The sequence below is a fragment of the Seriola dumerili genome, unplaced genomic scaffold (genome assembly GCF_002260705.1).
Source record: "Seriola dumerili isolate Sdu_G_001 unplaced genomic scaffold, Sdu_1.0 BDQW01000003.1, whole genome shotgun sequence".
In the NCBI taxonomy this organism is placed as follows: Eukaryota; Metazoa; Chordata; class Actinopteri; order Carangiformes; family Carangidae; genus Seriola; species Seriola dumerili.
In genome coordinates this window covers 1096251-1238221 of record NW_019174258.1, presented here as the reverse complement: position 1 = coordinate 1238221, position 141971 = coordinate 1096251, and the positions used below count along the sequence as shown (strand labels likewise).

Here is a 141971-nt window from a genome sequence, read left to right as displayed (position 1 = left end):
TCACTGTATACTAAGACATCGGCGTCACCAGTTAACCTAAGCGCATGTCTTTGGATTACCCGGGCAAAACCCATGCAAGCAGAGGGAGAAAATGGAAACTCCACAAAGAATGGATTCAAGCCCACAACTTTAGCTGTTCTAGCAGCTCTAGCAACTGTACCACCGTGCCACCCCATCACAAATCCATAGTATAGAAAGGCATGAAAACAGCATAGTATGGCAAGGTATAAAAGGTCATACTATAGTAAGGGGAAAAAAGTCATAGTATAGTAAGACATAAAAATATCAAAAAACGTCACTATAGTATGGCATAAAAAAGTCATATGTCATGGTTGCCATGACAGACATTTTATATTTGAGATTGTGTTTGGACTTTTGTCATTTCCTGTTTTATTTTGTAATTAGTTTCCTTGTGTGTCCCTTGATGTTTTGACTTCCTGTCTTTGTCCTCTTTCCCTCCTTGTTGATTGTTTGCCCCGCCCTAATGTGTTTCACCTGTGTTTAATCACCCTTGCCTCCCTTGTGTCTATTTAGTCTCTGTGCTCCCCCTTGTCTGTCAATTTGTCTTGTTTTCATGGCTCATGCTCCTGTGTTTACGGTGTTTTTGTATTTTCTGTTTTTGCTTGTGTTTTACGCCTGCTTTTCTCTCCTGATTAGTTTCCCTAGTGTTTCAGTTTTGTTCCTGGGTTTTGCCTCCATTTTTTGATTTTGAGTTCTGTAAGTTAGTCACTTTTTGTTATTAAAAGACCTTTTCCCACCAACCCCCTTTTTGCTGGGCTGCATTTGGGTTCAGTTCAGTCACTCAAATGTGACGTGTGTGTATATATACATATATACATACACATATATGCACTCACCGGCCTCTTTATTAGGTACACCTAGTACTGGGTTGGACCCCCTTTTGCCTTCAGAACTGCCTTAATTCTTTCTGGCATATATTCAACAAGGTGCTGGAAACATTCCTCAGATGTTTTGGTCCATATTGACATGATAGCATCACACAGTTGCTGCAGATTTGTCGGCTGTACATCCGTGATGCAAATCTGCTGTTCCACCACATCCCAAAGGTCCTCTTTTGGATTGAGATCTGGTGACTGTGGAGGCCATCTGTTCAAGAAACCAGTTTGAAATGATTTGAGCTTTGTGACACTGTGGTCATAAGGGGATGGACATGGTCAACAACAATACTCAGGTAGGCTGTGGTGTTTAAATGATGCTCATTTGGGGCCCAAAGTGTGCCAAGAAAATAACCCCCACACCATTACATCACCACCACCCGCCTGAACCATTGGTACAAGGCAGGATGGATCCATGCTTTCATGTAATTTACGCCAAAGTCTGTCCTTACCATCCCATCCGAATGTTGCAGCAGAAATCAAGACTCATCAGACCAAGCAACGTTTTTTAAATCTTCTTTTGTAGCCTCAGTGTCCTGTTCTTGGCTGACAGGAGTGGCACCTGGTGTGGTCTTCTGCTGCTGTAGCCCATGTGCTTCATGGTTCAATGTGTTGTGTGTTCAGAGATGCTCTTCTGGATACCTCGGTTGTAAGGAGTGGTTATTTGAGTTACTGTTCCCTTCCTATCAGCTCCAACCAGTCTGGCCATTCTCCTCTGACCTCCGACCTCTGGCATCAACAAGGCATTTTCGCCCAGAGCACTGCTGCTCACTGGATATTTTCTCTTTTTCGGACCATCGTCTTTAAACCCTAGAGATGGTTGTGCGTGAAATTCCCAGTAGATCAGCAGTTTCTGAAATACTCAGACTGGCCGTCTGGCACCAACAACCATGCCACCTTCAAAGTCACTTAAATCACCTTTCTTCCCCATTCTGATGCTTAGGGTTAGGGTTAGCAGCAGATTGTCTTTACCATGTCTAAATGCCTAAATGCATTGAGTTCCTGCCATGTGATTGGCCTATTAGATATTTGCATTAACGAGCAGTTGGTGGGGGGACTGAAGGGGGTAATTGCCCAGGGCACCATACAAGCTAGAACCGACACTATAGAATAATAGTGGCTGTAAATAGAACTGGACAACATCTGCACTTATGCACAAGCCCTTAGCCACATTTTCAGAACGCATATATATAAAAATGAGACATTGCTTCAAGGAATACATAAATAAAAATGTTTATTTTTGGTCATAATTTACATGAGTTTATTTTGTATTTTGTGGCACAATTGAAATATGAAATATTTCAGTTTAGTCTTAACTAATATGATCAAATTCAATTTCAGTGATAGATTTTCAAAAATTTTAATTTGTGCATTGAAACAGTGAGAGGAAAAATATATTTGTGTCTTAACTAAAACATCACATTCACCCTTTTAACAGAAAAAACAGAGTAATACAAACAATGTGTATTTGTGCATGAAACTACAGTAAATACAGTCTGGATAAATATTCTCACAAGGCCACTTCAGTGTTTTATTAAGTGTAAATACACCATCTTGTAAAATATAAAATATCAGTGGCGTTATACACTGATCTAAAGGGATGAACGCTGGGATTTTAAATGCATCCCATACAGTAAAGTGAAGTGAAGGCCCAACCTTATTGCCTTACTTATAAAACTTGCTAATACAAAATCTATCGAAATCCAAATCAATAGATTGGACAGGCAACTGTACTGTGTATTGCCTAGTTAACATGGTCACATTAATACCTGAAACAAACACTTTCCATCTAATAATGTTCTGAGGGTTAGGGAATTAAATAATGTAGCAATACTCTTGTATCTAAAACCTCTTTTCACTGCATCTTGCAACTGAATAAAGGTTTCTATATACATTTATTTAGTCCAGTGTATCTTGACTTATGATACATTTAGTGAGTAGGTCACAACCTAAACAGTAGCCAGACTCATTAAATATATAGCATTTGCTGTGTGAAATAGCACCTCAGCTAAATTTCCCTGAAGGTTAATGTTTTATTTTATAAAAGTTTCTTTATAATTTTTTATAATGTTAGCAAAGATCGTCCACTACAGAGCACTATAGAACCTGCAGCTCTGAGCTAAAATACAAGTGAGTGAACGGTCCACAAAACTCATAGTTTAGTTTAAATGGTCAATCTAAGTCTAGAAATACATTTTGCTCAAAACAGTAAAAAATATGCACAAAAGCTACAATAAGATTTTGACTTTACATTTCTTTGTTTAAAATATATTAAGAGAATTTTAAATTCTATTTATGTTTTTATTTGTTGAATGGATTTTTTATTCGGCAGGATGAATTAACTGAATTACCTGGGTTCCTGGTTTACTGTTCAGTTTTCACTATTGCTTTTCAGAACATATTTATTCCCCTTATCAAACTACGGAGCATTCATTTTTGTAATTAGTGGCAAATCTGTCGCTGTACATAATGAAGTGTAGATGACTTAGTCTAACTGTGTTACAAAATTCATGTTATGCAGGCAAAAAAGCCCAAGTACTGATGTGGAAAATGAAATACAGTAGGCATAGAGTGTCCATCTAGCTTATGCAGGATAGACACTGTGGCTGTGGCACAGCTGAGATAGCAGTATTCAGCTGCACATTCAACGGAGCATCAGTAGTACATAACTGGTTACATAAAGTTTCCTAAAACTACAATCATAGGCAATTCCTCTCCACCAACAAACAGTGACTGCAGGTATAACAGTCAACGACTATCTGGCTGTAGGAATACAAATAAAGGTGGCTTCTTTCTTGAGTTTAGATGAGTGAATCTACGCTAACCTCACAGAAAGTATTAACAGCATATTTATAGCACACCTGGCAGGGCAGCCCGCTTTGCTGCAACATGGAGCGTAAAGTTTATACCTGCAAATATGATCAGCATGTTCAACTGATGAGCAGAGTTGGATATTTCAGCTAGGCATCATAAGAAATAAATATCCCATACTCACAATCAAAATGAATTAATTATTCAAAACACCCATGGTATTAATCCTAATGAAAATGTCCATATTCAAAAGGTACTTAAATCTGTACTGACAAATAATAAAGCATGTCAATAAAAGTATACAAGGTCTGTGAGGCAATGGACACAAATTAATGTTAAGTTTTGCCTAACACAGAAACAATATATAAACTCCCACTTTGTGAAACATTGAACTTGGTTGTCTTCCTATTTTTTTCACCAGTATTATAGACACACATATGTAAATAAAACAGCTCCTCATCATTCTAACATGCACATTTGCTCCTGTCTGAGCTCTCCGAGATGTCGGGGTTGGTGGGTCCATTGACTCGGACGGTCCCATCAGGGATCCAGGACTTGTCAACGCATCGTTCCATCCTCTTCATGATAAGATCCAGCAGGACGTCCACAGCTTGGTTCACGTTCTGCCCATTTGCAGCACTTGTCTCAAAGTATGGGACTCTGCATGGAGGAAAATAGCTGTTTTAAAACCAGGATCACAGACCACTGATACCAATTGCAACATAACACAAATCTTTGGGTTAAGAGACAAAAAGGACCTTAAAGGGCGTGGCTGGAGAAATGTTATGTTTTTCTAACTTTCAGCTGGGCCCATTAAAAGTCCAAAAACCAACAAACTTTAGTCCGTCTAAAAACATTAATTCCTACAGAGGAAGAAAATGGTTCTCAAACATATATTTTTAAAAGGGCTCAGGAAATTCCAGGAGACTAGTTTTTAAACCTCAAACCTTTAGTATGTATCAGAGCATTTTTGGGGGACTATCTTCAGCTGCAGATTAATACACATTTGGTATGTTGGGAGGGGGGGTTTGGGGGTGGATCAACTCAAAATGAACCACCAAGCATGTCACCCAATGTGTTATGTGCAGAGACGGCTTTGGATGACATGGTATGTTATGTCATATTATGTTTTATATATATATATATGGGCAAACATCCACTATAATATCTGTGTTTTTAGTAAAGGTGTGTCTAATAGGTCCAGAGCAAGATATTTTAAACGTGCGCAAATATTTGCTTTTCAAGGAGGACTAATTTAGTTCTCAGTTCTCCTGACACAGACTTTGGCAAACAATGCAGCCACTGCCTTCTTGACAAATGTTTGAGGGAGAGGTTCATGTACAGATGATTCAAAACTGGGACATACCCGTACTTCTCTGCCAGCTCACGGGCCTCTTCTTCACTGACTGCTCTCTGATCTGCCAGGTCACATTTGTTGCCACACAGAACGATGTCTGGATTTTCGCAGTATGCGTGAATCTGTAACTGACCTGAAAGACATTCATTCAGCGATTTGTTGTTTATATATTTATCTTTACTTGTGAGAAGGATATCCCGCTGTCACTAATAAGTTATAGGGGCCTGAAATAAGAAATGTGAGCACAGACGTTGCAGCAGCCCGGGACAGAATAAAATTAGCAGAGAAAGAATTATTAATAACTGGAAGATTACACACTTAATCACACAATATTTCGGATCTAACAACAATTTAGTGTCAATTCTACATGAGCCACGTACAAAAAGCTTTTGTGCACATATAAGTAACAAGAAATGTAATATCATTAAAAGTCCTGTGCACTTGTACTTGTCTTAATCAAATGATTCCTGTGTTGATTATCGATAGAATCATCGGTTTTAATGACTGAGAATGTCCACTTTGCATGATACAACAGACGACATACTCATCCAGTTTCTGACGTTGAGGAAACTTTGCTCATTTGTGAGGTCAAACAGCAGGAGGAAACCCATTGCATCTCTGAAGAACGCAGTCGTCAAACTCCGAAACCTGAAATTATCCAGGAAAAAAAACACTTCATGAGAAATAGAACTAATTATGGTAGAGACATATTTAAAAACAACTGAGGAGAAGTCCAGGTTTCAGAAAGGTGACAAAGTTTTAGTTGAAGTACTTCATGTACCTCTCTTGTCCTGCAGTGTCCCACAGCTGCATGTGGATTTTCTGTCCTTTACCTGAAGATCCATCAGGACCTGTTGATTTGTAGACCTGAGTGAAACAGAGACAAGTGATGTCAAACTTACTGGATGTTCTCTGCGCTACATTTAAGTACAAACTATAAAACAAAGCCCAAAACATCCCATCTCAGTCCAGATCGGACATATTCAGGAACATGGGTTGTTGTTACTGACGGCCTGACAGAAGATATTTGTAAATTAGAGCGTAGTGTGACAAGAATGAACAGGCATACTTTGCATCATCCATCCTGCTACTCTAGTTAAATAAATGATCTAAATAGGTGTGCTGAAAGTTGTTGAGCAGTCTATGAGGAGAGCAACCAACAGCCAGGCCTCAAACTACTCAGTGGCTCTGGATACTTAGGTAGTATTATTGATGGTTCTCACTGGAGAGACTGTGCTCAGCCCACTGTCGAGGTGCGGTGGCCAGAAACTCTGAAAATCTTTATGCCACAAAATGAAAATAGATTTAAGGCAACTCTGACTTTATAAACCTCAACCATTTAAAGCCAATGTTAATTTGTATTTTCTATATCTATGTGTGAGCCATGTACTGTGTGTGTGTGTGTGTGAGAGAGAGCATGCTGTAAATGGAAAAATAATGTATATTTCTATGCCAGCAATCACCATTAAAATCAATACCTACATACACATTGTATTCTGCATTATATCTTTATTCCCCCAGCAGTACGTCAAATACAAATCTTGCACTTCAGTGGTGTGAAAAGATTTAACATGCCCGACTGTTATTCAAAACAGTTTGAATCCGTCCATCCATGTATTAATCTGGTGTTTCCTGGTAAGCCAGGTGCCAGCTGCTTGCAGAAACATGCCTGTGATATTCAGGTTTCAGCCAACAGTTTAGGAAGTAACTGCAATAAAGGGCCCAGAATTAAGTAAAATGTATTTCACATTTCATTGAAAAATTATCACCATTTTTTCTTTGAACTCTGTCAACACTGCATCACTTTGGGGAATTGCAACACACACTTACCTGCCACCAGACATGCAGCACAGCTCTGGGTTGTCTGAAGACACATTATGTTACTTATTGTGCTTTAACCCTGGTGACTATTTGTGACATTTACAAAAGCTACTCTGTAAGTGAAAGTTTTACAGTTGATGCAATTTTTCAAATCATCTTTATATTTCAATCAGAAGTTATGAAAACACATCTTATAAAGAGATAGTAGCAATGATGGACATTCAATAACTTAACATAACTGACCGAATGCCCAGTATAACCATGATAAAACAATTACTCAAGCATATTCTTGGAGCCAGAGGTCAGCAGCGCTAAAGAGGAAATATTGAGTAAACATGAACACTGTTCAGCTGTTTGCCAACTGTATGAAGTGTTTATTCTTAAGGAGGGTGCTGTCGCTGTGCACCAACATTAGTCATTACTCAGATTTCTGTTGCAATATTCATCAGTAGTCTTTTGTTACACAAGTGTTACTTAATGGTGTGGGAATGTATTTAAGCTCCTAATAAGGCAGCCATAAGTGTTTGTAGCACACTCAAGGAAAAGTCAAATCAGAAGAGTCGAGCCTAAAAATCCATGTTGTGCTTTTACTGAAGAACTGAATGAAGGAAATCCCAACAATTTCATTGCCGTCTTGAGAAAAGTGTACCACTTTATTCAAAACCGACTAAACTTACCACTCGTTTTTCTCTGAAGTCTATCCCGACTGTAGTGATGAACTTGGAGTTAAACTTTCCATCTGTGTATTGGTAGAGGAAGCTTGTTTTTCCCACACCAGAATCACCGAGGGCCAGGAATTTGATGAGGTAATCATACTCCCCATCAGACATAGTGAGACCTTAATTTCTGAAACACACAAACAAAACAATTCAGTCAACCATCAATCACACTATTTGGCAGAGAAATTAATCTCAAAATAATGTGCCATTTCTTTGTTTTTTTAATCTCCCAGATGACACGATTGAGCTCTGACAAGAAGCTAGCCATGATATATTAAATTACAAAATGCAACAAGTGATGCAACAGGTTTTTTTTTGTGTGAAATCAGTTTATCTATAATCTAATGGACCAGTGAAAAGGCATCAGTGACACCATATAGGCTTATCTTACCAAGTATTAACTGTGCATACTTGCTAAGTACCTCTATAGATATTGGACCATGGCCTGACTTTCATTTCCTACATTTTTCCCTACACACTTTCAAAGTAACAGGAGAAACAGACAACACATGCGTTTCTGTTCTCTTATTACAGTTATAAGTTATAACATCTGTACACAAATTAATAGAGGTAGTATTTGTTCTATACATTTTGGAAGTATAGGTTCAAATCATTTTGAAAGTGTATTAGTACAGATTTCCTTACACAGATTACACTTACACAGTGAGAATGAGAAGCGCCCTACAAAACCTCCTGGATGTAACATTCTCGTTTGTAATGGTCGACTAATTCCAGTCAAAATAATCAAGAGAAAGTGTGGATGCATCATATGACCACTGCGTAGAAGGTATTCAGACAAGTCTTACATTCTTTCAGTGTAACCCCCCTGAACCTTTCATCTGGAAACATAAGCAGCTTATGGTCTTGTGCAAAATCAAGATCCACGATAAATGCCCTGGGATGGAAACATTTTTTTTCAAGCACTGAGCTAAGACCACTGAACCCTACAACTATGAAGTCCACCTGTTTTGACAGAGGAATACTTTATTTAAAAGACTTTATTTATCACTTTTAAAAGCCATAGGTCTTTCCATTAAAAGCTACTAGATTTTGGAAGATTCGGGCCGATGAGCTTGTTCATTAAGAGATATTATACCAAATCTGGAAACTCCTGATTGATGAAATGATCATTTGTGTATGACATTTCTTTAATTCTAAACAAAATCCCTTTAGGTTCATCATGTTGATGTCCTCATGTTTGCTATAAAAAGCCTCCATAAGCACTGACATAATATATATATATATATACTGTATATATACACAATAAACTGTTAAGCAGCTTTATGTTGGTCGATGAAAACCACGTTCCTCAGACCACATCATGCACGTCTTTAAATTAACACGTGAGCAAGAACACTAACTATCTGAAAACTCAAAACTTCTGTCACTTTTCATCTTTCCTTACCCCACTTTCCTCTGATCTTCCGTTCGAAGGCCCTGTTGGCGCAATATACAGTGCATTGAGCCAATTTATTAGGTACCCCAAGCTAAAACTATAGCAGTCTTACACAACAGCCCTGCAGTATTTGTGGAGGTTTTAATGTTCAGTGTTGTTGTTACTGTTTTAGAAAGGTGCTGATTCATGTTCATGAGCACTCTGCAGAATGTAGTTTGTGGTGCTGTTGAACTGTATAGAGTTATATTTGACCGTGTTTGTAAGATTTTGCCCACCCCATTTATATCAACAATGACAGACCTCCTAACTGGCCATAAAGTTGAATCAATACTCGTAAGAGAATTCTTTAGAGCTTAGGTCCGATGCGATCTGACAGCTAAGGGCCAAATTAATCAGCACGTATGAATTATTTTTATACCCAGGTTTCTGGCATCATCATTAAAAACCCTGACAAAAAAACTTGACTCACTAGATGATGTGTGGTTCAGTAAAAACAGGTCACAGAAGTGACAGTCAAGCAAAACCACACAGCTGGAGATATAGATTGTGTCTGCACATTTCTGTAGACTATTATCAGGCTAATCAGAGACCTCCTTACTGAGCCCTGTGTGAAAACGTGAATGTTAGCGAGTACTATAATGAAAAGACACTAAATGCTCATACATAATATAGTATGCCTAATACAAATAGCTGTGCAAATATCTAAAATTACAAGGCCATTTCCTATTCATACTGCACTTCCCAGTCCTATAACAGCTGTAAAAAGGAAGTGAGCTCTGATGGCAGAGTATGATCTTGCGTTGTGTAAGGCAAGAAAACACTTACAGCAGAAAGCAATGAGAAAGAACACGTATTATCCTAATTACCACTTTACACAAAAGGTGCATTTACAAGTATTTACAAGCAGCATTTACACTGATCAGAGATTAACACCAGTGACTGGTTTTAATATTGTGGCTGATATGTGTAAATAGCAATCCAAACCTGACTGTGACGCATATCTTAACAAAATTAACTGGTGTCATCAACAACAACAAAAACAATATTTTATCTTTTACTGGGCTATATATACAGTAAGATATACTACATCCCGTCATATGTTGTGAGAGACAATATCAGCTTTAAAAAAGCTAAATCAATATTTCTTTTTTTTCATCTACCAAACCAGTACTTTTTTTCTTTTTAATGGGAGTATGCCATTTAATACAGTCATTTTAACAACTATGACATCATCTAATGCCAGTAGTAGCAGTAGGTCAGTATCAGTGCAGATGACCCAATTATATGCCAATGTCAATTATATTACCAACTGGTTAAAGCAGCCACCTGCAGCGACCATGAGAAGCCCAAAAGCTCCATGCTCACCGATGGGCTTTCTGGTCATTTAATCTGTTTGGTACAACTGAATGCACCTCTAAAGGACGTAACATATTGGAATGACAGGGACCTCAAACATCTGCATTTTGACCAAATCTCGAGGCCCCATCTTGTAGAGAGGCCCTGAGTTCAAATCTAGTGTTAAAGCCTTTTTAGTTTCAGCACACATTGTGGTTATATGGTGTCTAGAAAATTACCACAAACTAATTACTTACTAATATACAATGTGCAGAAAGTGGGAGAAACAGGGATCAGTAGGTTTCCACAATGCATTTTGGCCCCCTAGTGTGTTAATCTGGCCCTGAGTGCATCCCTATTAATTTTAAGTTTAAAAACCTATTTAATTGCCCGTGTTGCACCTGCATTTGCACAATGACTTCATGACTTAAAATCCATATCTGTAACAGCCAGTGAAGCTGAAAGAAAATACTGCATAGTCTTCAAAGAAAGAAACATATCAGTTCTACAAATGATGCTTGTAGGTAGTGTAGTTATGGGTATACGGGGCTACACCATGTTGGACTGTCTGAATCAGTGGCAGCAGGACTGGTCTTATGTATTTCAGTGGTTTTAGATGACACTTTGGTTGGAAGTACCATTCAGGTTGTCTCTAGGATGGTTGTAGTGCATTTCATGCTGTATCTGTCTTATGTTGTCCATCTGTAACTTATATTGCCTCTCTTGGCAAACACATTCAGGCAAGACAGACTTTTAATCTCAGTGACTCTTTCATGTTTAAATAAAGTTTTAGTGGAAACAGAGAAACTCTGAGCTGCACCTTGATATCTGCTGACATTTTCTCATGCAGTGGGAGTGGACATAGTAGCTGTGTTTGCCAGGCTACTACCACCTATGTAGACCAGCAAACAAAAGACAGCTTTAATCATGTGTCAGGGAGAAGTGGAAGACCCACCCTGGGCAGCTGTCCAACAGAGAGGCAGGCAGCTCCTTGGGAAAATCCGGATGTGAACATAAACTTCAGCTTAACTACTCAAGATGAAAAGGGTGCAGAGCTATGGTGATGTACGAGAATAAAACATGATGAACACCAAGCATCTTTAAAAAACCTTTGGCTGCCAGAGCTGTCAGCTATCTAGTCATTAAAATACCTTGCAAGCATTTACCTACAGTCAAGCAGAGCAGCAGCAGCAGCAGCAGCAGAAAGAGGCAGTAAGAGGCTCGTTATAAAACTCATTCCCATGCTGAGAAACACAAACAAAACTCAAATCGATTAACTGAAACAAACTGAAAATCTAATGACCCTCAGCTGGTCCTCATGTGGCTGTCACTGCTGGTCTGGTGACCTCTTAGGCAAGAAATAATCACCTTTCTTTTTTCTTTCTTTCTTTCATTTATTTATTAACTTATTATGGATCCTGCCTTGAAGACTAAATTGGATGCAACTTCCCAGCGTCCCTTTGTCAGACATACTGTAGCCTACTCGTGTGTCAAACATGCCTCAACACAGTGGCACATGTTAATAACTCGTAGTCCTGCCTGAAGAGAGAGACGTGGGTGCTCAGCGTGTAACAGTTACTGAGCTAGAAGTGGAAAAAGCCAACAGCTCTGAGGAGACGATAAGGCAGGTGGAAAAATGTTTTCCTAAGCGCTTTGATATAAGTGAGGGTCAGTCGGACAGGCGGGTCTGTGCACAGATTGAAGCCGACGATCGGCTGGATTGAAGTTAAAAGCAAAGTTTTCAGCCTGTCGCTAACTCCTGACAGATGCTACAGCCTGGTTTTCTTCGACTGACATTTCCTGAAACACAAGTGAACATCTCGTACTCACCGGCCCCCGGGGCGTAGCTGCTGCGCGCTGTGTCGTGTTAGGAAAAGCAGTAATAAGTGACCGCTGAAGACTTTAGGAAAGGCGAGTAAATGAGGACTTCACTTTCTCCGTCTCCTTTGGGCCATTAGTCGACATGAGAGCGGCTTCATCAACACTGAACACCACCTTTACTTTCCGCGGTTGACGTGTGTTGAGAACAGCTCCTCCCCACGGAGTGATCACTCACAGCCGGATAACTGAAGGGGAAACGGGCGTTACAACACTCTGACTACCAGAGCTGCAGTTACTGGAGTATTTCTCCTTCGTGCTACTCCACTACATTTCATTGGGATATATTGTGCTCTCTACAGTGGTGGGAAGTAACTAACTATATTTACTCAAATGAATACATTGAATTTAATTCAAATTTGAAAAAAAAGATTAGACAATTACTTCAGAGGGGCTCTTGCCCAAATAATATATAATTGAACAGCAGATTTCCCCCTCTCCTTTCTTCCTAGCATTGTGCCCATTTCCTGTGGGCCAATTAACATTAAATATGAACTACCACTGCAGCTTCCTAAATGCAAATGCTTAAGGCTATATGTACATATATTGAATTTTCATGTATGAAATATATTTACATATAGAATAAAAACACATATGTAAAATTTACATATCAAACCTATTAGAAGTTAGAACAATTTCATATATTGACATATGTCTTGCCCATAGGCTACAAATGTATGTAAGTTTATGTATGTTTGCTTGTATTGTAAACATATGTTACATGAATATATATCCATCCAAAACAATCCATTTAAAGTACAGTATATACAATGTTTTGGTATATTTTCCGAGGATTGATTAAAAAGAGCAACGCATTTTATATGTCAGCATGTTCATCATAAGGTTTGCTGGGTAACGCTGTTTTAAAAGTGATAGCATGACCAAAACTGTGACAGTTCACAAACCAAGACCTCTGTTTATTGTCTGGTGGATATTCAGCAATAACACTAGAACTGACTGACTCTCAGTCACACAGTAAACTATACTAATTGACTAACTTAAGTGTCACACTCAACCTAAACCCACCTTACTTAATTACAAATTGGAGGTAGGCTACTTGTACTTTACTTGTGTATTTATACTTCATGGCACTTTATACTTTTTCTTGACCACAGTTCAAAGAGAAATATTGTACTTTTTACTAAATAAAGGATAGGTTCACAGTTTTTCCAAGTCTGTTATAAGATAAGTCAGGTGCCCTAATGGACACTGAAACAAGTTTATCTTGCTTTAATTATGCCTCTTGTTCATACAGTCCATTCAGAGATCACTTCTTACTGTGATTCCAGCGGAAGTGATGGGGGACAAACTTCACAGGCCTTGTCAACAGAGATGGAGGTAGACAGTGAAGAGAGAAAAGAAGAGAGGCGGAGGGAAGCATAACCTACAGTATAACAGCGAGATTACAAGACTGGATATTGTGAATCCAACAATAGCTCTAAAAAGGTTTCATTTTAATAGGAAATGTATGTTTAATGGCCAGATTTGGCAGCTAATGTTATTAAAATATAATATTTGATCTATATTATAATCAATGGCCAATTTAGCAGCTAAGGTTACTGACATTTTTTCACATTACTTTCACTGTGCTGTAATTTTTTACCTTAATATTATTTTTTTAGTGGGCAACACTGCAAGGTTGAGTAACTGTCACTATTTCATATCATAAAAATATGAAATTTGTGTTGGCCATTCATGTCAAATAACAGGACAAATGTGAGTTTTGTGTAAATTGCTTGTGCCTCCCTTTTTAAGCTTTGGAAATCCATGAAAACAGGGATGTATAATGATAAACAAATGACAAGTCAAACTACCAAATATTTTATTCTGTACATTTACAATCACACAGACCACTCCAAAGAAGCATGAATTTATCCATATTGGTCTTGTCTCTTGTTCAGCCTGCAGCTCTGACAGTCCAGCAGCATCTCATTTAGTTATTCTGGCTTCTGTCTGTGAAGTATTTCCTGAGAGTGATGAATTATTGTCTGTTTCATTCTGTTTCTTTGTCATGCCCTCATTTTGCTGTCCTGAGTTCTTCGGCACCGGGTCAAAATAAGGCCTGTAGATATAAATACCACCAGCAACTCCGAGCAGTGTGGCAAAGGCCATCTGTGTGAAAGGTACTCTTCGTCGAAACATCACTTCTTTTAATAAGGAATCCCAATCTTGAGTCACAAGATAATCCTAAAAGAACAATACAGTGGTGTTATCCAAGACACTTTCAGTTATGATCCAAGTCTTTTTTGAACCATTTTGCAGGTTTGTTGAAAAGATAATCTCAATTCTTGAGCTGTAAGAGTTTTTTTTCTTTCTTTATACTCATGTTCTTACAAAAATTTAATTCAAAAGATACCTTTAATCCACAAAGTCTGGTGCCTTTTTACAGATCCTGCAAGAGTGAATTAACTACACAGTCACAGTGCTGAGCACACTGAAACATTACTGTTTCATTACAGCTGAAATTCACTCAGACACTCTCCATACCCATCAACAAGACTTTTCCATGTTCTAACACCCTCAAAGAAAGTGGTGCTTCTTTTCATCATGATTAGCCCAGATTTCTCAATGAACACCGTCTTAGACTCACTAAAATCCAAGGAGGCCATTAATTGTAAGTCGTTTTTCATGCAAAAATTCAAAAACTGCTCTTTTCAGCCTCTCAAATATGAAGATTTTCTGCTTTTCCCTGTTTTACATAATTGTAAACTGAATATCTTTGGATTTTGGACTGTTGGTCAGAAAATCAGGATAGATGTTAGGGACTCAGAGAAACTGGGGTTGGAAACTTTTCACCATTTTTCTGACATTTTACTGACTAAACAATAATAAGATTAATCAAGAAAAATCAATCAATAAGAACTCAATAGAATTATTAGTCTGGCAAAAGGGTGTGTTTTTATGCTCATATAAACTATGGTCCAATACAAAGGTGATCCATTCCCAAACGATTTCCACTGAGAATTAAATACAGTTAAATGAGTCTTATTTTGAAAAACCAGACCGGACATAAGAACAAAGCATCGATCACTAGCTTGACTGTTTCCTGACGGACCTGAATAAATCTTAAACATGACGAGGTTTAGAGACGATTCTCTGTAACATTCATAACTCACCGAGGAGGCGGTTTGTCCGACGTGTCCGTAATCACCACACACAGATAACCAAACCAGAGACAACCACACACAGGCAAACAGCATGACAAGCACATGACACTGAGGACACTTATGTACAGCAGCCCAATATTCTTCTTCTACTACCGTGAATTGGGAGGAACAGCAATCTGTAAGTCGCCACCTGCTGGAGTTAGCAGTAACATACCTTCTGCTTTTCTTTGATCCGGTGCCACATTAAAAACATTTATCTGAGCAACAGTAGTATAAACTGAGCTTAGATGTCTTTAAATTGAATTTAAATATTAAAATTTAATTTAGGGATTTTCACTGTTTTGATTAAAAAGTCACTGGTCAAGTCAAGTCTTGGAGAAAGTATTCAGATCATATCCTTAAGTAAAAGTAGTAATACCACAGAATAAAAGCACTCAATTACAAGTAACACCTCTGCATTGAATATTTTACTCAAGTTATTATTAAGTAATTAAGTAATCATCATTATTACTAATTATTAATAACTGTAAGTATTATTAACAGCAAAATGTACCAAACCACTTTGCCATCAGATTGCCCAAAATTTGTTAAATTTATGCATCAATCAGGGTTTACTCAATCACATTAACTAATTGAATTAGCTAAAGTTAAATTCACTCATTAAATTGAATTTATTGAACTTAAATCAAATTAAATATACTCAATTAAATTGTTGTTACATTATGTTATAGTATATTAATTCTTGAGCTATGACCAAAAACATGTTTCGTGATGTTGCAGTTGCCTTGACCTTTGACTGTTGATCAGTTCATCCTTGAGACCAAGTGGACGTTTGTGTCAAATTTGAAGACATTACCTCAGGGCATTGCTGAGATATATCGCGCTCAGAGAATGGGACGCAGGGACAGACGAACAACCCGAAAACATAATAACTGCGGCCACAGATGGCGCCGGCTGTGCGGCATGTTTGCAGAGTCGAGCTTTTACTTTGAAGTTAGGAAACAGCGTTCCCCCGGAAGTAAGTTTGACTGCGGAAGCGCAACAAAAACCGGAGCCCAGTCCGGCGTGTTTATATGAATTCATTGTTGTGTAGTTGAAGATAAGTTTAATACTGTTGGTTAGATACACAGAAAAACCACAGGTACTTCACCGGCAGCAGCTGACCAGCAGCAGATACCTTATATTAATTCCGCCTGTTTAAAATGGACTTTGTGACTTCCTGGAGTTCACTTAGTCTCTGAACTCACCTGTCTTGACTCCCGACAGGTGAGCTATGTAGGTAGTGGATTATTCACACAGGCCTATAGACAAAATGTCCTGATGGAGAACTTCCGACAACGTCTGAGGTTTGGGAACAAAGTCGAGAATGTGAAACTGAGGAAAAGAAAATCCCAGCTTTACTCAGAGGAAGATGAATGTCCCCTGAACAACGGTGAGACTTTTATTGTGACATGTTACACACACTGAGTACTTTTACTCAGTACGATTTGGAGCTACTCCGCACCACCTGTTGTGAAGTTTTTACTACACTACACTTATTGACCACTATAGTCGCATTTACCTTAAATCAGGATTTTATACACAAAACATACCGTACTGTGTGATGGGCTAAAAATATGATACGCTGTCTTAAAACAAACTCCCAAGCGGTATGTGAATCTGAATCTTCATATAATTTGACGATACTAATAGTGGTTATTATATTTATCATATCATGATGCTGTGGTCCTTAGGTTTCTCTTCTCTTAATTCCTGAGATTTGGTAAGGTGTGCTTTTTTGTTTTTGTTTATTTTGCTTTAAGAAACAAAGAATACTATGGTTAAAAAAAAACAAAAAAACAGGTAATTTACCAAAATCATACACAATGTTGTGTCTTAACTATGTACATTAATATATCTCACTCACAGAGGTAATTTTTCTGCATAATAAATACTTTCATACTTACTAATAATACTTCTGTACCATAACTTAAATAGGATTTTGAATCCAAGAGTTGTAAGACTGCAAGAAAAGTAAGATCTGAGTACTTCTTCTACCAGCGGTTCATTAAACTAAAATGAAGTGATTTTTCTTGAACCCTACAGGCGAGCTGAGAGCCAGAGTTGTTGTGTTTTCTGTGGTGTTCAGACTGATCAACTGCTTCCTGGTTCAGACCAGCTTTGTCCCTGATGAGTACTGGCAGTCTCTGGAGGTTTCCCATCGTATGGTCTTCAAATATCCTTTTGGGGAAAAGCACAAAAAATGCATTAAAAAAGCCCTTGTTGCAACCAAGTTCCCTTCAAACACAGTCCACAAAGCAACTGTAGATGGCAACTTTATTGTTTGTTGCTCAGACACAGAAACCTACTCCTAAATCCCTGACCCTCTCTTTATGTCCATTATTTTGATTACTTAGTTGGCTCATGTGGAAAACAAGATTGTTTTTGCTGCATTCAGTGAGGAGTTTTCTGTTGCAGTATTTTCTTTCTAGGCACAGTTACATGATTTGTTGTTTTGGTCACCTACTCTGCGTAATGGGCTTTTATTTCTAACTAAGCATCCGACAATGGAGAAATGCTGTAAATCATTTAGCAACTTATATTGTCTTTTTGAAGCTGAAACCATCAGCTTAGCATTGTTATTATTATTTTGTGCTGTTATAACCTTAACAGTCTGACTTATGGTTATCTGACCTGGGAATGGAAGGAAGGACTAAGAGGATTCTCCTATCCACTCTTCTTTGCATTCATTTACAAGATATTATACTTTATAAAACTTGACTCAGTCCACCTCCTGGTAAGTTAACATATCTCACTATTCAGACAACTTTTTTTTTTCTTCATGTCTCTTACAAAATGAATTTCATGCTGTCAAAATGTTTCACTGAACTTGCTCCTGCTGGTTCTGCAGAAATGGCTTCCACGAATAACTCAAGCTCTCCTGGCTGCATTTGCCGATGTAAAATTCTTCTTCCTCATCCGAACGCTGGAAAGTCGTGATGTTGCAAAATGGACGGTGATTTGTTTTAAAGATTTATTTTAACACTGTTTCAGTCCTCTGCTCGCCCACAATAGACTTCTCATTTTAACATTTAACTTCTTGTTTTGACATGTAGTTTTTCTGCCATCTGTGCTCATGGTTTACGTGGTTCTGCTGCACCAGGACTCTGACCAACAGCATGGAGACCACCATCACCTGTCTGGCTCTTTTTTACTTTCCCCTGTCTGGGTCCAAAACACACAGCAGGTCTCTGCTCGTTAAGACCTTTAATTTCTCATTTTTATTTACCCTAATATTCAAAATATATTTTATATTATATTATACTTACAGACACAACGTTGGTGTTTTTTTTTTTTTCTTTTCCCCCCAGCAAAAAATATTTGATCCTAGTTGCCTTGGCTGTCATTGTTCGTCCAACAGCTCTGATTGTCTGGTTTCCTCTGCTGATGTACCATTTCTGGCAGGAAGATGACAAACTGAGGCTCATCACTCGTAACTGCATTCCTATAGGGTTTGTACTTTTAATCTCATATCCACTTAAACTGTACTTTTGCTTTTTTTTTTCTGCACTGCATAATCCTTTTTTCCTATTTCCAGGGCTTTGGCTGTTGTGATTTCAACAGTGATTGACTGTCTATTCTATGAAAAGGTAAAACATGTAAAACACACCCAGTAACTGCTGCTTACATGCAGTCATACTGTATGTAACAGTTGCTCTCTCTGTTTTCTAGTGGACCATGGTGCAGTTCAATTTTCTGAAGTTTAACATTTTTCACGGCGTGGCTGATTTCTACGGCTCTCACCCCTGGCACTGGTACTTCACCCAGGGTTTTGCTGTCGTCATCGGTCCTCATCTTCCCTTCTTTCTTCATGGATGCAGCCTCGCCTTCAAAAGATACAAAATCCTGTTGGCAGCAGTTGTTTGGACCATCCTGGTTTACAGGTAAAACATTTGTGTTCACATCCACGGGCCTGAATTTATCAAATTACACTTAAGAATGCTCTTAGGTATAGAGCGCGTTCGCCACCGATCCCTGGGTTGGCGGTTCCATCCCCGGCCCTGGTTGCGTCAGGAAAAGCATCTGGCGTAAAACCTATGCCAAATCTAATATGTGGATGATGATCTGCTGTAGCTACTCCTCACATGAGCATGTCCTCATGCAAATGTATTCTTTTGTAGTTTTGTTTATTTGTGTGAAATATTTAATTACTGCAGCGGCAACAAACGCCTGAAATAACAATCTAACTGGGACATTCATGGCGTAAAATCCTATCAAATGCATGTTTCCAGATAACAGCTGCAAATACTATCCTATTCTGAATTATTCACACTGCTTCAGAAAAGAAATATTTTAATATTTCTCAGAAGTAGCTTTTATTTTCTTAGGTTTTGAGTAGGAGTAAAAGTGAAGGATTTCTAACTTCATGACACAGTGTATTTAAAAGTGCCCTCCTCAGTTTTTTGCCTTTGTTGGGTCATTGCTGTCTTTCTTTACCGTCACCTCCCAGTCAGAGGGGTGGTGTGAAACCATTGGCAGGAGTGTGCGATGTGTGTGATGTGTGCACAAGAACAAACAAAACTAGGACCTACTCATGAAAATATTTCTCAATAACACTGTTAGTGGTCAAAAACTACATAGGGTGCCTTCAAGGCTAAAATTTAGTTTTGAGCAGTTTGATGAACATGGGTCTTGATTATTCATGATGTTTTATACTGAGCAGACAAACTTGATATATTCTATTTCTTTGTTTCAGTTTACTCCCTCACAAGGAGTTCAGATTCATCTATCCTGTGCTGCCCTTCTGTATGGTCTTCTGTGGTAAGTTCCTGATTTCACATTCAAATGTATTAAAAAAAAAACACAAAACAGATATGTCTTTTAATCACATTTCAATTATTTGTTGTCTAATATCCACCACAGGAATATCTTTGGCTAATCTAAAAACGTGGCGTCGAGCTGCAGCGTTCTTCTTGTTCATGACCAACCTGGTTCTAGCTCTATACACCGGCCTGATCCACCAGCGAGGCACTCTGGACGTCATGGGCCACCTCCAGACACTTTGTGATGCCAGCAGCAGCAGCCAGACGCCTCCACAGCCAGACGTCCTCTTCCTCATGCCCTGCCACTCTACACCCTACTACAGGTACACACCCCTCCACAGCTGTGGGACAGTCTGCAGGTGACGAGCTGCATGATGGGATCTGATTGATAATCTGCTGCATACAGCAGCTGATGATGTGCTCTTCTTGTAGCCACATCCACTGCCCGATGAAGATGAAGTTTCTTGAGTGTCCTCCAGATCTCGGAGAGGAAGGTTACGTTGATGAGGCTGAGAGATTCTATGACGACCCTCTTCACTGGCTCCAGACTTCATTTCCATACAAGTCCTCTCTGCCCACACACCTGGTTTTGTTTGATGTTTTGGAAAAGGTAAGATATTCACAAATGATACTCCTGCATGTATTTGTACAAATGGTTAATTTCACAGTTGCCTAAACAAACTGTGTTGTTTTTTGTTGTAGGAAATCTCTGTGTTTTTGCAAGGGAATAACTTTGTGAAGACAGCAAAGATGTTTCACACTCACTTTCCTGAGGGAAGAGTTGGAGGAAGCATCTTTATTTATGAAAGGCACTGACAAACACTGGAACAATGGCAATTTTCTTTCCATTTATGAATGTCATGATGTGATACTGAAATAAATATTTTAAAACTCAGATGTCATTTTGAAGTATCACTTCTCAAACGTGCTTTTTTTTTTTTTTTCAATTATTCACAACAAAATCTGGTGTGAAATTGTTTTTCCAGCCTTTTTCTCATCTCATGTTAAAGTAAAACAAAACTTCCAGGTCCAGTTGAAACAAGCTTGAGGTGGAATGTTAGAAAACAGCATTTTAAAAGCAAGATACAGCCACATCACATAGACCTGTCTTTGTAGCAGCAAATTAAAACAACTATATGGCTGTACATGGAAACATCCTTAATGTGGCGTCTTTTTTTTGTTTTTGTTTTTTTTTCTCCATTTTTTTGTTTAGCTTTGGGTTCACAAGTAACATTTTCCGCTAAATATTTCTAAACAAAAGTGCTGTGGTTGCAGATGAGAATCAGTGGTGCTTCAGCAGGAAGTCCTAAAAATTAAGTGGTTAACATTTGTCAAATGTTAAATGAACACGAATCTCTCATGTTACAAAATAGATAAGCCACATGTTTCACTCAAACCTAATGATGATTACTTCACTAAACACAAAACAGCTTGAGGACGTTCAGTAGCATTAAAAAGTTAATATTGTGCAAACTTACAAAAAAGAGCTTTTGCATCTAAATACAACCAAAAATAGAATGTGCAACTATAATATTAAACCTGGTGCGATATTTTCAGTATTTGGGATCAAACGGCATCGGACCCAGTTCTATTTTGACATCAGCCATGTGTCTGTCTGTGTTTCTTCCTGATCTGCTCCACTTGCGTTCACTGTGTGGTCGAGATCTGGCTCTCTGCTGCTTGCGTTGATGCTTTGAGCGTGAGTCCTCCTTTGAGTTGGTGTCGGGTCTCTCAAACGGCCCGCTGTGTGATTCAAACACAAAACATGAACGAAATTTACAGAATTGGTGCGAAACGGGGGGGGGGGGCATGTGTCAGCATGTGTCAGCATGTTTTTGGTTTAATAGTGATTCATGAAGAACCATTTTCAAAATCTGAGAGAAGTTAGAGGTTGTTCAGAGGTCTGCTCATAGTAAGTAACTTTTAAAAGCATCTTTTGACAGCAAAGAAGTTCAGAAGGATCAAAATAAAACCAATTAAACTGAAGACAATGATTTACACAACACTTTGCAAATACAGTTTACAGCACTGATGAAGTTGGAATATCTCAACTTCAGCTACCAGCCAATAAATAAATAAATAAATATGTAAATTGGATTTCATAGCAGTTGCTGTACAACCTGGTAAAACTGGCACTGTATGTAAAATTAGGATGAAGGTTTTTTTTTTGGTCTGCTGATAAACAGTGTTTGTCAGATTCAATGTACTCACAAGCCAAAATGTTTGCAAATGTCACATTTAGCTGACCTGCTGAGCACTGACTAAAAGACTCTAGTTATGCTGTAATAAATGAAATGAATAAACTGGAAGTGTGTCAGTGTAACAGTCAGTTTTCCCCACTCTTTTAGGGGAAATTATGGGCCTTGGGAAAAAAAAGGGTTCCTGTTCTCTCAGTTCCTCAGTTAATGTGGAAAGGTCTTAAGAATAAAGCTTAGCTGGAAACTTTCAACTTAGACTAGTTGCAAGATAAGCTACTCTGCGAAAACGGCCACTTACCTTGGGCCATAGCTTTTTGTGTAAGTCTCTCCAAAGAAGTGCCTGTAGACGTAGTCATCAAGATCTCCAAACACATCATCGTCGAGCCCGTGATACTCGTGCATATCTGCCAGATAGTCCTCCACCCCGCTGACAAAGTCTGTGAACAGCATCTGGTCGTGGATGAACACCCCATTGTGGAAGAAGCTGTTGATGAAAATCTCCAGCTCTTTCCAGTGGTGGAAGTGATCGACCTCCTGGTGCAGGTAGCTCTGCAGCAGCTGGTAAAATTCATCTGCTCTGATCGGCTCCATGGCTTTGTTGAAGAGACTCATAGACTCCTGGTAGGCGCAGTCAAAAACGCCAGAGCACCCTTTGAAGTTGGCTTTGTGGCTGTTTTGACCTCTATCTTCATGGACTTTATACCCTGATTTTCGAGTGTTGTGGAAGGACTCTTTTGGATTCTTCTCATCACATCTCTTCTTATAAAAGCCTCTGGCCTTATTGATGAAAGTTGAAGCCGAGTCCTTGAAGTGTCGAAAGGTTGATTTGACAGAATCTGAAAACTTCCTCAGGTTCTCCTTCACAGCCTCTTTTGCTTTCTTAATCTGCTCTTTGTGGTGGTGGACGAACTCCTTGGTGGAGTTTTTCACGGCATCAAATGTCTCCTTCACTTTCCCTGCCATGCCCGCTTTCGGTTTTTTCACTTTGGACTCTGTGTCTCCTTTGGCTCTTTCTTCTTTGGTTTCCACATACAGCCTCTCCCACAGGTCAGAGCGCTGCTGTTCGAAGCTCAGTCGCTTCTCCAGCTCCATCAGACGTGACTGTAGCTCTTCTGCCTCTGAACCGGCCTCCTTTCCAGCTCCAGGGATGCGACTTCTCAGACGAGTCAGCTCTCTCCTCATCTCATCTGTGGACCTCCTCTCCTTGTCAAGCTTCTTCCTCAGTGTCTGTGCTTCAGCCATTAAGTCTTCCCTCTGGGTGTGGAAGTTTCTGATCAGCTGCTTCTCCTCCTCCAGCTGCTCTTTCAGCCTGTGGTTTTCTGACAGTAGTGAGTCAGCTCCAGCTCCCTTCGCCTCCAGTTCTCTAATCTTAGAGCGCAGGTTTCTCAGCTCCTCCTGTAAAGTGGACAGAGACTTTTCTTCGCGTTCCAGCGATCTTTTCAGCTGCTGGTTTTCAGCCGTCAGCCTCTGTTGCTGAGCCGCGATGTTAGTCCTCTCCTCAGCTTTCTGTTTCAGCAACATTTCTAGGTCATCCCTCTGGGCCTTAATGGGAAAAGGACAGAGCAAAAGAGAAAGTTATGGCTTTTAAAGTGGTGTTTACAAGTGTCATGATGATCACAAAGTTCACTTCAATCATTCAGTTTTGACTTGTTCTTCCTAACATTTCCTTCCTGTAACATACGCATTTATTTCACATTTGTGTTTAAGCAGTGCACGGACTACCAAGTTACCTGAATGTGCGCCTGGTTGACGTTGATCTCCTGGTTCTCTTTCTTTATCTTTTCAATCACCTCTGTGAGCAGTGAAATAACTTTTTGCTCATCCAAGTCTTTCAGGGCAAAGTCTCCCCTCTGAGCCTGAGAGAGAAAACAGGAAAAAAAAAAGTTCTAGTTCTTTGTGTTGACTCAACTCGAGGTAGATTTTAAGGCTTTGCTGTGCCAATGGATTTAACTGTATTTAAAGATTTTTCTAAATACTTTGTCCCGCACATAGTGAACAAGCTCTAATAATTATCTTGCTAATTAATGTAATCTAATACAACAAAACAAATTACAGCCTCAAGAATGAACAGAGTTGAAACAACCTCTCTGACACAGTATTAACAATTAAATATTACACATAAACACTACGACTTATTAATTTATTATTAGGACTGTTGTACTGGGTTGCATTGGAATATGAACTGTTTCTTCGTCACTCAGTGTTTTTCTGATATAAATAACATTTAAGAATAAAATAAACATGAATTAAATAAATAAAATATAAGTATTTATGCATGAAAGAAGCGACAGAAGTCAAAAGCATTGTACAGAATTAGTTAATGATTATTGTTATGTACGTTCTGTTTAGATGAGTTTATTATTACTTGAGTCCTGATCTGTGCCGTCACTGACCTGTTTTGTAAAATGTTCATCTCGAAGCAGATCCCTCACACTATCAAGCTCATTCACTCTGATTTTCTCCACATTCTTCTGTCTTTCTTGAATCTGGACTGTGCCTGTAAGTGAGATTTGTAACACATATTATTAACATATTGAATATTTATTTACACACAACATTAGAAAGCATTGATGGGGCAAATCCACATGTGAGGAGGGAGCAGTCTGCAGTGGTCTATAAAGTCAGAAACACAGTAAGGAGGAACAAACCTACATATAAAACCTACAAACTGTTAAAAGCTCTTGTAAACACTGTAGTTCCCACCACAGATAAGGACCACTGAGATATCTCTTATACCTGGTCTTACAACCAAACTAAAAAGAAATTTCTAATGTTGCAATGGGAGACTGATTGATGGACAATCAGTGCAACACTTCTACAAATCTGGGTCAATTATCTCTCGTAGGAAGCCAAGCACATCACATCTGAAAGACAGAAGTTGGACCGAGCCAAAGACAGATAGAAATTTTGTGATCTTTCACAGATGGTGAAGGTGCCACACTGGAAAGTTAAAAGTAAGAATATTTTCTACATGAACAGTAACGTCGGTAACATCCTCCTTCTTCTTACCATAGAAGTGACCAAAGCCCATGCTGATGGCTATGATGAGGGCGAGCAGGATACACTTGTTGAGTATACTGCTGCCCTGGCCTTGCATTCGCACATGCAGAGCCGCAGCAGGTCTAACTTCAGCCTGCTCCTCCTGCTGCGTCTCCTCTTCCACCTCCTCTTCCTCTTCACTTGGACCAGATTCCAGTGCCTCTTCTTCCTCAGGGTCTGTCACAATGCTCGTGGTGTTCTTCCTCACCCGCCGTCTTCGTATGACGGTGCTGGCGCCTTGTCCCGCCTCGTCCTCACTGCTGCTCGAGTTTGTCACTGCTGGCTGCTGCACTGGGAAAACTAAAGCAAAATACACAAAGTTATGGTTGCAGTGATTATATGATGGAATTAAATTTGAAATTAATTTTTAAAAAGTGGTGCATACAAAAATATCAGGCTCAGAAAGCAGTGATGTTAATCATGCAGATGAAAAATATTACTAAGATGAATTGATTCAGTAAATGCTGAACAATATCATTGCAAATTCTTGATCTATTTTTGTGTTCATGAAATCTTTCTGAATGCATGAAATGAATAGTTCAACATTTTGGGAAAATGGCCTATTTGCTTTGTTGCTGAGAGTTAGAGGAGAAGATGAATACCACTCAGCCAAGTAATAACCTGGCACATGACCCCTGTAGCACTGCAATGATATTTTCACACTTTGTTTTTCTTGTGCGAAAGCTTCGACACCGGTGCTTCATTCAGTTAGAAAGTTTTGCAGCTAAACTATCTCATAGGCAGATTAGTGGGATAAGAAGAGAAGAGAATGACTGACAAATCTGTCGATGTACACTAGAAAGACAATTATGTAATATTTAGTAATATAAATAAGTAAATAAAAGTAACCGGCAAACTTTATGAATATGTATCTACAATCACATCACACTGAGACTGTTGTTACAGAATGTTACATAAATATCAACCATGAAGTTAAAACACACGGACACTCTGCTTAAACTATGTCAGTAAGGTACATTAATATTTTGTGTCAGTGAATTGGACAATGTATTCATTATCTAACTGTAACATACTGCACAACAGCATCTACACTTATTGCAGCACTTTAAGAAGTATTGCACATTTAATAAAAACATGCACAAATGAGATTGGAATAATTAAAAGCAGTGAGGTGTTGTAGTGGTTTGGTCTTGAAGGGCTGCTATAACTTTTGCAAACCACCAGATATCACTGTGTTTGCTGTATTTGAAGCCCCAAAACTTCAAGTCTTTTATTGGCACAAATAGGCAGAAAGCTGCAAAGCTTCATCAGGCTTTATCCCCCCATCACTACCACACTGACACGTGAGTGGTATTAGTCTTGTAATTTAAACTTCATCAACAAGAAAACAAGTAAGCCTATTTCCCAAAGTGTCAAATTATTCCTTTAAGCACAATACAGCTAAAACAAAATTTAGAAATATTATTTAAAAAAAATGATTTAAAATGAAGACACATGAGCACTCCTGAATCCTCTCGATTTACTGGACAATTTAATCGCTGCTGGTAATCTTAGTTCTCCAAAAAGAGAAAACGTAAACTTAAAAAAAGAAATTAGCGCCTTAAACCTGCTCGTCTGACTTTGAGTCTAAGACAACAAGGCTACTGGGAGTTCACAATTAAGTAATGTTGTATATAATTTTGTAAATTAATTACACTTAATTTCTTTGTCTGCCAGACCTACAAAGACACACACATGCACACCGGTGGAGAAACTACACACATTTTTCTTTTTTGTGGTTGAACATGCCTTTAAAGAAGCACAGCTGGCTCACATCGTTAAACAGCATGTGTTCTCGTGAGCATCAGGATTAGTTCTGTGCACTGCTGAGCAAGCTGAGCACCATATTAGATTCACTCCAGTTTCAAATCAGGCCACCTGCAAAAGAGCGGCCTCCAGTGAGCTGGCTCCTCAGATGGTAGCCTAAGTTCACCAAACTCTGAGGAAGCTTCCAGTGACTCATCATCAAACCTGCTTTGGTGACGTAGAAAACAGGGCAGAGACACATTTTGTGTTGATGTGTCAAATTTATCTGTGTTGACTGTTTGGCTGTGAGTGGAAATAAAATCAGATTGCTAAAGAAAACATGAGGATAGGTGAGTGTGTCGTACCAGTCTCTGCAGCAGTGAAGGCGTACTGGCTGCTGCAGGACGTGCCGAGGTAAAACTCCTCATTGGCTGCTGCCTCCTCTTCCACGTCTGCGTGATCGTCCTCCTTCAAGTCTCCCAGAGTCACGATGTCAGAGTGATCGCTGAAGGACAACAGAGAGACATGCCCTTTCCCCTCAGCACTGTCTCCTGCCTGCAGGGGATATGTTCGAGATGTTTGGCACAGAGAGCGGCAACAAAGTGGCTTTGGATTATTTAAAAAAACACCCTGTGGGTTATTTTTAGGTCTTCTCACCTCAGAGACATACAGTGTCTCATCTACGGTTTGTTCTCCCAGTGTGTCGTCAAGGGAATCAGCACCTCTCTCTTCAACACATCCAGCTGAAATACAATCAGTATGAATTATGATAAATGTGTAAGTTATGGCTACTGTGATCGCAAGGTCACAAATATTAAATCACGCAGGGAAAATCAATAGTGAGAAGTATTTTCACTATTAATTTTTCAGTTGTTACTTTCTTGATTAATTTTCAGAAAATATTGCAAAAAAAAAAAAATCATAACTTCTCTGACAAATTTCATGTGTGAGCAAATAATCAGATTTGACAAACTATTCTTAACAAACTGTCTTAAATTAATCACTATCAAGGCATTTACAGATTATTATTTTAAATATTTAAATCTTATTACAGATTTTATTCCAATTTATAACTGACTAACTGTTTCAGCTTTAATCAGAATTTACTATTTGTTTTCAGAATAAATGTTAAGGTGAACAGCACAACAAAAACAACAGAAGGAAAAATGTAAATGCAGAGCAAGTCATGAGAAACAGGTCAAAATAAAAAAAATAAATAAACATCCTTAAAAAAGGCAAGTTGATAAAATATTTCAGCTGAATTACATTTCAATTTAGTCATTCTCACTCGTCAATTCCCTATTTTCTCGTCTATGCAGAAATGCATGCACCAAAAAACTTGTTTTATTCTTATAATATCACACTAAAACATAATTAACAATTAATATAACGAATAAATCCATGACCCAGGTAAAAAAATGAGTATGATGATTTTTACCACCAGATGCAGAGGCCTGTGTGTCATGCAGCTCTGCCTCTTCCACTGGAGGGCGCTCTAACAGCTCGGCTCCATATTCCACTGCAGCCTCCAATCCCAGCGTTTCGATATCTGAACCCTGTAAACACAGAAAGCAAACACTGAAACTGGGTATGTTGGGGGAATTACGTCTTTCTCTGGTCAAATTAGCAACTACTGCCTCATTTGATAAATGTCGATGATTAAGAATATACAGTATTCAGCAAAATATATGAGCAGAATACTATGAGAGATGATTAGTAACTGAATAACTGAGGGAATATACATTAAGTAGCTAAAAGTTTTTTTTGTCCCGCTAACAAGGTAAAACAGCAAAAAAAATATAAGCAAAACTAGTGTTTAATTTCACAACCCCAGCTATCAGTTTTGTCTCTTTTCAGCATCACAAAGGTCTGTTAATGCACTTATAAGAAAACAGACTCCCTTCCTAATTTTCCTTTTCTGTTCTTTTTGTTTTTTACATTTTGCATTGTTTTAAACCCTCCCCCTCTTGCTGTTACCTTAAATATGTCAAGAACTATACAACAACAGTAATAATCAAATGGAAAAAGCCATGATGAAGAATAAAGAAAAAGGATTCATACCTCATTACTAATAATGGTCCAGCCACAGGATGACTCTGCATCACTTGACGTCTCTGACATTTCTGGCAGCTGTCAGCAATAAACGCTAAAACAGGGATCTAGAGGAAATGAAAAAGTTAAATACTATAAACACTACAATATGAGGTGGTGAAAAATATATGTCAATATGTCTCATGCTTAAAAGTTTACACGTTATCGGTGTGACAAATCATCAGTTTAAGCTGCTCAACATTAGTTTATTATTGTAAATAAGCAAGTTATTAAATTTAGTAATCAAGTTAAATTTCCAAGTGTTTCCACAGCTAAAAAAAACGCATGATCTAATAAAAACCAAGCTGTGTCCATATAAACAGATACGGTTTCAGCACTTGTTTGGACTTCCTCAAATACACATAGATGTAATTATATAGTCCATAGTTCGTCCTTGTAATATCTTGTAAGCAATGTAGCAAAACAATGACCAGGGGCTTTTTAGAAATGTTGGATTTTATAAGGCTCTTGGATTAATATGATGAAGTACCTGGTGCTGCCAGGTATTTCATTTAGTGGAGTAGCCAAAAATACAGATTTTGCAGAAGCTTTACTAGCTATATCACTTTCTATACACGTCAAACACCCCTACTGGAAACAAATAATCCCACTGACATCTGCATCAGGTGAATACCAATAGACTTGACCCCAAGCAGCCTGTATGTGTTCACACACCTGTTTTGTTTCTTTTACCTGGAAGGTCCTGCAAACAACGTATGGTTTGTTTTTGATGCGAAAGTACATAAATACAGCAGACCCAGTCACATCTGCTTTCTTTATGGACAAATACACCGATTTAATTCATTGTAACACTTTAGCACCGCTGTTATGGAGGGACATGCTGTTTCATTCACCACCTATGCATGGTGCTCTGTCCAGTTTTGTAATTCTTTCAACCTTCATTAAACAAACAAACAAACAAACAAAAAAAACAAACAAGAGGTGTGACAGCGTCCTCTAGCGGCGACAGAGCACAGTAACAGCTCACAGAAGATGCCAGCTGCTGCGGCCTGGCTGAAAACAGCCAACATTTGCTTCAACAACAGAGATTTCAGCAGCTGAGGACTGTGGCTGACACCAGTCGTCTCTCAACATTAAGTAACGACACGCAGCGGTTATTTTTCAGATAGTTAACTAACTTAACAGGCTTGGCTATTAACGTCACCTCTCTGAGCATCGTCGGGGCATATATTAAAGCCTTATCGACAGCGTCCACTGTCTTTAACGACCATTTCACAGCACTAGTTTAAAAAAAAGCAAGAGAAATGATTTTACCCACCGGTGTTTTGTGCCCGACAAGAGGCAGCTGTTTGTAAGCAGCTCCAGAGTTGTTGCAGTATGCCCGATCCCAGGTTATCCGTTAACAACACTTCAAACCCGACTGTAGCTGGGAAATATAGTCTTACTAGTGGTACATTTGGACACGCAGTGCAACTTCAGCCACCTATTTCAACTACATTTCCCATGGACCAACACGGTGGCGAAACAGGCCCTGCGAAGGTGGAGCAAATCGTGTGGGAACAAATCTTGTGGTTACGAAAAAAAACGTAAACACGGAAACGTGACAACGGGGACCGCCCGAGGAATTAAGGAGGGCGAGAAGACAGCAAAACAAACTCATTAATGTGTTTTGCACAGTGTTGTAGCACTAGCGGGGGTTTTAAAAGGCCCGTGGCTGATGCTGAAAAGTTTAAGTGTCCGTCTGAGAACACGTGGTGGTCATTGTTTTGGTCTGTGAGCCCGCCGGTCCATGTCAACACACTGTTGGCCTGATTAATAAACACTGTTCAGCTGCTATGTTGCTCGACCGGTAGGTAGGGTTCAGTCATCTAACTATAGATGCACAGCTTGAACAGTGACATATATAATAAGTCACTATTCAAGCTACTGTCAGGCTCAATGTGCTCTATCAGTTTGTTTAAGATTGACCCGTGAGACACCTGTAAGGAAGTTATAAGTTTGTATAATTTACAGAATCAAAAAAAAAAAAAAACCCTAGGGAAATTGATGTAAATAATATGTGAATTATGTAAATGATGTGTGTGCAAGAAAACCTAAAATTATCTCAGAAGTTGAAGTGATCTGCAGAAAGAGTGGGTGAAATTTCCAAAGTCAAGAACATAAAAACTCACTAATACTGATACTGATTTAGAGTGACCAAACTTTGAATACAACTGTACATGTTTTTGTTATGTATCCTTCATGCATTTGCATCAATTTTACACACACACACACACACACACACACACACACACACACACACACACACACACACACACACACACACACACACATATATGGTATATACAATTTAACAATATTAGCCTCACGTGTACTTTGCACTTGATTATTGCACTGTATATATGATATTTTGCATATTTATTGTAAGATAATTATTATGGTTCAGTAATCTTGTGATCTGCTATTACACCAGTAGAGATCAGTGTTGTCAACATTATCTCTGTTTTTATGGTAAATATACTGTAAATATGACATATGACAATATGAATATGAGTTATTACGGACATTTCTTAGTATTCTGTGAACTGTTACAGATCAATGATATATAATAGCATTGAGCACCTTTACTTTTGATACTTTCAGTACATTTTCCTGATTACATGTACGTGCTTTTACATGACTTTTATTTGTAATGGGGCATTTTACATTGTGGTGTTTAATTTACACCTTCCAGTGTCCCAGTCTGAATCCTGAAACTCCAGTTTATTGTATAACTGAGTGAGGGTGCAGGCCAGCGCCTCTTTGGCACACAGGAGTGATCACCTGAACACAAAGTGCTCTTTTTGAAGGGGAAGTTATATTGTGATCATCAGTGTTATTAGTTTTTAGATCGTATGTATCAATATTGTGTTTTTATTTTTAAAGAATTTTTAATAAACATTTAATTACAAGCCTGGTGCTGCAGCGTTGGCCACCGCATTCACGTAGAAGAGGTTGTTTTTTTTACTTTTTCTGGTTAAATAAAAGTTATCTATTTTGGAGAAATGATGAACAGGTATCACAATTTTAACTCTAATCACACCAACTTATATATATAAACATATACTGAAGGAATTAAAAAAGTTAAAGGATAGTTAAAGAATAAAGAATAGACTCTTTGCAGTTAGATTAAGATAAAGCGATAATTAAAGTAACAAAATAAAGTTCCATTTGCATTTTAACCAGCACAAGAGCTTAACATGTCTTGTAAAAACAACAGCAGACTAGGACTTTTTTTTATTTTTATTTTTTTATTTTTTGCACTTTATTATTTAAACTGAGAATCAGATTTTTTTCATAATTAACTACTGTCTAAAATCTATCTAAACATTTTTTGGCAAAAACCAACTTGCAAGTAATTTTGCAGACAAAGACAAACTTACAAAATATAACAAAACATTAACAGAAATAATCAAAAAACAACATAATTACAAAAAGGTACATTCAATTTTCAAGAGTTGACACCTGCTTTCTCTTTGAGGAGGAGCAGCTGCGGGTCCCCCTGAGTTTGACTGTAAATGACCCGCAGCGCTCCACCGCACATTATTTAAACACAACATTACTGCAAAAGGGACACTAAAGAGCGGATCTGTTCATTCGCAGACCAGACTCCGTGTTTTATCCCTTTAAATTCACATGCTTGGACAGGAACATAATTCCAACATAACACCATTCATGAGATGAAAGGCAGCAGGACAACATCCTGGGTCCTCTCTGTGTACTTGTTACATCTTGACCTCAGTCTCACAGACAAGAACGACCCAAGTGAATTGCATCTGCACCTATCACCAGAATATGAAAAAATAAAAACCTGAGGTAGCACTTATGTACCTGTACGAGCTACAAAAAGGCCCAAATCAGAATCTGTATGACTCAAGTAGTCGTGGGTGTAATTATCACGACATGGTGTTTTGGGTTCAGAAAATAAGAATGAGTGCTGCTTTCAGATTCTGGATTGAGGCCTTGACGCTCTACTAATACAGATAATATGAATACATTATAGGGTTCAAGTTAAAATGGAAATGTCTATCCTTTTCAGGATAAACACAACTCCACTGTATCAAAAATCCATTTTTATCTTGAAAGACAAATAAAAAAGACAAAAACTTGATTTTGTGTAAATAAATGGTGATTAAGAAACAAAGAGTAACGTTTTCATTCTGCTTTCTTGTAGTACAACACATTATACAGTTGTAAAACGAGTAAGAGAAACACTGAAAATGACAACATCTCACACAAAGATAGGATGCTTTAAAACAGATCTCTTGCCAATATGCAACGGTGACCTTTAAGAAAATTCTTTGGTTTATATTGTTTGCTTTTCAAAAAGAAAGTTAAACTGATTGTTTCACTTTTCATCCCAAATATTTCCCATGATTGAATCCTCTGTAGAATCCTCTGATTAAAAACACAGCAATGTGAAAACATTTGTACATCCACTGACCTTTCTGAAATCTCTCTTATGCCATAAAATCATTCAAAACTGCAACAACTTCCATCTGTGAGATCTTAAAAAGATATATTTTTCAAAATAAAGACATTAAATAATATGAATGAATAACAGAATCACATTCTTAATAGATTTCTTGTTTAAAATATAGTTTGTGTAGGTTTCTAATCAGGAAATCTCTCAAATACAAACTTCTAAATTATTTTGTTAATTATTTTTCACTCATTCGCTAGGCAAAAAGTCAGTGGGTGCACTTTTACACAAGGCTGCACTGTCGCAACACAGACTACTAATCAATATAATATACTGTATTTAACTCTTATTATTTTCACCTACAATGTACAGACGTCTGTGTGCAGCAGTTTTCGAGGAACTCTGCAACAGGATAATTTGGTTTGTGTGCATAAGACTGATTATTAATTGTCACTCCGTTGTCATTAAGTGCCTGTGAATCCTGCGGGCACTTCCTCAGAGTTTGAACCCACAACTCTCTACACTCCTTTTGTCGTGGGTCAAGGCCACTAATGTGCAAGGCTTTGTTTGAGGAGCAGCGCCTCAACTGATCTCCAAGGCCACGCTTAATCTTTGGTCTAATGTGTCTCGATTATTTCACATTCCTCAGTAACCTTCTGCCAGAGATTAGTTGAGAGGCTAAAATAAGGTAGCAAACAACTCTTTGGGTAATAGCGTCACAGTCACCGCTGCACATTGGCTGATAATACAAAACTACTTGGCAGACAAGTGCTAATCTTTATCTACTCTACAGCAAAGCAACATAACTATTTGGAGCAAAAGTAACTACAATGTGTACTCAGTAGTACATATCTTCTAACAAAAATATAGATTTTTTTTGTGGTGTTCATTAAATTCTTCACTTTCATCTCTGATTAAAAACACTTCCATTGCTTTTACTGCAATCATTCTTCATGTGTTGCATCCTCATGTGGAGCTTCTCCCTCAGAGAGATTAGGCTTTGGTTTCAGCATCTGAGGGATGCTTTCCACATTAAGGCCAATTATAAAGCTTTTCTATACCGACATGCCACTGCAAGCACTTCTGGTGTGAATCTTTACACGAACAAAAAGGAAGAAGTCAACAAACAAAAGGGTCTGTTGTAAAAACAGACATTGTAGGACCTGAGGAGAAACTACAGAAGGGGTGTCCATCTGTGAGGAGGGCAGCACAAACATCTGAGCTACTGGCACACAATGTCAGAGATACATTCATAGCATATTCTAGTGGGCAATTACACACTACAACAGTTTAGTACTGAGAAGATACCCTGTCAGTTCACCATGTAACACTACATGACTTTTCAAATGTACTAAACCTTGTTCCCTGAGTTTAGGAAAACAATAAGACAATAAAATAAATTCTTAAATGAGGTAGTATAAAACAGGATTAGCAAGGGCAGCTGCGCACTGACTTAAAAAAGCAAAAGTAGACATTCATTATTTCTTTCATACCATTACTCAATAATGGACAAAATGAACAAAACATAATATTAATACTGACTCAGTACCTCAGCAACATCTGAGGAGATAAATAGATGTGTTTTACATCCTTCAGTCCACACAACAGGTGGAGCAAGAGGAGAAAGCTGCAGCGCCCTCACCATCCAGTAAATCAGAACAAAGCAAGAGAAAAAGACAAAATGGGATGACAATCAGGAAAAAAAGTCATCAGGAAGTATAAAATGTAATGCAACTGAAGCAGCATATCACATAACGTAGGTATAAGTAGTTAAATATACAGTGGAAAGTTTACTCAGAGGTAAACCGAGGTAGATAATCAGCGAAAAGGACTCACTTTTCCCTTTCGCTCCAGTGATAAACTCTCTTAAATAATGTCAGAAATGTCACTTTTTTCACATTCTTGACTATCTTTTTTAAACATTCATGGTGGGTGAGATTTTTCTTTTAAAAAACATACACAAATTAAGAGAAAAAAAAAAACAATTAAAAGAAAAAGAAAGAAGTAAAAGAAATCAAATGACCTTCCCTGCCAACATTTGTAGGTTGGAAGAAAAGAGGACAAATGTTAAAAAAAAGTCACTGTCTTTGATTCTTTACACCTCTCTCTCATGCTTACAGTACTCTCACACTGACATTCAGGCCTGTGGTATACTGGCATCAGATCTGTCCTTAGCTCGGCTTATTGAGTTAGTCCTTATCTCCCCTTCTCCGTCATGTTTTCTTGCTTGTCACCTCTACTTCTTCTTTCTCTTGGTGGCGACTACATAGTTGAAGGCATAGTTCGACATTTTGAGAAATACACTTTCTTGGTGAGAGTTGGATGAGAAGATTGGCAACATTTTATGAACAAATTGTACAGATTAAACAAACGAGATTTAACATGTTAAATAGGGACTTTTCAGGATGCTGGTATGCAGATTTTGTTACCTTCAGGCAGAGCCAGGTTAACTGTTTCTATCTGTTTCCAATCTTTGTACTAGGCTAAGCTAACCAGTCACTGGCCATAGCTTCATATTTAATAGATTGGCAGAGTGGTACTTATCTTCTCATCAAACTCCCTGCCACAAAGGCAATAAGCACATGTCCCTAAAGGCCCAACTGTTCCTGTTCTGTATACCACTGCCTTCACGTCCACATCACCACACACACACACACACACACACACACACACACACACACACACACGCTCACATCGCACACTTACACACTTAGAGAGAGTGCAGACTGAGAACTGCCCTGGGTTTCATGATGACAGCAGCCTTTCTCAACTGACTCCTTTAACTCCTGGTCAGTCTGACTCTCCTCCGACAGCTCGTGCAGCTCTTCAACAGGGTCGCTGCAGTCCGAGCCGCTGCTGTCCTCCGCTGTCAGAGACGGCGGACGGCTGCTGGCACCAGATGACAGGTTGGTCATCTCCGTTTCGTCATGAGAGTAACGACCTGAGTCACCAGTTGCATGGCTGCCCTCGCTGCTAGAAGATCCCTCTGTGTCGCCAGGACACCCGAGCAGAGCCTGCAGAGGGGTGCGCTGGTCTGGAGAAACAGACAACTCCTCCTCATAGGTCAGCACTGTGGTGCCTGGCTGGTAGGACGCAGTGCCATGCCTCATATTCTGCAGCACAGAGAAAGTGTTCCTCCAGTTATCTGAGTGTTTATGGCCAAGTTTTACAGATAGCCGTGAGGTGTCTCAACGTCATAAGCAAACCTGTTACTAGTGGGAGCTTTGGAAGCCATTATAAAACTAATTCTGATGTTTATAGTCTGTAATACAGGTTCTGAAAGCTGTACGTTTACTACTCACCAAATGTGTTTCCTCTTCAATTTATTGCTCTTAGATTAAAGTTTTCAAGATAAAAAACCTGCTCAACAAACTCCATATCCTCCTTACAGTGGATTCATAATTAGCACATATGAAGGAGCGCCTGAGGGGCATGAGTGCCTTCTTGGCCTGAATTGAGCCATGCAGTTCTTAGTCCCAGGTGGAGCACAACCTCCAACAACCTGAGGGTGACGTTTGGGTCTGCAATTTTGTTTTCAAATTTTTATGCAACCTGAGACTCAACTCAACACAATTTCACAGACAGGACTCATCATTCTTAGTCTTACCTGCAATGCTTTACTGTCCTTTTTCACATTATTGCTGAAGGAAAACCATTTCTTTTTCTTTTCAGCACTGGCCTGAACAGGACCGAGAGAATTGATAATGAGGTTTGTTCCACCCTAAAAAGTGAAAAAAAAAAATTCAGTATAAATAGGTACAAGCAATATCCAGAACAAACCATAAAATTTATACGATTAAAAGTTTTACATATTCCAATGGCTTTACTACATTTCATGTCTTTCTGATTACTTCAAGTTTTTTTAATATTTAACAAATGTCCAAACATTTTCCAGGCCTGAAAAATCGTCAGTTCAATGGAATTTAGAGAGTTACACGCTGTAATAAGTGTTACGTACCTTGGAATCGATGAAATGGTTTTGACTCATCATTGGTACAGCCACATCAGCATTCTCAGCTTGTCCGTCAGAGCCCAGTTGTCCTGCAGCCAAGGGAGAGGCACTCACTCCTTCTGTGTATGTTTTAACAGCTGAAAATTTCCTGGAGGGAAACAAATATGACGTTACTATAGACAGAGGATACTCAAGGAAACTGGGCTTTTGCTGTATTCAGACATACCTGTTTTTCCCTCGGCAGACGATGATGAAGGCACAAATGATGATGCAGATGAAAGCAATGCACACCCCCACAGTGATCCCTGTCATTGATTTTTGGTCCAGGTGGTAGAAACCATCAGATAAGGCTGTGAAGGATGAAGGCAACATTGTCGGATTATGGTATAACTTGTGATCACAATGTTTCAGTTTCAAAAGGGAACTTCAAAAGGACTCTTATCATAAGATATCAAGTGATTCTGTGAGAACAATGTCGATGGCACTGACCTGTGGAGTGCCGGGGGTCGGATGAGAGATCTGGCTGTACTGTCAGCTCCAGTGTGTGAGAGAAAGGCCCATCACCCATGTCGTTGGATGCAGAAATTTTCACCAAGTAAACCTGACCAGGCCTCAGGTTCTCCAGCAGTGCCATGGTGATAGTCCCTGTTGGTGAGATTTAACTCTGGTGTTTAACTGCACATTGTGACTATATTGTTGAAGCAGGGCTTTCATCTTCTTAACCTTATCTACAGGTGTTTTTTCATCAAGATGGATTGACCAGTTAATACATCTAGCCCTTTCATTCATGAAACCGATCTTGAAGATGTGGAAATGATATCGGAAGAATTTAAGAAGGTAAAAGTACGTTTTTGTCCAAAATAGTGCTTTGATTTTAAAAAAAAAAAAACAAAAAAAAAAAACTTATGTCTAGGTCCAATCACTAGCTTTGTGTGGATCTTTCAACCACATCCATACTTCCATAACATACTTAGGTCATGTGATAATCAACTGATGGAGACTGTGTGTGATGTGGTTAAAAGCTTCAGTCATGAGTTAAAAGTATTTCTTTAAAAAAAAAAAAAATTCAAAATTCAATCCGTCAGGGATCACATAGACACGTTATGAAATCAGTAGTTACATATCTAAAACTCATAAATAATTTACACAATATGATTTAGTTTTTTTAATGACATCTGATTACTCATGTTCAGATGTTTTTGGCTCCACTCTGAGGTAGTGTAGTGCATAGCTGGGATGAAAGATCCTAATGAGGGCCTGAGTTGGGGATTATCTGCTAGTGTTTAAGATCACAAAGTTTTTTTATCACATACTACAGTTGGGTATTTAACTGCATTTAGTGGTAACACTTGAAGCAGTCGTTCAATATTTTTGTTGTGCAAATTTTATTTGCTTTCTTGCTGAGAGTTAGATGAGAAGATTGATACGACTCTCACGACTGTACATTAAATATGAAGCTGCAGCCAGCACCAAATTATCTTAGTTTAGCAAAAAGACTGGAAATAGGAGTAAACAGCTAACCTGGCTCTGTCCAAAGGAGCCTGATGGTAGAGATCATTTTGAATAACTACACAGTTCTGTTCATCTAATATGTTGCTGTCTTTTTCTTGACTTTTTCAGTCTGACCATCGTTCAGTTTCAGACTTTGTGATGCAGTGAAACATAAAAAACAAAAAACAAAGGTGCTATGTGGGAGCTGCTTGGGGTGGGGTCAGGGGATCAGGGCCATACACATTCCCTTATCCAGTATCACCCAGTCTCAAAACCACCAGGGTCCCAGCAGCTACTGAAGGGGGTTGGGTGTTCAGTTTGAGGTGATAGGGGGCTGGGCTAAGCTGGAGGGGCTTTGTGAGCAGCTCCACTTTTGATCCCTTCCCCAGAGACAGAGGAACAGTTCTGTGTCTTTTTTTGTGTTTCTGGGGTTATCTACTCTTAAAAAATCCATTGCTGTCTCACAAACCAGATACAAAGAAAACTTTAATTACTAATTCTTGTTTAAGAGAAAAATGTTTCCTTTACCAAGACTTCTTACTTTATTTTGGGTTGGTGGCAAAACATTGTTTGACTGATGTAGGGTGTTCATTTTCAAACCTCTCTACCATAACTTGCTTTAATCATATCAAACATGAATAATTTTTCTGTGACATTATAATTAATACTTACAGTTTAAATCTCTGTGAGCCTGTCTATATGTTTGACACAATTCCCACTGATTATACTATATAAATTATAATTGGTCTATTCTAAGCATTAATTTAAAGACAGTTGCTCCCAGATAACTGTGTAACTCTTGCAATACATTTTTTTCTACAGACAATTTCACAGAAACCCCCCCTGACATAGTTATAGACACAATATGTTTACAGAGCACCTAAAAACAACATGAAGTTTTTCCATGATGAAAACTAATTCAGCACATACAATTCTGGCAAAGATGCTACAGAGACAGAGGATTCTGCTTCTAATAGCAGCACAGAAAACGTACAAACTCTAAAATCTAGCGTGTGCCTGCGAGTTTGAGTGTAAAGCTGCATTAATCTGTATTTTTGATTAACACTGGAACATATGCAAACAGACTGATCAACAACTGAAAAGAGAGAACTAAATGCATTGGATACTGCTGAACTGGTGATGGGAACCTGAGGACTTTGTGTGGAAAGGGTCAAAACACCAAACTGGAGTGAGCACGACCTGTCCTGGCACCATTCAGAGATCACAATGAACAGAGACATGGACTGGACGATGAATTACTAGTTTCCAATGGACCTTTTGTCTTTGACAGGAGAGAGTCTTTGTGTGTCCTCTCCCCTGCACATCTGTATAACCTCTTTCCCTATACTTTTCTTTCCACTCTCCTCCTTACCTTCTCTTTGCAGCACTTGCCATTCCCCAGCTATCCATTCATTTCTGGAGGCGTACAGGATCGTGTAGTGTGTGACAGCTACGTCGGGTTCATCTGGGGGTTTCCATGAAACCAGCGCAGTGTCCTCCTCAATCAAAGTCACTTTCACGTTGGAAGGGGGTATCATGGGAGCTGTGTGTGGATGGATGAAAAGAATAAGGTCAAATAAAAATACCATGAACACTAAAACAGAGGGTGTCTTTTCATAACTCTGGACTTTAACGTGTTCATGCAAACAACAAATGAAAAAATCATTTTAAAATAAATTTTCCTCACAAAACAGCATCACCATGTGTAGTGCAACATCTCTTAATCACATTAAAAATGTCTTACTGTTTGGTACACTTCATATAGAGTATATACAGTAAATTATATTAAAATGTTTTTGTGCTCACCTTCAGGGAAAGTGCTCTGATAGACCACAGGGCTCCAGGGGCTGGACAGCTGATCAATGTGAAGACGAATAGCAAATTCATACTTGGTGTTTGGCTCCAGATCCCGCACCAGGAGGCTCTGCTCACTCCTGCAGAATAGACATAACGGACGACTTAAGGACATGTCTGTTTGTTCAGTGTGATTTGCTGAGGTTTAGAGATGCTGATTGTGCAGGTCATACTGATAAAATGCACTTAATTTAGGCATTTAGACCAAAGAAACTTCAGCAGACATGTCTGTTTTAAAATATTACGATGAGGCCACTTGTGACTTTCCTCTGCTCATCTTACATTTACTTGGGTTTTGGGGTGAACTGCCCCTTCAATAATGGCCAACAGATGGCGATATGGAGCTGTGCTGGCAGTGAGAGTGGGGAGACAACATAGAGATACTGGTGACCTGCAAACTTAGCCCCCAACAAGTGTTTGTTGTAAAGAAACACTTCAGGTGATGTGATTTGGCTGTCATAATGAACTACTGCTGAAATGTCACATTACTGTCAATAACAGAACATTGTGTTAAGATAAGGTCTCATACATAGCATGAGCATCAAGCCATTATGCAGTTAGCCATACAAAACACACAGCTGCATGTGTTATACATCTAGTTTCACTTTCCCTGACACCATCCTCTCCAGACAGGAAACAATAGCCTCCATAAGTTTATTTAAGATGCACTATTCAATATAAAAGTTCATCAGGTGACCAGAAACAATTAACAATAGGCTATAGATAGGCTAACATATTAAACATAACTTTATTAGGCCATAATATATCAAACATATAAGTGATGTTCAGCTCTATGTGTTCTGCCATCAGGTGGCCAAGAGAACAGATTAATGCTGCTTTAAATGAATATTAGCCATGTATTAAGAAGAAATTCTCACGTCTGCAGGTAGAGCACGAGGGAGGCGTTCTGCAGGCCCACTGGGTTGCAGCGGACGGTGTAGTTGATCGCATGGCTGGAGGTGAAGGCTGGTCGGCCCCAGTGCAAAAACACGGCAGTTGAACTGTTAGTCTTGGTGTACACATTGTGTGGAGGTGGTGGAGGGGGCACAAGGCGATCTCGAACAGCTGAGAAACATCGAGAATAATGGTATTTATAGCAAATACAAGTGACACCATCATGATGCAGGCACACTGAAGAACCTTCTTTTCAAGTATATTGTGGGACTTACAGACACATCCAGGGGTGCTGATAGTCTGGTCAGCCTGGTAGCCATCTCCGATGAAATTGTAAGCCAGAAGTTTAACGTGGTACTTCTTCCTTGGGTCTTCATTAAGAAAAAGAGAGAAACCAAAATGTATAAATAAATCGCATCGTAAAAATATGAAACACAAACAAGTCAAACTTCATGCTTCCAAATACATCAGTCTATGTGGACTCTCAGAATCTGGACTTCAGGTAACTTGCATAGAGATTTATTCTCACCATCACTCTGAATTCGGTGTAATAATTCAACACAGGTTGTAACACGGTGCCAGATGACAATGTGATTCCTACAGCCAACAGGAAGCAGGGGTGCTACATGAGGGCGAGCTGGACTGTGTAGGTGTGGGGTCAGCGAGGTTTTTTTAGTTTGATGATGTGGTGGGAACGAGAGGTGAGGCAGTGTGACAGATGCTCAGCGTCGTGAGTCCTTTGGTCAGTTTCTGCAGCACTCAGGGCAGCAGAACACAAGAGCTCTACTATCCATCACCCTGTCACTGAGTCTTTTCAGTGCAAATAAAAAGGACCTTTCTCCAGGCCCAGTCCGGCCTGCTGTTTAGTGGTCAGTGGCCACTCCTATTTAGGTCCACAATCTGGGGGTTAAATCGACGGACAAAATCCCCTGGGAAGGACATTGCTGATGGTCAACAGCAGTTGCAGGCCTCAGTGACCCTGAAGACCCTCCTGAACAAAAGCCATCTGACCAAATGTCCCTTTTACCCTTAAAAGAATAATGATCAGGGTCCAATTTAAATGTTGCATGCAATATCAATATTGTGAATCATATCTGCCGACTCTTACAGCCAGTAAAATAAGCATATTGTCTTGACAACATGTAACAAGTAATGTATTTTCTGATGTGAAAGTTAGTCAGTCAGAGAATTTTAAATAGGTGTCAGTGGTACCACCTTCCATTCTTGTTACAGTGTTTCATTAAAAGTTATTATGAGTGTTACTTCTCAACTGTTTCTGCTTAGTCAGTGAATATTAACTGTTAACTGGCAAAATGCTGGACTATAGATGTCAGTCCGGCACAATTTTTGCAGACATGTTGGTTATGGGAACACTTACAGAAATATAGCTCAAACATGAACAAATTAACACAAGTCTATCTTGAGCCTATTACTAGTATCATAATTCGATCTGTCCTGCAGAAAACAAACCAACTTCTAGTGAAGTATGAGACATTTAGGGGGTCGAGAGAAGAGGGAGACCACAGGAGATGAATCTGTGTCCATGGAGGTTAGAGAAGTTTGGGGGGGGGGGGGGGGGGGGGTTAAGTTGAGCTACTTCCACCCCCATGCAGCCCTGAGGAGTTTCACTGGAGCCAGACCCAGGCCAGCAGGTCAGGCTGAGATAAAACTAAAAGAATCTGGGGTCATGGGTGTAGAATATGAGATGAGCCTCTTTTTCTGCATATGGATTCTCATTGCCTGCATCTAAACATCTCTTTGCAATGACAGTTAAGAGTAAGCAAAATACTAACACACTAATCATGAGCTGCTGGCAGAATTCTTTAGATAAATGTTTACCATGACCAGAGAGATGATCAGCACGGAAACAAGGAACTTTTTGTTTACATCTTCTTTGCAACAGATAAATAAAACCACAAGGTCGGCAAATTTTGTACAAAGTGCACCTTGTTATCCAAAGTTTCTGCGCAGTGTGTTAAGCCTGTCCACCTCTAAAGAGGAGCAGGCATGTACTATGCACCTCTACACAGCCCCACAATACAATGGGTCTGCCGTAATTATGCGAGAGACGAGCTCTGTGAGGGGGGAAGCTGTGACATCTGGGCCACGACCTTTGACATGGAATCTTGGCAAGCTAAATCCTGCAAAAGGAGGGGTTGCAGGGCTCTCTCTAAAGGGGGAGGGTCAAGCAGAGGAAGTGAGTGGAAAAACAGGGAAACACCAAGAGTCAAAATAAAATGCCACTTAGTAGGTGGTGACACAGTGTCCTGATAAGAGACAACTCAGTGGACAAGTTTGTTTTTCACCCACAGTGAAGCAGACACCTGAAGCTCCTGTGGTGTACACAAACAACAGCAAAATGAGAAACAACCAGAAACAACCAGAATATTACTTATCCATCCAGAACATACACTACTTTAAAGAGACTTAGAATTCTCAGAGCCTAAGTTAACGTTAATGTCTTTTCTTATCCTCCAGTCCCAAACAAAATTATATTGATTTTACAATGATATAAAACAGACAACAGCAGCACATCCTCACATTTAAGAATCTGGAAATACTAATATTTGGCATTTTTGGTTTGACTGAAATGATTAATTGACCATCAAAATTGCTGCCAATTAATTGTCAATTAATCAGATAATTGTTATAGCATTGGAAATAAAGTTACAAAACATAAATGCATTAGGACACATTATATTCTTAGACTGCTGCATTCTGCTTTAGATGCTATTCCTTGAGTGAAGACATTTCCTGTCCTTCCAACTGAGATAAATCTCACATAGCCTTATTCCCATAAATAATGCTGTTGGTATTAAAAGGCATATTTGAGCCATTTGTGGTGACCCCTTTTTTTTTACATCCAAAATGCAGATCCTGTTGGCCTCTGAGGTTTTGTTCAGCCTTGCAAAAGGCCCCCCAGGCTGCAGCAAACCAGGCCTGAACAGGGGCCATAAATGTCAACTCCTGTATGAACCCTCACACCAGCATCTATCATCTCTCTCTCTCCTCCCCCTCTCTCTCTCTTTTGCCCTTAGTCACACAAATCAACACACACAGACACACACAGACACACACACACACACACACACACACACACACACACACACACACACACACACACACACACACACAAGTTAAGCAAAAATGACCTTTTAAAATGTCGTCAGCACAACTGTAGATAAATCTACAGTTGTTCACACTGCTCTGCCTGGTGCCAACAGGTATGAGAGGTATTTAAACCTCGACTATGACAACATGTTCTTCTCATGGGCCATGCAGAGAATACACATGCAAGGGAAGGTCACATCTCTGTGTCATTTATACCCAACTGGAGCCCCTCACACACATTCCTGTCTCTCAGGGTGTGCTTTCAATCATTTGGATCATCAGAAGTGATAATTTAACTGCCAGCTCAGAGCATGTCCTTCTGCAGCTATACACAGAGCTGAATCAACAGTATCCAGTTTTGCCACAGCTGATAGTTCAGAAATCAATGTTATTGGCAAAAAAGGGATGGCTGCTGTGTACAACATATCAGCAATTATAGGGCATGCCATTTACAGTACAAACAGATTTAATTTGCAAAGATCACCTGCTGAGAAAAATCAACATTCAGCATTTGGTAGTCTTGAGGACACGAAATGTAGACTGAGTGAATGTGGGACATCCGTTGCTTCATATTTTCAACATACAGTTAAAAATATTGCAAATAATACCTCAGAAGTAATTTGTCAAAAACAGAAAAGTGTAATGTTCTCTCATAGTAGGAGGGAAGACCAAAATATTTTCCTATGCAATATTTTCTTATGCATGAACAGAAATTTAAAAAATCTGTGAAAATATCCTCACAGGGTTACCTTGTTCTGCTCACTAATGCCATGCCACTGTTACAGTACAACAGACACCTATCAGATTAGCTTTTAGCATTTAGCATGGATTTATATCAGGATTGCCTCTAAATTTGTATACCTGTTTAAATTTCTTGTATTCAGTTTTTAAGAGTTTGCTTTCAGTTCCTTTTAAAATCTAAATTTAAAGTGCAATTGCCTCTTATATGAATTGTGCTACATCAATAGATTTTATTGCCTTCAATTAATGGTGCAGCTATAATAATGTCAAAAAGTAATGTCTTGAAGAAGGAAGTAATAATTGGTAAAAAACCAAAACCATTTAGTCAGATTCCTCACAGCACAGCAGGGCTTTCTCTGCTGCAGGATGTGTTGCCACACAGGTCAGATGCTTCACTTTGCACCTCTCTCCTCAAACACAGTGCTGCAGCTAATTCATGAGAATGAAATCTCAGAGCTGCAAGATAGTGAGCTCACAAGACAAGCTCATTGTTTGGTGTACAACTCAGTTGGTGAAAGCTGCATTTCCTTAAAGTCTTGGCTAATAAACTATCTTTGTGGCTCTCAAAGCCAAACACAATGAGAGTCTTTGATGTCAATGCTCCTCCAGGAACACTGCTCAAAGCAGTCATAAAACACATAGTAAATCAGCCTCCACAAAACAGCTTTCCTCTCTTCAAAACACTGCCCTGCAAAGCTCCTTTATCAAAGAGGAACAAAAAGATCATTCTTTTTATTCAGCTAAAGCTTTATTTTTGAGGTTTGATGCTAATCTTGCTGATTACCTTAATATTTATCATCAGCTGTGATTGCAGCTTCCTCCTCTTCCCACATTTATTCAATATTCAGAGTGATCTGATTAAGCAAGAAGCTTTCAAAAAAAAAAAAACATTAAGGTGACTTTTAAGAACTGCTAAGGCTCCTCCACATTATACACATCAATACGACCATTATGCCAATAAAATTAAATAATATGGAGTAAATTTAATGAATAAAAAACTGATTATAATTAGTGTCAGCATTATTAGTAGAAATAGGAGTTGTTGGTTTCATAGTAGGTGCATTGTGGCTCAGCACTGATCCTAGTACTGCTTAAACCATTGAACTAAATATCTAACTAACTAAATGCCTGCAGGAGTTAGAGTTAACACCTATAGTAATTTATAGTTCCTCCTCGTCTTTCTTTCTCTCTTTCTGATCCTGTTCTAGCATTGAGCTTCCTGATTTACAAGTCAGCTGCTGACCACCTGGTTGACCCCCTTTGGCCACAGATGGTCAGTTGTCCACTGCATTGGCCTGAGCCCCCTCTCCTCTCTCAAACAAAAAAGCCAAAATGAATCTGACCTAAAGGCCAGAAGAGCTGTGATATGCCCCAAACTCCACCAGCAGCTGCTGAAAAGACACACACACACACACACTAGAACCCCTAACAGAGGTTGGGAGGTCATGGAAGTGGGATGTGGTGCTGTTCTGTTCCACGCTTCGTGAATCTCTGCTCGACACATGACAAGAATTAAGCCAATTCATCCCTCATAAGCTTGAATGTCAATTGATGCTGCTGCTTTTAACCACATTTGTCCACCATGAACTAATACACTAAAGACCTTTTGAACTTGATTAATTTAATTGACTGTTAAAACATGCAGGTTTCAATTAAAAACCTTCGGAAAAGTCTTGCCTCAAAATTTCATGAGATCAGAAACTTGTGTTGTTAATATGAAGCCTCTGTTGTGTGTTGCTGAGTGACGGTTTTCACGAGAAAACCATGAAAATGATATGTAGAATGTCCTGCATACCACAAGGGTAGGAGGTTACTCAAATGAGGTAAAACAAAACTCACCAAGGCCTCCAATGGTGTGTCTATTATCTGAAGCACGCAGCTGAACCGGGGCGTTCTCAGGCTGGCTCTCCTCATGGTAAAAAAGTCTGTAGCCTTGCACACCAGCTGAGTTTCTGGGTGCCAACTTCCAGGACACCAAAATAGTGGTGCAGTTTAAAGGCTCCAAATGTAGCTCGGGAGCCAGAGGAACTGTAGAGAAAAGATTAAGAAAAACATTTTGATGGATTTACAATCCTGAGTCTTTTCAGTTTCATGATTACAAAAACACTCTAGATAAACATCCATGTGATCAAAATATTACTCTGTGAGTGAAAATAAATCGTGCTGCTGACATGCTTTCCATTTTCCTACTGTGCCACAGCAAACTATCTTAATATTCCCTGAATTTTGTTTAAAGCAAACAAGACATCAAAGACAATCCTTGTTCTTAGAAAACTGGAAACTGTCTTCTAGGCTGTTTCAAGTGTTTATGTGATGGACAGAGGAGGTTCCTGGCCAGCTTTTTCTTTGAAAAGTGAAACTACCATCTGATGCCTCACCAGCTGTTTCACACTCAGTACAGACCAAAGACAACCACACTAACAGTCAAGGGAGTGATTTCACACATTTTTATTTAAGGAATGAGGACAATGAAGTTTACCAACAGAAGATTCCTGTGTGAGTTTAAACTGGAGACAGGGGGAAATAGAAATGGGAAGGAAAAACGAATCCTCCCCTCCTCCCGTCTCAAAGCTTCAGATGTAGCTCTAAACAGCCATATACTCTTTCCCACCCGGAGGCCTGAGTCGCTCCCTTTATGACCCATGACTGAAACCCTTCCAGTGTTACTGACAGTGGAGAGCAAAGGTCACAGAGTAACAAACGCAATGCCTTAACAAGATTATTAGAGCAAGCGCTCCTCTTTGCTCTGACCCATGGTAGAGTTCAGTGATAATTCTGCTTTTTGTGTCAACTTCCTTTATGTGTAGATGTTAATAATTTTTCAATGTGCCTGCACATTTGAAATTCTTAAAATCACAAAATTTTGATTTCATATTTGTAGTTACACACTGCAATTTCAGAAATCATGAAGACAACTCTTCCTAATGTTGTACCTCGAGCACTGGATGCCTTCGGAGTGCGGTGAGACGTCCAGGCAGACTGCTCACCCCACCCTACACTGGTGGCAGCAACAATACGCAAAAGGTAGATGGTGTCAGGCTGCAGGTCTTCCAGGAGATGATTTGTCTTCTCTCCAGGTAGCTCTATCTGTGAGACTGTACTCTCAGCACTGGTGCGATAGGACAAACGATAGCCAGACACTCGGCCGCGACTCAGCTTGTCTGGGAGAGGCTGCCAAGAAACCTGGATGTCTGTGGGGCTATGGCTGGTGAGGCTGAGCTCAGGGGCGCGGATGGGAACTGTGGACAAACAAAACAGGAAGGTTAAGACTGAAAGAAATCCTTAATCATGCAGTAAAACTAAGATGACGACCCACCAGATTGGTGAGATAGAGTTAATACATGAAAAATGTCAGATTTGTAACATACTGCCAGTCGTGAGGAGAAGAGGAAGATACAAACAAGGGCTTAGCGATGAGAAGCTATAAAAAGTGAATATCATTTTGTCAATGACTTATACCTATACCCTACCAGTTCCATGAATATGTCTTGTTGTATTAGGCCATTATGGGCGGTGTTGGAAATCCATGAGCAACACTATTTGATGGCATATTTGAATCAATATGAAAAATTACCTTGACCTATCAAGTATTGAATTTGACAGAGTAGCCAAAACAGACATTCCTGTGTGGTTATTTAATCCACAAACAGCTTTTCAATCTATTTTCCAGGAAATGTATAGTATTGTGATATTGCAATATAAAATGATACAGGATTTCATTCCACCTGAACGTAAACTGACATTGATGTCTATGTAATATCATTTAATAATTTCAGTCATATAGAACAAACACATGGCAGCCTTTGACCCACAGGCCAAGACTATGAACAAATGAGGTTTGCCAGGAGTTCAAAAACACTCCAGGGGCATGGGACATACAGATATCGATATATATATATATATACATACATCGTATATGGCTCAAATATATACAGTGTACATAGAAACATAGAGACACACACACACACACACACACACACACACACACACACACACACACACACACACACACACACACACACACACACACACACACACACACACACTCTGCATACAAATGATTTGATTGTTTCTTATGTCAACAACAAAGCTAATTCACTGCAGTTGAAATATCTCATAAACAAACAGTCTCTGAGGTCCCACTGGAATAACAGAGTCTAACAGACTTAGAAGGTCAATTACTCCACTCCCTCCCCATTTTTTGATTTCATATTTACTGTGGGATCGACTTTATTGTCTATGATCTCGTCTATGCCTCACCATCTTCGAGCGTGTGCTGGAACACGTGGTCCGACATACGACTGGCTCCCATGGGCATGTAGGCAACAACATAGAAGGTGTAGTTGCGAGCTGGCTCGAGGTCATCAATAATGTAGCGAGTTGTATCGTTTCCAATGACAACTTGATATTCCTCATTGTTCAATCCTGGACGAATGACAACATTGTAAAAAGAATTGAAATAATTACAACTTCTTATCAATGTCAATCAAGTGAATAGTACTTCTGGATGAGAAGCTATTTTTCTTCTAAAAAGGAAATTGTCCTGTCTTGTGATAAAACAATTTTTTGTATTTGAATTTTACACATTCATTTAGATAAATTACAGCATATTTAAGCAACATTTCAGGTTTTGTAATGTAAAAACATAAACAGGGATCACATAATCCTACCCATTATGCAGTCAACAAAAAACGTGTAAAAATCTGGCAAAGGCTTATGTTGTTGCTATATAGCACACCTTTTAGTCTCTGTGTTTTCATAAATGAATAAGTGCACAGTCTTACCACCTGTGGAGATACAGTTTGTATCCATTCTTATCATGTTAATAACAAAATAAGACGATGGTCCATATACTTTATCTTATTCTGAAACACAGCCATTTGGTGAAACAAACTGACATTCATCTCCATGTCACACAAAAGATGTTTTTGTACCCCGAGGAGGAAAAAAACTACCTGGTGTGATTTTTGACCTGGTAAACAAGGTACTTGAAAGTAAACAAAAAAGCATTCTCCACAGTCTGAATGCGTCAGTAAGCCTCCCTCAAAAGTCTAACAAAGTCTGCGTTCCTGTCTAATTCACAATCTCCCACTGCCCTCACACAATGCACTCTTTTGGACACTCCATCACACAGACTAATTAGTTCTTCCTTTCGTTAGAGCCTCCATTTAGTGCCAAGCCTCTCTGTCTGCAACCTCAGGTGCAGAGCTGACAATGTGATACTCTGTCAATGTCAATGAACAGCCAAGGAGATTGTGTCACTAAATCTAAATCAAGTGCAGAAAATCCTTGAAAGATTCGAGTTATTCAAGAATAAAACAGACAGAATTTGTTCAGCTTGTTCCTTTTATTTTGACCTCCTTATCCCCAACAAAATCCAGCAGGTGTTTCTTTTTTACTAGGTGAATTCTGTATGTCCCACCCCCCCAATGGAAGTCAGTGGCATTATAATTAAGTGCAGTGCTTGAATGAACAAGCTCAAGTTTTTTCTGAAATGTTGTATTGTTTGAATGTGACTCTTCTCTCTCAGCAGCAAGAGTTCCCAGGAAAGCTGAAAGGCTTCCAGGCTTTTCTGCTGCCACACTGCAACCGTTGTGCTTTTTGTGAATAGTTCTGTCTGCATCCTGCATTTTATCAGCCAAAAGGAAGGGACCCTGCATCTTGAAACTCCAGGGCTATGGTCTATAGATGACTAACTCCCGTTTGTCCAGAAAAAGCCGTTGTTCTACTTCATTTAGGAGGAGTGCTCCATTTTTTTTTTACCTTTGCCCACCAACATAGCATTGACAACACATGGTTAGCTCTGACATTATACTTTGTAGACAGGAAGAGGCAACATTTTAGTTCCTGAATTGCTGTTGCTTGAGGCTATAAAGATCATGAAAATAAAATGTCTTAACGTATTAAGTTTTACAAAATTTGTAAGGAATTCTTCCCTACACCCAAGAGAGTATTCATGTTTTCTTTTCCCTTGAAGTGTTTCTTTGTTGTGAAAGCCAGTTTTGTATTTTGCTCCATTTGTTGTTTCAAACCTTGCTCTTACATAACACTACAGCACATTAGAAGTACAAGCTAAGACATGACATCTGTAAAAGGCAAAATCTAAAATCCTGAACTGCTGTTTCCTGAAGCTGTAAAGATCATAAACGTTAAATGTCTTAATGTATGAACAGTTTCCTTCCTCCCTTTTTGTCCTTGTGGTGCAAAAATGCTTCCTTGTTTGTTTACAGATGACTCACCTTCAGCCTTCATGTAGTGCACTGAGTAAGCAATAACTTTATCTGAGTTATACAGAGGCCTCTCCCAGGCCAGGAGGATGGCAGAGCTCGACACTGTGTCAGCTTGGATATTCCTGGGTGCACTTGGCCGGTCCTCTGACATCACCACAATGAGCCTCGCCATGGATATGACTGATCCTTGCTCGTTCTCTGCCTGGCACTGATAGATGGCATCGTCCTCAGGGATGATCTGGTTGATCACCAGTTTGCTGAATGACACGCATAAACACAGATGATGAGTATATATGCAGATGGCATCATCCTGAGGCTCCTGTGTAGTCATTCTATAATTAACTTTAGCAAGCAATGGAAGTCGAAAAGGGAGCACATTATAAGGAAACCAACTAAAACCCCATTTGCACTGCTTTAAATTATTCAGTTTCCTTTCTACTACAGGGAAAGTAGTGAATTATTTATTCAGATTGTTTTCAATTGGTCAACAATGACTGTTAAATAAGTGCCTCAATAGTGTCTCATGCTTAAAGGAGTTAGAGTTCCTGTTCATTATCTCTGTGCATGCAAAGCAAATACATTTGACATCTCAGAAAAGGAATTTATTTGATCACAGGATTCATCCTTTAAATGGAGAGAGAGATACCTGTTGTACATCTTGATTCGACCATTGGAGTGAACTTTCTCTCCGTTCTTGAGCCAAGTGATTTGAGGTGTTGGAACTCCTTCAGCTTGGCACACAAAGCGGGCAGTGCCAGCACGGGGACGCGTCAGGCTTTCCGGCCACTCCACCAAGGAGGGTGGTGCTTTGGAAGAACAACATCAGTGAGAAATATATACATATATGAAACTTTTGAATTATCAATTATCAAAGCCAAACTTCTGTATACTGAATATCTCTACCTAAAACAGTGACATTGGCTGAGGCAACAGTGTAGTTTCGTGTGCCAGGAGTGGTGGCTCTGCACATATAGACTCCTCCATGCTGAGGCTTGATGTCTGTGATAATGAGGTTGCCATTTCCCAACACTTTGGTGTTGTAAACATCAATGGACTTGCTGTCCGCTCGGCTCCAGGAGATGATGGGTCGGGGTTTGCCTGTGGCCATGCACTCCAGGATGGCACTCTGGTGCAGCGACACTGAAATGTTCTGTGGCCCAGCGATGATGCGTGGCCTCTGGGGAAGCTGGGGGCTGGGAGCTGCAGAGAGAGAGAAAGACAGGGAGGAAAGAGGAACAGCTTTAGTGCATATGGTTTTGTAGATTCAACATGATCTTTATTTAATATGGTTATACCTTTCAAAAATTCTCTCATAAAATAAATTATACAACACTCATCCCATCACATATTCCCTTTGCCTAGATTTAGGTAATCATATTCATGAAACACAATTTCTCCTTTGTGATAGACTACCAAACTGTCTACTGATGCCCTTTATAGAATACATTTATCAAAAGAGAGCTAGGTGTCATACCTGGGGTGACAGTGAGGGTGGCCTCCGTGCTTCGGCGGCGACTGGCAATGTTGGTGGCGATGCATCGGTAATTTCCAGCATCCGCTCGCTGCACTCCATGTATCTGAAGGACACCACTGGGCAGGACTGTGATTCTGGATGATAGATGCAGCCTTTATCACTTACAATATTGAGCTATTACGCATCAAATATGACTGATGATGGCTAAGAGTGGTTACAGAATTTTTTTTCATGTCCGGCTTTGAAAAAAATCTGCTGAAGAGTAAGACTATAAAAAATGAATACCGTGAAGTTAAAATGAAAACGACAGAGTGCATACCTTTCAGTGGTGAGGGGTAATGTGACTCGATTGAGCTCCCAAGTGATTATGGGAGGAGGGTGGGCACTGATTTTGCAGGAAAACCTGGCGACTGAGCCTTCAGTTACCACTATGGATGTCGGCTGGATTGCAAAAGAGAAGATACCTGCAGCAAAACAGAACAACAAAACAGACCATTTAAATTAAAGAATTCTTATGTATGCAGAAATGTTTGACAAACTGGAATACATTTGTAAAAAGCCTTTTTTCTATCTAATAGTGTGGCGCTATACTGTCTCCCAATAAATCCCAATAAACACATGTAGAACTGACACAATTAGTCAATTCATTGATTATTTGGTTGGCTAAATAGTTGTTGGCAACTATTTAGATAAGTGATTAATCGCTTCACTCATTTCTCAAGCAAAAATGTCAAACATTTGCTGATTACAGCTTCTCAATTGCGAGAATTTACTCCCTGTCTTTTCTTGGTCATACATCATTGTAAACTGTGTATATTTGGATTGGACAGTTGGTCAGACAAAATAAGTCATTTAACAACTTGGGCTCTGTGTGATTGTATTAGGCTTTTATTCATAGATTAAATGATTAATCAATTAATAAAACTAATTAACATGTTAACACCTTTTCAACACCATACTGAGGTTGAACATTTGTCAAAAAGCAATAAGGGGAGTATTGGCCCAGATATACAGCTTCTACTAACACATTAAGTTTGTAGGTAATTCTTCCCTACAACCAAGAGAGTGTTCATGTTTTTATCCCTAACATGTTGTTTTTTTAAAGATAATGTCAAAGGAAACTCCTTTGCCTTGAGGTGTTTCTTTGTTGGGAAAGCCGGTGTTGCATTTCACTCCATTTGTTGTCTCAAACCGTGCTTTAACATAATACTACAGCATTTTCATGGCATGAAGTCCAAGCCAACAATGAAATCAGTAAGAAGCCCTACCAAACTGCCCACAAAGTCAGGTTTAGGAAGAAGCTCTTAAATCAGCAAGAAATATAATTAAGGATTCGAATCATTATCAATATAAAGATAGATTTAAAAAAAAAAAAAAAATATTGGTATAAAATCTCTTTTTACAGATGCTATTTCTGAATTGCCCCCCCCTTTCCAAACATATTGATCTATTTCAAACATCCATTCATCTCAGTCAGATCCAGTGGACATCAGAAAACAGAGATCCCTATTACCTAAAGCTGCAGACCTACTGAGTGTTGCAGGAAGGTGATGATTGGAGTGGAACAGCTACATCCTGCGTGGATAGGGTTTCCCTGAAACGGAGCTGTTGTCAGCCACCAGCTGAGCAGCAAGTAAATGAGGCCCGACGTGAATTACAATAAAGTCTTTTAGAGTGAACCAAACAGTCAACAGAAGTGTATGCATTTTATAATGATTTAAGTTGTTTTAGCTCTTTTTGTGAATAAATGCCCCCTTTGACAGTGGTTCCTCTTGGGCCATAAAAGTCCTAAAAGCCATTAAGGTCACACACTGCTGTCCCATCCCCCTCTGTGCTAAAAAAGCTGCAGAAGCCTGAGATCAATCATTTGTTAAAAGAAATCAATTGCACTGCCGTTCTGATAGAGAGCAAATACTGACAGCACCAAAAAAAACAAAACACTGAGAATCACAGCATGCTAACATAAAATTCATTACCACAAATACATCAAATCATTCAGGAACAGATATGGACAAATCAATAGAAAAAATAAAGTTTGTTGATAACTTTGTATTCGACCAAATTATTTCTAATTTCAGAAGGCCTGTTTCAAGATGCCTGCTTTCAGGATGAAACTATCACCTCTTAAGTAATGGATAAACAAACACACTGTGATGCTCTTTAGCCTCTGTGCTCACAGCCAGAGTTTCCTCTGCTGCAGTGAGTCATCAGCACTCAAAGAAGAAACAGAAAGGAGCAGGAAGCAGGGTATCAAATTAACACTACTGTACGTCTGTAAGAAAAACATCAAAAACCATCCAAAATGCTTCTGTTCTGCTTCAATTTTTTGAATATGCTGTATGCAACCAACAAATAGAGATATATATGTGTAACACTTCAATGTGGATAAAAGAAAACCTAATTGACTATTTCCTGAGCAATTCAACATGAAACAAACATAAACTTTGTCTATAACTTGCACATTGCCAACTCTAAATCTTTGTACTGAATTGGATATGAACATCCTTATCCGTATATTTTTCCACAGAGAGATTCAACACGATGCCGTGGTAACCTTTGCTTCCGAGAAAATCCCTGTCATAAATACACAGTAGTGTCTATCAGGGCCATTATGGATGACTGTGTGTAGACAATGTTGCCAGGTGTTCTGGTGTGAAACAGCAGTAGAGCTCTGACTGACATTCAGTGAATTATGACTTTTATTACTTTTTCTCCAAAGTATTAAGGGAAATCCTGTCTATGTGTTTAATATTGTTCTTGTTGGACAAACTTTTGTTATGATCAGCTCTTTTCACCATGGTCACATTCAATCAAATTTACTCTGAGCAGTTAGCACTCTTAGCTCCACTGTGGGTGTTTGATGTGAAGACAGAAGTGAATAGAGGCCCCTCCCCCTCCCCATTTTAACGCAGACTTTTACAAAAATGCCATTAGTGTCCTGAAGTGATATGACTGCAGGGCATGAGAGATGTGCTTCACTGATCCTCTGCCTCCCTACTTTGCCTTTCCATTCAGTCAAATGATGCTGGATTGACAAACAGCAGGATAATCATTAATTATTGATAAACTACTAAGACAAGGTGGAAAATCTATAACTGCAAGGGTTTGTCGGGCATTGGACAGAGCACTCCCAATTGAAAAATGGGAGGCTGACCTTCTGCTTTGTGCGATGATGTTTGCCGAGGAGCATCTAATGAGCAGCTGAAATAATCAAAGCAAACACATCAAGCTCTTTGTGATTCACTTTAATTATATGTATTTACTCATTTGGCCATCTATTCTGTGTGTTAGTAAAGGAAAGTCTTTTTAACTTTCACAGAAAGTATGTGTTTTCCAATTCCTTTACTATATCAAAATATATAAGTATGAAACCGTTGGTCTTGTTTGCCATAGCATTTTGGCAAACTCAGACTCAGAGTAAATACCTCTGCCTATTCCCCAAAAGCATGAAGAAACAGTTCTGACCATCTGCCCTTCCCAGCAATCTAACCTCTGACCTCTGACCTCCACAAATCCTGGCTAGCACCCAACTCAGGCAGAGCCGTGCATGGCCACACAAAATGAGCACTGCTGTTCCGCAAACTGCCTAACAATCTCTCACATCACTCTCCAGCTGCGAAAGTTTTTAAATGCTGTTTTGTAATAATATCCTTTTCTGCTGTATCAATGACATCTGCCAGTAGCTGCTACTACAACAAATACAACAACACATGTAGTCCAGCTGCTGCAAGACATTACACCACAGCTAAAATATTACGATGAATTTAAAAGCTGCCTCAGCACAGGAGTCTTTTTTCTCTTTTAAAATCAGCATAAGTTTAATACGCAAAAGTTGTGCCGTGTTGAATCACAATGTTAAAACTAACTGCGTGCCTGACTTAAAGTAAGAGGATTGTCCAGAGTTCCAAATTCAAAGTTGGAGATACAAACATGAGCCTGTCCATATGCCATCTTGGTTTATTACAGTATGTTCTCCCTATGGTCCAAACTGAACCTGAAAAGCAAAACTGTGTTTTCTTCCCTTCAGCTTGCAACAGATGGGCCTGCTGAAGCCAGCACCTCAACAAACTAAAGGTCAGTGGACAGGTCAGGCCCAAACAAAGGCTCCCTTACACATACCAGGAATTAGTTCAGCCCTCTCTCCTCTGGTTACTGTGATCAGTTTCTCAGCCAGAGCACCTATATATACCTATATGTTTTTTTCCATTCTAAACTTAAAAAGGGATATTAAAAAGACCTCCAACAAACTTTTTTTTTTTTTGTTTGGTCTTCTTAATCGTGACAACACTTGTTCCTGCTTTCAATTTAAAAAACAACATCAAACACAGACATACCTGTCATAGTGGTTTTCACCAAAGCAAATCTTACACGTCTCAACAATATGCACTTTCTATATCATAATCAAAATATGTAGTTCTTATTCAGGTAAGGGAACGTGCTGTGTCAGATACAATCTCAGTGACCCTGAACTGCTGGAACAGGTTATTTTTATGAAACTGTAGGTGCTTTCTTGCGAAATCCAAATGTAGGGTATTATTATGGAATAAGACAAATTGTTTTCCACTGAAGATGAATAATTAAAAAAAATACCCACATCCAAAGTCCTTCTTCAAATTTCTAATGAGCAGAAAAGTTGTCATCAATGTTGCCAATGACACTATATTCACCTAGACATAGCTTCAACATTGTGGATGACAGAAGCAGTTTGTGTTCAGCTCCTCAGCTATGTGGATGGCAATGATGCCCCCCCAACCATCCCCAGCCCAACCCACCCCCCAGGCTCCCATCTTTTAGGGTAGACATTAAAATTGATCATCCTCTCCAGATCCTTCAGGCAGCATGTTAAATTGATGGCCTTCAGCATCAGGAGGTCCATGAAAAACCTTCACTGACTTACTGAAACAAGCCTCTGAAGTTTTACATGTACCCCTCTCATGGGTCCTATTCCTGTGAACTAGAGTGCCCTGTATGTAATATCCAAATAAGTTTATTTTACATTTATTCATTCCACAACTCCAACTGAAAGACACCGCTATTCAATTGAGTGATGAGTCCTTTAAAACCTTAAATGACCCCACTGAAGATTAATAAAAGCCCTAAATAAGGGCTGATAAGCAGGAAGGAGAAGAATGCAAAGCTGAAAGAGCCCAAAAATCAATCACTAGCTGGTTGGCAGATGTGCTGCTTCTCCACACAGGCTGCAGGATAGTCAAGTGACCACTGGCCAGGCTAAACAAAGAACTATTCCCATGAGCAGCGTGACCTCTCAAAGCACTGACATGGTGGTGGGGGAGTGGTGTTGGAAGGAGCATTCATCCCCTCCTCCAATCTCTTATCTCTGCTACAAAGTTTTCCAATCATTCATCAGCAACCCTCCACTCACCACAGACAGTGGCTTCATTGTCTTTAATCTCCAGGTCAGAACATGGAGTTAAAGAAGTCAATCTGTAAATAGCTACATTCTGTTTTTAACAACACTTTTATCCTTTGTTGTGGTATATTAGAAAAATAAGTTGATGCCAGATAAATAAAACTTTAATTTAAATTAAATTTGTGTTAATACGCCAAATTAAACAGAGAAAGATGTTCATGAAAACAAAAGTAGAACCACTGATGACTGTTGTGGCAACTGATAAAACTAGACTGTCTCACTGCCCTCCATCTATTGAACAATCTAAAGAAACCTTTGACCTCTAGGCCTGCCGTTCAGGGGAACCATGGTAACCTTTCGTGTCCAGCAGAGGAGAAAAACAAGACTCCAGGCTTTGAGCTGTCTCACTAAACGCATAGTATGTAACTTCTGCCACTAGGGGTGTTTCAATCAAAACAATAAATAAAGCTGGCATGTGGTGATGCTGTGAAGTAACCTGGGATCATGGGAGTTGTTATCTGCACCACCATTACCATCAGCTTCTCCCAGTTTGGATTCCTTCAGTGTCGTTCAGGAGTTTTTAACTGGGAGCTGAATTATCCAGAGGTCTCTTCCTCTCCAAATCAAACAGACCCGGTGAGCATAACCAGTAAAAGCCCAGAATAAACCAGTTTCACATTAAAAGTCAGTGTTTCTTCGACACTATGCGGCGGACACAGGATGACAGGAAAGGGCTGGGGGCTGAGACCTCGCAGTGAGGTAAGATAAACCTTTTAATTGAACTGCAACAGCTCTTTCAAATATCTTTTTTTAACCTATCAACATGTCTGACACTAACCTGACTGCAATGCTGACATCTCTGAGAAATTCTCACCACCTAATTCACAAATTTACACCAACTTGTGGGCGACAATTGAACCATACCTGTGAAAGTTCTAAATAAATCTGACATTTTGCTCATGCCTCATTTGCCTCATGTACGTGTGGTCACGTGATGCAAGGAGAAAAAAAATAGAGCCAACTCAGGAGGCAATCTCTCTACTGAAATCCCCATCAATCTCAAGTCTATTGACAAAAGTCACATGATGAGGCTCATGTGTCACATACCTTTTCATCAGGGCTAAATCCCCTCTCAACTTTGCGCTTTAGCAACCCACTGTTTCAGGTTACCCTCCATCACCATCACATTCCTCAAAGAAGAACTAGGAGGTCCACAGCTTCAACATATGAGCATAGGGTCGAAAAGCTCACAAGTGGTACGATTCTTGCACTTCAGGTATAAAACATGCTTCAATCATTACCTTTACTCACATCTTATGAAGAACTAAACTATATGGAAGAAAGTGGTGCCATAGCTGATGAGAGGTATCTCTCTATGGCCTGGGAAAGGAGGTACTGGGGCCTGACAGAAGACCTCAGGACACAGTGACAGTGAATATGTTCATAATAAACTCAATTTCATGTACAGTCTTTCTCCACTTAAAAACTTAAAATAGATGACACACTCATTGCCAACATCTCTGAGCAGACTTTGATGCAACAGGCAGGTCATACAAGAGAATCATGCTGTTTCATGAGGACTGCAACCCTGACATTTCAGTCGAAATGTAAACTTGGAATCAACCTCTGTTCTTTAACTTTAACAATTAATGTAATTAGCCTTGCTGTGGTCAACAGGTCCAGCTGTTTCGTCCACTGACACCAGGGCAAATAACGGCCACCAAAGAAACCCTTTTCTTACGTAGCACTGGGGGGTAATGTGGACAAAAACGGTTAGAGTGAAAAGCTTTTCACTCTTTCACCAGAGTAGTGAGGCAGAAAACAATTACGTGCAAAGCCTCCAGCCCCTACTGACCTGGTAAGGCCTGCAATAAAGTTTGGTCATTCAGACTCTCAGGGCAAGGCAGTGGTACTGGGAAACGACAATTCACATTTGTGTGTGTGCACGTATGTGTGTGTGCACACCACTCGCAACAACCCCCACTGCTACCTCTGTGTCCTTCAACTGAGCATTTCTCAGGTATGTGCAAATTTTATGAGCTTCCAGATAGACCCTCAAGCATGTCTAAGTGCCATTTTAAAACAGACTAGTAAAGCTTACAGGCAGCCTTTATCACCTCTTAACTTCTATAAAGCAGGTAAACTACTCAATTAATTAATAAAACTACATATACTTTTAAGTACCAGAAGATATTTGAGTTACGACTGGGATGTCTACCACAGTGAATCGCATGCAGGTACAACTTCAAGAAAATCACCAGTTGTTATGTAACTCACACTAACTGCACTCAATTTGTCCATAAAGTTTAAGTAACCCAACGTTCATTAATAGATTTTACATAAAGCAAATCATCTAAGTTAATCTTCAGAGTGTCAACAGTTACACATTTCAACAACTACTTGGATCTTCTCAACATCAGCATCACACTGCAGGAGGAATGGACTTTAAAGTAAAACAATCTTCCACCATGGAAATAAATTGAAACAAGGATTATAAACCCAGGGCAAGCAAAACAGCTCATTTCTGCGTCATTAAAATTAATGTAAAATTAAATTTCAAAATTTTGCTTGGAATGTTAAAAATGCATGTTTTAGTACAGATGGGAATGCATTGCATGCATGGTAAAAGGGTTAACATAGATTCTGAAAAAGTGTTCACAACAAGATGCATGGCCTGTGGGGTAGGAGGAGGGGATATAATGACCCAAAAGACTAACACTGCCTGAAGCTTCTCTACTCCCCCTTTAAAATACGAGGCCAACTCGCACAGTGCTGGAGGAGAAAGCATTCCAAAAGAACAATTCCTCAAGCGATCAGGGTGCAATAACATGAAAGCCCTGGCCTGTGAATAGGGGTCATCTGCTCTTTAGCATTGCAGAGCCGGTATCCTGGACAGCTCCTAACCTTTCAAATCTCCTGCTCCTTCATTAACACACCAATGGGCATATTCCCCTTCCAAACAGTATTTCTTTTGGGCTCCAACTTTGAAGACTTTGTCCCTCTTCCTGCTAACACTTCCAAAGCTGCACTGAATGCAACACTGAGCAACAAAAAAAGGCAAATACATAAAATGAACAGTGATGTTTATATGTTTAAATCTCTTTGCATGATTCATGCATTCATGCAACACTACAGAGATTTAACTTCTTCCACACTATAACATTTCCAATGTGATTCCAGCATGATACTCACTTGCGATTGTAAGACGGGCTTTCTGGCTCAGGATTGCTCCATACTTGTTCTGAGCGAGGCACTGATAGAACCCTTCATCTGATTTGTCTCCTCTTCTGCTCTCCACTTCGGAAATATAAAGGGAGCCATTGGAGAGCAGGTACACCCGTTCATTCTCCACCACTTTCACTCCATTCTTGAGCCATCTGACATCAATGGGTGCCTCTCCATGCGCCTGACAGTCCAAAATAACAGCTTCTTTTCGCATGACAGTGACATCACGGGGCTCCTTGATGAAAAATAACTCACTAAAGCATAAAACACCTGCAGAAAGAGAGGGGAAAACAGACAGAGGAGGACATGAGAAATGAAGGTGGTTATCTGTATGGGGGCCCTTCTGTCAGGGCAGAGGAGCAGGGCACTGCCAGGAGTTCAATAAAGAGTTTAAAGCATTTACTTACACTTACACTGCATGCTTTTTTTTCTGAAAATTACACATATTGGAGGCTGTAGCTCAATATCCTGTAGGTGGATATTATCAGTTTTCACAGTGTCAGATGGATACAAGTGTGACACGGATTAAAGCGTCCTACTAAAGTGAAGTATCACATTTGAGAGGCTTGGAGGTGTGCCAGCAGGTCTACTGTCCTGTACAGTAATCACATTGTAGCTTTATAAAGTCTTTCTGCTCCACTTTAATCCAATTACTTATGGCTCATAAAGTCACTAGCTCAAGGTGAAACAGTTGATCCTATTAGTCCCTGTAGTCTACAGAGAAACCTATTACCCAACTCTCAGCATGAACTCTACAATGTGACCTTTGAGGACTGATTGGAGAGTGTGTCCTTCCTAAAAGGCTATAATGTAATATATCAGAACATAACATGTTGCAGGTTCTTCACTTCTACTTCAAAGCCATTACATTACAACCTGCAACTATGCAAATATTTTCATCTTACAACAAGGATTTTCTCACAGATCAAAGGAGGGGGGCATGCATGAAGCCTGCATCTTTCCTGAGTCACTTATCTCCTACATCAGCTATATGTTTGATATATGTATTGATTTTGTATTGGTAATGCATTAGATTGTTTTCGTTGGACAGACACGCTGCTGTAATTGTATGAATCTGGTTAGAAGATCACCAAATCACACTGTAGCAAAATACTTTACTCTCTTTACTCACCTTACTCTTGCCTGCTCTGCTCTAACTACTCACTTCAAACATCAATATGACCTTTATCAAAAATACCTCACTAGCAGCACTTTTAATATCGTTAATACTATCTCTTTATATTTAGTTGTAGGTTAGAACAGTGTTGCACTTAAATAGTTGGCCATAAAGTTAACAAAGATCTTTTAATAGAGTTAGAGTTGGTTAAAATGAAGAATGAAAGGAGGTGAGTGAAACCACTGCTGAAAAACATTAGAACCTGACTAACTTTTATATACAACGGCTGACGGTGAACGTTCGAAGAAAAACCGGCTAAGTTTCTAGGAGGACTGACGGTTGAATTAGCGAAAACAGGACAGTTTAGTCACATTTAGCCCTTTGTGTCGTTTAAATTAATAATTTAACTTCAGGTTTATTTATTAGAGTTATTAATGTAAATGTCGAAACAGGTTATTCAGGTCAGGCTCTTTCTGGTTTATTCCTCTTGCGGCTGGGTGATAGTTAAATGTTGGCTTGTTGCTTCTCGGTAGCTTTCGGACAATCTAACCGTCAACCGTTAAGTTACAGAGGAGCTACACAAGTTAAACGTAACGTTACAGACCGACGGTCAGCTCCTGTTAAAGATCCCACAGACAAACATGACGGACAGTCACAGTGATGTACCCGACATTCAATTAGTGTTTTCACTCTTTCACAAAAAGTCAATGAAAATGCTCCTTACCTGATATTGGAAGAAAAACGACAATGAACAGCAAACGCTGATATATTTTCCTTGTGAAAGGCGCCATTTACATTAATTGTCCGTGCATGCTAGCTACTCTCTCATAGTTGTTCCCTCCAGATGAGCTGGGCTGCTACTGACGAGAAGCACCGGTGTAGAGGGCTGCAGGAGGACAGCTTCCCTCCTCTGGGATGGACAGTCAGTTAATCACAGCTCCAGGTCACAGTGAAGCTTTTACTCCAGCGCCCCCTGGCTGCAGAGAGACCCCCTACACTCATGCATCCTGCTCTGCTCTTACAGACTCCACACAACTTTTAGTTGTGGCAGTCTCTGCATCACACTATATAATCCTTAACATACATAATCCTTAATATAGCTACATAAACGTAGCTATATAACAGTAATCTATTACGAGTTTTGCATCCACAATCCTCCATTAGGGAAATAAAATACACAAGTATTGACCCACTGTACATGGCAATTTCATTATTTAACCAACATACATTGTAGAGCTGAAATGATTAGTTGATAAATCAACTATATGATTGACAAAAAAGTAATTGGCAATAATTTGGCAAAAATGGTATAAAAAAATTAACTGACCCCAGTTTCCTAAATGTTTAGGATAATAAACTCTACATTTTTGAGGTTTTCACTATTGGTCAGACAAAACAAGCAATTTGAATCTGTTAATATGCTTTTTTCACTGTATTCTGATATTTTAGACACATCAATCAATTAATTAATAAAGAAAATAACTGTCAGACACATTGATAATGCAAACAATTATTGGTTGCAGCTGTACAGCTCTCCAATGATAGTACTATAGGTATAATTCTACCTTTCCTCTGTTTTCTGCATTTTTTATCATTTGACACACAGAAAAATAGAAGCAATTTCAGAAAACTTCACAACTTTACAACAAATTAGCTCAATATAAACTAAAACAGTTGAGGTTTTGACCCAGGTCCCCATTCAATACCAGATTTACAAGATGGAGAAGTGGTCGTAGTTGATATTCTTCTTCAGTGGTACAAAATTCTGACAAATCAAATTATGTAGACCCAAATGATATGGAGTAAATATGGAGTTGCCTGCTTTGCCTGGTTTTGTAACCTAACCTTGGCTGAAGGTGTTCCAGCACCAGGTCTGATTACTTCACTCTGGTAGCACTCTTTGGTCAGCATTGCATTATATTTGAGCACATCTCATACGACGTGCCATTTTTATGACTACAAAGTATGTCAAGTTTAAGTTTAACAATTTTCCTTAACATGCCTAGATTTTTTAATCTAATTTGTCTGAAATGTTTATACTGCATGCTTTGTATCAATAACTACAGTTTTTTTTGTATAGTGTGGGCCTGACACCAAAACCCTGACTGACCCATAATCAATGTTCTTGCTTGCTCCACCAAGAACCTTTCACTTTTCCTTATCAATACAACCGAAGCTGTATTGATGAGAGCAGATCCCCCAGTATCAGAGACCAACTGCACACCAAATGGTCTCTACAGGCTTAAAAAAAAAGGTTAATGGAAATGAGTTTGTCTCTTGTCCTTTAAAACGGGGCCCTGCAATTACGAGGAAGCATTGATAGGAGCAGGACAGCTGCTGTGTCAATGTCGATATTGATCCAATGTCCATCACTTATTGTGGAGAGAGATCAAACCCCTTCCCTCCCACGACCCACCGCCCGTCCTCCCTCTATGAACCTTTATTCAGCAGCAGGACTGCGGCCCAGCTGTGATGTCCAGCCAATCAGAAAAAAAGAGAAGAAAAATATGCAAAGTGCTGATTCAGTCACAGAAAAGGATGCACTCTTAAGTAAAGGTTTATGTTGAAAAATGCAAGAGAAATATTATTGATATTAAGGGAAAGTATCACTGTTGCAAAAGAGGCTCCAATGTTCAGTAGTTCAAGCTAAATTGAAATTTTAGTTGGGAGCTTTATGTTTGTTTCCCCAAAATCAATTCAGAATAAAGGCAATAAAAGTGGGAGAAATCATTGCCATCGTCACGATTTCTTCACTTGACACTGGAGTGTCATATTCTTTCTGAATTTGTTTTGGAGAAACAGATGTGAAGTGAGTTTTAAAATTGTAACTCAGGTATAACTTTGGTCAGTTAAAATGTTACCCTAACTAAAAAACTGTTTCAAGTGTCCTTCCATATTAAATGTCTGCACAAAGAAATGTGAGAAAAAGATGTTAAAATATATGCAAATCTTAATATTTACTGGTTCAAAATGCTAAATTCCCACATTAATTCAAAGATTAGCCTCAAGATATTATCCAATTAATCATAACATAATAAATCATCAGACATGCTGTTAAAATTACATCCTCTGCAAAAATAACCTATGTCACACACAATTGATAACTTATTTGTTTGATTAATTTCCCTTTGAAGTACTTGTACTGTACTATATAACCTAATAAGTGACCAGAGCCTCAGTTTAGGATGCAGGGTCCTTTCTTACATAACGTGAGAAAGTGAGAGCCTGGCCTCATTCATGGTCAGCGGGGCTCTCCCCAGGGTGTTTAATTAATCAAGAATTCAGTTTCAGCACCTGCCAATATGGCACAGTTTGTGGGTGGAGTGATGGTCGGCTTGCATGTGAACTCGGGTCAAGCTCTGAGGCCAGATCGATGGAGTAAAAGTCATTATCAGGTTATGAATGTTGGTAAGGTTGTGGGTAAAGGGGAACCAACTTTCCCAATGCCTGCTGCCATTGGCTCAAGCCTGTGTCTTCCTGTTACCACACATGCCCATCCCCACTGACCCCAGAAGTGTCCGAAAGGCCGGCCTGAATCGTGTGCGACCTTTCTACTGACCTGTGTGGAGGGGAGGGGGTTTTAGTGCCACAATAGGGGGTTGTGGAGAAATTAGGACTCTGGCTGTTCAGCTGAATCACACAAAAAGCTCCAACCACAGAGATGTTGACGAGTCTTCTCCACACGCTGCTCTAGTTAACAGCCAGGAATACGTCTGAATGAACATCCAATACTGTAGGTCAACAAGGATTAATATTGTTTAAGATAGCTCTGTTATGCAGTGAAATGTAGTTTAAAATAAATCCCATGAGAGACTGACAACATTTGGTGCGAAAAAATAGAATCAGAGGAGAAGAACTAATGTTTAAAGAGCCAGTATGATTTGAAACAAACCAGTTTTGTTTGTCAGAAATTGAATTGTTTGGTGATGTCCCTCAGGAAGAATACTAGGTGTTTCATCACCCCCAGCTGGTGCAATTCAGTACTACACACCTACATCTGTGCATACCTTATTTTTGTACGAGCTGTACATGAATATTGATCATACAGACACAATACATCTCTGGAATTAATGAGGAATTTATAGGATATTCTGAAATAATTGCAGCAAGATATCCATATCAATGGTTGCATGGCGTATTTTATTATATTACAACTATGTTTTACTATATTGTCTTACATTATCTGTTTGTACACAAGGTTCTACTCATGGGTGCCCACAGGTCCCATTATAGCTGCTGACAAACACTTAGATCTACTCACAAAACTACATTATAGTGTGTTATAAATCATTTCTTCAATGTTTATATACTGCTCATCAATACTAAAAAGGGTGAGTTAAAGTGTGACTGAGAACTGCATGTGTAAAAAGAACCAAAAATCAAGGTAAGTGAATGAATTTGAATGCCCGGCTGGCAGGAGTGCTTGAACTCTAGTGAAAAACTAGTGAGGGGGACTAGTAAAGGTAAAGGGACTGCATTTATATGGCACTTTTCTAATTTTATCACCCACTCAAAGTGCCTTACACTACAAGTCACATTCATACAAACACACACCAGTGGCTGCCATCGGGAGCAACTGAAGGTTCAGCGTCTTACCCATGGACACTTCGGCACGCAGACAGGAGCCAGGGGATTGAACAGCCAATCCTGTGATCAGCGGAAAAAAACACAGTGAAAACTACAGAGCCTGAATAAGGGAAAGTTAGACATGAAGACACTGGTGGATTATTTTTGTATTTTATTATCCTTCAAATATATTTATATTCAATTTGGTGTGCTATAGGTCATCAAATTGGGATTTAACAGCTACAGTTCATTTCACCCTTTTAACTGTTTTATATATATATATATATATATATATATATATGCTGCAGGTATGTTGTTGTTGTAATGCACTTATAGGTGTTATAATTCAATTGTATAATAACAAAATTTGATATATCAGAAATGAAGTGTTGATCTATTCAATATTCTTCAGAAGAGAACAATACATATATGACAGGACTTCCATTTAGAGATTATAACATCAATAAACACAATCAGATTCTACAATATATTACAAACAAAGGCCTTGGTATTTAATTTTAAATATCAGTGAAAGAAGAGAATGTGCTTATTTTCAGCGATGTTCACATGTAAACATTTGAACACATGTGCACTTGAAGCACAGGATCATGCTTTTAAAGGGCGATTTAAGCAGTCGGCAGATGACAGATTGGCAAAGATTCAGACAGTTCAGAAGTAAGACTCCGATATTAACAAAGTGCTTCACTTTATAAAAGCATAAGTATAAAATTGTGTTGTCAGAGACAAGAACTAGCCCACAACATCTTCCTTTATCAACAACCTGTAAACATGGCAGGCAGTGTAAACACATGTTTTACCATCAGAAAATGTTAAATGTTACTTTCTTATAAAGGTATTACAAGTGATTACACATTTTGAAAACAATAATCTGTACAAATTTTGACAACCAACAAAACAAATTTTAAAGTTGTACTCTTAAAAATAGAGCACTGTGCTGCAATTAGACACTCATGATGAGTAGAAGAAAACAAAAATGATATCACTCATTGACAAAAGGCAACAAAACATGTTTAACATACTGTATAAGGTCAGTCTGTCTGAGAAGGTTTCTGTAAGCTACTGCTCAGGGTATATAATGTAAATTCATACATTTATTCTTTTTTTTTTAAACAGTCAGTGTTGAACTTGGGTATGAATAGCTACTGATAATGATAATTTTTTGTACTTTTATTCTTTACAAACAACAGTTGCTTTGTCAGTTTGTAGAAAGCAGTTATATTTGCATGTACAATATAAGTATTAGTAAGTAAGTAATATCTGTGAAACTCAAAAATCAAATGATATTCAATTGTTATGTAAATATGTACAATTATGCAAAGTATTTCAGAACAGTCTAACACTGCATGTAGTCACTTCTTTCGATCTGTAGACTTCACAGATACCAACAGTATAATTAGTTTAGCCTTTAACTGGTCCTGATATTGGTACATCACTACTATAATGCTTAATTGATACACTGACACACTTTGTTTAAGTGCAGTTGCTCAAACCTGTATATAACCTGCACATTTTCAGATATATTTTGGATTTATTGCATCAGTGTTTCTAATATACTGGAATGAAAAATGTATAATTATATATAGACTTTAAATGACAAGAAAATGGGAGAGAAAACATCTTCACATCTGTTTTATTTAGGTTGAATTACCAATCTATATTCACGTTTTGTTGTTTAAAACGTCATATACCCCCAATTAGAGTGACAAGATCTAATATATGGGCAGGGAAAGGGGTTACAGCTTACTGTACTTTGGTACATAAGGGAGTACTAAAGAGTTTTCAGACTGTGAAGGAAGAATATAATTTTGAACAGCAAGATTTCTAGAGTTTCCTCCAAATACAACATTTCTTGAGAACAGTCATAAAAGACATTAATTTGGAAAACTTAGAGAATAGAATAAGGAATTTTTTTTGTATCTGCCTATGACTGAATATAACACCAAAATTATTTCCAGGATATACGGCTGCCTTTTCCTGTCAAAGAGAAATGGGACAGGTGAAGTAACAGGGTTCTCTCTGGGCACGAATGGCAAATGATTTGCCAAACACAGTGGAAAACTACAAAATTCCCTTATTTGGAGTGAGATTTGTTGTGAGAATTTGGTTAGATTCTTCATACACAACTATCAACTTGGACTGTTAGAGGCAATGTCAGGCCAAAAATGTGAATCATTATCATATCTTTTGGTCTTGCCATGTCCTGGCCACCAACTGGAAGAATATCCACCGGACTTTAGAGGAGTCATTGAGAACCTCCATTCCTTTTCGATTCGATGTTCTGTATCTATGTAATATCTATGTAATATAAACCCAAATAGAGTCCTATAACAATTCTACTGGCTGAAGGTAAAAAGCCATAACTTGCAAATGGTTAAAGGCCCAAGCCTCCTTGACTGAGGGCTAGATGGAGATAGTTCACCAAATATATACAATGGAGAAATTGACATATTCACTAAGAGTACACCAAGATCAATTTACCACTATATGGTCAAGGCGGATTGTTTATATCAGACCAGTTCACCCGGTTCATGTTGTAAATACTTAAATACCAGAAGTGGATGCCTGTGACATATGGCCAATGAGGAGGAAACCTGATAAATCTTAATCTGGAAATACTGCTATGTTTAATTATGTGGACTTTGCTCTACAACAGTAAAAGTATTAATATTTAATTTACTTATTTATCTATTTGTTACCATTATATACACTATATATATATATATATATATATATATATATAGTCTTTCTTTTTGATATGATGAATGGTCTTTTTCTTTCTTCCTTAAGCGTTGTCTGTTTCTTTATTTCTTTTGTTATGATGTATAAATGTCAAAACAGGTATGAAGTCAAATATTTGTAATTGGTTTCATCTTTTCATTTTTAAAACCTCTGAATGTCATGTTTAAAGGGATTTTGGACTGTTCACTTAACATGTAGTCATGTAGTGAAAGGGACAAGTTTTTCCAAGAGAAGCAACATAACTACTATTAAGTCTCACAAGTACCTGATGTGAGAAGCTGAGCATTGTGTGTCTCTGAGGCAATTCAGCCCAAATGAAACTAATGTTTTTTTTTTTTTTAAAGTTAGATGTTTTTAAGCTTTACATTCACATTAACTTCTGTAATATTGTCATTTCACAGAATCATGTTCTTTAAATATTTAAGCATTTTAGCAGAACAAATAAAAGTGAATACACTTTTGAGCGACTTACATCACAGAATGAAATAATAACAAAAACTGATTTGTAAACATTACAACACATGGAGTAATTAAAAAACTCAGTCTCTCCAGATTTAAAGTCTAACTCTGTCCATGTGTGCCCCATCGGAGGCCCAAAGTGAGGGCTGTGTGACTGTCCTTCATCTGTCACACAGCTGGCAGGCTAAGATCCAAGTCTGACGCACAGCTTGTTTCTCTCATCAACATAACCACATCATGCTGCTAAGCTTTACTCTTTACTTTAAATGTCAGTTCAGTTCATTTACTGCGCCCGCATTAATCCACCCCGTCAAAGCCTTGTGCATTCTCAATGGCGATGTGAAGTTTCTCCCTTAGTTCCTCAAAAGACTCATAAGGAGGAAGGTCAAGCCGGTTGAAGCTTTAGGAGGTGAACATAAAGACAAAGACAGGTGAAGGTTAAAATCAAATCCAAGCAGGAGTCGTAAAACCGTGTATTTGAAGGAATCAACATTAGATTTTGTTTTAGTTTTTCGCATCTTAAATACTGAGATGTGTCATTGAGGCTGATGACTGTCATTAGTTCTCTAATGGCTGAGTGAGAGCTATTACTGTATCAAGCCACTAGCGGGCTTCAACCCACTGAGCTCAATTAAATTTTTTTTTTTTTTTTTTTTTAATCAGTTAGTCTTTATCACAGCTACACAAAACTTCAGTGTGGGCTGAGCTCAAGAAAGCAGAGTGCATTCTTTTTCAATACCATGTGTCCATCTACTACTCCAGTAATGTTTCCGTATTCTTTCCCCTACTAGAGCCCCTGACCCTGATATTTTCTAACCTTATATGCAGAGATATGGATCTTGTGCACACAAAGTTAAAACATAATTTTTTAGAGACAGTGGGGGCTCCATACATTGTAGTCACATTACAGTAATATTATAATAATTGTGAATGTCCCTCAGTTGTGATAAAAGCTGCACTGAACTCTGCTCTCACTACAAACCTCGCAGTTAAATATAACGAAAAACTTGGTAGCAAGGAAAGCTAAAAGCAATGTAAGCATTTTTTTTGACACAATTTCCTTTAGTCTTTTTAAATGTCGGCACACACTTTCACTAAATCTGGAAATGGTCTAGAGTACATTGCTAAACATAACTGTGCTAGATATTATGGAAAAAAAAAATCACAGTGAAAGTACTCACCATGTGTGGGCTCGGGGGAGTTTATCACGTGTTCCCCACTGCTCAATGGTGAACAACTGTGGTCCATTAGACCCTGGGAAATCAAACAATCAAACATCAGACAAACACACACAACATAATTTCAACTGGTATTAATTAAATAAACAAAACAAAGTTCAAGCCACCTGTAAATTAAAGAAAAGTGTATATAGTATGAACAGAAAAAACGTGATGCTCGGTGGACAATGAGGCAAAGATGGTGATACTCATTTGGACACAAAAGACAAGATGAAAATTGTGCTGAGTGGATTAGTGGAAAGAAGAGTGAACAATCAAGAGAGAAACACAGACAAAACAATGTAGTGGGTCGTGATACAAAACACAACAGATCAGCTCACCATAGAGTTCAGCGAAGCCATTCATTGGCACTCTGGATGTTCCCGTCACAAACTGTAAGAGCCGGATTCGCTTTTCTGCATCCATCAGCAGCACTGTCTACAACAACACAACAGAAAACATACAAATAAATAAGTCATTCAAAGCTCTTCTTAATGGAGGAAAAACACATACAGGTCCATGCCATCCAGCTTAATGGCTCCAAGCATGGAAAGTTGTCTTACTTTCCAAAACCACTGGATGACTGCGTGGTTGGAGCAGTAGCTGTTCTTGTACTTGGTGTTCTCTCTCCAGTCATTCACATCCACATCTCCAAGACCACACATGAGCAGCTGTGGAAGGAAAGAAGGCAGGTATACAGATCATTATTCATCTTTCTGGGATGAATCTGATCCATTTCAACGCATCAGATCAACTGAATTCTCACCTCAAGCTCATTCTCATCAAAGATCTTGATCAGATCTTGTGGTATCAACTCAAAGAATCCCTAAAACAGAAAGAAAACTTGTCACATTTTTTTAAAGTCTTTGAATGTTTGAATGAACTATGTTACAAAAAATGTATCATATTAATTGTTACCTCCTTGAAAGCTGTCATCTGCTTCTGTATCCTGTTCACAAACCTCCACTGCATCACCAGACTGTCAAACACAAAACAGTAGATTAGCATCAAACCATAAATTAACAGTTCAAAGATTTTTTTTTTTTTTTTATACAGGAGCTGTGATGCTTACTGGATGTATTCCTTCTTGTTTTCATTGGTGACGACAATCTCAGTGCCACCCAGCTTCAGTTCATGCTGGTGAGTCTGAACAGGAGGAAGGGGATATGTCATATAACTTACCACAGAAAACCACTTATCACAAAGGGCACGTTGCTGTTGAGTCAGAGACAAAATGTTGCACTAACCTGTCCAAACAGCTCTTCATCAATGGTGAATCTCAAATCCAAGTCTGTTGGGTCATTCTCCAAAATCCACATCAAGGAGTTGAAATATTCACTGTCCTGAAAAGAAAATAATAATAATAGTAATTAACTTTGTTTGTATAGCACCTTTTAAAACAATGTCACAAAGTGTTTTTCAAAGGAAAACAAACATTAAAACTAATCCACACTATCATTTAAAAATTATCTGTCAAATTAAAAAAGAGAACAAAATTGAGTAAAATATCCCAGATAAAGATAAAATGAATTAAAAACTATGATAATTAAATCTATTTTGAAAAAAATTCAATAAAAGGTTGTTTTTTAGAAAAAAGATGCCTTTTAAGAATTGATTTTAGAAAAACTGGCACATTTAACAAAACGATAATGACCCAGATCATCAATAATTTGAGGATCCTGATACATGGTTTCACCTTAATTATTTTCTGTTGAAAAAAGTGATACTCACAACAGACTCCATGTCCTGGAGGGTGATTGGCTTCTGCAGCATCATCTTGTAGAAAGGCCGAATGAAGAAAGCTTTGAATACCACAAACAAAGACGTCAGGATCTACGTCCAACTGATTTTGTCACTGCTGTCACTGTCCTTTCAAATATTTAAACAGCATTTATAAAGAAATGCACTCACCATCGAGTAGTTTTCCATGATAAACAGCCATGCCTGCCACACGGCCGATGAACTTGAAGTAGGACAGGTGGTCCTCATTACATAAACCTGAGTTAGGGTTAATCTGCAGCGTGTAGTTGTCCCTGAAAGACAAATCACATGATAAATAACAAGACAACACTTCCAAGAAGAGTTGGTAATTTTGCATATTTCTCTAGACTTTCAGAGCAGTACAGGAGCCCTGGATGCAGAACATCTGTGCTTAATGTCTTTCATATACTGTTCCTTACTATCAATAACAGCACTGGCATATTTTCTTCTACATTTGAGTGGCCTGTCAGTAAAGAGCATGTAGGTCACTTGTGCTGCCTCTCATTAGCTATATCTTTATCTTTACCTTTTCAGCTAGGTGACATCAACCAGTCATATATCGGTTCAAAACAACAGTAGAAACAAAAACAACCAAAACATAACAACAACAACAATAACAACAACAAAATATAACACAATACAACTCAGAGATTAAATGTGTAAGACTGACAGAGAAGGTTTAAGACAAACAATGTTTGGACTCACGTAGCAGAATACTCAAACAGTCCGTAGTACGGGTTGAACATCTCCTTGGACATGAGGAAGAACCACTCCCTGGCCAGGCCACCGTAGTCCAGTCCTTTTTCTCCCTCAAACTCCACCCACAGTCGTGCCTTCAGCAGGTCTGCCCTCTTAACTGAGAGGATGCGTCGGTATGAGTCCTCCAGCACGGCGTTTCGCCTCATCTTCATTTCAAAGCGGTTCGGGATGTCAGCCTGCATTAAAATGTATTGAGGTTATTAAGAATAAAAAGCATAATTGAAAGTGGGACTGAGAAACTGGTATCAGAGTTAAAATCAACACCAGCTTTTAAACAACAGTTGTCCTATGAAGACACTTACTGGTTTCTTCAGCTTCTTCCGGAAGTAGTCATACTTCTGTTTATAATCTCTGGAATAAGGCACAGCCTATAATAAACAAAGAACCAAATTCAGTGACAAGAAAATCAATCTTAACTTTATGGCCTACACTGTGGTCAATGACAAATATTTACAGGGAACCTGTACTCGATTAAGAGAGAACTATTTCTCTTGTATGCTAAAGTCATGTTGCTGAAGAATAATCTGTCAAATACAGTTTATACTCACTGGTCCAGTTATAGCTGAGTTCTGTAATCTGGGATCATCCCATTGTGTGGTCCTGGTGTCTATTAAATAAAATACATCAGAGGCCATTCAGTAATAAATAAACACATTCATTATCACATATGAGTCTAAGATGTGTTTCTTAGCATTAAATGTTACACGCACTGTGATCTATGTAGAATATCCTCCCATCAGTGTGGACTCTCTCCTCCCAGCCAGGCTAGGAATGAAGACAATAGAGTGCATTTAGACTATAAAATACAATAAGCAGTACTATCAGATCTGATAATATATTACAACGCAGAGCACATTAAGGCACCATTTACGACTTGCCTGAGATCTAAAGCCTAAATTTAATAAATGCTTTTCAATTGATTGGTTAAGGATGTCCTGTAACTGATGAACCTACTGGCAGAGCGCCGAGATCAGCAGGGTCAAGTGAGGGTCTCCTTCGCATCTGTACAGGAATCTTTAGCCTGGGATCTTCCTGTTCAGGGAAAACAAGACAGCCTTTGTTTCAGTCAAACAGGAAATGCACAGACAAGAAATAGAAAATAGAGATACAGATAGGGACTCTGTTTTCCACATATTTTTAAGTTCAGTTAAGTTAACTGGGACACTTTCTCGTTGTGTAAATAAAAAACTACTGGCTTTGCATCTGTTTTGAGAACTTGGAAGTTTTTCTATTGACATTCTTGAAGCCAGCCTCTAGTGGCCATTAGAGGAACTGCACCCCCGAGAGAGCCGTCACCACCTGGGCATAAAAGTACACTAGAAGCCCTCTTGTGTGCTGCTTTCTCACCCAGGTAGTTGTCTTTGTGTTGTGGTCGATGAAAAAGGGTCTTCCATTGGGAGCACTGCGAACCTCCCAACCAGCCGGCAAGAAGCCTGATGTGACCTCAGGGCTTGGGGTGTGCTGAGGAGACGCCTCGGGGGACATAATCATTTGGGATGGTGTGGGGCTTTGGGATAAACCTGCACCACTCTGTGCTGCTGTTAGATCTGAGGGTTGCTGTCCAAGAAAAAATACACCAATAAGTAGCCATTTTAGGATTTTAGTTAAATCTGAAGGAAAAATGTCAGTATACGTCAGTATAATGAAAAAGCCCACTGTGTACCTGAATGAGAGGTCGTGTCCATGTCGTGGCTCGACTAATGTGGTTGATGTAGTAGCGCCTTCCTTTATTGTCCCGCTTCTCCTCCCAGCCTGAAGGCAGCCCAGTTGAGGTTGGAAACAGCTATTGAATGACATAAAAATTGTGATCAATAGTGATCAATACCGAAAACCTCAAGCTCATTACATTTCACAATATGAAACAAAGAAAAATATAACCTCACTAAAACTATTTCTTAACTTAACTCACACCGCAGTAATTGACAGAAGCTTTGACGATCAAAGAATATACCTGTGAATCTTGAACATTGATGTCTCTACACTGAAACAGCAACATTGTGATGAAAGACAGAATGTAGGAAGGAGTGATTGATGAGACTCACCACAGGATTAACAGGATGTTCCTCTCTGGCTGAAGTCTGGGCACTTCCTCTGAGACTGGAATGGCTTGAATTACTAGCGCGATCCTGTAGCAGATGTGAAAGACAACAATCATAACTTGGCCATTAATGCGAATATACTTTCCACTCTCCGTGAAAGCTCATGGTTCATATTAACCTCATTACAAGTCTCTCTTTCTCTAAACCAGAACCTTATGCTGTACACAACATGACTCACCGTCTGGGAGGTGCTCTGCTCGCTAGCTGTGGCCCCTGAAACTTGCATGTTTCTCAGGTCGCCACAGAAGGAGTGGAACTCCACAGGCGTGTGGGCTGAAGGTGATATGGGTTGGTTATTACTGTGGTACATCGTGGACTCGTCCTCTGTAATGATCTCCCAGCTCTACAAGATGAGAGAGACGACACACTGGGAGGGTGATTCAAGGTCAATGACAAATTAACCAGTTTATGAAAACAGTGTAAGACTGTGAGTTCTGCTTTATAGTAAACCTACAAGTTAGTTTGTTTAGAGTTGATGAAAGTTTTCTTCAAGTGCTTATGCTCAAGATCCCAGAAGCCTGTCCTACGATGCAGAATTCAGGGTTGGCAAGGTAACATTTTTAATCCTGGGTTTTCAGGGTTATGACAGTGGTTCACTTCTTACCAAGGTAAATCACCATGGTAACTTAAGTGCTGCACACCTAGCCCACTCTAGAGCAGGGTATGTTTGAGATAACAGATCAACGTGAATAAAACCAAAGCCAACTGACCAATCAATTCTCTTGGAAAATTGCATCGCCACTTGTGGAAGATCCCATGGAGCGTAGTGCATGAATCGTGGGAGGGTGTTCTGAGACTGGACCCCTCTGGCTTTCCCTGTCAATTTTTTATATGACTAACCCTCATTATTGCTGCAGACACTGCCCCTTTTATGTGAATGCACTTGGGAAAACCTTGGTTGAGTTACCGAGTTGTTAACCTCGTTGTGTGCATCACTACAGTTGTTACGTTGTTGAGCTTTGTAGTACAAAACTACAACATGGCATTTTTAAAAACAGTGTTGTGGACAGGCTGTGTGATATTCTTAACCTGCTGAAGTCAACTCTCCTCTCTTCTCCTTTAGCTTTGTTTTTTTGTCTTCACCAAGTCCAGAGGGAAATATCTCTTTAGCCATTAAATAATCCACTATGTTCACCAGAAAGTTGCTAAATGTGTCTGTCTGCTGTTTGGTGCTGTGCAGGTAGTGGTCAAACAGAGAAACACAGTGGCTGCAAAATCAGAACAATGAGCTGAATGACACTAAACAGGTAGGTCTCAACAATAATGCTGGACAAGCAGGACACAGTGAAAGGCATGCAAATGCAAATTAAAAAAAAAAATTTACACTTACCTCAGGAGACTCTTGCTGCGCGGTGTTTTCATCGGGATCTGAGATCTGTCTGCGTGTAATAAACGCATGCTCCACATCTGTGTTATTGTTCTGTCTTCTTTGCATCTCCAAATCACTGTCCCTGTTTAGCACACACACACACACACACACACACACACACACACACACACACACACACACACACACACACACACACACACAAAATCAGTACTGCACCCCCAAGGAAAGTGATGTACCTTTGCTGGGGAAGATGGGGGAAGTCTTACTGCACTGTGGGCCGTTGCCACTGTGTGGTTCTACTCTCATGATTGACAAAGTAGATTCTTCCCAGGTTGTCCTGACGCTCTTCCCAGCCAGGTGGCAGAGGGGGCAGCAACTGGCTTTGTCTAGGCCCTGACATGTCCTGAGTCTCCAGAAGCTCCCAACCAGGCTGAACAACATATTTCAAAAGTTTCATAAGGTGTGGCACAAACTGGACAGAGACAGTATCCTAAAACCAGCTGTTTAATCGCAGTCACTAAAGAAGACTTGGCAACTGGAAGAAAATTTACTGGCTAGGATGAGAACTAGAGCTTTGAGTTGGATGAAGCTCATTCTGAAGAAATCATCACACAGTGAGTTAAATATGAGATGGACTCATGGACTTTGTGTCAGCCAAGACTAAGGTGCCAATGCAATCCAATCTCACAGAGCTCATATTTCTGCTACGACCACCGATTGTTCAAAATGTTGTGTATGTGGAAAACAATAACAAGGCCAAGGTTATACATGGGTTTTAGATATGACTTTTGTCATCTAAATAAACTCTGTTTGCAGTTAATAAGTATTTAATAGATGTTTTTTTATATAGTTTTCTTAAGATTTTAGTAAAATAGAATGTAGAATGTACAGAATTGTATGAATCCATTTGTATATTTGTTATATTGTGTATAGTCAGTGTTCAGTCACAATGATTCTACCTGCTGTGACCAAAACAACTTGTAACTTGTACATGTTAAAAAACATAACAAAAATACCACAAAATTATTTTGAAGGTTGCCTTCCTTTACACTTCACTTCACCACTTCATCACCTACAATTTGATTCTGGGTACATTTACAACAATAATAAAAAGTCAGAAACTGATTTATATTTGGCTAGTAAAAATTCAGAATGACTGGGAACTATAAAGATAAGCTCTAAAAAGTTAGAAGATGATGGTGATATTTGTGAAGATCATGGGAGACATTAGTCAAACTTACGTCAGTGTCCTCAGTCTGATCTGCTGTTTCCTCCTCTGAGCCAGAGTTTTTTGGCAGGTAGGTCATTTTGAGACGTAGATGACCTTTGACTCTGGATTTGTGGCTGCGTGATAAACAGAAGAATTTTTTGAAGAAAAAAGAAAAGAATAAGAAATAAATATTGTCAGGAATGTTTAATAAAAAGATTTTAAAAAAAGGAAATAAAATATGAACTCATTCTATCCCTTTTCCTGCAAATAAACATATGTAAAAATGGAATGTAAAACAGGAAACGACAAAAGATTAGATAACCATGAAATCATGCCAACCTTCGTGGATGAAGCAGAAAATCCTTGAATGTGTATGGCCTTTCTGTATTAGGATTTTCTGTCTGAGAAATAAAACAAAAAACAACACTTTCAGAGCTGCATAAATAGATCTACTTGTGGCAATGTATCATAACAAAGTATATTTAAAGATACTATTACATGAACCAATGATGACAGTCAACCATGAGGGCTAATTTGTGGGTGTTTATGATAAAACAAAAGCAGGGACATAACATAAACATGACAGACTGTGTTTCCAAAACTATAGAAAACGATGTGGAACAGACATTAGAATAAGGGTGTACATGTTTATATTTACATGGCGACGTGGGTGAAATTGAAGTCAAGAGCTTGTGCGGTAAAAGCTACAGCAAAAACAAAATACGCTCGATACATGAGACATTGACATGCAAAGAGCAAAGATTTCCTGCAACTTAGGACTCACCGGTATCTGATTTAAGGGGACATCCACCTGTCCCAGAAAGTCATCACGTGTCTGACAGAGAGGGAAAGAGAGTCACACACAGATGTTCATGACAATATTATCTGCTCTACACAGACACACAGACACACAGACACACACACACACACACAGACACACAGACACACAGACACACACACACACACACACACACACACACACACACACACACACACACACATCTTCAGAGTATGGAGAACCACTGCAGTATAGTCTGTCTGTTTCTCAAAGTGATTCTTTGTGGTATTTCATTTCCTATCATATCTCTGGCATTTCAAGACATCTATCATTTCACTATTTCTCGTGAAATTTGTCTGCCCCAAGCCAGTTCCTGTGCAAAACTTTTTTTAATCATTAGATGTTACAGAAACTATCTCTTATCCTCAGCAAAAACACCATTTTCCAACTTGAAACAATGACAGTCAGTTGACTTGATCTATTTCCATATATATTTAGTATGTAGTCTAGATAGGAATGTGTTTATCAGCCAACAATGAATGGCTGCACTGTGTTACTGCTAGAGAGACTGTGACAAAAATAATGTAGCATTTGTCAGATAAATCTTCTTTGCTTTGAACACTTCACACATTCCCTGCGTGCTTTTACTGCAGCCGTTACAGTCTCGAACGCAGAAGGCAGAAGGCAGAAGGCAGAGGGCTGAGGGCTGAGGGCTGAGGGCTGAGGGCTGAGGGCTGAGGGCTGAGGGCTAACACGCTGCACTGTGGGAGCCAGCTCTGTGACCAAATTAACACCCCGGTCAGGTCAGACTGTCTTATGAAAGTATATAGCGTTTATGTGAACAAATATAGACGGAGGCCTGCTTTGTCCTGCCCTTGCGCTCCTAACAGTGCGACCAAGAAAAGCCCTTAAATCCAAGTTAAAAGCTACATGTACACAAGCAATGACCAGTCTGAACAACCATTACATTCTTAAAACCCATATGAGTATCTCCACTATATGTATTCTAATTTTTGCAAGGATCCTGACTTCAATGGTGGGTCCCATTTTTTTTTGAGCTAGTTTAATGAGGTAGCTGTCACTAGTGGTATTGGAATGATTTCCTTGAAATTTTTTTGATCTAGGAATTAAATCTTACTCAATGGCAGCTTAGTGTAAGTGAGGGGGAGACTGCCAGCTAAAATGGAAATCAGAAGTGTACAAAGTAGGACTGCAACTAACAAAAATTGCTTCCCAAAGCCCCAGTCGATGTCATTAAATTGTTTATTTAGTCCAGACAACAGCCTAAAAATATCCAGTTTACTATCAAGTCAGAGCAATGACAGGCAGCAAATCCTCTCAGCTGAGTAACTGAAACAAAAGATTTTTTTCTGGTATTTTAACTTTACAACTAATCGGCTATCAAAATAGTGATTGACTATTGCGCTGCCTTTGATATAACCTCAAATACTCATGATGAACCGTCTTGCCTTCCTATCCAGCATTTATGACTCTGTTTTTAATTCCCTTTTTAATTAGTATTTTAATGTTTTTATGCCGTTTTCTTTCTTTTTAAAAATGTTTTTAATGCATTATGTAAAACACTATTTTATGTTAGTATATGAAATGTGCTCTACAAATATACTTGCCTGCTTTGCCTTGCCTTTCATTAATGACACTCTAGAAAGTAAGTAATATTTGATATCATTGCTATTTTTTGGTAAGCTGTTGCTTTCCATTTCCAGTGAGCAACTGTAAACTTTGTACACTTTGCACGGTTTTTCCTTGGAAGTGAGGCCCTCTAAAATACTGATTTTTAAGGAGGAATCAGTACTCACTGTCATTGTTGGTTATATTTATTTAAAAACCACAGTCCACAGGATATGAAGCAAGTCAAAGTTTGTTGTATATATATATTGGTATTATTTACATATGGCCTTGACAACAGCCAGTGTACTGGAGTTGTATGAGTTTATACAGTATACACAGTATACTGTAGTGCACCATTGTCATGCACCATTTCCTTCATGCTGTATATGATCACAACAGTTAATGTGAGTAACGAGGTAAAAGAAAGGTCTCTAAAAATCTATTCTCTTTTCAACTGACTGAGACATTAGACTTCATAAAAAGTCGAATGACTTTTCTGAACTTCAGAGTCCTCCCACACATGTGTCTGCATGACTAATCTCATGCTATAATGTTGTTTCCCAAATCTCATTTAAGTCAATAAATCAAGTACATATTTTGTAGCGCAAGCTTGAGTGACCAGTGCTAAGAGAAAATGTGTGATTTTGGCCAATGATAGATTACTATATATATATATATATATATATATATATATATACACACACACAAAATCTAGAAGGATAATATTATCATTGCACTAATTAGATCTACCTTCCTCTAAAACCACAGTATATTTGCTACACTTGACCCAGAACATGTCACCCACTAATTCTGTAGCTTGCAACAATTTTAATCAATATCCACTGCCCTTCATAACATGTAACACTCTGCTCAGATGTTTGGAAGTCAAACTGCACAGTCACAGACTAATTGGAAAACTGAACCCACCGTTTAATAAACTTAACTCAGTGTTTCATAAACAGAAATTGATACACAGTTAAAGGCGAATGCTGATGGTGCTCCCTGCTGATTTGAAAAGCTGACTAGGCCACTCATATATCTGTAACGAACAGAAACTTCCTGGATCGTAGGGTGAGGTGAGGCCAATAACAAAGAGTAGGTGTATACTTTGGACAATTAAAAAGACTGCCCAAGATAAAAAAAAAAAAAGATAACCATAGATAAAAGTTCATTCAGAGCATCCCTTAAGATTCATGTGACACTAAAAGCGACTCAGTTTAGCATGTGGCATTAATCAGTGCTGACCCCATACTGCATGAGGCTGGGGCAAACGGCTACAGACACATGTTTTGGTATCTGTGGAGAAAGCTCAATGATATCCATCTCAGCTCGGCAACGACAAACTACTTTTGACAGGTGGACTGCAGCTTGTGAAACCTAAACTTCTGAAGAGCTACACAGCTAAAGTTATTGGAGCAGTTCCATAAAACAAGTTAGAGAAAAGTTATATTTTGGCAAACACACATGGTGGGGAAATGAAAACTGGCACATGAGACTGTAGGAACTGTGTTGAATGTTGTAAAAAAGTTAAGTCAAAAATGTAAAATATTTATTTTAACTCCATAATGAAGAAAGAGGTCATGTTTTTCCTGAGTGCTGGCTGTATTCCAGTTTTTCAACAGTTTAAGGCCTAAAAGTTAAGCTTGGTGTTTAGCATGTGGGGGAAAGGACAGTTTGTTTTTTGGCCGAACTGTAACAGTGGAGCCAGCCCCATAATCACAAATGTCGCTAACCGACTGATTGATCATAATTCCACCATTGTTCAGCCAAATGTCCTGTGACTGAGTTGGAGTTTCCTCACTGGCCGTTGCTCTTTCAAAATGAATTGGCACAAACAGTTTCTATGAAGGGGGCATTTACAGCCTGCAGTGTTGCCAACATAGAGCATTTGAAGCGACCACCTCTCAAGGTGTGTTTCAAGTCCGCATTGCGGTTGGCTTAACCTATGCATTATGATCACAGAGCGCTCCCATTTTGCTTTGCCTTTTGCCATTGTCTTTTAGCCCTGCTGTAGACAGATGACATGCTATTACACTGGGATGCTCAAAAAAATATATAGATGGAACCATGGCTGCTGGTAACAACATTAAGACTGGTGGACGAGGAGTAATTTGGTACAAGGAAATAACTACTGTATGTCTACAGATATAGAATGAACACGTGAAACAGCAGCAGTGCAGAGAAGCAGCTTGGAAATGACTTGGAAGCTAACATGTAGTCTTAATGGGCCACGTTTCAGTCACAATTTCAAACTTGTTCCATTGTCTGACAACAGAAATGGAAATCATGTAAATGAAATCAGCTTATTAGGAATTTGGCTGTATTAAATACTGTATATGTGAGCACAGAGAGTAGGAGAGAAGCAAACAGATAAAGGGCTGAAACTGGCTGACACTAGACAGAATGTAAATAGCCTATGACACGGTCCAGCCATATACTAGGTTTTGACCTTGTCTTGTCTTGTTATAATGGGTGAGTGATCTCTTTAAACCATGTTATCACTTTTGAAGGAATCTGAGTTCCAGCTTGAACTGGGAAATGCAGCGATCCACCCCCACCACAAACACTGCGGCCAAGGCACAAAACTAGTTTCAAATGTGGACAGCTCATAATGGCAAGTAGGTCATGTTCAATTTTATATCCTATAATTGTTGCCCCAAAATCAACCATAATTAAACTTTCTGGGGAACATCACATCTTAGCTCTTTATCAAATTAATGTCTAATCATTCACTTGATAAAGAACTAAATTATACCTTCATTCATTCACAGCAGAGATTTCCGGCTCATTCCCACCTTACTTGTGTAATGTGGCTAAACCTGGTTGTTCATTAACTCTTGATATGATATATTGGGTTATGAGGGCACTACAGATAAGAATGGCAGACCTAAAACTTTCATAAAAATTTCCATTGTAGGCTTTTTATCAAACACCACAGCCAGCTGCATCACAACTAACACATTCAGCTCAATAATTGAACAGCTTTTTCTTTGTTTTTGAGGTAGCATTTGAAAAACAACTTAAGACCAAAGTACTACAGCTGAAATTAACAAAAACATCTAGCCTATATAGGTCTAGGGATAGGTAGATTTTGATTTTGTTTTATTGTCATCTCACATTATTATTATCTTGCAAACATTTGTCTAGTAGATATATTAATATTATATGGTAAAAGTTGTTAGATTTTGTAGGCATTGTGTGATCCTTTTTAATGCAGCTGTAAAAGGAAGGTAATATGTGAGTACAAACTCATCTGGCTGCATTTAGTCAATAAAATCGGTACCAATTTTTTTAAAAATATTTTCATTTATAAGATAAGAGACACCTTTGCATGTGTTTCCTTGTTATTTGAATTATCATGTACTTGATAAAAGTCACCTTAAGAGTGTGAATCATACTGTTGTTGCTCCACTGTGAATGGACATGGTCTGAATGTAAACAAAGGTGTGTAGTATTTGATGCAGACTTCCAAGAGGGAGATGTGTGATGTGACACTGGACTAAATATGCTTGAAAGACTATGAACATGAAAGTTAAAGTGCAAAAATACAAGTGAAATATACTTGATACATGTGTCTATTAGTCACCAGTGATATTTTTGGGGGCATCATAAAGTATAAAAATATAATCTAGATTTACAAAAGCAAATTCAGATATTTAAAAAGTAAGTGAACTGGCTAATTACTGGAGGAGACCTTCTTACTTGACAAGCTGCTAAATGCAGGGGGGAGGCTGACACCTGATACTTCACAAACACTGCCTGGCAGCGGGACCCATAGGGAAGGGAACACACCACCCTTTTACTGGGAAAGGCTCAAGCTCCCATCCTGCCTACATTACATTACCCACACACACACACACACACACACACACACACACACACACACACACACACACACACACACACACACACACCATGTCCACAGATGGCTGGCATGACTGTGCGCTGCTCTAGTATCATGCTGTTAAATTTGAATCCACGGGACTGGGCATTGCTACAGACCACCAGACTATCTGGAGTCAGGGGGAATATTTCAGAGACACTTTATTTATATCAGCAAGGGGCACTGCTTTTCCCACCACTAAAATTAGCTCGGGTAAATACTTAAGACGATTACTCATAGCGCTAACAGAATAATAAAAATGGAGAACTATTCTAAAGTTGAGCATGAGTTCACACACCAACAGATAAACAGACTGGCAAGATGAAAGACGGACAACTTTTCGTTCTCATTCACACTTTTCTTGGAAACCAATATGCAAATGGATTTACTGTAATGTAACTGAAAACCTCTGAATGTTTGTCCACATTGGGCTTGTTAATTGCATGACTTAACTGTAGCGATCTTCTCAGTTACTGAATGTCGCTCTAGCTTGTGGTGAGCCTAATGGCTGACCCTGAGTAAACAGAGTTTTAAGGATTTGAATGGTGGTAACAGTGAAGGAGAGCAGTGTTATCACAGCAAATTATTCCATACTGAAAAATATCTAAATAGTGTCAGAAAAACAATCTCTTTAACATTAAACTTTCCTTTAGCAACAATAAACCAAAGATACAGAATTAAGCATAGCACCTGCATTAATGGATTAATTATTTGTAGTATTCATAACAGTCAAGTGACGGCACCTGAGCACTCAAACCAGAGCAGCATGGAATCTACTTGAACCAGTTATACAAGCCTTTATGTGTCATGTATCTTGGGAAAAAAAAAAAAAAAAAACTTATTTTAGAGCGGTTTTCCTCTAAAGACATTGTTGAATTTCAGGGTTTCCAGCTCATTCATGATGGTCAGGCAACTAATTCCAATTAAAAAACTTAACACTCACCTTGGTGGTTTGACCTGGGCTCTTTGGTGTATTATTCACTTTGTGGCTTGTGGTTAAATCAGTAACAGAGCTTGGCAACTTAGCTGGGCAACAAGGAGACAAATGAATGTGCACATGTGGAGAGCAGGGGCTACTGAGTTTTGGATTCGAAACGTGACATGAAATTCCAGTGTTAGGGTAGGGCACCTCCAGGGAAAAGCTCCTTTGTATGGCATGGTGACAGTGGTTTTGCTCAGCCCTTTCCTGGCTTTTTCTATATGAACAGACCTTATGGTTTTTCTCTGATGGTTTGGTTGAGGAGAACAAACAAGCAGAGGTACTACGATACAGTTTTTTGTGAGGTTCATGTACACCCTCAGGTTGTGCGGCTGGGTTAGGAGCCTCAGGATATTCCATATTGACTGTAGCTGTGGTTCCTCCCTTCCCGGATATCATTGGTCTCTGGTGGGCGAAGTGCAGCAGCACGCTGCTAGAGTGACGATTAGATCTGTCTAGAGTTGATGACAGTTCCATTACTTTACTCCTGTCCTCCATTTTGCATTTTGGTTCATCCTGTAAAGGAATATTAAATTGCACCATGTGCTTGGCGTCCCCGGCTGAACAGCTTCCTTTTGGGAGACGATGGCCACTTACTGCCGTGGTGGTGGACCCTTTGCAAGTCACTTCCTCATCATCTTGTGAGAGTTCACTGGCAGATGTTTGAAGAGAAGACTGATGCGACCCCCTCGCTGGTGGGAGAGCAGGTAGAGCCACTGGACTTACTGGGGAAGCAGGTGGGGTGCTGCAGGGGCTCTTTGGAAATATAACCAAGGAGGAGCACCTTCTCAGTGGGACCTTGGACTTGCAGCAGGGTAGACTCCTCTCCTGGGTGGTCCTGTGCTTTTCTGGAGCCTCTGGCTCAAAGATGCTGTTGCTGCTACAGTACCCGGCATCACTGGCCATGCTGCTGCTGCATGAACCTCCATCAGAGCCAGTACCTGCTCCTCCTTCACTAACTCCCTGGTCTCCATCCTCTATACTGCCATTCAGCTCTCCACTGAGCTTACCACAAGGCTGCAGCGAGATCTGCAGAACGCGCTTCTTATTGCATCCTCCACTGTTAACTCTGGGTATGAATACTGAAGAGTACCGCTGTAAATTACCATAGTCTGGTGACAGAGGAGTCACCTTCAAGTGGACAGAACTGTGCGCCAGACTCTCTGTGGGGCTACGAGCTGACACACTGACTCCACTCTCTTCACCATGGCTGCTGAGGCTTTCTGACAGAGGGTCCGTGTTGCTTCTCCTTGACGCAAAATGCAAGCGGAGCCGACGTGCCATTCGTTTAACTCTCTAATCCCCACAGTGCCAGTGAGAGCTGCATGATCAAACTTGCTGGTAGGAAAAAAGGAAAGCAAAGCAACTGCTCCGAGCTCTGCTCTGTGATCACAATCATTAGCGGCTGTACATTGCCAAAATAGCTCTGGTGACAACCTACATTCCTCTCCAGGCTGATCTCAGCTTTTAGTCAGAGGAGGTCAGTGGTTCTGTTTGGAGACATGACCCAAACAAACGACCTTTGAAACTAGAGCATTCCCAGAGGTTAGCCCCTTTAAGGTGCTTAAACACTATACGGAAAACAAAATTACACTAAAACTTAAAAGGACAGAGTTTCCACTGCTGACCTGCTTTACAACATTAGCTTAGCTGCTAGTTAACTGTACCTCCTGGGTTCCAGTCAGATTAATATCTAACAGCTTGTCTTTTCCAGCCGCCTCACTCCTGTTTACCACATGTGGAAAAAAAACAACAACATGTTAGCTCTTTACGTGGCATCTTAGACTGAAGCTCTGGCAAACTGTTACATCTGCCTAAGGCCACTCACTCAAGTCTCTACTTCCTGCTGCAGCTCTGCTTCTAATGTTTCTGCTGCTCTGTGCCCCCACAAATATTTTTACCCACTGCTATTGAATTACAGGAAATCAAAGGGAATGACTTTCAACATAATTTTGATACAAACTAAGGGCTGTGCTGCAAAATAGAATAGCACACAATAAAATCTCCATAGCATGTGAAAATAACAGGAGAATGATTGTCAACTGCAGAAGTCATCAAACTTAGTTAATGCAGAAGTACAACTACAGACATCAAATGTTTTTTTGCTTTTAAAGTAGATAGATAAGAATGAGAAAGAACTGGGATTGCTTTGACAGTGACATGACACCTGTTATATGATACCTCATGTAACAGTCAGTGCTGGTCTGATTTCCTCTCTGTGGCTGTTGACAGTCCTATTTATTAATGGCAGCCTATTGAGCCAGGCGGACCTATTTCAGGACATTACTCTGCAACCAAATCAGTTTCAGTATAATGTTTAATAGTAAGAGGCACAGCCAGGATAAAAACATGATTCACCAGAAGATACATCACTGTTGCAGTGGAGCTCATCACTTATTTTTTAAACCAACATGACAAGCTGCTAGGAAACCTTGTGACTGGATATTAATCGCTCATCTGACCAAGAGCAGGTTTAATAAACCATAAGATAAGATTGGTGATGTACATCGCACAGCTATGCCAAGTCATTAAGTATGGTGTAATACTCCAACAATAAAGCATAGCTGCCTGTAAAATAGACATGACGTTTGCAACCAGATGAACACTGAGCCCAAAAGAAACACAAAGGGAAACGCTATATATAATAAACTCTTTAGAGAACATGCTTGAATGTCAATGCAAACTGTGTCAGTGGGGTGTGGTTAGAGTAGGGATTGGACATGAAAGACAGGGCCTGGCCCCTATGAATCAGTAAGTGCGGACGTAATGAGGCAAGCTGTTAGTGTATATGTTAACATGTGGCATTGCCCACCCCTACAAAACATCTTGAAAAAACAAATGGCTACCTCATCAGTAAAAAGTACCAGACAGACAACTCTCTATGGATGTGGAATTGTGGCAAGAAATAGTTGAGAACATTTATATGTATCTATTTCAGTTGACCATTGTGTTGCTTACACCGATCTATGGCAGTTTAAGTGACGTTGTTACACCCTGACTGTGTCTGAAATCACTATCTACTATATAAAGCACTACATTTACTGTTTACTGGTAGGGTATTTAAAATACTTAGTCACTTGAGTTTCTCAACAGTATAATCTTTAGTTTCGGTGTATATTCAGAACATAGTATAGCTATGGATCTATCTTTGGTGACTATTTCATCTTTTATTTATTTATTTCAATTTATTTTTATTTCTTTAATTGTATTGTTTCTTACCTACCTCATTGTTTTTTGTGATTAAGTGAATGGCTGCTGCAACACTGCACTTTCCCCTTGGGATTACTGACTGTCTTCTACTTGACAAAATGTCTTAGTTGCCTTCTCCCACCAAATTTTTATGTACACAAGCGAAGAAGAGCTCCAACTGAAAAAACTTTTCTGACTGTGGCGCACTGTGAGTGGAACAAAAAAGTTGTGTCCATGACATGTACAGTATGTAACAATGCAATGCTGCACATTTCATAGATACAAACAGCCGTCAGTGACTAAAAAACTGTCAGTGATGATGCATGATGATGAATGACGATGATAAGGGTCCAAAATCTCAAGTTACTACTTACTATAGTTTAAACTATTGAGTGTCTATTATAGAGGGAGAAGTGACTGAGTGAACGAGGGAGTGATTTCGGAAGAAGCTTTTATTGACTCCCCACGTGCCATTGCTGGAGCATTATCTGTATATACTGTATTACAGCTGTGATTGTTGACATGTGATTTGGTAAAATTTAGTTTTTTCTATGATCAGCAGACTGCTAACCAAGTTAGCCACTCCTAGCTATCTGGAGCTACTGATGCTGCATTCTCAGTAACTTACTTAGTGATGAATTACTGTCAGGATAAATTTCACATATTTTACTCCTTTTACTTTTACTCTTGTGGACTCTATGTGTATGTTTACTAGATTAAGTACTGTGTTGTACTTCCTATGGAGCCTTAAACTTGATCTTTCACAAGTGTTTCACTTTGTTTCTTCCTGGAATAAAGAACAATGTAACTAATTTGACAACCAGTTTTTAGGTAAATGAAGCCAGTTTCCTTGTTACTGATTCATTTTACAATACTTTTGGTCTAGCTCTTGTTTATGGTATGTCATTGTTTTCTGATTTGTAATCACTATCATTTGATTGATTTGGCAATCAGTGTCCTCACTTTACTGAAAGTGTGTTTAGCTCACCGCACAGCTGTAGCATAAGTATCATCACACTGAACAACGCCTGAAGAAGTGTAGATGCCTGATTCAATTTTAAAGCAGAACTTATCGGCCTGATCACAATCACCCACACTCTGGAGCATATTCTGGTTGTGTGAGGACAGGTCTGACTACCAGCATAAGTCTGGACCACATGTTTCCTTTTTTTACAGGAAGTGTATTTGGTGTGCAAAGCACCATTGCTTCTCTTCCCTTTAGCCTTCAGCCGTCTGTAACAAAAATTCTTTTTGAATCTGTTGTGTTCAGTCAGTTTACACAACAGCTCTACCATTTTGTCAGTGTTTTTTCCCTCATGTGAATTCATGGTGGCCATTCATTGAAGAGGAAGTAAACATGACCACTTTTGCATATGGTGATGTCATGTTCATACCCTCTATTCATGCTGTCTCCATGCCAGGATGTGATATCTGAAATGACATCTTTGAAAGTGCTTTATTTAGCTTTTGATGTTTCTGATAGTGACTATGTCATCCTCCACTGTCTGTGAGTATGTAAGTGTCTCCAGATAGTGGTAAGGCAACTTGGAAACAGGAAGGACTGTAGAGATTCTGGGGTTTCTGGAGGTGTAACCTGGAGCCTTCACTCTCCTCCTTCACTAAACAGTTTAACTTGCTCAGCAAGCACCAGAAATGCTGAACTCAGTGTAAATGCAGTGAACATATTTTACTTTTTGTATTTACCAAAGGGCTGATCAGAAGCTGCAACGTTCATTACACTCCAAAATACCAGTTAAGTGTTGTGTGATTCAAGTCTTTCATGGCATCTACCATCAGATTTATGTGATATGTTTGGTTGGTAATGACTGAGATAACATCTACATTAAGGAAACTACATTTGAAAACATTGTTGTGAAAATGATTAATTTCCACATTAGGTGGTTTTTGTGGAGATCTCTGTCTACAGTTTAATGCCTGAACAACATGAAAACAGCTACATTTCTTCTCCCTCTTTTCAGTTGGCAAACAACAAAATTGTGCATCACAGCTAACATCTGGTAAGGATTTGGTCACCTGGACCAAATCATTATTTGGTTGGGACCGTTCTGGTAAAATCAGCATAAATACAGATTAATGACAACAGCTGCTGTATAATCAGCTATGTTGACATTTAAAACGGGTGATTACAGGAAAAGCTAGAGACAACAGAAAGTTATCGTCTTCATTTGTTGCCACTCAAACCCCCGGTCTAGACTAGACACACTTTTAGTTACTCTGTCGAGTGTCAGTCCATTAAACCTGCGTTCACTGTCCTCCTGCAGTTTTCACCCATACTGTGTGTTTTGCAAAAATTCAATTTACCCCATACACACTGAAACACCAAGCCAGCATTTTTAGATTTACACAACCTTGAGGCCAATTTAGAAAAGCTCCATTTAGGGGGGGATAAAACACCATTTTAGTCTGGACGGAGAGCTGAAACTGAAAGAAAATAATCCATCCATCCATTATCCATACTGCTTATCCTTATAGGGTTGCGGGGGGGCTGGAGCCAGTCCCAGCTGACATTGGGAGAGGGCGGGGTACACCCTGGACAGGTCGCAAGTTTATCACAGGGCTGACATATAGAGACAAACAACCAGTCACGCTTACATTCACACCTATGGGCACTTTAGACTCGCCAGTTAACCTATTGTGTATGTTTTTGGATTGTGGGAGGAAGCCGGAGCATCTGGGGAGAACACACGCAGGCACAGGGAGAACTTGCAAACTCCACACAGAAAGGCCCCAGGCCCGGGGTTCAAACCCAGAACCTTCTTGCTGTGAGGCAACAGCACTAACCACTTTAACAGTGTGCCACCCTAGACAAAATAAGGCATTTAAAAAATGTATCAGGCTTACTGTGGATGCACTCTGAGTGTAGCACAAGAAAAAGTGTTCAAAATGGAAAAAGTTGAATTTTCACAGCAATCTGCCCATCACACTTTGATATTTCTTTGGTGAAAGTGGATGATTGATGATTGATGGTAGTGTCAGAGGAATGATAATGGGGTTATCCAATAAAAAATGGGGTTTCATCCTGTGGGGTCCATGAATATCAATGACAAATTTCACGGAGTACTGTCATTAGTTTTCAAGATACATTGTCACGAAACAAAATGTTGATTGAGGGAAACACATAATGGCACTAGGTGAAAGGTCAAACTGTGGCTCACAAAAATTACTTGTATTTATCATTTATAACTGATAATTACACAATAATCCGCACATCTCATATTTTGTAAGGGACAGGGAAACCCAGTTTCATTCTCAGATAAAATGAACAGGTTTCCTGTCTACTCTGTCCATTTCTCTGTGTGTCAGAACAGCAGACACACACATTCACAGAAACATGCTCACAGTGCTGACACACCCTCCAAATTGCCACAAAATCCACCTGGAGAATGACGAGGCAGATTTGAGTCAGTCACACCCTGGTTTGTTTTATCATGTGACAGTTAACTTGTGACGTGATGACAAGTTCTAGAAACATTCAGCCAAACTAAAAATAACAGGAGCGAAGACGGAGCTACATTTACTTGGACTATGTGCATTCGACTCTGGACTCTGTGGACCAGTTTTCATTTTTTTTTTTTTTAAATTGTGTTCTACTGAGGGACTGTAGATGAAAATCAAATCTGCGCCAAATCTTGTACATGTCAAACTGCATCTGTTCAGTGTTGTACACTTTCCTTTATAAATTAACAAGAAGGAAAACAGATTTACAAAGAAACAAAGAGAAGAGAGAGAGTGGGGCAAAACAATCACATGATTTTGTTTTCATAGCACAGAATGTTTAGTTCTGTGCTGAACTTCTTTGAAATGTGACATATTTTGCATAAATTACTGGATCTTTAAAAGCAAATGGTTACAAATGGACATCTGAAACATAGCTGTGCGCTCACTTGTCCCTTGTGAGAGCCTAATTTGCTGCTGAGCTGACTTAACCAGTAAGACAGGTTGAAAGATATCCCAAAACAGAACTGCAGAGCTCCTAAGAAGGCACACTAGTGTCGAAACATCAGCTTATGGAGTAAAGTCTGCACTGCAGAACCATCAAAGTGCTCCTTCCTACACAGATAACTGTGTAATCATTAGGAGAACACTAGACATTGGCATCTTTGTTCACTGCAGTCTCCTATTGTTTAACTCAATTTACAAGCACACAACAACCCAAACCACAGTTCTTACCAAGCTGCTGCTACACACAGGAACCCTTTGCATGTGTCATAACAAACCATTTTACTACATATCACACTACACACATGTCTATCATCTACTGATATTCAGCACCCAATGTGATATGCAACTCTTTTAATGTCATTCTACAAGTGTGAGCGTCAGCCGTTACAATGTCCTTAAGGTAGCCAGATTTGCCCACATTTACAGCTCAGGTATCTCAGTTTTCCAATAATATCACACGTCTTGGCAAAATAAGGGCAGCTGTATCGTTGACAGGCAGACAAACCACAGTTAACCTTACACTGACTGGAGGATACCCTCATCTACAGAAATGTGACACATTGCTTTGTTTGCAGGTAAACTGCACATCTGACTTTTAAATATCCAAACCTTTGTGAGACTATTTCCTGGCTTTGGGTTGTGTCCAGTCAAATCAACATTACAACTATCAATTAAGACACGTCCCTCTATAGCAAAGAAGCTCTTAAAATTGATTTCAAAAACCCATCTACAGAGCCAGTAGACCCGTCAATAAAGAGCTTGTCAAGGGGTTTTAAGCACAATACAGTTAATAAAACATGATCCTGTAATTACATCTGCTATCTGCCAAGGTTATCCACCTTTTTAGAACATTTCTAGACTCATGGTCCAACACAACAAGCTACAACCTAAAGTTTTCAGTATAATCAAAATTATACACCGAAAAGTTGAATATAATTAAATTACTTACCAGGCGGTTCTCATCAAAAACCTCCAACAGCAGACGATGCTTCCTGGGATTAACCTGAAACATAACATAGATTGTAAAGCAAAAATGCAGTGCTGGGTTCAATAGCAAGCTATGGTCGACAAAGCCAACAACACGACTGATTATAGTTAAATGATTATAGTTTAAATAGTTAAATATAGTACACAGCAAATGCATCCATGATCTCCTGGAACATACACTACATGTAAGGGTAGCTAGTCACACAACACAAGAGAGAAACAGATGCGTTTTAAAATGTTTGATGTTATTTACTTTACTAATTTTCACTTACTCTGAAAAAGAATTCTTCATTCCATTTTGGGTCCAGTGTCTGCAAGTAACATGATTTGATTTTTATTTCATTTGAAATAAAAATTACATCAAAATAAAATATCCCCAAGGCCACAAATAAAAATAAAAGTGTAACTGCAAATGCAGATGTTCATGTGATCACCTTTTTTATTGTTTTAGTCTGAAGACTTGTGAGTTCTCCATTGATGGGGTCATAGAGGGACAGCCTTGTATATGGATCACTGCAAGCAATTAGATAGCCACATTTAGAGTTATGGTGTAATGTGTACACATCCATCTAGAAAGATTAAAACTGTTATGATCTACTTTCTGTGCTCTCTGTGTATTAGTGGTTTGTGTGGTTCTTCCTATGCTACGAGTCTCTACTTTTTTCTTAGAGAAGAAAAAAACTTCACATCATTGTCTGTCAGATCAGGCCCTGCACTTAGGCCTGCAAAACATTAACATAATGGTTTCAGATCCCTATGCTCAACACAAACTTGTCTGCAATTGTTATTTTATAATGGTTTGAGGCACTGTTACATGTATAAAAACCACAGAAATCAATTAAATCACATTATCCATTACCCAGAATCAGTGCCACTTAAGGCCTGCAGTAATGGTTTGTCATTTGTAATGTATCAAGTGACACTTATTACATCAGAGACATAAGAGAGAGATGTAACATGAAGGATTAAATTTATAGTATAGAGACGACAACCAACAAAATCAACATTTTATGAATCTTAATTATATGACATTGTGATTTTAGCTTATTGAGAGGTTTTAACCAAGAATTTTAAAAAATAAACTAAAAGGAGCACAAAAATAAGGTCTTAAAAGGTCATAACCAGGGCATTAAGAGAATTTGAAGAACTGTTCTTTGCTATTTTTTATACTAAAATTTCCCAACAAGATGACTGTATGCTGTAAAATAACCTGTTCAGCACTTACTGTTGCACTTACTAAATTACAATTCCTGCTCATGTGCTGTCTGTTCATTGAAAATATGACCATTTTTTTTGCCAGTGAAGAAACAGCACCTTCCCATCACACTATGCAATAGTTTAGAGGATGCAATTTCAGCAAGTTTTCATTGTCCAGCCTTACTAAAAATAAGGAAGAAAACTGACAGGAAATGGCCACTACATAAGAGAACGTCATGACTTTGATTTTACAGAAGATGAAGATGAGAAGATGCCACATGCATGACCTGCATGCCTAAGAGAATCAACAAGAAAAAGATCTCTGGTTCCAGCTTGTTAAATGTGAATATCAGTTGCTTTTATCTTTGATATATCATTATATATCAAATATAGTTTTAAGACATCACCTTGAGAAAGGAGAAAATAATCAGTAGCTTTATAAATATAGAAAACTAATAGTTATTTGAAGCCCTACTTATAAGTTACACAATACACGTATTAAGTTTCACCAACCTACCTGGCTCCAAGAATATCTTTTTTGGCCAGTCCAATTCCAGCGATGACTTTCACTTTTACAACTCTGGAGTCATCCTGAGAAAAAGCAAAAAAATACTGATGAGTTTATGAACGTAAAGATCACAAACCAAACAACATATGAAATCTAAAATCTATATAGAAACTGAACTAAGGCTAAAAAATAGGATCATACTTTTACTCTGATGATATACAGTGATAGTGTCTGATAATATTAGATAGTTTATGAAATATCTTTAAATTTTGGACTTTAAATTTGAGATATAAATCAAGCAATTAAGAGATATGAACTTGGGTGGTGGGAAGTTTGAAATGTCATTTTTCAGCTCTTGTTCACATTTCATAGACTAAAAAAATTAGCAAGTTTTACCATTATCTGTTTTTCTATTTTAAGAAAATGCCATAAAATAGTGAGGAATGCTTGTTGTAATGTCCCAAAGACCAAAGTGAAATCTTTAGATATCTTGTTTTGTATGACCAACAGTCCAAACCGCAAAGATATTCAGTTTATTATCATGTATGACAAGGGAAAGAATCAAATCCTCATGTGTGAGAAGATACAAACGTATAGCGAAACGTTCTCAAATATTTGACATTTTCACTTAAAAAATGACAAAACGTCTGTTCAGTTTTCATAAATAGCGGTCAATTGTTGACAAACTGATCAGTTAATAATAATTGCTCTAGTTGCTAAACTTGTGTTGATACAGCAAGGTGCTTCTGAGGATATGCTGTACATAAACACAGCTCAAGAATGTCAGAAATCTTTACAACCAACCACGATCACATGCTTGCTGTGCATGCCCCCCAGCACAATCAGTGTTACTCTGGGACTCTGATGTAACATCCTGACAGTACTTGGCACTTATGCACATTTCCTGTCAAACCACAGCCTCATTTATGCTTTTACTGTTTAGATGGTGAATCACCATGAGGTTTCGCAATAGTCAGTCTGGCTTGGCAGATAAGACATTATAGGCCTTCGTTACATTGTTGTTTGGTCCCATATCTGAGAGTTTGAATTGTGCTGAGGACGGGAAATACCCTGCAGAGAAGTGGTAACAGCTCAGGAGCCTGTTGGGTTTCCTGGTTGAAAAAGTGCACAGCTGGAAGTCACGGATAGCACGAGCTGGGAAGAAATTACAGCTGCTCAATCTCATCGACTTTCTATCAAAAAGTAGCACACTTTAGCTAAGACAAAGCTCCCAATGTCTCAAGTTAACCATGTATTAATGCAACCACATATATTTTCCGAGCCACTACAGTTTGCCAGTGTTTAGTTAGCTACGGTTAGCGTCCACTAGTTAGCCAGCTGGCTAACGACGGGATCACATGAACAGCCTCATTAACGGCTGAAAAAATGTGACTTGAGCGTTGGTTTTACCTCATTTGCGGGAAGTCCTCGGATCTGTGGGGAAAGTGTAGCCATAATATCCTCGTCCTTCTTCCTCCCAGAGAGCGACAACAAAAAGACTGAGACAGTAATCCGGCCAACGGTAGTCTCTTCTGCGGTTACTACGCCTCTATGATTCCGTCTGTGTGGGTAACGATATACTGGTAGAAACCGTGAACCTGACCCTGTTGTTAACTGTGACACCGTCGTCACTCACTGTATCCATCCTCCTCCTCCTCCTCCGCTTCCTCCTCCTCCTCTTCCTCCTCCTCCTCCTCCTCCTTCTCTTGTTTCCTCCTCCCTCCTTTCTCCTTGTTACTTTCGCCCTGACATTACAGCTTTAGGGGAACTCAGAGGAAAACCAATGGTGGGAAAGTACTGGAAAAGTAATGTAAAAGTACTCCACTACAATAATTGCCCTGCATTCAAAATCCTGCTTAAGTATAGGTACAAAGGTATAATCAGTAAAAACAATACTGTTTAGTCCTTTAGTCCCCAATGAAACATCTAAGGATGAGTCATTGGGTTAGAAAGGAGAAGAAAAAGTTTTGCTGCATAGTTCTATTAATTTTTTTAATTTCTCTAATATTTGTGTTATTTGTTTGATATTGTTATTTGTGGAATAACTGGCTTAATTTTTAAAAATTTGTTTGAAATGAAATCTCCCATCTTCCAAGCAACGAGTCACCACAGCAGTAATGTAAATGTAGTGGAGTAAAAAAATTACAGTATTCACATCTGAATCACAGTGGAGTAGAAGTATAAAGCAGAAAAAATGGGACTACTCAAGTACAAGTGCCTCAAAATCTTACATAAGTACAGCACTTGAGTAAATGTACTTTGTTACTTTCCACCACTGTAGAAAACTACTGGGAAAGCACCATTACACTTTTACTGAATACACTAGTCAATACTCATCTGTGTCATGTGGAAGAAGTATCCAGATGATTTACTTAAATAAAAGTAGTAATACCACAATGTAAAAAATACAAGGGAAAGTTGTGCATTCAAAATTAATTTTAAAGTACAAAAGTATTATCAGCGAAAATGATTCGGATAGAATGTCCTCTGTCAGTTACATTGTTATATGTTAAAATATTTAATTATTATTATTGAAGCAAGCTGAATTTATTAGCTGTTTGTGGTGGAACTAATTTTAAATTTTAGTTTTATAGCTTTCAGATAAATACAGTGGCGTAAAAGGTACAATATATCTCAAAGTATAAAGTAGCACAAAACAAAAATACTCAATTAAAGTACCAAAATGATACTTTAGTAGAATATTTAAATGAGTAAATATACATACAAGTTACATTTCACCACAGTCTGCAGCTTGTTTAGAGTAAGACACCAACCAAATAGTGCTGTGCAGGATCTATGTTTTTTTTCCACCACTGAAAAACACCCAGGTTTACCGCAGAGTGAAATCTAGTCTTATTAATGGTCTCACCACGTCTGGCAAGCTGTTACAGTAACTAATCTTGTGCAGCCATACTTCTGGCTCTAACACTGGAGGTCTGAAGAAACATAAACAGTAGTTGGTCAGAAAAGGGCAGAGGCACTTTGGGCTGTCATCAATCAAACAGTCAGTTTTGCACAGACAGAGCGCAGTGCTGGTGTTTTGCAGTGGTGCACGGAAAACAAAAAGTTCACGTTTTTTTAAATGCCATACCACAAGCACAGGTTTACATGTTATTACAGTTCACCACACAGACTTGCAACTGTTAATGAGCAAAACTCAAAACTCAAATTACAGATAACAGTTGAAATACTATCTGCAGCAATAGGAATACTCCTTTGTAGGGGTTAAAGAATCTCTTATGCTGATTGTTAACCTTATATTTATGTGTCAAAGCAAATTCACTATTTTGAAATTACGTTTTCATTTCGCCATATTAGGTGCAGAGAGAGATCTGTTACTATCTAGTTTAACACATAAAGAGATTGACAGATTGCCAAACGAGGAAAAGTATGGATGTAAAGTTCTTCCTACTGTGACATGTCACAATGTCTGCTTTGAAAAAGTGCGTTATGTGAGGTCACCCAATTTCCTGAACTAATAAGAATGAAAAAGGTGTAGTTCTGCCTCGACAGGTGTCCCGCTTCCTGGTCTCTTGAATTCTTCTACTTTCATGCAGATATTAAAGAAAAACCAATTTCAGGATACAGATGTACTTAAAAATGTTTATTAGTGTTAAAAAAGTCTTTAAAAATCAGTATCAATAAGCACTTCCTCTTATAAAATCACTTGCTAAAATGCAAAAAAAAAAAAAACAACAAAACAACTCCCCTGTAGACTGACCACAGCAACAGGACTACAGTGGAGGGTAGTTCTACAGCTCTACACCACTTATAACAAGAGGAAGGGTAACGTCTTCATAAACACAAACATCAGTGCTAACAAAATAAATGCAAATGTTTTCACAGACACACAGTTAAGAAAGGTTTGAAAGGTCAGAATACTCAATATTAAATTAGACTCAAAATGAGATTATATATTACAATGATACAATCTGCTTTTACAGAAGTTAAAAGTTCTGTAATCGGTATAAAACAACTGTCAATTTATCAACACACTCAAAGATTCAGTACACTGTGTTTGCAATATATCATGACCTTAATATTACACCATATAATCATGCATAGTCTCATTTAATTCTTTAAAAGTTGTGCAAATCTTTTCTAGGATAATTTTCTGCCAAAATCCAGTTCTGAAAGGTTTTACATAGCAAGCTGAATCTTGAGAGTTTTGGTAAATTTTCTTATTATTCACCATCATATATTCGACAAATCATCCGCTGAAAAAAGAAGTACTGTATATGATAGATGGTAATATGCTATGACACTTGAAATATATGTTACAAAGCAGTGCAAATCAGATTATTGTGAACACACAAGGTTATATGGTTTGCAAGGTTATACCTTCTGTACAAACAACACTAAATAAATAACCGTGAAACAAAAACACGCTGGACAACTGGCCACACCAACGATCTGTACAACAAATAAAGTTAGTGTGACCAACAATGTACACTCAGGGACCTAAAGCTACACACAGAGAAACTGTTCATGAATACATTACAGTGTTTTTTTGCCTCAACAAAAACTTGATGTACCTGTTTGGTTTAGAAAAACATGGGGAAATCCTTAATGTTGTACTGATGCACTCTTTTTTTTTTTAGAAACAAATGTTTTTCCAGTGCAACTTTTTCCATTTTAGCCTTCATATGACAAAATATGCTTGTTATAACTGTTGTCAATATGTCACATAGGAGATTTATATTAGACACTCAAGAGCTTAGTGCATGTTATTGCAGGTTATATTTAAAGGTGAGTCTTTGGTATGAACATAAGGCTCAGAAACCAAAAACCCCCCGAAGCACCTTTGAACCAGTGGTCGCATCCCTTCTTTACACACTGCTCATCATCAGTGTAAAACATGTAAAAGACTTTCACATTTGATCAGTAGCTGTTATACATTTTGATTCATTTCTCGGGACATTCAGCGAAAAAATAAAATTCCTCCTAAAAAATCATCCAAACCAAACACAGTGCATTGTTGTAAAGAAAAACAAGTATTACAGATTGTCAGTGCAGTTTGATGAGTTTAAGTGTTTATTACGTTCCTTTCACTTTCATCTACTTTATTTTGAGATGAAAACCTTCCCCTGTAACTTCCAATCAATTTTTATTGATTCATACTTTAAAAGTGCAGGAACCCCCCATTGCAGGAGTCTAGTTTTATTCTTAGGTAAACGTTTTTTCTTGTGGTTGAGCCTACATCTTTTGCTGCTTGTTTGATTCATGTTGTATGTGGCACTACAACATGAAAAGGTATCACACAACCCTTCATAATGCTCTGTGTGACACAACTTCCGTATAAATGGCATGTAAACAGATGCATAATTAAAGCTATTTTTAGTGCCTCATTGCTGGACAGAGGTCATCCTTCTAGGTTTAATGTGTCCACACTAAACAACTCAGAACCACTAAGATAACTCTTGTTTTTCTTTGACATGAATCTGTTTCTGATTTTTTTCATATAGTGTATGGCTGTTATTTCTTAATATATCTTTGGATTAAACAATTAACAAAAGCTAATTTTGCATGTAAATTAAAGGGATTCATTAGAGCTTTATAATTATGATTAAACAAGACTACGTTTTATAGCAATAAAGCAGAGGCCAGTCATTATTATTGACATCATGTACAAGTCTTTCAAAGCCTGAAGAATGTGGATATGCTAATAACCAGAATTATGATCACTTTGGGCCTGACAGTTATATCATATCATATCACTTCCTTTTATGGCTCTGATACACTTCCAAAGTTCTAACAGATACTCTTCATATATTCCACTATTACGTTTATGATTAGATAAATGGATACAACACTCATTATTAATACATCCACGTCCTAATATATGCTCCAAGCAAACTCTTCAACATATCATCAATCATCAGTGATAACTCATCATGAGATTATATTAAATGGATTCACATTCAGTGTTTGTGTCACTAAATGAGATTTCTATATATACTTTTAAACATGTCTTGTTGTTAATATCTTCTCCAGCTCCAGGCACTGAAACCAGACCGACACCTAAGGCTCCTACAAAGATGACTGTACTTGCACAGATGGCAAGCTACTTCATACTTGGTGCATGTGATATTCCATTTTTTTCAGTGACTCTATAATTGCACCCAAATGTCTCAAATATATTTTGTAATTTGTACCTTATGCTTTAATTAGATAATGCCTTGGATTTAGATACAATCATATTAAGAAATGTTGTAAAAGACGCATTAACTTCCACATTTCTTTAGAAATTTGTGGCTCTGTTATGTTTTTTTTTTTTTTTTTAAATCACTGACACTTCAGTGAAATCTCGAACACAATATAATAAGACAGGTTAAGGATTCGGTTTCTTCTTTTGTACAGTAACCTGTGTTTACCTGTTGGAAATGCACTTAATTAAACAATGTGAGGGGATGGTCTCTGATTAATGGGAAATGACCAGCATTTTAATCAGAGTGTTGCAGCATCTTTGCAGTTCAGTCTGGCACTTAAACTGGACAAACCTCAATGTGTCCAGTGTTGCATTATAAAGTGTAAATGCCTGAAAATAAATAAAACAAACAGCAACCACAGACTATCAAGATCAACACAATTTTGAAAAGCTCCATTCTCAACCCATCAAACCAACAGTGGGATGATCTTTGCTTTCTAACCAGTCGAGTCCACCTGAATGTGCCGTCTCGCTGGTAATTTGCTGAAACAGTGGATCATTCACCAACTCCTCCGGGGTAGCGTTTTGATATTGGCCTTGCTGCTGGTTGGGGTCAAACAGAAGGTTTGTGTCCAATGCATTAAGGTCATTGATGCTACTGGAGAGCTCTGATGTCATTCTGATTTCACACGGGAAGTCCGCCCCGCCTGTGGTCAGCTCCGACACCTGTTCGATGAGCTGGCTGCCAGCAGCAAGGCTGTTATCTGTCAGCAGGTCTTTGACAGTACTGCTGAAATCCAGCTGCTGATGCTGCTGTAATTGTTCTTGCTGCTGCTGTGGGTTCAAAGTTAACAACATAGACTGGGCCTGCTGATGCTCTCCAGAGGCTGATTGTACTTGGCTGTCATTTGCAGAGAGAATCATTTGTTCATTAATGGCATTTTCCATGAGGTAATCCGGCCTCTGCATCTTGCATGTGCTGGTGGGCTCAGAGGTCATCAGGCTGAGGTGGGTGTCAGTGCAGGGGAGGCTGGGGTCAGACTCAAGGATCTGGGTGAGGTTCATACGTGCAGTGTAGCTGGAGGATAAATTATTGATGCCCAGACCTCGCAAAGCATCATCGTGGTCCCCGTCCAGCTTGCTGAGGAGGACACTGCTGATGTTCTTGCTGTTGCATTGTTGGCCCGGTGTTGGCGGGACCTCAGTCTGCATCATTATGTTGAGCGGCACAGAACGGCTCCGCTGAGCCATGCTGCTCACCCCGAGATTTGTCTGGCTGTTCGCAAAGATGTTCAACACCTCAGGCGTCACAGGAGAGTTAAAGGGAGACACTACTGAACGCAGTACATTGGGAAGGGCACTGTTTCCTGCGCTTCCGCTAAAATTCCTCTGATGCACCGCTGGACTTACACTGCGGCATCGAAAATTTGTAGCAGGTACATTGGTGGTTTTGCTATCCAGAGGGGCAGGCACAGCAAAGCCCTCCTGCTTGGTCATGTTAGACATGCAAGCTACCTGCTGCTGCACAGGCGAGATGGGAGTCAAGCGGCCAAAATTGCTGTCATGGTGCCGTGGATGAGGGACGGCGAAGGCGTGAGGTTTTTGAAAATGGTCATCTATCAAGCCTTGATAGCTGGGGAGGATTCCCATTCCACTGTTTGACTTGTTTAAGCTCCCGCTGCTGCTGCTGCTGTAACTGTTATTCATCCACTCAAGCCTGGTCTTGTCTGGGTGGGTGGCCATCGGCCTCTGCATGGGCTTGACAGGGCTGCTGGAGACGGTACTGCCATCATGGAAGCCAGTGATGCTGGAGTTGATGGGTGTGAATGCGAATGGGTTCCTGCACTCCACTGGACTGGGAGGCACAGTGCTGCTGCAGCTGGAGTGTGGAGTACCAACTGGGGTGTGACGACTGCTTCCCAGTGCGCTGTCCACCGGGGTGGTGGAGGTGATCCGGGAGCAGGGGCTCTCTCCGGTGAGGCATTGGGCTCCTCCCATCATCTCTGATGTTGGTGTGGGTGTGGGTGTCGGGGTTGGAGTTTGGATCGGGTTGCTGCTGTTGTTTGCAGCATGATAGAAAGTAGTCATGGTCTGATTGGTGGACATTATGTTGTCTGGCACCACAGCCTGTTGGCCTTGCAGTGTGACACAGTCTCCAAACTCCTGCAGGTTGTTAAGTTTCATCTGCTCCTCCATTTGCACCAGCTCCTCCACAATGCTGTCCTGAGTCACATCATCATCAAAGGTAAAGTAGTCCATATCCATCTGCATGGGGAGATGACTGGATGATGAAGCTTGACTCAAAAACTCTATGGGTTCAGCAGCAGGGTTGGACTGAGTGTAGGTCTGTTGTTGAGCTCTTTCCAGGCTCCCGGTGGTTGAGTTCGAACTCCTACCATCACCTGAATGTGTCTGGAGGCTGGGGCTGTAAGGTACGATTGGCATGTTAGTCATTGTGTGCCCCTGCTGTTGCTGTATTAATGCGTGACTGACTGAGGTGCTAGTTTCCATAACAGTGGAAGTGTTTTTCCTTTGCATTGAGCTCTGTGTTTTGGCAACAGAGTAAAAGCCACTGGTTCTGAAAGAGGAAGTGCAGAATGCATTGGCTTGAGTGGACAAGACAGAGTTCATTTTCACCTCCACCTCCCTGGTTGCTGGTGCACTCTCAGGTCTAGTTGGAGCTCCTGACCTGGGGACATAACTGACTGTGTTTCTGATGCCATATCCAAGACCAGCAGTGCCCCCTACTGGCTGCTGGGGCATAAAAACCCTTTTGACTGGCGAAAGCTCTGGGCTGAGGCCTGAGCGTTTCCTGAGGCTCTTAGTGGACAAGAAACCTTCCTTTGTTGATGTTTCCCCAAATGAAGGTGCTCTGCTGGTGCTCAGTAAAGAAACAGCGCTGGTATTCTGAGTGGAGGGAGTTAAGTGCAAAGTGCTTGCATTATTAGCGCTCATATTGCTGCTTTCAACTGCTGCGGCAGTGTTAGTGCTTGAGGAGGACTTTCCATTGCATTTAGAGATCGTCTCCTCCAGAGCCAGGAAGCCTTTAGTTTGAGGTATGGGCACACTGGCAGCCCTCTGCACAGCCCCTCCGGTTCTATTTGCCATTGCTCCTTGAGTCAATCTGAGACTGCTAGGTTTTTGCATTTGGCTGCTTTTATGTATAGCTTCAACTTCCATTTCAACATCGATGCCATGAATGCCAGTAGTCTGCCCTGGCCTGGCTACCGGGGTCAGAATGGGGACTGCGGAGGCACTCCTTGTGGTTTGATTGGAGGTGATGTCTTCTGCAATTTCAGAACTGCTGATACCTGCAGATGCTGGTCGCAGAGTTGTGTTTGTAAGGGATGTGGTGGTATTGCTGCTGGTGGGTGCCAGAGATATGGCTGTCATCTTGACCAAACTGACTGGGCTGACGTGACATGTAGTCATCACAGTCTTAATGGGGCTGTTGGCAATGATCATGGTGGAGGGCGAGCGCAAAGTGATAGCAGTGGTGGCAGAGGGTTTGGGTAGGATTTGAGCATAGCGCTGCCGAGCAGTGCGTTCTCCCACGGGACTGGCCAGAATATTTTGCAGGGTTTTGGGGCTCTGTTTCACCGGCTGAACTGGCTGTGTCACCATTTGAAAGTTAAAAGGCAGCACTTTGCTCTCCATTGTTCCCACTGGACTGGGGGACATCAGCTGCCTGCTTCTCTGTACCTGAAGAGAGCGAAGGTCAATCAGAAAGTAGAACAACTGAATTCTCTGTCTTATTTTAATGTAAGTCTTAACACCCACAAGGAGATTATTGTTTGCTGTGTGTTGCCATTAATATATCGGTGAGACCAAACCTGAAACTAAAGCTGTTTTTGCATCTAAAGTCAGGCTTATAAAACTGTCACTACAGAGCCAACAACAAGGCAGGCCATGTGTTATTTTCAGGACAGTCTGGACCCTCCAGCAACATCATCCTTCATCATGTGAGAGGCACTAGAAATATGTAAGGATCCAATTTACACACATAAAAATCTGAAATTTTAACTGCATCAACAAGTGACTATTGTGGATATAATAACCATATTTCATTTTCTTTATGCTTGTATGGTGTTTTGTTATCTAAGCAGGTTCACTTATTAGTAAAAGCTATGATTTTATATACACTACATAAATGTGTGTTTTCTAAATATGTAAATAAATGAAAACTGCCTTAGTGATGTAAATTGTGGTAAACAAATGGGTTTGCATGTCTTATTTACCTTTGCTTATGTTTTGTTGACAATAAATGGATGATACATTGACTCTGTGAGCTGTTACTTTCTACTGTTTTTCACAGTAGTTTGTTTTAGCAGTAGTTTTAGCAAATTTAAGCATAATTTGCATTAGTTTGATTATATTTTATGTATTGGCTGGTTTCATTTTAAAAACAGTGCACCAGTCAGACTCTACTCATCTTTACATCATTAACTGCATTGTTCGATTACAAAGCAAACTCTGAGCCTAACCCTGAACCCTGAATTTACCATGGCAACGGGTAAATAAAAAGCAGAGCCTCCATTTTAATACAGTGGAGCCAGAAAGATTAATGTGTGACAATGCACATTTATTTTTCAAAAACAGCATATATTTATTCAGCTGTAACCTGATGGGGACAAAGTTATTCACCTCCGGGTTAAGTAACTCAGAGTTTTCACTAAACCCCCTTTCTGGAATACACCCCTGTTTTCTCACCGTGATGGGGCTCGGGACAGCAGCGACCACAATGCCTATGGCTGGCTGAGGTGATGGAGAAGTGGGGCTACAACAAGGCCCACTGTCATCTGCCCTCTTGGTTTGTCCCTCTCCAGGTAAAGGAGAGTGCAGCTTCTGTTCCTGTTGTTGTTGCTTTCTCTGGATCTTTCTCTGGAGCTGCTGCTTTGCATCGACAGAAGGTGACGACAAGGTTGTCACGTGAGGCTGGAAGGAGTGAGCCTCAGCAGTGGGCATGAATGCTGACAACGACTGTGGAGACTTAACATCTGGAGAAACAAAACAGGAGGAATTAGATTTAGATGTAGACGTAGAGGTACGTAGAGGTGTGAATACTTCCACCACTGATAATATGTATATATAAGCTTTAATCACATATTTAATCAGGTTTAACCTCAACTTCGATGGACACCAGACAGAGGCACTAAGTGCAGTAACAGGCAAATGCCACCAGATGTCCTTACTAACTTCTTTTATTACACATGCAGCATGAGGCAATGTAAACCATGTGTTACCTGCTGCTGTGCCGGTCACAATGGTGAGCGCTGCCAGAGACTTGTTGCTGATGTAATGGCTGTCGATTAGGAAACGAGCCAAATCTTCCACAGCATCAAACTGCCGTTTCAGCACCTTTTGGGCCCACTCACACACCAGATCACAGGCCGCAAATCGCACCTCCTCCTTTATGCTGCTCAGCTGACCCGGAGACTCCAGGACATCACACTGGAGCTATACACATTACATATGTTGTTATATATATTGTTACGTATGTATGTACATATATATATATATATATATATATGACACAATGGATGACAGGACATTGACAAAAATTGAGTAAGAATACAAAGACATTGAGAGATTATTGTGAACTAGTAATAAGGAGGATATAAATGTCCTTACTCCTTCCCCTGTTTTATGGAGATCCAGAGTGGGTAATGATGGCATGTGAACAAAGGGTCTCTTCCTTAGTCCGCTATAGCAATATGTAAGCCGGTGTTAAGATAAAAAACATGTTTCCACAAAATTAACAATGGATATATCGATATATAGTATAACATGGTGAATGCCTGGTCCATGTAACATTTATCAGTTCAATTTTCCATGGAAAAAATCAATAATGGAAAACTGTGTCTGATTTGACTGTTGGTCGAAATTCTGATGCTATACAACCAATGATCAACGATCATGACATACTAACGCTTTTTTATAGATTAAGGCTTTGTCACCAGTTCTTCAAAAATAGTCACTATGTATAGGAACAAATAAAAACATGACGTCAGGACAGGCCTTGTAGTGAAAAGTGTGAACTGAAACTGACAATACCAGCACCAACAGCCCCAAACCATTAATGTGAGTTAATGGCTGTAAAAACAAACACAATTTTTTTTTGCAATGTAATGCCATGAGCTGTTGCAACTGTGAATCAGAATTCCTTATTAAATCTAGGTAGTAATGTTTACTACGCTTTTAAAATTTGCATTTACTTGTAACTACAGTGAGTCTCCAATTTTTTACTGGTAAAAGTGACGCATAAACCTTTTAACATACAGTATGATACAAATTCTCAAAATCTCTTTTATTCCATGAGATTCAGTGAGAATAGAAAGGCAACTAAATAAATAATTTCTCATGATGCTGTGATAATCCAGTGTTTGGGCTAATTCAAACACTCAACTTTGACATTTTGCTCGTGTGTTATATGTTGATACTGAACTGGTTCTTTTATAGATTCTTTTAAACAATGCTTATACTGGAAATACTGTGCACATGAGAATAAATCCTTGATTCCTTGGACACTACCAGCAGTTTGCAAACAAAAATATCCACATCATAACCAATAATATTACTGGGTCGCAATCTCACCATGTACAATGATAATTTCATTATCCTGAATGACTGAAGGTCATAAAAATAAAACAAGTTTAACACTTTGATGTTATCAGCAAAACAAAATAAATAAATAAATAATGAATGAGTCATGAAGGTCAAGCTCAGTGACTCCCTGTAGGTCTCCGTATTATGCTTCTGCGTCCGAGGCAGAGGGGGACTTTATTTCATTTCACATCTATATTTAGAGAGCTTATGAACTGCAACAGCAGATGGTCTGTGACCAGAGACAGAGGCCAGACTGTTACAATCCAGTCCAGTAAAGGATATTTTGATTTTCCTCTCATGCCAAGTCGACGCGCCTTCATGTTCGGGAAGACATTTTTCATCATTTTTCCAAAGTCTGCAGCACTCAGTGGGTGGTAATTAAGATTGTCACAGAAGCTCCTGAAACACATAACAGACAGAATAAATGTAATTAAGAATGGACAAAAAATACATGTCAGTTTTCAACCAAACCACAGTCTATGCCTTCAATCATTAGTTCTTGAACCTTTAATGTTTGCACCACTGGTGAATGTGAGGTGATAATAGTCTTTAAAGTTAAAACAATTTTTCCCTGTTCTAAAATTCATTCAGACTTGTTGGTCGGAACAATTAAAGCTGCTGTAATAAATATTGTTATATTAACAGTGGATTAAATGACTTGACGAACTGTCAGAAAAATACCTCACTCTACACAGCATAGCATTTTAGCATCTTTCAGCTCGTTGTTTTGGTGTTATAGCACACAACTTTACCGTTTGGTTCACTCTCACTGCTCGCATTAGGGTTGTTTTCAGCTGTTTTGAGTAACCCACTGTACACTTCCCGTTCAGCACCTAATGGCAAAAATAGCAACTAGCTGGTGACGAAAGTGAAGAAGCTACAGAGCTAAAAGAGAGTGAATATTGGGCGTACATTCATAAGGTGGCAAGAAACACGACTCCAAATGAATAATAACGTTGCTCTGTAACTGCTGGCTGAGTAAATAGGCAAATGATTTTTAATGAGCTGCGTCCAAGTGGCAAAAAACTCACTTAATGCACTTTTAAAGGTGTAATATGTAATGTTATTATTATACAGTTAAACATATACTGTGTGGAAGTGCAACAGTAGAGTAGTAATAGTGACTTACAGTTTGACACATTTCTAAAATGAGATCCATACAAACTAAACCATAAGTGACAACCATATCTGACATTATTGTACTGTGGTTGATTCTATATCATCCGCATTCCATCTAACATAAAGTGCCCTTAATTGACACTGGTCTTCATCTATTCATCTAGAAGATCAATTTCTTGCCATTTACTTATCAGGTACAGTTGAGCTTTATTTACCCTGGTTCAGAGACGCTGTCTGAATGATGTCTTTGTGTGTGTGTGTGTGTGTGTGTGTGTGTGTGTGTGTGTGTGTGTGTGTCTATGCATAATAGGTGGATATCATCTGTTGAATGGAACAAACTAACTTAATTAGAAATACTTCAGAGGGCATTGTAATAAAATTTGAAAACAACGGTGACAAATGTGATTCATTGCACAAAATACAATGTTTTTATTGTTTTGAAGTGAAGCACATAATGTCTCTTTAAAGCCTTTTCACCTGTCTATCATAAAGGCGCCAATATTTCTGGAGGGCGCTGTATTTCTGTTCTGGTAGAGTTAAAAAGGCAGTTACATAACACTGTCAGAGCATTTCAATGACTGTCTCAGACTTTCCATTCTAATATTACCAGCACATGCTGCTGTGATTCTCATGCCTGCAGCGTCTATTTATACTGACGCTTTAGCCAGCAGTAATTTATAGGAGAAAGAAACTTGTACAGTAGTAGCTGTTAAGTAAAACATCACTGATAAAGAATCAAATAAATAAATATTTGATATCAGTGGAACAGTTAAGTTTCAGCATGAAATTGGTTAGTTATGGAAGTGACAGAAAATTGTACATGTGTTTAACAAAAGAAAAGACCTACTTGTATTCATCATAAACCTCCTGTTTGGGAAGAGAGGTCTCTGGGTATTCCTCTAAATGATTGCGGATCCAGCTGAACGCATGCATCTGCTGTGTGCGGCTCGACGACAGGGCGCTCTGGTCACTGAGAAAAGACATGCATCACTGATAAATGATTTTGCCATTCTACATAACTCACATAATGAACTGTTTTTAAGACAACTGCAAATAGTAATGTGTGACACTGTCAAAGATTGATCAGAAAACAGGTGTATCCTTACCTTTTATCAGCGCTACTGTTGGGACCAGAAGGCAACTTAAGGTAGAGGTAGAGCTTTTCGATGTCTGAGAACTTCTCGACATCTTGCTGTAAAAAAATTAAAATGGAGTTTTAATATTTGGCCTTCCAATCCATCAGCATGAAGTAAAAAGAAAACCATAAAAACTGATCAACTAATCGACTTTTACGGTTTCGCTGCCTTAAACAGTAAGGTAGTAAATTATGATTAGCCTATCCTTAGTACAAATGTGACAAAAATATGCAAAAGTTATCAATAAAACAAACTCAAAAAACAGCTCCAACATTTAATGCACATTATGGCCATATTGCTGTCATCAAGAACAACAACAGTAGATCATGCCTGCATGTTATGGATTTTGAATGGCGATTCATTCATTCAACACTAAACACACACAGACAAGGCTAGTAGAGTGTACTGACTAGTCCTCCTAGTCCTCAACGTGGCCCTGAGCTACAAACTGACTTCAGCCCTTCTAACACCACTCTTCAAAGGGGAAAAGAAACATGATAGTGTGACGCACGAGCAGTTTAAATTCTACCGCAGACAAAAGTGTTGAACACCAAGCGATACTCTAACCCTGTAGGAGTGAATTCGGGAACATACAGTATACAGTGCCTCTCAGAAGTATTCACTCTCCCTGGAAGTTTTCATGTTCATCAGAAATCAGTCTGTCTTCAGGTTTGATGAGTACTGTTTGAAAAAAGTCATATAGAGCCTTTTTTGGCTGCAGAGGAAGCAGTTGGCGTCTGCTCAAGCTGAAGACTAAAAGTCTGAGAATGAAAGAAATCTGTGGGTGTGGAGTTAGAAAGAAGTGAGGTTACCAGACTTCTGATCCCACTCATCTCTGCTGCAGGCCAGAGGCTCGAGACTACATTAGCTGCTACTAGCTACCCTGAATCCCCAACTGAATTGTGAGCGGTTGAGTTGCATTGTGGGTAAAGTAGGCACCAGATTTTGACAAGGAAGAGGAATATGTCAAACAAAAATCACAATATCTCTAGTTCTGCTGCATCAATTGCAATCAACAGTCTATCGTGAGTCTGATAATGTTGTAGAATTGCACTGCTACGTAGAGTACTCTTTTAGATCTGTCACCAAGAAAAGGAATAAGTGTGGCACAACTGAAATCTGCCTAAAGTAGCCTGTCCTCAAAAACTGAGAAACCTCTGAAGGAGTTGAAAGCTTCGGAGGATAAGATTTGAGAGATGGTGTATACAACTGCTGGGCAGGAGCTACACTAGTTGCAGCTTTAGAGAGAGCCACTTGCATGTAATCCCAGCTAGTGTTTGCCATAGAAACTCTGATGTCAGCTGGAAGAAGATGATGGTCTGATAAAACCAGAATTTAACTTTTTGGGCATCAGACTAAACACAACGTTCGGTATAAGTCCGTAACCATACCATCCCACAGTGAAGCACCGGGGATAGGAGTGAGGAGCATGGCCAAAGTTTTATTCTGACTTTAAGCCTTGCAGTGCACAGAAGCATAAATATACTGCCATCATACAGCTGTACAGAGACAGTGTATGAGACAGTCTAAAATGCTGCAGACTGACACGCAGAGACAGACAGGCTAGTGCAGAGCCTGTAAGGTGAACTCGCTCCACGATGAGCGTACAGACACACATCCACGCACTGCCAACACATGCCTTCACTCAGACATATTCACCCCTTTCAACTGGCCTCCAAAAATAAACAGCATCAGCCATGCGGAACACGGATAAAATAATAAAATAATCATTCTCATAAATAAGTATTGTCATTTTTAAACTAGGCTAAATCCTTGTTGTGGATCATTCAGAGGACAGACTTGGCCTTTTCAGTGTGACTCACTTCCTGCTCTGCTGACTTGAACTGTCAATGTATGTTAAAGTGTCATCAGCTCTGCACAGTGAACTCCATTACCCCTTCAACTAATTTTACCTTGAACCTAAATGTTAGGCGTACAGGCGCAAGTGCAATATGGATTTTGAACTAAGTAAGTTACTGTTGGTAGACAGTTTACGCTAATTTGTGCAGGCTTTTACACTGTGAAGTAGACTCCTGACTCCTATGGACCCCCATGAGCTGTGTCCTCAATAAAGATTGAATGAATGAATAAATAAGATGTGATTAAAGTGTACAGGGCCATCTAAAACAGCCACACTCTCTGGGGAGCTGGACATATTATTTTCTAACAACACTAGGTCAAACCCTTGTATATGGCTGGACCATGTATGGTTAATGTGCGAAATTGAGGACAATTGAAATCTGTTGTGGAATTGCTGTAAAAAAAAAATTGAATAATCATGCTGTATTTGCATTCTGCCAAGTGTCCACCGGTTTCAGCCCTTCATCGGTCTGACTCTCTCCTACTCTTTGTGCCCTAATATTTTAACACAGCTGGATATCCAAGAAAACTGATCTCATTTACATGTTTTTCTGTTCATGTTGTCAGACAACGTTACAAGTTTAAAATAGTGACTAAAACACGGCCCATTAAGACTACATGTTAACCAGCAGTCACTTCCAAGCCATTTCTAAGCTGCTGCTCTGCAATGCCAAAATCCTGATTTTATAACCACAACGTCGTCTGACAAAATCACCATATAAATAGATTAAAGACAAAGACAAGACTGTGCTGTCATTTCGGCTATATTTACTTGTAAAATGATCACTGAGAGAGAAAGTTAGAAGCGAAAGAATACCTTTCTTATTTTGTCTGCCACACAACGCAGACCCTCTGTCTGGGATCCATAACAGTTTTCGCCAAGTGTATTTACAAATAGAGGTGTAGCCCTAATCCAGTGGTTGGCACCCGTACACAGTCCAGCCATATACTAGGTTTATACCTGGTCTTGTTTGAAAAAAAGTCTCTAAATCTAGAAACAAATGCACTACTAGGCAACATTGCAGGCTGTAAACACCCCCCTAATAGAGCCTATTTGTGCCAAATTATTTTGAAAGAGCAACAGCCAATGGGGAAAGTGAAACTCAGTCATGTGGCATTCAGCTGATCAATTGTGGAAATATGATCACTCAGTCAGTGAGGGACAGGAGCTTTCAGGACTTTTAGGAGGTGCAACATATTGATTCATACTCCATTGATAGTGAAAACAAACATAACGCCAGTCTACTGAAAGAATATTTAACCTTTTCATGAGTGTGCTGTCACAGGTGAATCCCTTGTTATCACCATTCAAAGAGTCTCTGTCCCTAAACTCGCCAGTCCATGCCAGACTTTACACAGAGCTGACATACCACATAAAAATCACTTTTCTAGGCTAGGGTATAGTTTTTTTAAAAATAAACCTTCATTATTTCAAATTCTACGACAAAAAGTGTTAAGTGACTTTAGCTTCAGATGCGCTTTCTATAGGTTGATCTATAAAGCTACTGTGGAGAGATTTGCTGTAATTTCTTTTTCTTTTAGATTATGCCAGAAAACACATAAACACATCAGAAAACACCAGTGTTTAAGCTCTACATGTGAGAACCACTAATAAATACCAAACAATATTTTAACATACAAGGTAAAATAAATAAATAAAAATAAAATGGGTTAATTAAAAATGTAATCTGTAGATTAAGAACATGTCAAAAATACTCACCAGAATGTTTTCCACTTTTGATTGAACAGATTTGCTGTAAAACAGAGACATAGTATAAATTAGTATGAAGCTGATGTAACATGAGCTCTTGAGTCTAAAGTGTATTTATTTATAAAGCAGAGGAATGTTTGGTATGAGACGACCCTCCCTTCAGCATCTCTCAGGTCATGTATCCCACCATCGGGAACACATGTTGTCATATGTAAAAAGAGAGGGACAGGCACTGTGGTAACATTGTCTCAGACAGAAAGCTTTTTATCATTCAGAAAACAGTAATTCCTTTGTAGTTACTAAGGAAATCGACTACACAGCAGTTCCTTCTTATTGGGATTTTATCTCAAAGGAATAATATAATGAAACAGTGGATTTTCACACTTAACTTGTTGCTTTTAGCCTTTATTATATTATATTTTAAGAAATGCAAGATGATTAAAATCACATATATTCATCCTTTGAGAATGTTCCCAAATGTTTTTTGTGATTCCTGATATCAAACATAGTCTCTTTCCTTCTGTATATTTTACAATGAAAGGAGGTGAGTACATAAAGTACACATACAAAGTTCAGGCAAAAGGTGCGCAGCAAATTCACTTATGACGATCAGTATGAAAGAACCAAAAGTGATAAAACAGACTACAAGGTCCTATGCAAAAGCACATGTTTGGAAAAAACAACATTCGCTGACCCTTTGTTGATTCAGAGCAGTGCAACACTACAAAGCATCAAACCAGATACATGAGTAACTTCTTCAGGTCTAATTCCTGTAGACAGGTCAGGTTGTTTTTGACTGTGAGACAGAAGGTAGGTCACATTTAAAGACTCTTACTCTGTGACACTGGGCAGGTCAGAATCAGGAGATGACTCTAAGCCATGACAGGAACAGTTCACTTTAATTCACTGTTACTAGGGGGCCAAGGATCTTCTAGTGCTGAAAAGCCCTCATTAAGCTGTTTGTGAGGCAGATTTGGCAGGTACACTGAATGACAACTGAGGCCATTTTTTAACAGAGACTTTGATTAGAAAAAGGAACAGCTGCCTTTGCAGTGGGACTTGTCTAAAGACCATCACTTCATATGAAGAAAGGGTGACGGTGTGGCTGCAAATGAACTTGCTGACCCCGACTAAGACGTTCTCATTCTACCATGAACCACTTAGCAGGTCACTGAGGTGAACATCAATATTTATGCTCTAATCCTCTTAGAGTTTAAAGATGTAGGGAATGGGACAGATATTCAATATCCCAATATGTTATTGACAAACTGGTACAAGCTTTGCAATAATTTCTGTTGGGGTATTTCCTGCAGACATTCAAACTCTGAACTGTTGTGCTTTCCGGTAGTCTGGCCTTTTGACATTTAATGACTATTTGATATTTAAATGACATGAGTTCAAACACATTCAGAACGCAGAGAATATTTTTGGTCAGAATGTGGCTTTTTGCAGTCCTTATGTCTTAAACTATTTCACATTGACAGAAGGTATTGATTCAGCATTTTAGATTTTTTTTTAAAGTGAAGAGTCATGGTTCCAGTCCTCCTTATTTGAAACTGGTAATTTCATACTTTATGGACAATTATGTTATTCTGTGTGGTTTATTTTTAATCCAAATCAAGTAGTGCTAAAACTATTAGTTAATGAACAGAAAATCAAGAGTAATTAATAATGAAAGTAATATTTGCAGCCATGACACATATTTTGTTTTGCAAGAGTTACCAAAAGTGCAGCAGTCAACATTTGCTGTGTTCACTATATTATATGAATTATGTCAAGTCAATTCACTCACTGCTACAGGATGTAGTTTTTGTATGTAGCAGTTGGTTTCAGCATGCCAGTTGTGGTTGATGGTTGATCAGATGGATGGACAAACAGGCTATTGCTGTAACAATGTCTTTAACCAATCAATAAACAAGCAAGAAATAAAGAGGTGGGGGTGGGGTGTGGGGTGGACAGTGGGGTGAACTATTGTCATGTTTTGCCTTTACTTAAGTAAAAGCAGAATACTCTATTACATTTAGTTAACACATGTGACAGGATGTGACAAATTACATCTATTCAACTACTGCACTTAAGTACTTTTTCAGTTATATGTACTTTATTAGAGTATAATTTCACTTCTCTGCTACTTTATACTTTAATCCCCTTCATTTCATGAGGACATATTGTACTCTTTGCTCAATTGATGTTATCTAGCAGCTACAGTTAGTTATATAAATTAACTTACATATATAAAACTTAAGATCAGCATACAATATATGTTGTAAAAAACTATTTAACAGTATGCAGGTAAATCTGCCTCCAGCATAAGCAAATATGCTACTTGCGCATTAACGCATTTTTGTCCACAAAACAATGAAATAAAAATTGAAAGTACATCTTGCTGATAATACTTATGTGCAATGTGTACAACAATGATAATGCTTGATGAAGATAATAAGACTATAAACACGATAAAGCTGTCTGTTTGGTATCTGATGATGACCGTGCACAGTAGTACGCGAACACCTCCTCACCAGATGGAGTTCTTGATCCTGAGCTGCAGAGCACTGGCCTCGGCGCCCTGCAGCCCGGGGAGCAGGCCGGGCAGGCTCCCCGCCCCGCGGTCCGCCTGCTGCTGCTGTTGCTGTTGCTGCTGCTGCTGCTGTTGCTGCTGGGGGTCCTCCTCGGCCATCACGGCGGGCCTGGGGACGGGACCTCAGTTGTGGGACTGCGCTGGACTTGACTGGAGGCGTGGACGGGTGTAGTCGCCCGGCAGGGTTAAACAACATGGACCGGAGGACGTTGCGATGCTAACGGGACAGCAGCAGCGCGCCGTGTTGTTGTTATTGCCACCCGGCCCTCCTCCTCCGACATCGCTTGCTTCAAGTCCCGACACTTGGTGAATCAAAGAGCCTGTGCAACAAAACTCGTGCCGCTGTGAAACTTGACGTGACGCATGGATACGAATAAATGCAGGTGAAAACAGTGAACGGACAGCTGGAAAACAACTGGCTTGTCCCTCTGGTGTGCTCTGCCCCTCACGTTATGGGATTTCTCCGCATGTGCATAGTAAGTAGTAGCTGCAAGGGACACGCATGCGCACTAATAGCCCCTGCATTAAAAACGTAAACATGTAAGCAGACGACATTACTGAGCATGTTATTTTGAGTATCGATTTATATATGGATATTACTATTTTATATAAATGCTGCCGATATCAATTCAAACATAATAAAACAAACATAAATGTTATCCAAGAAGAGTAATGATAATCAGTGGTGGAAGGTAACTAAATATATTACTCGAGTAGTGTACTTAAATACAATTTTGAGGTACTTGTGCTTTACTTGAGAATATGTTGTGTAAATCAGTGGTGGCGGAAGTATTCAGATCCTTCAGAAGTATTAGTAGTAATACCACAATGTAAAAAGATAAACCATTAGAGATTTAAGCCCTGCTTTTAAAAATGTTAATTAAATATGTTAATTATGTCAATAATGGAAAATTGCCACTGTGAATGTTTTACTGTTATGTATTATGTTGTTATCATTGATGTACTAAAAAGCAAACAAATCTTAATTTGTAAAGTAAAAAGACATTCCACTACTAATATAAATACTGTATATTGCACTGTCCTATTAATGCGCATATATTGCTTCCACAAAGCCAGGATTTCAGTCCATAACATACATTTGTTTTGTATTGATTTACACAGTTTTTATAACTCATGTACTTTTTATAACAGCTCATGGCGTAATTCAAAAAAAATCAATAGCATCCTTTCTTCTTAATATGAACTCTCAGTTATCACTTTATCAAGAACTAATATCTACTAAAACTAACTCTGTGTGTGTGTGTGTGTGTGTGTGTGTGTGTGTGTGTGTGTGTTGACATTGCTGCTTTTTAGTACTTTTAGTATAGCCTGCTATACTACAACTTTTGTTGACAAAATAAAATCGCCTTAAAATGTCTTTCAAGGGCCACCGTACTGTGTGCAAAGTAGTTGCTATGCAACAAGAGCCGCGTCCTCACTCTCTCTGTGTTACAATGGCTGAAAGAAGTTTTGATAAAAAGGCACTGTCCGCCGTTTCGCAGGTTTGCAGCGTTATTTTTTATCTTTATATGTCAGAGGTTTAAATAGAACTGTTTGTGTGCCACAAGCAACAGTTTAAACCTAACCATTTGTTTCCAACAGGTGAAGTCGCTCAAAGCTAACGTTAACGATCCTCTACCATAGTGGTTGATAAAGCGTTATAAACTGCTAGTCATCTCTTTCAAAACACCATCGACACTAATGTTGAGACAGAGGAAGACAAAACACGTAGAAACATCAATATTTATATCATAAATTATTCTAAGTGTCATTAAAGAGTAAAAGTAGACATTTAATAGCCTACACCATGGTTATCATTTGGCCCATGCCTTTGTCTGATGTGCAAAATCTTTAATACAAAGAGCCAAACCATTTTTTTTTTTTTTTTTTATCAACATAAGTTCATGCAAAACAGGTAGCAAAACAAACAACAGAGCAAAACAAATCTGGGCACATGTCAAACCAAGTCAAACCAATAAAATAAGGGGAAAAATAAGACATAAGTGGGGTGGCAGAAATATATATATTGTTATATAAATGTATTCAGGGTAATATGAAATTACTCTGAACAAATAAAGGTTGAGGTATATAAGTTATAATATTGTGAATAATATACCTTAGACCTAAACCATTGGGAAAATCAGAGTGACATGCTAATCAATTTCTATTTTACCCAATCTTGTTGATCAAATTAAATGTAAAATTTCTCTCTAGGGATTAATGTAATAATAATCTACCACTCTGTATTGTTTTGCTGTTTAGACAAAGAAACGGCCATCCTCCGGCACTAAAGCTGAGAGATTCAAGAGGGCTGAAGTAAGGCCACAGACTAAATCTGCTTCCGGTCTTACCAAGAAGCACACAGACGACCTTTTTGCTAAGGAAGAACAATACAAGTAAGTGTCACTTTGTTTTGATTCCATTTGAAATAATTTATGTAAAAGATTATCAGATGACCCCCTTTGATTAATTTTAACATTGAATGTTTATAACATTTTAATGAAATGAATATGTTAATTCTGAGATAAATATTTCTATTAGCGTTCTTTGCACAGATTGACAAAGACCGCTGTTGTTAGTGAGGAAGAAAATAAGGACTTGAGTGAATTTTCTTCAACATTAGTGTTCTAGTTCTAGTACAAAAGTTGATCTTGAAATATAGATGTTGTTTTGGTTGCATTAGTGCATTTTGAATGTGAGATCAACTGTTGTGCTGAGCTGCATTCTGGTGAAAAGACGTGTAAGAAGAGTTTTGCAAAGGTGACCTTAGTATAGAGAAATGTGAGTTAAGAAATTTTAAAGAAAAAAATGGAATAAATGCCCCTCCTTAACTTAAAATGTTTAACAATGTCAATAAACCAAAGTTTGAAAATAGATTTTCATTCAGTCAATGGCACCTTATGGCACTAAATAGTGTTGTTCAGATAAAACTTCTACTCCTACTTTTCTCCGTCAATAAAAAAGTCATTTATTTCATTTATCCAAATATGGTGGACTAAAACCTAGGTTTATGTAAAAGAAAACCCATATAATACTAATATAATTCTGTTCATTTTATTTCAATCAGACTCTTAAATGCAGAGCTAGAGGCCAAAACAGCGGATCTAGTAAGACAGGCAGAACAACTTATGGTAAGTTACTATCTTGTTTGCATCATTTAATTGAAAAATAACAATTTTTCTTTTTGGTGAGTAAATCTGTCTGAATAGTTGAGGTAAGTGAATCTTGAGGGCCAGACTTACTTTACAACTGAAACTGGGTCTTGGTGTTTATCGGATTTTAGAGAGGGCAGAGTGAAGTTCTGTCGAAGCCCTTATCCACCCTCCTGCTTACAGATATTGAAGATGAAGAGGATTCAAGGTAATAAAAACCTATGACTCGGACCTTGAGAATGATTGTAGGCTTTTCTGTGGCTAATTTTCTTGCGGCCACTTCAAAAGTCTACCTTTATTCCAGTGAAACACTCCAGCATCCAAACAGACTAATATACCTTAAGAGAAAGACCTTATTCAACAAAAATAATCTATTTCTTTCTGTCTTTCTTTATGTATCTATCTACCAACCTGTATTTCTGTATATCTGCCTGTTCACCCACAGGATGATAAAGCCTCAACAGAGTACTGTGAAGGAGCCCCGTGTGAAGGTATCAGATCAGAATATTAAATTAGGGTTTCTGTATTTTTACGTGCAATTTGCTCAATGAACACTTTACATGTAAAGTTTGTTAATGCTGTAGGCCTGTGTTACAGTGTGCTGTTTTCATTTACTGTTCTTTTACTTAGGTGGTGATCAATAAAAGGGTCACATCAACATCACAAAGCATGCGTACTGGAAAACAAGGAAAAGAGTCTCACTGTAAAACAGCGTGAGTTTGATTTTATATCATCTCTAAATTCATTATAAAGTTTTATTCATAAGACAATAATGTGTAGGTCACACCTTTTGAAAATATGTTCTCCATTAACATTCTTTATGAAACACCTAAAAGTTTTCTTGTTGGTTGCTTGATTACAGAACCTCAAAGGCGTCTCATTCAGATAAGTTAGAAGCTATAGAAGATTCAGTTGATTTTTTTATGGCAAAGACGATACGTACCATGGAGGAGAAGATGAATGACACTGTCACTCATGAAAATGTTGTGGATGATCATGATGTGTGTAACGCTGGAGACAATGTAGGATCAGGTAATTTATTATGTAACTTTGAAAAAAGTAAACCCCAATTAAGTATAAATAGGGCTGCACGATATGCAAAAAATAAATAAATATTTTGAATATTTTAGCAGATTTAAGTTGGAATGTAAATGATGATGTGATTTTTGTTGGGTCTTGTACCAAAGAAGCAGGTTCCATTATGTCTGGAGAATATGATTTGTAGCATCTCGGTAGCACTACAGTTATGGTGCTAACAATGCATAATAATGTTGTGACACATTTTACAAAAATTGCAGCTCCTGCGATTGCACTTGGCCATATTGCAATTTCTATTATATTTTGTTAATAATTGTGCAGCCCTAATTATAAATAAAAAAAAAATTGTGCAAATACTTGCACATACATGTAATTTTGTTGAAGCATTACCAAAAAAGTAACAAACAAAAAATGTATGTAATTAATTGAAGACAATTATTAATTGTCATTCAATTAATATTTAAGTTACATTCATATTATGACTTTATGTTATGGTTTCCTGTGGGATGTGAAAGTTGCTGATGGATTATTTACTATCAAGAAAACTTGCCACTTTAGAAAGTTAAATCTGAATTGAAACTTTCACATTAAATAATTTCTGTGATAATTGGATATGTTTTCGGAGAAACACAGGCAACAATAGAAAGCTATTTTTAATGGGTTTGTAAGTCTGATTGTGATTATTGCTCTGTTTTGTTTCAGATGCTCAAATACGAGTTCTCAAGGCAAAACTAAGAATTATGCAGGAAGAAGTGGATCAACTTTCATGTGAATATTATAAGAAGGTACTGTAAAATTTGCAGATTAACAACAATTCAACTAGAACTTAGTAACAGAAAAAGAGCGTGGAAACAAACTTTACATATATCTGTTAGTGAAGAGGTTCTACTTGTTGTTCATGTTCCGGGTTTCGAGTTCTTAGAGCCACTTAAAACACCAAAATATAAAACATTGCTGGTTGCATTATTGGTTTTGAATCACTGCTTCTAATAGATAACTTTAAAATTTTGAAGACACTGTATCTATTGAACATCATGTTTCTGTTGTTGCAGGATGATGAAAATGCTAAGCTCAGTGCAAAAATTAAGGAGATTGAGGAAGATCGAGCCAGACTACAGAAGACCACAAGCATTCAGAAAACACAGATTGAGAAGCACAGAGCTTTAGCAGAGGAGTCTGCTAAAAAATGTGATGGCCTTCAACTCCAAGTGTCTGGTTTACACAAGGTTTGTGTCAATGCAAAAACTGTCTTTTTTGACGGCAAAAGAGGTCCAAATATTTCTTATTTCTGATATTTATTAACAAGCAAAAAATCTGTGCTGTGTAGGAAATAGAAAATCTGAATAGATCCAACAAACAAGCAGCAGCCGTCCACAGCACGGTGGAGGTTCGTCTGAACAGAGCTCTGGAGGAGGTGGAGAGGTTAAAGACTCAACTGAACAAGATGAAGCAGATGAATGAGGTAAGCAAAACTGAAGTGTGGGGATGAGAGGTTTTTCATGTATAGCAGCAGATTTTTAAGATGCACAGTGAACTTGAAAATATCCGTGCACAGTGTGGAATTTGTGATCTGAAGATGATGTTGGAGGAAAGTTCATTGAGCTCTTTTATAGTAGATAAGAGAGACATCATGTTGCAGAAATAAGATAAGGTTCTGCCTAACTTCCTAATTTATTTTCCTAATTAAGGACAAGGTAAGCAAGGAGCATCAGAGTAAAGAAAATCTACTTGCTGAAAACAAAATGCTAAAAAAACAGAAAGCAGAACTCATTGTGGGTTTCAAGAAACAGCTCAAGCTGATCGACATTCTCAAAAAACAAAAGGTAAGTGTCACTTTCATACTCTGTAAATACATACCCCATTTACAGTTTTGATTCAAAGTCTTAACAGAGTTTTTCTGTATGCAGATGCATTTTGAAGCTGCCAAGCTGCTGTCATTCACAGAAGATGAGTTCATGAAAGCTCTAGACTGGGGGAAGTTATAAACACCGAGTGATTCAGCATTTAATGTTTTCTGGTGAAAATTAAAGTGGATTAAAAGCTTAAGTTTGCAGTCTTTAAGAATTTGATTAGTTTGAGTTTAGAGCTTGAATTCAGAGGGAATTTAGATGTAGAGATTCCTTTCCTTATCATTATAACATTCAGTCACCAGATCCTTTTTAGAATAGATTTTAATTGAAACAAAACCACCATGAACACTAAGAAACAAAAAAAATAGTTATCACTGTAACCTCAAACCGCCCTCTAGTGGCACGCTGGAAGAACAAAGTTTAATCATCACCGTCCCAGCCATCGTCAGAGAAGACGGACGGACGTGCTTTAAAGTTCTTTCTGAAGTCTTCATCAAAGTGCTCCAGGTCATCTTCACGGAGCAAGCCCTGAAAGTAGATACGCCGATGGTCATACACTTGTTTGATCTACAGATGATGTGAAGCTGTGTAAATGATTTATGATTTCATTGACTGCCACATACCCGCGGTAAGTATCCAAGAAGTTTTGTTGCATGACGTTTAAGAAGTTGCTGCCTCTCTTCTTCAATTATCTGTCTACGCAGTGCCTCCCTCTCCTGCTCAATCGCTCTTTCTTTAGCCTCCAGTTCCTGGAAGAGAATGATTCAAATGTCATTATCAAAGCATGTCGTTCAAAGCTGACAGTTCAATCAAAAGTTGATACAGATTAACCATGTATTATGTATGATGTGTTTCACTCATGTTGCTCAAATACAACTTTCTATGGAAAAATCTGTTAGTATTCTCTCAAGCTCCGCCAATTTTCTCTGTTCACGTTGGGATCATTTAATATATACAATACATCTTTGTCCTTAAGACTTAAACATCCATTATAATCAAGATAAAACCTGGTTATTGCTACCTATGTTGCCTTTCACAGCGTCGTACTAGCAGTACTGACAGTTAAACCAACTTATTCCCGATGTAATTATGCACACAATTAAGCGTGGTTCATACCATGTCAGCCTCACGCTGCCGTCTCCTGTCCTCTATCAGTTTCTCCACCTCGCGTTTGTGCTCAAGTTGCTTCATGCGTCGTTTTTGAGCATTCATCTGCTCTATCCGATCGTCCTCTGCAAACTTAGCCATCATTATTTTCCTGAAGGCCTCCTCCTCCTCTTTCTCTGCCTGCCTCTGCATCTCTTTGAAAGCCATCTGCTCCTGGCAGGTCTGCTGCATCATCAGCCTCTGTCTGATTTTCTTCTCCATCGCTTCCTGTTAGGTGAAAGTTTTAAAAAATATTAGGGTAATTTAGGCACACTTCTAAATTCAAGTCCGAGAGCACACAGGAATGTGTATGTCTCTTGTGTCATGAGCTGCTGAGCTCAATAGTGAGTAGAGCAGTCAAAATGCCTGTTAATTAAGAGCATTACCTATTTGGGATGTTCAGACTTAGACTGCTTTGTTCAATGGGTTTGTGGTGGTCAGTGAACACGTTAAAATACAAAATAATTAGAGTAAGGCTTGGTATGATTACAACATAGCATCATAGTGCTACAATGATAACTAGCTGATTAGTCAGTCACTTACTAAGCAAAATGCCAAACAGCCCTGGTTGGAGCTCTTCAAATTTGAGTAATCCTTACTTGCACCCCTAACATATATAAAATGTTATTTTTTGTATATCGCCTTTGTCTGTATTTAAATCAGAATTGCTGAACAGGTATGTTTAAAAAGTAGTGATAGTAGTAGTAGTAATGATACTTACAATATCTCTCTGCCTGTTAGCCTCTTCTTGTTCTTCTAAACAAAGTTCTTCACGGACTCGCTCCATCTCTTCACGCTGCTGCCTCTCCTCTTCAATCTTCTTAGACAGCTACAGGAGAAGTGGAAGGAGTGATATTTGAAACCAGAAGCAGGCATTTGTCACTGAATGAACAGATAAATGGATGAGAAAAAGAGAAAAAGTTGTCTCAACAAAAAGAAGTCTCAACTATTTTATGAAGATGGTCTTTGGCCTCTTCCCTCTCTCTGATCTTAGCCATTCTGCTCTCCTCCATGTGCTGCTGATGGGTCGCAAACTCCATGATACGTCTGTTTTCGGCCTCCATCCTTTCTTGCTCCATGCGTCTCCACTCAGTCTGCTGTCTCTTGAATTCTTCAATGTGCTGCTTAGTGGCTCTGACCTTCTCCAGTTTCAGCTGTTGCTCCCTTCACCAGAAAAACATTTTTCAATAAAGCCATTATACTAAATTTTTCATGTTTTCTCTACAAAGAGGTGACTCTGTAATCAAAATGCATACTCATACTGAAGCAGTGAATTAAAAATATGTACAATATTAGTTGCATGAATAAATTCACTGATTGAATTTGTAAGCCACTTGAAATTTTAACTGAATGCAATGATAATTTTGCAGTTTCAAGCATATTACACAAGTTGACTGAACATATCTTCTGTCTTTAACTGAACAGGCATGAATTATGAGTGAGGGACTCACATTTGATTCTCCTCGTAAATCTTCCTGACAATCTCGTCCACCATGAGCTTCTCTTTGAGGAACTCCTCGTATGCCTCTTGTCTTTTGCGCTCCTTCTCCATGAGCTGCTGCTCCAGCTCCCTCTGATACTGCACAAGCTCCTCGTGGCGTTTCTGCTCCAGCTTCTGCTGCTCAACGGCTGCTTGCTCGCGTTCGCTCTTCATCTTGCGAGCAAAGTCTGCCTCCTCACGCTAATGAAAGACAGAAGACATACACAGTACATAGTACGTAGGCTTCACCAAAGAAATAGGGTTTTGGTATTTGGAACTTTCTGTTCAAATTAAAATTAAATCGTGATGTGTAATTCTCAATACTTTTGACCCATGTATACAGCTGAACAAAGACTATAGTTAATTTTAGCCATTGTAGTCCCCTGAAGTATTTTCTAAATTCACATCTAGCAGTTCAAAAAAAAAAAAGAAAAAAAGTTGTAACTGATTGAAATCAACAAGGACAGTGCTCACCATTGTCTCAAACCTCATAGCTTCCTGCTCAGCAATCTGTGCAGCTCTTTCCTTGTTCAGATATGCAGATTTCAGTTTTGACTCCAATTCTCGAAGCTCAATGCTGAAAAGATTTAAATAGAGTTTTAAAAATGAATACAAGTAATGTAGAGACCAAAGCAGAGAAAGATTGCACAAAAGCAGTACGTGTTTCATTTGTAGACTAACACAGAATATACAGTAAGTCAAGGTAATGAAGTACATACCTGTTCTCTTTGATATGTTGCCTTATTTTCTCTTCTCTTTGCTTCTCATAGTCTATGCGGGCCAACTCTTTAGCCATTCTCTCCTCTTGTTCAAGTTGTTTTTCCCTGTTTATTCTCTCCTCCTCTGCCTGCAAATCAAATTTAATTATGCCTATAACATCTGAGTTCAGGTACAGTACACATACAATACAATACCTTGATGATACAGTGAGAAACCCTCACACTACTCACACTACCTCATATCTGTGCACTACAAGTATTCAGTTGTAGTGTATAATACTAATAATAGCCTTTTATTGCAACTATTATGGAAGTTTTTTATTCCAAATTTGTTTATATTTAATTTAACTTATTCTGTAGTCCATTCTAATTTATTTATGTCTTTTTCATACAGTCTCTGTGTGTAGCATGAAATGAGATACAACAAAATTTAATTGTTCAGTCCTGTATAGTGTAATGACATCAAAGCTAATGCTTAAATGTTCTTGTGAAATGACTGTAGGAATCTAGTTTTAAGACCTTAACTGTTTTAGTTTCCATTGTTATCATTTGTTGTTTTATCAAATTGCTGCAATTCTTCTGTGTGTCAAGTAATAAACACACAGAGAACCTGGGGCAAAGTAGCTTCAGTCCATCACAGGAGCACTGTATGTATAAAATCATCATGTCTGACAATTATTTTCTATAATAATTAATTGATTGTTCAGTCTATGAAATGTCACAAACAGATGTTGAGTTGACGATCACAGAAAACTATGAAAACTAGCAAGTATTCACATTTGAGAAGCTGGTACTCGTGAACTTTTGGCATGTTTGCTTAATAAAAAGGGTGAATAAATTGTCTGTCACTTGAGTAAGCGATTAATTAAGTACGGTATTCATTTCAGCTCTACAGTGCTGCTTAGTTTCTGGTGTCTGGGGAAATAATGTACAACCAGCACAAACAGATAGCATACCTTTAGCAGAGAGCTTTCCATTTGCCTCTCCTTGAGCTCCTCCTGCATCTGTCGCAGGTGTCTCCTCCTCTCAAAGCTCTCCTCGTCCCGCAGACTGGCCTGCAGCTGCCTCTCTCTGTCCACACGGCTGGCCTCATGCTGTCTCTGCTGCTCTTGCCTCTGGCGTTGAGCCATTAACCTCTGCTGCTGGCTGTAGGCCCAGTTACGACTCTGTACCGATGGGAAAGACTTGTGAAACTTGAAAACAGGTTAACACTAACAGGTTTGCCCATGTTGACAGCGTGGTAAACTGCTCTGTTTGTAGCATCCAAGCTAACTCTAACTTCGGTTTGCCAACGAGGATTTACCATGTTTGTCCTGAATTTCGTCGATTCCAGCGTTTTTAGCCTTATTCCTCTTTACTCACTTATTCCTTGAATTAACTTAAAGCGATTGTCGATGTACAGCTGTCCTGAACCGTTAATTACTTTACCGGAGGTGTCGCTGGGTTTCCTCGATTGTTTAGCGTCTCGTTGTCCTGGGAACGCCGCGTCGCCTCACGCTCAGCCAATAAAAATGAGTTTTGACAATGTCGTCAGGTCCGGGAAAATTAAAATGAATCCCCATCATATATAAAGATATACACTCTATGAAGATGTATATGCATATAGGTTCTTAGACGTTTTGACTGTTGTATTGTATATAAAGCTATTCAGTATATAAACCTAAACGGTATATACCGTTTATAAAGTTATACATACTGTGTATGGGTATATATCCAGTCTATGATCTGTACCTTCACATCACATTCACCACTGTGATAAAGGTATGTAAGTACAGCCAGGAAAATGTCTCCTGAACAGCAGCAAGACATCCAGACTGAGACATAAATGACTACAAATAGATAGATAGACTATAGTTCTTTTATATATAGTATGTATATATAAAACTTTAAGGCTGTGTTATCTTCATTTTAAGGGTCGAATAGGTTTTGCGTCTTCAGATAAATTTTTATTTGTGGGAGAGGGGCCAAAAATGGCTCTTTTAATAGTAAAGGTTGCAGACCCCTGACTTAGGGGAAATTCATGTAACTCATTTTGCATCTCTTTGTGGTTATTTTGTCTTTGCAATTGTCTTGTCTCTCTGTAGCACTGTTTTGTGGTTGCTTTTTCGTCTTTGTGGTCATTTTATTGACTGTCCAACAAGACTTGTTAAGTCACTGTGGACATTCAGGACCTAGTGGTCTGGCTGTTTTAGAAAACAATGTTCAGAAAAATAGCACCCAAAAACGCAACCTCTTGTATTAAAGATTTATTTACATAACAGAAAAACACCGATCCAAACCCAGTAGTTTACAGATCTCTGAGGAAAATGTGTCCTAAGGGGAACACAGTATATCTTTAGAGGAATGTATTCAAAACAGACTCGGGGGGTTACATTTACAGTGCCATCATAGACATAGATGCATTTAAGGACTTGCTCTAGCGATACTTTATATAAAAGGGAAAACCCTTTTTAAAAATCTATGACATAAACAATGACATTTGACATTTTAAGCCACACAAAGTAAACAAAACGCAGTGTATAAAATATTCCCAGAGCCACCGGGAATTTGCCTTTTTTCAATAAATGCAAAATAAAAGGCAACTTAATCAACCAGCAGCTGGGACATAAAAACTGATTGACAGATTTAATCAAGTTGACGTGTCGTGCTGAGCACCTGTGCCCAAGGTAACGTGTATGCATTTCTTTTACAGGCTGGCACTGAATAAAGTTAAAAGAAAGACAGCTATTATTTTGCTCATTCCTCAAATAGTTGTGGTCATTTTCCTCCTAATGCCCCTTTCCATTGCTGGAGTTTTGTCCCAGCCACACTTTCCACAAAACTAACATTCTCTTTCTCAGGGAATAAATGTCATACTAATATTTTCTCTATATGTACTACTGAATTTATTAATGGTTTTGAAGCAACTTTCTGTGTGCCGAGATAATAGTTACTGATACATTCACACCTCAGCTCTCAACAATATACCTGTTCCACATCAATTATAGACTGACATTCCTGCCACAAACCAGGATCTTTCTGTAAACAATGTATACATTTCAGCAATACTGTATGTTTTCGTTGTTGGTATACCAACCACAGATTCAATATAAAAAGGGAGCTGCTTGTGATCACAAAAAATACTGAACACATTATACAATGATAGAAAACCACAGATTAAAGGACGATAAAAATCTAAAAATCATCTCAACTCACACACAAAATAGTCTTGGAACTTAAATTATATTAATAAATCATACAAGCGAATATGAGAATGTATATTTTGTGCCACTGAATGTGTTTTTGGGGGTAAATCTTGTTTTAGAATTTTACGGTCAGATCACAGATATATGTGTTCGTCTTTGTCAGTTAAGCAGATAAAAGTCTGACACTGAGGATCACGAGCAGAGCCAAGTACTGTCCTCCTTCTGGCAGATGGGGTTTCCTTAGGGATAACATCAACCAATTTTTGAAACATTTAAGAAATATTAAATGAGCCACAGTCATTTAAGTCTAATCAACAACAGACACTGCATGGAATCAGTCTAAGTGCAGAATAACAATTTCTGATGTTTGCAAATGTTCTCATTAGATACTTTATGGGGAAAATAAAATTGTAGGGTATGCATTTTTATTCATTAATACAATAAAACCTTACATAGGTTTAGGGAATGCAAGTTTGGCAGAGGAGTTAAAGAAAAAAAAAAAACCTGTGATAAAGTATTTTTTTTCCCAAGCGTTGAAACTGACTTACCAAACACATGAATCTTGAGTAGTAGTAGGAGCAAATACCAGCAGCCAAAGCAACATCATTATATAATTGATGTTTGTAAAAGAAATTACTCTGCAGTGGTATGGCTGACGCAGTTATTTTTAACTTTGCAGACCTCTCTTGTTTGTCATGTGCATCGTTTAGTACAAGTTCATTCAGCTTTAGTTTCATGTTCCCTATGGTCAGGGACAATCCCTTCGACAGGGAGCTGCTCTGCGATATCTGAGCTCTCAGAGTTATCCACCGACCCATCACCGAGATCTAAAACCTGATCTGATGTGCAGGAAGACGATGAAGCGGGCAGCGAAGACTGCTTTACTTCTCCTTTAATGGAACCTTCATTGATGATTATTTCTGTGGAATCCTTTTTCTGATCACCTGCTGGTAACATTGGCTCCGGTTCTGGTTGACCAACGGTGGCAACAGTAACACTTCCAGGTGTGGCACTTTCAACTAGTTTCAAGCCCATTTCCTTTGGTCTTTGAGCGGGTGCTGATGTCAAGAGGTACAAGACTCTTGCTGGCTGCCCCAAGACGAGATGCCTGAATGAAAAGAAGAAGGCAGCATAACAAAGGGATATCTCAGATTCACATGCAATTACCAACACGCTCTGATCAACTATTACCAAACACTGTCAGCAAATATTAAAATAGTTTAATATTTGAAAGTAGTAATGGACATTTGCAAACACTTAGGATAAGGAAACCTGAGGAGCAACTGCATTGGGACTGTATTTTTTTGGTACCATAAAGGGAACTCCCCCAATTTTACACATGAAGGTCACTCTACTAGTCACAGGCAGCTTGTAAAAACATTCGATAATGTTGTTGTCTGAGCAAATGACATCACTTGCATTTGGCACTTGACCTTTGTTTTACCATTTTTTTTTTAACTGTCTTTCGTGGGTATCTCAACTTTATGGAAGTGATACTAAATCACTGGCAAACTCCTTTAAGGATTTAATGAATGTTTCTCTGGTCTTTTACACTGTCAAGTGTCTTTTCTCATATATTAAAGACAAACAAGAGAAAAGATGTAGCAGTTTCTACTCACACTCGATCTTTGGCTTTGGTATCTGCTGGGTTAAACACAAGAGAGCTTTTTCAAGAAACTTGTATGACTCAACACCAGCCATGACTCAGCTGGTACAAGAGGAAAAAAACATACCTTTCTCCTGAATGACTTTGCATATGTGATTTGGTCGATCAGTTAAATGTTTGGTCATCAAGTCACCACCTGATGCATCCACCAGGAGGTCACAGTTGAGACAGACCAGGGTTAATCTGGGGGAAAAACAAACAAATCTTCTGTCATGTTCAATTTCATACAGAAAACACTGTATTCTGTGTTGTGCAAAACATAAGTTATGACGCATACTTACTTTAATGTAGATGAATTTTTCTTATGATCCATTTTCGAGAATCTGTTTTTTTTGATGGTACTATGAAATCTAACAAATGCCAAAGAAAGAGTTGTCACAAGATCTGTCAAATAAATACAGTGAACCTAAAATCAAGTGCCACAAATATTGATTCAATTAAAAAATTGTTATTCACCTTATCATATGATTCCCAATTGAAACTTTGCAACTTGTACGATATTTGCACGCACCACAATTTGAAAGCATTGGGAAATGAGAAAAGAAGTGGTCGATTTCTGTCTTGCACTCGATGCACGTGTGACGCCCTCCACTGGCTCTGCAAATTGGAAATGAGAAAAACAGCATAAAACACAAAGTTCAACCATATGGTTTGAAAGGACGTTTTGTTTAAACATTTGAAAGACTTTCCCTTCAGGATTGAAGCCAGATTTCAAGATACTGCAAAGGATAAGCAATGTGAGTTTTGTTAGGGTGTTAATTATTTTAACTGCAACAATTCGAGTTGCTTCATTATCGCAAACGCACAAACCCATAACCAATTACCTTTTTTAATTTTCTCCTGAGGCCTGCAGGTTCCTAATTTTATTCTACTGGTTTGGACTCTTCTATTATACCACTATATTATCCTACATGAACATACAACAACATACCGTGAGTCCAATTAGCCCATTTTAAAGAAAGAAATCCCAGACTATCTACTGAACACCATATTATTTTTAGCCAGCCTAATGAAGTGTGTCTGGAAAATTAGCAATTAGCTGCTTTGTGTATTAGGAGGGGCTTTAATAACATCTATTAATTTGCTGTCATAAATACCCTGGAGGTGGGGGCCAGGATGGGATGAGGGATTCTGAATGATTCAGAGGACCCAAAAATGGACATGTCTGGGTCTGATTATTTATTTTTGGGGGCCCAAATGTTTGTTTTTTTTCAAGCTGCCCAAGAGCCAAACCCATTCATTAAAATAATCTCTACATTGTTTAAGATTGGAGTGCAAACATTTCATGCATTCATATAAAGGAGCCAAAGCAAAGTCAAATCTGACTTTTTTCTTCATCTTTGATCAGTTCAACTGACATTAAGGACTCAGCCATCAAAATCAACTCAGTCTGTGTTGAATGCTTCTTAGACAGTACTCCCATTCTGCTCATTCTTCTTCCTCCACATCCCAGATTATTCTTTTCATTTTTAACCTAAAGCCTTCCAATAACATAGATTTGACCCTTTGTTGGTTTTTTAAATTGTAGCATAAATGATCAGTCTGTATTACCAAAAAAGTGTGTTATGGTTTCCATTAAAATAAGAGTTGTTGCTGTAGTGTATCTGACCGCTGTGTGAAAAAGAAAATTTAATAACCTGAGATTCCTGAGTGCCAGGTTGTGCTTGCCATTTCGAGCATCTTGCTTCTTGTTCTGAGCTGTCTTGGCTTTTCCTGCTCCAGAGACGTTCGATTTAGACTTGGATACGCTGACTGGAGGTTTGGTTTGCTGACTGAAACTTAGTGTTTCTGGAGTAAAGCCTGATCGCTCAGGGGAGATCTGCACTACGGGTGTCTTTCCTGTGAGGGAGGCTCGAATGGTCACCTGGAAGGATAACACAATATGTAATGATGCTGAATTAAATTTGTATTAATCTAAGAACATTTAAAATAACTGATGTATTGATTTTGTTATGTCAGACCTTTGTACCCGGAGGGAGGCCCTCCAGGGCTTTAGGTTTTCTGAAAGTCTTGTGGACGTGAGTCCTGTGCTCCACTTTCTCCTTGTAGGTGAGGAAATTCAGTCTGCATTTTCCACACCGATGGATCCCTTTTTTCTGAAGTAGAAAAAACATCAGTGTAGAAACACAAAAATGTGATTAATAAGCAGTGTGAGTAGAGGCCAATTGCTGAGATGCTTCATTTAGATTCACTGGAAAGGTATAACGAGTATGAGAGCAAAGGCTTTCATTTCTATTAATAGAACAGCAATTAATTTTGTAATATTCCACCTCTACCATATCTATTGCTCCTTTAGGGCAGGTGAAGCGAGGTGGGTTTTATGTCATCTTTTTATGTATAACAGTAAGGTGCTGGGCAGACAACAAAATCAATCCAGCCTTGGATTTGGAGCTAAAAGCACAAACCAAAAGTACGAATCTATACAATCAGGAGACTACAACAAAGGCACATGGCTCTGTGACTCCAATCCACTCCATCTGTGTTACATTTGAAATGACACTTGGAAAGGTTTACTAGCTTTACAACAGACTGGATGAAATGCAGCATCATACCTGATGTTTCATGTAGTGCTGCATGTACATATGACTACTTCTATTAACTTTGAGGCAGAAGGGACAGAGTAGGTCTTTTGTGTTTTCATGGACACTTCGGAAATGTGCCTCCACATCTGAGAAGAAAGAGGACCTGTAATTGCACACCTGTAGAAACAACAAATCAGAATTTCAATATCAGTAAATGGTATCCTAGAAACGTTAAAACAAACCACAACTCAGTAACAAGCAACCGACCTGGCAGACATAAGGCATTTCCCCGGGCTTGTGGTTATCCTTCATGTGTTCCAGAAGTACCTGCTCTGACTCAAACGCCAGCTCACATATCTTGCAGTTGGCTGAAAAAGGAAAGAAGAAAATGATAAATGGCCACTAAGTGTCTAACTAAACTGTCACATCTATACATTGAGCTGCACAGATCATTATGTCATACTTGAAGATTCGATCGGGCTGTGAGCACTCTCGATGTGGCACTGCAGCTGGAATGGAGTCATATACTGTCGGTAGCAATGCTGGCATGTTGTGTGGCTCTCCCAGCTCTCACTGTTCTGCTTTTCCAGCTCCAGGTGGTGTTTCATATGGTTCATGAACCTGCATGGTGGGGTAGACACACAGCAGTTAACAATTCAATTTACAAGATAACTATATATATAGAATATATATAGATAGAAATATACAAAACATTAATTGGCAACTATTTTTAATTGATTACTTGTCCCAATCATTTTTAATACAAAAATGGCAACGTTTGCGGGCAACAGCTTCTGAAACATGACGATTTGCTGCTTTTCTTTGTGATGTACAGTATAACAGTTAATATGAATGTATTTCTTTGTGCGTGCCACACACATCCCTTTATTCATGAAACAAAACAGTGTGTGCAAGGATATTTCATCAGCACACACTCAAGCAACTCAGGGTTAAATTAACTGATCAAAATAATAGAAAAAAAAAAAAAGAACAAAAACGTTAACAGAATAAAAAAGAAAACCTTAACTGAGGACGCATAATCTACATATGCAAGAAATGTGCAGTTATTTGAGGAATATTTCAGTTTTTAAAAGACAAACAAGACACATAAAAAACAAAACCAATGTCAAGTAGTGGGGGGAAAAAATTCAATATTCATGGCCTGCATGCATGTAGCGGTTATGGACCAGGTCTTGAGGGGTTTAAAGATAAATGAAGTATTCTCCTTGCACCTCACTTTCTAAGCGTGTATAATGGCCATTATAATATCAGCAATTACACACAGATTTTTGTTTTGCCTAATGATGTAGCGCTCTGCGGCTGCAACGAGTACCTCCAGTTACCTGCCACTGCTGCCCTGACGAGGCATGGCCCATTTTTCAGCCTGTACATTCTGCCACCTCAGCTCCCCTAATAGAAATTTTTATGTGGATGAACTATGACCTCGAGTGTGGTTGCTGTACAAATGTGTTTCCCCATTAAAAGAAGCTTACAGAAGCTTTTTTTGCAATGTTCTGAAGCAGAAGTTATTTAATCAAAGGAGCAGTTCTTACTCCACCTAAAGTAGCAGTCATTTTTCATCTTTAGGCCCAAGAGGGAAAACGGTCCGATACCGTCATCCATCTGAGAAGAAAACTGCAGCGAGAGCCCAAGAATATGTCCACTCCTTTACCGGCAATGGACAGATCTCTCTTCAGCAGTCTGCCGTTTGAGAGAATATGAATTTTTGTATGTGGACTGTTTGGACCAGAAACTCTTTCTTCACATTTACTCGCAATGATGGGTTTAAAAAGGAAACTCACATTGCAGCTTAAGTTTGTAGCAGTTACAAACAACACAAGTACACACAAACATCATAATAGATTTAAATCCATGTGAACTGCCCCACTGTTGCTTAATAATTGTTTCAAATGCTCAGAAAAATGACGATATGAAAACAATATGACAATATGAAAGCGTTTGCTGGTAGTAGACCCTTCAGTACAGAGAATTATCACCCCTCAAGTTTTATGGAGCTTTTTTTGCTAGTTTCACCTCAGTGTGTAGCTGTCTGCCTGCAACTTTACTGTTTTGGTTCACTGTCACTGGTGAACATAGTGGAGCATTTAGCAACTACAGGGACAGATATTTCACTCAGGAGTTGGTAGAGACCAACAGCTAAAAGAGTGATAATTGGACTTATATTTGGACTTATGTCATAATGCAAAATTCAAAGCTGCACTGTGCCCCTTATTTTATATTTTCAGTTGACATGGTATACTTAGCAAGGAAAGACCATAAAATATGGAAAAAAAGTTGATTATTACCCTGCTATTTTACTAACGGCAAGCGAAAACATTGTCATACCTGATGTTGTTCTTGAGAACTTTCAAACAGCTCTGGCACTTGAAAGTAGTGTTGGTCTTCTGCACCTCCTTGTTCCCATCTCCCTCAAACCGACCGTAGTAGAAATCTGAGACCAGCATAATGCGCTTGTTTGCACTCATGTTCTGGGCTGATGTAGGTGTACTTTCAATATTTGTACAGCAACTCTGCAATAATGAAGCATTTTACATGAATATTTCAACTTCATGCTGATGTCTGATTTGTTTAAACAAAGATGCAAACACATTAAGAACATTTTACTGAATAAGAAATTATATCTGAGTGCACATTTTTATATATATATTTTTTTAAATATCTACATTATGTTATTTTTGTTTCCACTCATGGACTATACTTCCCAAGAGTTTTACTCACTGTCATATGAAAATTCAGGTCTTCTTGTGTAAGGAATTCTTCTTGACACTTGGAGCACTTTTGCTTTAAAATCCCATTTTCCACTCGGACAGTTACTTTTGCCGGCCCTGCAGAAGACCAGTTAGATGTTACAAATAAGATACTGACACAAAAGAGGAACATAGATTGGGTTTAAGGTTTGTTTACAGTAATGAAAAAAACAGTGTCTATACAATTCCTGTGGTAACAGACACTTACCCAAATCAAGCTTTGCTCTTTTTGGAGTGCTGTCTATTTGCTGTGGTAGCAATCGTTTGACTGGGCTTTGATCTGTGTGAAATTCATGAAATGTATGAAAAATGCATTTACATTTAAGTCACTGCCAGCTGATTGAGCTACAAGTGTCGTAAAATAGTATGGTTAAATCTAAAAAAAAAATCACCTCTGTTGGTGCTATTGGCCTGTATAGGTAGACAGAAGGTCTGAAGAGTCTGGGAGTTCGGCCGGTTGGGTTGCAGCTGGTTAGTTTGTGTTGAATACACAGCAGGACTCTGGACGTTAGACAACGTCACAACGTTGTTGCTGATTTGTTGCACCTGAGGCCTGTGGACAGCACCAGGTATTACTGTGCCTGGACTGACCTGCTGAAAAAGCTGCTGCTGACCAGCTGAAAAACAGAGGATACAAATCCTTAAATCCTTAAGACAATTTTGGCATTGCCACATTGAAACTATAAAAGCTTTTGATGAAGCTTTTCTATTACATCACAAAATCACTCATTAGAGGGGAAAGAAGATCATCAGAAATATATTATACTTAGCTTTACCTGGTACAATTGTAAATGATGTCCCAGGGGGGTAATGTGTCCCAAGAGAGGCAATAAACTCACTGTTGTTTGTTATTTGCGGAGAAGTGACAATAAAGCCCTGGAAAAAAGTTTGAAACCATAACTTTGTGTATTAACCACACTAATTTAAAAAGCTGTTTACTCCATTCAAAACAAAATCACAATAACCAGATAGTTGTTCTATTTTCAAATTATTTGAGAAGTTAAGTCAACAATACCTGGTTATTGACAATAACAGGCTGCGGAGTCACTGTTGTCAGACTGGGTGCTGCAGTATTCACAGCATTTCCAACCACATTCAGTGGCAGCATTATTGGTGCAGGGCCAACGGCAGGCTGAGGAGCAGGACGCTTTATTTCTTGTTTCCCTGCACTGTTCCTCTGAGGAGGTGGAGGGTTAGGCTTACCATCCTTTGGGTTATTAGCTGTAAGAACATACAAGAGGAACTAAATAAGCACTTCAACGGGACATTTTGCTCTTGAAAGTAAATAAATTAAAGCAAACTCTAAGGAGAGATTATGTGCAACAAGCCGGCAAAAAAGATTAATTTTAAAACAACTGTAATTTTCATATTATGATTTAAATGCTTAACATTAATATATTTAAAAATGTGCTATGACATACAGAGCACTCCAACGAAGATAGGTTCATCATCATCATCCTCTATCAAGTGAACTTCAGGAACTTGTTTCTGCCACGGCTCCAGCTCCTCCTCAACACACTCCATAAAAAGTTCAGACATTGTGGAGCTGCAACACAAAAAACACAACAGCTAGCCAATCCTGAAGCATTTTTAAAATATTTTAAATAGTAATATTACAAAGCCATGACCAGAAGGTAAGTCCAACTTATTCATATCAAAATTAATTCTGAAAAAAGCTAAAACGAAAAGTCAAGCTATTTCAAGCTATTTCATAAACTCTTTAAGAAATATGATAATGAAATATTTTTGATACACTTATCAGCAGGAAATGCCACGTTTTTGAAGACATTCAATCATCCTCAACATTTTCAGTCTTAACAATGTAGACCCAGTGTAGTCTCAACAGATGGCAAGGAGATCAAATGTAAAAATAAGTGTGGGAGATCATTTGAGAAGGGAAATTTATAAAACATACAGTAATAGATCTTTTACAACTAAGACATTTTGACACGTCACAGTAGGAAAAGCAGTGTAGAAGTGTAGAAAGTGTAGAAAAAAAATGATGGCTGACTTAAATTTTGCTGCTTTGATTTTAGTGTCCTGATATTGTGTATGCTGACCGACCATATACAATCTTCTCAGTCTGTTCCAATATGGATGTTACTCAACCACTGGCTGTGCTGAACCACAATCTGCATTTTTTTCTACAGAGCAGCAGATGGTCTCTTTGAATGGAGTGAACACTTATTTTTAGGTGAGCCTCTTACTTGAGAGAGTGTTATATTACAGGTTGTTTGTAACTTTAATTTTGCTGCGCTATTGCGCTTCTACCAGTCAGCCTATCAGAGTTACTGCCCATGTTTAACAGACCCAAAAACCATCCAGTATTTCCAATTTAACCTATTAAATGTATCTGTTGCCTCATGTTATGTGTTTCTTCTACAGAAAACACATATTTCTGAGAAGCAGGCTCATCTTGACTTCCTTAGCACAAAAATGGACCAGACAGAATCATGTTTCAGCAGCAGGCAGCAGAGAAAATCACAAATATAGTGTTACAACATGGTGAACCCCCAAAACCAGTCTGAAAAGTACAAACGGAGAAAACTGGTGTCTTGTTAAAGTTCTATTAGCGATGACCAAGAGATTAATCATGAGGAAATAGTGCAAAGAGGATCCTCCTACTCTAGGACAGTGGCTAGACATTTTTGAAGAGATATATGAAAAATGAACTGCTTAAACCATTACAACAACACTTCTACAACCTTTGTATAAAGACTTTGACACAAATTTTGCTGTTTCCTCTGTAACAGCAAAATGAAATGAAATAATATTTACCACTCTATGACTGGTTAAACAAACTAGAGGGCTTCAAGCTAAAAACCCAAACCTCTGCAATACTGTGCACTTCATAAGTTGTTTTGGCATGTTAGCCAAAAATAGCCAGAAAAAGAGTAATATTAGCATTCATTTGGAGCCTTGTTTCTGACCTGATGAAAGTAAGTCCTCTGTTTTGGTCAGCACTGAATTTAGCTGCCAGTCGCTGCTGGAAACAAGGATAATAAGAGTGGAATTTATCCATGGTGACACCTAAAAATTGGCTGAAAAACACTAAAAAAGCCCTTTGAAGCACTTCAGCAACAACTCTCACAGTACATGCACTCATTTGTTCCATTGTTAATAAAACACATATTAGTGGACCTTTAGACCTGCATTACTTTATTTTTAACCACTTGGAGTCAACATCAAGCTATAAACACAACACTGACAGAATATCACCTTATAATGTTGCATAATGCAAACAGTTGCCTATTTAAACATCAAGCAGACACAGAGCAACACTTCCATTCAGCTGGAGGTGTGTCTCTGCCTAATAAGCTGCAAAAAACTCAAATTTAAAGGCCAGTTTGTCTGTCTGCAATTTGATGTTGGGTATGTGGTGCTGAGTTGCTTTATCAGAGCTTTCTCTCTCAAAACAGCTGCTTGCTTTGGCTAAAGCGAACTTTGGTGAGAGGTGAAAGCAGAATATTAAAACCAAAACAATAAGTCAAAAGACAATAAAATGCTATGTACAGCTGAGGGGAAACTGTAAACAACACCTAGCCATCTGAGCCAATGTTAATATCAAAATACTGATTATAGTCACTTAAAAAGTATTAGAACAGCTTAAAATAAATGAGTTTCCTTTTTGCAACAGCCAACCAGTGCACATGTAACCATTACAACAATGTATGCAAATGGTTTGAGGAAACGATAAATGTGTCAGACACCACAGTGTATATGGTGGTTATTCTGACTTGAACAGAAATGATAACTATTATTACTGGAACAAAGCTTTTTAATTATCTTCCAAGATGGCGACAGTATTGGTTGCCATTGGAGATTGCTGATGCAGGTGCAAATCCTTTTCTCAGATAAAGACACATTTCTATTTTAAGCACTATAGAAAGGCAAAAAATATATTTTTAGCCATCGTTGTTTGCTATTGGGTGACAAGGAATAAACTAGGGCCCAAGCTGTTTTCTAGCAGTATAGTTTGGTGAAATGATTTGAGAGTGTAAAGATTGCTCTTTTAGTTTTGACCCAGCCTCAGTGTGCGCAAATATTTTCCCTTCAAAACCAAATGCTAAATTCATTAAACACTGAATTACTTCAATGAAAAGAAAACTGTTAGCAACCGTCTCCAGATCTAGCACATAACTAGCTAACATTAGCATGTGTTAGCTCGGCGCTGTGTTCTCTGTTATTAGCTTCTGGGTCCCTTTCAACAGCAAGATAGCTAATGCTAACTAGCTTACGTTTGTGGTTCAACTGCTACAGCTAGTGTCGGGATCAAGGCACTAAGCACAAAAGCGGATCTTTAAGACTTCCAACACATTTCATCTCCAATGCACCGTGTCGTTACGTCCCAACAGTTATCAGTTATCGATCACCGCTCCATAACATTAGCGAGGCTCCGATTGCACGTTGGTCTTACCTGAGAGGTGGATGTTGGGACAAAGACTGCACTCAGAGTGTGGTGTGCAGGCTCTGAGTTTCTGCCTGCCTCTCTCACACCCACCCTCAGAACCGTGTCTAGATAACTTAACTTCAGCAAAGTCCTTGGACCGAGGACGATGTAGTTTAGATAGTGCGGGACTATTTCACACAGGGAGAGAGAGGGGGGTGGAAAGTACATCTGCTAGCCCAAGGCGGCGGAAACACTCAGACTGTCTGCACCAATCAGGCTACCAGCCGCATCTTTTCCTCCTCTTCTTCTTCTTCTTCTTCTTCTTTTTCTTCTTCTTCTTCTTCTTCTTCTTCTTCTTCTTCTTCTTCTTCTTCTTCTTCTTCTTCTTCTTCTTCTTCTTCTTCTTCTTCTTCTTCTTCTTCTTCTTCTTCGTCTTCATAGTCCTCGTCTTGGTCTTCTTCTTTCTTTTTGTTGAATAGTGGACAGCAACTAGTGTCTAAGGTGCATTACTGCCACCTACTGTGCTGGAGTGTGGGCCATGGGT

The 141971-nt window shown here is 38.9% G+C and overlaps 10 protein-coding genes across 17 annotated transcripts; 2 read left to right on the top strand and 8 right to left on the bottom strand.

The window, feature by feature from the left end:
- Window positions 1-2240: 2240 nt before the first annotated feature.
- rab27a (RAB27A, member RAS oncogene family) lies at window positions 2241-12390 on the bottom strand. Its single transcript, XM_022745745.1, has 6 exons — window positions 12166-12390; window positions 7563-7731; window positions 5846-5931; window positions 5609-5712; window positions 5074-5197; window positions 2241-4367 (listed from the first exon to the last, which is right to left on the bottom strand). The coding sequence occupies exons 2-6, from the start codon at window positions 7713-7715 to the stop codon at window positions 4172-4174; spliced, it is 663 nt and encodes a 220-aa protein (XP_022601466.1). The 5' UTR covers window positions 7716-7731; window positions 12166-12390; the 3' UTR covers window positions 2241-4171.
- Window positions 12391-14026: 1636 nt separating this feature from the next.
- On the bottom strand, window positions 14027-15404 carry pigbos1 (PIGB opposite strand 1). The gene is made up of 2 exons (XM_022745517.1): window positions 15330-15404; window positions 14027-14400 (listed from the first exon to the last, which is right to left on the bottom strand). Exon 2 carries the CDS (start codon window positions 14353-14355, stop codon window positions 14143-14145), a length of 213 nt encoding a protein of 70 aa, XP_022601238.1. The 5' UTR covers window positions 14356-14400; window positions 15330-15404; the 3' UTR covers window positions 14027-14142.
- Window positions 15405-16358: 954 nt separating this feature from the next.
- Window positions 16359-21017, top strand: pigb (phosphatidylinositol glycan anchor biosynthesis class B). Its single transcript, XM_022743107.1, has 12 exons — window positions 16359-16752; window positions 17406-17535; window positions 17979-18096; window positions 18211-18315; window positions 18416-18546; window positions 18671-18811; window positions 18898-18949; window positions 19032-19243; window positions 20056-20120; window positions 20223-20445; window positions 20555-20732; window positions 20825-21017. Exons 1-12 carry the CDS (start codon window positions 16641-16643, stop codon window positions 20936-20938), a joined length of 1581 nt encoding a protein of 526 aa, XP_022598828.1. The 5' UTR covers window positions 16359-16640; the 3' UTR covers window positions 20939-21017.
- Window positions 21018-21051: 34 nt separating this feature from the next.
- ccpg1 (cell cycle progression 1) lies at window positions 21052-30548 on the bottom strand. Of its 4 annotated transcripts, none has more exons than XM_022743069.1 (11): window positions 30476-30548; window positions 29167-29264; window positions 28544-28661; window positions 27763-27848; window positions 27471-27660; window positions 27238-27333; window positions 25330-25659; window positions 24714-24817; window positions 24051-24176; window positions 22619-23862; window positions 21052-21865 (listed from the first exon to the last, which is right to left on the bottom strand). In XM_022743069.1, the coding sequence occupies exons 2-11, from the start codon at window positions 29224-29226 to the stop codon at window positions 21676-21678; spliced, it is 2544 nt and encodes an 847-aa protein (XP_022598790.1). In that variant the 5' UTR covers window positions 29227-29264; window positions 30476-30548; the 3' UTR covers window positions 21052-21675. The 4 variants fall into 4 exon arrangements, with proteins under 4 accessions (XP_022598790.1, XP_022598798.1, XP_022598806.1 ...); XM_022743077.1 differs by having other exon boundaries at window positions 27238-27330; XM_022743085.1 differs by having other exon boundaries at window positions 28547-28661.
- A 5773-nt stretch (window positions 30549-36321) lies between these two features.
- On the bottom strand, window positions 36322-63870 carry prtg (protogenin). The gene is made up of 19 exons (XM_022741580.1): window positions 63804-63870; window positions 61930-62232; window positions 53686-53830; window positions 53367-53500; window positions 52796-53092; window positions 52539-52698; window positions 51902-52149; window positions 49923-50087; window positions 48596-48901; window positions 47502-47690; window positions 42086-42181; window positions 41795-41981; window positions 40869-40996; window positions 40435-40605; window positions 38043-38216; window positions 37798-37921; window positions 37578-37719; window positions 37227-37340; window positions 36322-36732 (listed from the first exon to the last, which is right to left on the bottom strand). The coding sequence occupies exons 1-19, from the start codon at window positions 63868-63870 to the stop codon at window positions 36322-36324; spliced, it is 3561 nt and encodes a 1186-aa protein (XP_022597301.1).
- Window positions 63871-67938: 4068 nt separating this feature from the next.
- Window positions 67939-97975, bottom strand: nedd4 (neural precursor cell expressed, developmentally down-regulated 4, E3 ubiquitin protein ligase). Of its 3 annotated transcripts, XM_022739852.1 has the most exons (29): window positions 97764-97975; window positions 96363-96436; window positions 95083-95161; window positions 94921-94959; window positions 94611-94664; window positions 80025-80075; window positions 79580-79641; window positions 79272-79374; window positions 78297-78460; window positions 78031-78151; window positions 76879-77043; window positions 76644-76727; window positions 76265-76384; window positions 75949-76158; window positions 75556-75633; window positions 75312-75366; window positions 75150-75208; window positions 74904-74969; window positions 74548-74777; window positions 73993-74114; window positions 73813-73883; window positions 73329-73424; window positions 73154-73227; window positions 73000-73060; window positions 72848-72907; window positions 72645-72752; window positions 72423-72519; window positions 72046-72118; window positions 67939-71264 (listed from the first exon to the last, which is right to left on the bottom strand). In XM_022739852.1, the coding sequence occupies exons 1-29, from the start codon at window positions 97806-97808 to the stop codon at window positions 71162-71164; spliced, it is 2724 nt and encodes a 907-aa protein (XP_022595573.1). In that variant the 5' UTR covers window positions 97809-97975; the 3' UTR covers window positions 67939-71161. The 3 variants fall into 3 exon arrangements, with proteins under 3 accessions (XP_022595573.1, XP_022595591.1, XP_022595582.1); XM_022739870.1 differs by lacking the exons at window positions 94611-94664; window positions 94921-94959; window positions 95083-95161; window positions 96363-96436; window positions 97764-97975 and adding an exon at window positions 88177-88220; XM_022739861.1 differs by lacking the exons at window positions 94611-94664; window positions 94921-94959; window positions 95083-95161; window positions 96363-96436; window positions 97764-97975 and adding an exon at window positions 86474-86526.
- A 1999-nt stretch (window positions 97976-99974) lies between these two features.
- rfx7 (regulatory factor X7) lies at window positions 99975-117612 on the bottom strand. The gene is made up of 10 exons (XM_022741104.1): window positions 117453-117612; window positions 114943-114976; window positions 111333-111418; window positions 111074-111196; window positions 109390-109506; window positions 108133-108217; window positions 107745-107958; window positions 107212-107498; window positions 103313-106203; window positions 99975-103258 (listed from the first exon to the last, which is right to left on the bottom strand). The coding sequence occupies exons 1-10, from the start codon at window positions 117608-117610 to the stop codon at window positions 102961-102963; spliced, it is 4293 nt and encodes a 1430-aa protein (XP_022596825.1). The 5' UTR covers window positions 117611-117612; the 3' UTR covers window positions 99975-102960.
- A 276-nt stretch (window positions 117613-117888) lies between these two features.
- Window positions 117889-123708, top strand: tex9 (testis expressed 9). The gene is made up of 12 exons (XM_022741128.1): window positions 117889-117987; window positions 119774-119907; window positions 120579-120642; window positions 120795-120871; window positions 121109-121154; window positions 121294-121376; window positions 121526-121695; window positions 122404-122486; window positions 122754-122927; window positions 123029-123163; window positions 123390-123524; window positions 123609-123708. Exons 1-12 carry the CDS (start codon window positions 117889-117891, stop codon window positions 123684-123686), a joined length of 1278 nt encoding a protein of 425 aa, XP_022596849.1. The 3' UTR covers window positions 123687-123708.
- Window positions 123709-123946: 238 nt separating this feature from the next.
- On the bottom strand, window positions 123947-128349 carry mns1 (meiosis specific nuclear structural 1). The gene is made up of 10 exons (XM_022741116.1): window positions 128200-128349; window positions 127853-128062; window positions 126897-127024; window positions 126652-126754; window positions 126149-126378; window positions 125645-125861; window positions 125419-125526; window positions 124668-124925; window positions 124175-124300; window positions 123947-124079 (listed from the first exon to the last, which is right to left on the bottom strand). Exons 1-10 carry the CDS (start codon window positions 128200-128202, stop codon window positions 123972-123974), a joined length of 1491 nt encoding a protein of 496 aa, XP_022596837.1. The 5' UTR covers window positions 128203-128349; the 3' UTR covers window positions 123947-123971.
- Window positions 128350-129134: 785 nt separating this feature from the next.
- znf280d (zinc finger protein 280D) lies at window positions 129135-141745 on the bottom strand. 3 transcript variants are annotated; one of them, XM_022746108.1, is made up of 18 exons: window positions 141455-141745; window positions 138459-138583; window positions 138053-138258; window positions 137814-137913; window positions 137430-137654; window positions 137246-137317; window positions 137009-137115; window positions 136616-136800; window positions 134733-134890; window positions 134537-134637; window positions 134300-134446; window positions 133709-133843; window positions 133385-133611; window positions 132204-132344; window positions 132029-132097; window positions 131815-131930; window positions 131701-131725; window positions 129135-131189 (listed from the first exon to the last, which is right to left on the bottom strand). In XM_022746108.1, the coding sequence occupies exons 2-18, from the start codon at window positions 138574-138576 to the stop codon at window positions 130799-130801; spliced, it is 2523 nt and encodes an 840-aa protein (XP_022601829.1). In that variant the 5' UTR covers window positions 138577-138583; window positions 141455-141745; the 3' UTR covers window positions 129135-130798. The 3 variants fall into 3 exon arrangements, with proteins under 3 accessions (XP_022601829.1, XP_022601836.1, XP_022601843.1); XM_022746115.1 differs by having other exon boundaries at window positions 131701-131722; XM_022746122.1 differs by lacking the exon at window positions 131701-131725 and having other exon boundaries at window positions 131054-131189.
- Window positions 141746-141971: the final 226 nt, after the last annotated feature.

Bases quoted from the DNA above. Each gene is read 5' to 3' on its own strand.
- nedd4 (XM_022739852.1), bottom strand. From the start codon at position 97,808: ATGGCTACACTTTCCCCACAGATCCGAGGACTTCCCGCAAATGAG. The intron at 78,152-78,296 runs GTAAGACTTCCC...TGTGCTAAACAG, and splicing joins TGGCAACGGCCCACAGTGCA to GGACAGTGATTTGGAGATGC. The intron at 72,753-72,847 runs GTGAGAATTCAG...TTCCTTCCACAG, and splicing joins TTGATGAGAATGAGCTTGAG to CTGCTCATGTGTGGTCTTGG.
- pigb (XM_022743107.1), top strand. From the start codon at position 16,641: ATGGAGAACTTCCGACAACGTCTGAGGTTTGGGAACAAAGTCGAGAAT. The intron at 19,244-20,055 runs GTAAAACATTTG...TCTTTGTTTCAG, and splicing joins TGGACCATCCTGGTTTACAG to TTTACTCCCTCACAAGGAGT. The intron at 20,446-20,554 runs GTACACACCCCT...CTCTTCTTGTAG, and splicing joins CACTCTACACCCTACTACAG to CCACATCCACTGCCCGATGA.
- pigbos1 (XM_022745517.1), bottom strand. From the start codon at position 14,355: ATGTTTCGACGAAGAGTACCTTTCACACAGATGGCCTTTGCCACACTG.
- rab27a (XM_022745745.1), bottom strand. From the start codon at position 7,715: ATGTCTGATGGGGAGTATGATTACCTCATCAAATTCCTGGCCCTCGGT. The intron at 5,932-7,562 runs GTAAGTTTAGTC...TGTTTCACTCAG, and splicing joins ACTTCAGAGAAAAACGAGTG to GTCTACAAATCAACAGGTCC. The intron at 5,198-5,608 runs GTATGTCGTCTG...AATGTCTTTCAG, and splicing joins CAACGTCAGAAACTGGATGA to GTCAGTTACAGATTCACGCA.
- prtg (XM_022741580.1), bottom strand. From the start codon at position 63,870: ATGGCGCCTTTCACAAGGAAAATATATCAGCGTTTGCTGTTCATTGTC. The intron at 40,997-41,794 runs GTGAGAATTTCT...TCTATTCTGCAG, and splicing joins CTCGTGCTCTACCTGCAGAC to GAGTGAGCAGAGCCTCCTGG. The intron at 37,720-37,797 runs GTATGTCTGAAT...GTTTCCCTCCAG, and splicing joins GTCTGCCGAGGGAAAAACAG to GAAATTTTCAGCTGTTAAAA.
- ccpg1 (XM_022743069.1), bottom strand. From the start codon at position 29,226: ATGTCAGAGACGTCAAGTGATGCAGAGTCATCCTGTGGCTGGACCATT. The intron at 27,849-28,543 runs GTAAAAATCATC...ATTGTATTTCAG, and splicing joins ACAGGCCTCTGCATCTGGTG to CTGGATGTGTTGAAGAGAGA. The intron at 21,866-22,618 runs GTAAGTGGCCGT...TGAATCACACAG, and splicing joins ACAAAAAGCTATGGCCCAAG to CGGGCCGTTTGAGAGACCCG.
- tex9 (XM_022741128.1), top strand. From the start codon at position 117,889: ATGCAGGTGAAAACAGTGAACGGACAGCTGGAAAACAACTGGCTTGTC. The intron at 121,155-121,293 runs GTATCAGATCAG...TCTTTTACTTAG, and splicing joins TGAAGGAGCCCCGTGTGAAG to GTGGTGATCAATAAAAGGGT. The intron at 122,928-123,028 runs GTTTGTGTCAAT...TGTGCTGTGTAG, and splicing joins AAGTGTCTGGTTTACACAAG to GAAATAGAAAATCTGAATAG.
- mns1 (XM_022741116.1), bottom strand. The intron at 125,862-126,148 runs GTGAGTCCCTCA...TTTCTGGTGAAG, and splicing joins ATTTACGAGGAGAATCAAAT to GGAGCAACAGCTGAAACTGG. The intron at 125,527-125,644 runs GTTGAGACTTCT...CTTCTCCTGTAG, and splicing joins AAGACCATCTTCATAAAATA to CTGTCTAAGAAGATTGAAGA.
- rfx7 (XM_022741104.1), bottom strand. From the start codon at position 117,610: ATGGCCGAGGAGGACCCCCAGCAGCAACAGCAGCAGCAGCAGCAACAG. The intron at 109,507-111,073 runs GTAGGTCTTTTC...TATGTGTTTCAG, and splicing joins GAGGTTTATGATGAATACAA to GAGCTTCTGTGACAATCTTA. The intron at 103,259-103,312 runs GCATCAGCAGCT...GACAGATAACAG, and splicing joins CAGCAAGAACAATTACAGCA to CCTTGCTGCTGGCAGCCAGC.
- znf280d (XM_022746108.1), bottom strand. From the start codon at position 138,576: ATGTCTGAACTTTTTATGGAGTGTGTTGAGGAGGAGCTGGAGCCGTGG. The intron at 137,116-137,245 runs GTAAGTGTCTGT...GGTCTTCTGCAG, and splicing joins AAGAGCAAAGCTTGATTTGG to GGCCGGCAAAAGTAACTGTC. The intron at 132,098-132,203 runs GTGAATAACAAT...GGCATTTGTTAG, and splicing joins ATTGGGAATCATATGATAAG to ATTTCATAGTACCATCAAAA.